General features: G+C 46.8%; 1 protein-coding gene across 2 annotated transcripts; it reads left to right on the top strand.

Annotated features, from left to right (window-relative positions):
• Positions 1 to 40722: 40722 nt before the first annotated feature.
• TOX3 (TOX high mobility group box family member 3) lies at positions 40723 to 143307 on the top strand (the record flags this gene model as incomplete). Of its 2 annotated transcripts, XM_081108548.1 has the most annotated exons (8): positions 40723 to 41273; positions 110354 to 110419; positions 115309 to 115560; positions 129537 to 129806; positions 134117 to 134344; positions 136862 to 136942; positions 141367 to 142056; positions 142343 to 143307. In XM_081108548.1, the coding sequence occupies exons 1-8, from the start codon at positions 41187 to 41189 to the stop codon at positions 142487 to 142489; spliced, it is 1821 nt and encodes a 606-aa protein (XP_080964674.1). In that variant the 5' UTR covers positions 40723 to 41186. The 2 variants fall into 2 exon arrangements, with proteins under 2 accessions (XP_080964674.1, XP_080964675.1); XM_081108549.1 differs by lacking the exon at positions 142343 to 143307 and having other exon boundaries at positions 141367 to 142071.
• Positions 143308 to 144179: the final 872 nt, after the last annotated feature.

Raw genomic sequence — 144179 nt, 5'->3', positions numbered from 1 at the left:
GAAAGGGCTTAGCCTGGATGCCGTCTCTATGGATAGGTTGTCTTTTGATCAGCAGCCAAAGAAGAAATCTGGAGGGTATTTGGGATTTGGAAATTTCCTTTAAATAAACATATTAGTTGAGTATGTAAATCTGCTTATCATCATGTCGGTCATGTTGCCGGAGTGAAAAACATCTGCAGCCTGGTGGCGGCCGACTCATCAATTCACACTCGGAAAATGCTTCGCCCAGGTGATGGCTCTGTCACGTGGTGGGGATCGCCTACGTCAGCTGCGGCTTGACAACACCTCCTGACAAGTTTGAGGTTTAAATTATGACTCGTGAGAAATCCACCAAGCAATCTGGGCCTAGGCGTCCAGCCCCCTTCAGGACTGATTGCAGAAATGAATTGTTAAGCCCGGCCGGCGTGGCTCAGTGGTTGAGCATTGACCTAGGAACCAGGAGGTCACGGTTCGATTCCCGGTCAGGGCACATGCCCAGGTTGATTGCTTGATCCCCAGTGTGTGGCGTGCAGGAGGCAGCTGATCAATGTTTCTCTCTCACTGACATTTCTCTCTTTCCCTCTCCCTTCCTCTCTGAAGGCAATAAAAATGTTTGTTTGTTTTTTTTAAAAAAGAAATTAATTGCTAATATTTTGGATTATGGATGGCAGGGGTCTGTGTTATTTATCTGTCCGGCCAGCGGGTAATTCCGGGAAGGGATGATGTGTCCTCCTCCTGGTAAGCATGGACGTGGGGTCATTTGTGCCGCTTTCTGCCATAAAGCTCTCAACGTGCCGATCCCTCCGTGAAAACGATACTCACTCGACTTCCATCTCTAAGTCCAGAGTGAATCCTTCTACCTGGGGGGCTGGTGGATGATGCCAGCTGGCCTGGCCTTCTCACTGATGCAGGCCTAGAGCGTATGCATCCAGGTGACCTGCTCCTCGCTCGCATCCAGGCCAGGAAGCTAGCACTGGGGAGTGAGTGTTTGGAAGGCACCCCACATGAGGGAAGAGTTTCTGCTCAGCCCAGAAGATGGTTCCAGCCACGGGTTGACCCAGCAGCCGAAATCCATGTTCCAAGGCCCTGGGGACGTGAATGGTGGGAAAGAGGACCTTCAGGGAAGCCGTGGTGACCTGTGTCTATGGGAAGACTTCCTCGGTGTGTTAGTGAGGATAAGCAGCGCTAGCTACTATAACAAAGAGTCCATCCATTTCCTTTTTTTTTTTTTAAATATATTTTTATTGGTTTCAGAGAGGAAGGAAGAGGGAGGGAGAAATAGAAACATCCATGATGAGAGAGAATAATTGCCTCCTGCACGCCCCCTACTGGGGCTCGAGCCCAACACCCAGGCATGTGCTCCAACTGGGAACTGAACCATGACGTCCTGGTTCATAGGTCGATGCTCAGCCACTGAGCCACACCTGCTGGGCAGAAGTCCACCAATTTCAACGCAAGTGTGTGAAAATGCGTTTTAGTTAGCATTCCTGTGCAATGCCGGTCAGCAGGGGGGTGTGTGTGTTGGGGCGGGGGTTGGGGGGGCTTTGCTCCACTTATTCAAGGGTCAGGCTCTGCTGTCCCCTAGGGCTTTGGCGTCCTCCATCTCCTGGAAGGTGAGGGAAGTCAGCGAGGAGGGAGATTTTCATAAGCCTGGCCTGGCAGGGGCCGCTGGCCGGAACCCAGTGGCATGACTGTATCTAACTGGCAGGTAAATGGGAAAATACAGTCCAGCTGTGAGCCCAAACCTTTGGCGCACACTTAGTCTTATGGGCATCTGAGCCCTAAGGAGAATAACAGCAACGAAAATGATAGTTGGAATAGCTAACGCTTCTGGATTGTTGAATATGTGCCAAACCCTGAGCTTTTGTGCATTGTCTTGTTTAATGTTGTTCTTCCCATTCAATAGGCGAGTAAACTGAGGTTGAGGGAGCGGAAGTAATTTCCTGAGTCACATGACTGTGAGTATGTCTGACTTCAGGTCATGTGATCTCAGTTCTTCTGTTCTCCTCAACCACATCTTCACACGCCTCTGGCTGGCCTTGGGCCACCCTGTTCCCTTCCTTTCCTCTTGCCCTGGGCTGCAGTAGTGCCTCCTCCTATCGGAGACCTAGGAATAAAGCATCCTGATTGAACCCCCTCTCATTGCCATGAACACGCAGTGAACCCCAGGCAGGGCGAGACACTGCTGGGCCTTCAGGCATAAACAACGCAGACTCCCTGACCTGGGCTGGGGCGTGGGTAAGGCTGGTGCCACTGAGGTTTTCATCCCAAATATCACTTTGGTTATAATCTTCCCCTTTGCAAGCAGAGAAGTTTAAAAAAAACAGGTGGATGACTCCTCAAGCCCCCAATGATTCTAAACATGTGGGCCTTTTTATTCTGTGTTTTATCCCAAAGTTATGCTTTCTGGACCAACTTAATTACCTTTTCCCTCCCTCACTCTCTTTATCTCCCTTTTCTTCCCCTCTTTTCCTGCCCCCCCCCCCCGACCTTTCCTGGATCTGGTGACCCCATCCTCCAAGTTCCCTCCCTCCCCCTCTGCCTTCCTGTCATTGAGTAAATAAATATTTTCTACGTGCCTGCTTGTCACCAGATACAGAATAGGAACCAAGACAGTCCGCGTTTCTCCCTTCGTGGTGCTTACCTTATTTTTCCGCAGCAAGATAAAAATCGTGATTTCTCGAAAAACATGGTTCACACGAAGAAGGGCGAGAATCTCAGAGTCGCTTCACAGTGTGGGTGTGAGGAAATTCTGCTAAGCTCTCCAGCAAAGGGACTGCTTCCCAGATACCAGGCACGTGGGCGTCACATCCAAGCCGTGCACGAAATGGAGCTAACTGCGTGTTTTGGAACATTGGGGGCTCCCCGGCAATAATGAAACCCATGCCTTTTACATTCGTAAGTGCCTAGGGTTTGCTGCAGGGGCGACCAGTACATGGCACAAGGCCTGCCCCCTTCTAGTCCAAGCCAGTGGCAGGCATCGCTAGTCGATTGCAGCACACTTTGCCACAGAACTCCATGCAACCTTCAAATCTTTGCCAACACAGTGCTCCTACTAAACCATTGAAATTGCATCGGTGAGGAACCCATTGGCCACCCCTAGAATGCTGTATACCAACTGTTTTTATTTTTGTAATTTTTAAAAATATACTTTTATTGATTTCAGAGAGGAAGGGTGAGGGAGAGGCAGATAGAAACATCAATGATGACAGAGAATCATTGATCAGCTGCCTCCTGCATGCTCCCCATAGGGGACTGAGCCTGCAACCTAGGCACATGCCCTGACCAGGAATTGAATTGTGACTTCCGGGTTCATAGGTTGACGCTCAACTACTGAGCCCCGCCGGCTGGGCTATGCCAACTGTCTTTAAATATGGACACGCAATGGTATTTAACATATTTGTATCCGGGTGATGCTTTTTGTGCACAAAAAATAGATATTTGAACTAAGTGCAAAATAGTATGAAATTGCTAACTGGGATGGAGAAGAGAGCTCAAGGAAAGAGTCGGGGAGGAGGTGACACAAAGAATAGGTCCTTGTTGTGACAGGAGAGCCCCACGGGAGTGGGAGCATGAGTCCAATGGCCAGAAGCTGAGGTGGCAGGTCCCTCTGCTCGCACTGTGCATGTCCTGAGAGCCACACTCTGTGGACTGGGGGAAGGGCCGGCACAGAGATGAGAAGTTGATGTGACTCTATTTTAGGCCTCTTGCCACCATGAGGCTCATATTGCCAGAACAGACCTCCTCCTCCTCCCCACACCCCACCCATTTGTATCTTTGTCCATGCGGCCCTTATGGAGATGGGGAGGCGTGAGTCATGGTCTGGCATGGCTCATGGACTTGGGTAGACAGAGATCTGCTTGCCCTCTAGGGAGTGGCTGGCATGGGCGGAGGGGTTTCTGCCAGGGGCAGGGGCAGGTGGAGTCAGCGGGCGAAGAACTACTATCAGGATGGGTTAGTGGTCCGAGAGCAAGGATTCCCAGTGGCCCGATAAGGATTCTAGTTCTCACCATGCTCACTTCTGCGTGTGTCTGTGCGGACACGTGGACTGCCATGGGACTGTCCCTACAGGTGACTTCAAGGACACCTGCCCTCCCAGGAAAGGTGTTTAGTCAGGAACAGAGAAAACATGGGTGGTGTGCAGGCAGGGGTGGGGTGGAGACGGGAGAGGGTCACCCAGGGCAGGGGCAGCAAAGGGTGCAGAGTCTATAGGGAGTTACAAACAATGGCAACATCGGCTAAATGTTGTCTTACCTTTTATTACATAACCTTCCTCCAGCAGCTCTAAAGCCCTGTCCTCACCCCCACCGCTATGCCACGGAACAGCACATTTGACGCCTAAAGGGTCCCTTGGGGCAATTAACCCGTGTGGTTGAGATTGGTTTCCGGCCCCCTTTCTCACACTGCCCCTCCCGGCCTCACCCATAACTAGCCCCATGGGACGTGAAGGTTTATGAGGCACAAACTACAAAGACCTAGTAAGGTTCCATTTGTTGTACAGTCAATTAATATTTTATTTTATTAAGCAATTATTTAATGATTGTTTTCTCTCCCACGGCTGTGCTTATTCGTTTCTCTCTCATTTGAAAAGTATTTACGGAGTTTTTTCTCTGTGTCAGGCCAGGTGCTGGGCGTGAGGGGGTACAACACAGTAGGCCAGACAATGACCTGGAGCTAACATTCTAGAACAGAACACACAGCGAGCAAGTGGAGAAATACACACGCGGAATGGTTTTCATAGTCACTGAGTAGATTTTTAAAAATCCATCTCCATGCCGTCTAGAAGAGCAGGTAGCCCTAGCTGGTCTGGCTCAGTGAATAGAGCGTTGGCCTGCAGAGTAAAGGATCGATCCCCAGTTCAATTCTAGTCGGGGGCACATGCCTGGGCTGCAGGCTTGATCCCCAGTAGGGGGTGTGCAGGAGGCAGCCAATGGATGACTCTCATCATTGATGTTTCTATCTCTCTTCTTCTCCCTTCCTCTCTGAAGTCAAGAAAAAAAATATTTTAAAAGTATTTTTTAAGAAGAGAGAGAGCCGAAACTGGTTTGGCTCAGTGGATAGAGCGTCGGCCTGCGGACTGAGAGGTCCCAGGTTCGATTCCGGTCAAGGGCATGTACCTGTGTTGCGGGCATATCCCCAGTAGGAGATGTGCAGGAGGCAGCTGGTCGATGATTCTCTCTCATCGATGTTTCTAACTCTCTATCTCTCTCCCTTCCTCTCTGTAAAAAATCAATAAAATATATTAAAAAAAAAAAGAAGAGAGAGAGCAGGTAACCCTGGCTAGTGTGCCAAGCGGTTAGAGAATCGATCTGTGCATCAAAGAGGCTCGGGTTTGATTCCCGGTCAAGGACATATAGCTGGGATACAGGTGCAGGAGGCAACCAATCAATGTGTCTCTCTCATATCGCTGTTTCTCTCTTTCTCTCCCTCCTTTCCCTCTCTTCCGCTCTCTCTAAAAATAATCAATGGGGGAAAAAAATCCTCGGGTGAGGATTAACAAAAGAAAACAAACAAATAAAGAGCGCAGGTATGGCTAGATCTACAGTATATCAGACAAAACAAACTTTAAGTAAAAAACTGTCACAAGAAACAAAGAAAGACCTTGTATACTGGTAAAAGGGCCAATTCATCAAGAGGATAAAATAGCTCTGAGTACTATATACATGTGCCCAACATCAGAGAACCTAAAATTACAAAGCAAACCTAGGCAGAGCTGAAGGGAGAAATAGAGAGCAATCCTATATAATAAAGAGCTAATATACTAATTAGACCGAACAGCAGAACGACCCTCCGGACGACCTTCTGGACGACCTTTTGGATGAAGCTGGGGTTGCGAGGACCGAGGCAGCCGGGGCTGCAAGGACCGAGCTCCTTGCATGAATTTCGTGCATCGGGCCTCTCGTACAATAATAATAGGAGACTTTAATACCCCACAATCAATAATGGATAAACCACCCACACTCAAGATCAATGAGGAAACAGGGGACTTGAACAACACTTAGACCCAGTGAACCTAACAGACATGCACAGTCCACCCAACAGCGTCAGAACACGCATCTCCTCCAGCACACACAGAACTTTCTCCAGGATGGGTCACGTGGGAGGTCCCCAAACACATCTTAACCAAGTTAAGAAGACTGCAATCATATCAAGTTATCTTTTCTGACCACAGTAGAATGAAACCAGAAATCAATAGCAGGGGGAAAATTTGAAAATATGTGGAAATTAAACAGCACAATCTTGAACAACCACTGGATCAACAAAGAAATCCAAAAGGAAATGAGAAAATACCTCGAAGCGAATGAAAATGAAAACACAACATACCGAGACTTATGGGATGCAGCAAAAGCAGGAATAAGAGGGACGCTTTTTGCAACAAATGCTTACATCAAAAAAGAAGAAGAAAGACCTAAAAATAAACAACTTAACTTTATGCCCCAGAGAGCTGGAAAAAAGAAGAACAAGCTAAGCCCAAAGTTAGCAGAAGGAAGGAAGTAACATAAACAAGATGGTTTTAGCTAGCATGACATGCAATGAAGGGGAACATTCTAGAGTAATGAGGTAGAAAGTGATGGGCAGGGGCAGGTCTGTATTGGATACGGTGATCAAGGTTGACCTCTCAGAGGAGGTGACATTTGAACCGAGAATTGAAAATGGGAAGGAGCCTGCCATGGCAGGGAAAAAAAAAAACCCCACAAAAAACAAACAAACACACACACACACACACACACACACACACCAACAGTGAGTGCAAGATTCAGAGGCAGGAACACATCTGGCATGTTGGGGGAAAATGAAAGAAGGCCTGTGCAGTGAGGAATAAGGGGGGGCCTATTTAGGGAAGAAGCTAAAGAGATGGGGGGTGGTCAGCCATGTAGGCCCCTAAAACCTTATTGTGGAGTTTGCATTTGATAATACAAGCAAGGGGGTGAGTGATGAGAATTTAACTGAAGCTCTTTGCTACTGTCTCCCTTGTCCCTTAATTTTTCTGGCTTTGCCACATTTACGTTTAGTAGCTTCAACAGACCTCCCTCACACACCACAGCTTCCCCCTCTCCTCAGAGCTTACCCGCCCGCCCTCCCTTCACTCTGCTCATGCATTTGCCTTCGGAATGTCTTCTCCTTGGCACCCAGTTTCCCTGGGCACTGTTCTCTCCGTCCTGCCGACTGGCAATGTGGTGAGAAGGAAGGTCTGAATGCCCCCAGGCCTCATCCTGACCATGGCCGATAATCAGAAACACTACCCGTTGTCTAGGTTGGAGTTCAACCAGCTGGGCCCAGGCCTCCCTCCTCCCCTGAGTGGCATTGATTACCTTGGACTTCCCATTGAGCTCTCTTGGGCAAGGAGATGAGTTTCTGAGTGAGGCGTGAGGAGGAAGAAGGAAAGGGTAGGAGCTGTGGAGGCCTGGGAGAGTTTAGAGAAAAGGGGAAAGGCAGCCGGCGATTCCCTGGCCTGGCCGCTGGGCTGCGAGAAGTTCTCTCTGTCCACTCTCTAAGTCTATTTCTCTTTTTCAGTCTTCAACGAGGTCTGCTTCCTTCTGACCTTTGTCTGTGGATTTGAGGGGGAGACACAACCATTTAAGAACTTAAAATAGAAGCTCATTTTGGGTGGAGAAAGTCTGGTTATTCTCTGAAGAATAAAAATAATGGTGTTCTCTCTCGCTCTCTCTCTCTCCCTCTACACACACACACACACACACACACACACACACACACACACACGCACACGGTCGCACAACCTGTCATTGGTTGATCAGCACTGGTTGCTAGATTCTGCTTTGACACAGGTCAGGTGGGTTCTATCTTTTTACTCGGTTGGAATATGACTTTTATGGAGACTCTGCTTTAATATCTTTTTTTTTTAAAGGAAAATAAATGATCAGAATTATGTGGCAAGTCTGGCAACGAATGGATGGAAACCAAGCGCAGGTGGGTCTTGGCTTCTTGCCTAGAAAAAGTACGTGTCCTTCATTTTAGAAATGATGGTGGTTCCATGCTTCTATAGCAAGGAGGGCAGAATTGAGCCTGGTTTTTTTTCTGGAGTCCCTTGAGGAAAATGGCTCAGTGTAGTTCCTCAGACCCCGAGGATGCATTAGACATGCAAGCTGACCTGTTTTCACCTGTTGTAATGGTCAGAGAAGCCCCTTAAATCTTCCAGATTCCTGTGGATAAGTTAAGCCAAGCAAGCCATGATCCCCATAGAGATGACTTTGGGGACTGAAACATAAATATATGCTTTGCTTTTCAAAATGGGACTTGAGAACCTGCCAGTATTACACAATCATTATGGACTTATTGATGACTATCTCACCTTTGGTTCCAGATCAGGCAGACAGGACCCGTGACAATGCTCTCTGGTGGGGGGACGAAGGCCCATCTCTATTGTATTAGGATTCTTCTCACCTCGAGCCGTCGAACTCCCAGACTAAAACAGAAAAGATAAATTATTGATTCATAGAAATGAAAAATTCAGAATCGGGCTTGTGTGTCAGTTGGCTATTGATAAATAATAGGTCACCTCAGCGTATTGTAGTTTAAAACAAGTACTTATTTAGCTCAAAATCTGTGGGTCAGCACTCTAAGCTGGGTTTGGTGGGAGGGTCCTTCCGTCTCCACAGGGCTCCCTCATTCATTCTTCTGCCGCTGTGGATGGGTTAGGTAGCGTGGCTTCTGGTCGTGGGCTGGGATACCTGGCTCTCCCCAGCATCGTCGCTCCTCCTCCAGCAGGCTGGCCTAGGCTTGGCTGCTAGCTGGCAGGACTCTGAGAAAGAGCGAAAGGGGCATGCCATCCCTTCCATGGTATCGCATTGGCCAAAGCAAGTCACGAGACCAGTCCTTAATCAAGTGCTAGGAAATTGTTTCCATCTCTTGACACTCTCAGCGAGAGAATCTGCACACTCACATTCAAAGGGTGTGGATACAGGGAAGGGTGAAAAGCTGTCTGTATTCCCCCCACCGATTGCTTTGAGGCCAGCTTCCAGCAAGGCTGTATTCGGTGTTGGAATATTGTCATCATTCTTCTCTGTTGACTTCAGCCTCGGTTGACTATTGGCACCATGGCTACAGGCCGCAGCGGTTTTTAACCTGTGGGTCGTGACCCCTTTGGCGGTTGAATGACCCTTTCACAGGGGTCGCCTAAGACCATGCTGCATATCAGATATTTACATGACGATTCATCACAGTAGCAACATGACAGTTATGAAGTAGCAACGAAAATAATTTTATGGTTGGGTCACAACATGAGGAACTGTATTTAAAGGGCCAGAAGGTTGAGAACCACTGCTACAGGGATTTCCAATGCCCACATTCAAGTCTCCGGAAAGGACAGCCCATCTGATCACATTGCATTGTAGCCTCATGGATCATGTGACTATACTAAACCAGTCTCTGGGGCCAGGAGGGTGCAGTGCCTTGATTGGTTCAGGCTGGCCACATACTCCACCCATCAAACACTTGCTCATTCACTGAGGGATGCAGTGGGGGTGGAGCCCCAGGAGAAGTATCAAGACTTTGCTTAGAGGGGTGATGGGACCTCAGGTGAAAATTGGTGGCTCTTTCCAGGCAGAGTAATAGGCTCTGCTGGTGACAGTGATGATGGTGGGAGGTCGGCAGACACCCAGAGCATCCCCGTAACAGAACACGATTTATTTGCCAAGCCTCCATTTGCTGGACCCATAGATAGTGCATTACGTTAGGTGGAGGGCAGTGCATCGGGATTCGAATCCAGATCCTCAGATACCACCTCCTGCATTTTGGCCCGCATTATCTTTCTCAACACTGGGCATAACTCCACACAATATGAGGAATAGATGGCCCTGCCTGGCGGGGCTTTTATTTTGTAATAGAAATATCACCCTTGATGGCAGCTTTGGCTTTTTTTGCGATCATCTTCTACGTGTTGTGGGATCAATACACTTTCAAAGACTTGCCCATTCACCGAGGCATTATCTCCCCGAACTTCTTTGTCCCTGCTTATATTTGTCAACTTTACAATCCTTTTATTGCCAGCAAAAGCTTTGGGAAGCAACAAATAAAAGCAGGGATTATAAAGAGGGTTCTTATTAAAGCATGCTTTCTTTCAGGCACGGAGTACAATGCCCCCCGTTCTCCCCTGGTGAAAAGATGTGTTTTCTTGTTTAATTAGAACAGACCTCTGTTCCATTAGAAGAGGACAAGTAGGGCAGCAGGACGGAGACTCCGGGCCCCAAGAAAGAAAGGCTTGTTTATTTCAGCTCCGGCCAACTTTCAGAGCAGAGGGCAACTTTGTGAAAGAGTCCATCATATTCTGAGCTGCATGAATGCATGTCAAGCGCCGTGTCCTCGCCCATCGCCATTGTTCACTGTCTCCATTTTGTTGTTGGTTTTTGTTGTTGTTGTGGCTGTTACTTTGCAATTAAAGCCCGTGTTGGAGAAATGCAAAGCCAAGTACATCAATTAGGGTCCTAGCAGGAAGCAGATGGCACACTCCATTTGGATAATTCGAGGGGAGCTTGGTAAAGAGATTGTTTGCAGAGACGTGAGCAGGCTTAAAGGGAGCCCACCCCATGGGTCTGTGTTGGACCCCAGGGTCAGCAGCTGTGGAGGACTCACTCACTTAGAACCAGGCTGGCAAACCGTGGTCCCTGGGCCACATCTTGCCCCTGAAAATAAAGTTTTATTGAAACACAGCCATGCCCACTTGCTTACGTACAGGGTGGGGCAAGAACAGGTTTGTAGTTGTGAGTACATGAAACCAGGTTGATTCTTGTATTATTCTTTACTAATTATTGTATTATTTTCCATATGAACAACCACAAACCTACTTTTGCCCCACCCTGTATTGTCCAGGACTGCTTTCCCATTTCAAAGCAGAGCTGAGTAGCCTCTCCAGACTGGAGAGCCTGCAACCCCTAAAGTATTGATTATCTGGTCCTTTCTAGAGGTTTATATGAGCAGTGTACACGTGTTAAATATTCCCCTCTTCTTCCAGATCAGCAGTTGTAAGGGTTAGGCTATGTTATGCTGCAGTAACAAACAACCTCGAGCTCTAGGGCTCAGAAAAACAAGGGCTTGGAGAGAGGGAGCTCTATAAGGTCTCCAGCAGCATTGAAATATTTGACCTGAAAAGGAAATATGAAACTTCTGGTGGCTAGTCTTTAGTTAACGCTATTCATGTGGCCCCCACCTACTCCCAAGGAGGCAGGAATACAATCCTCCCTATACCTCAGAGAGTAAGAAGTAAGGATATTTGGTGAAAAGCACTAATAATTACTATACCACCCTTTTGCTTCATCTTGTTTTCCTGTACTCCTTTCTCCCTTCCTCCCTTCCTTCCTTCCTTCCTTCCTTCCTTCCTTCCTTCCTTCCTTCCTTCCTTCTTTCCCTCCCCCCCCTTTGTTCTTAGATAAAATGTAGTACAGTGAAGTTATAATCTTCAAAGCCAAGCAAAATCTCATCTCTTACTAACCAGCTGTGTAGGCGACTCTGGGCACATCACTTAAACCCATTGTCAGTCACCTCATCCTTAAAGGTGTCCATTGTGAAGATAAAATAATACATGGACAAAGCAGAAACTTAACAAATGTTGGTTTCCTTCTTCAGTTCATCAAGGTCTTTCTTTTTCCTCTCCATTAAAAAAAAAATTCTCCTTGAAGGGAGGAGTGAGGGTTTGAGGGTCAGGTGTGGGGCTGGAGAGAGAAACCATTTCCGCTTTTATTACATCCTCTACCTCCAGCCATGTCTTCAGATGATATGCCCGTGGAAGCCAGAGCCAACCCGGGTCACTCAAGGCCATCTCAAGGCCATCTCAAGGCCATCTCAAGGCCATCTCAAGGTGTTGAGAGTTTCCAGGAAATGCTTCCCAAAATAGTTGCTATGACAGCTTCAGGAAATGATCTCCCTGGGAGACTTGCGTGAGTCGCTGTTCCCTCCAGGAAAGGCACACCTGAAAGCTTCGCACCCTTCTACGTGCACCTGAACCACTGGGGACTCTGTATTTCTGACGGGCTTCCAGAGGATTCCCAAGCTGCTGATCTCTCCACCGGACTTTGAATAGTGAGCTTCCGGGGGACAGAAATGAAGAAGTAGGGGCTGTGGCCCTAAATTAGAACCTGGGATCTGCTGCTGGTGAACTTCGAGGCTTGGGTACAACACTTGCCTGGTCCCGGACTCCATGTCCTCCTCCGTGAAGCAGGCCACGGTCATCACACCACCTCGGGGCGATGTTGTGAGGCTCCAATGAGATCACACAGGGGAAGCCTTTGTCACGGGAAAGCACTGGGAAGTGTGAGCTATCGGCATCTCTTCCCGTTCCCAGCCCCGGGCTGTCCCTCTCGCTTAGCCTCCCGTAGCCCATGTGGCAGGGCGCCTCTCCCATCGGCTTCGTAAGCACATTCCCGCTTCCAGAGACATTCACCTCCTGTAATGACAAGTGTCCAAAAAATGTGGGAGAGGGGCGCTCAGTCTCAACCCCACACAGGATGGTGTGGGCAGGGAACTAGGTGGGAGGGCTGGGGTGTGGCCCCAAACCAAGGCCAATTGGTTTTAAAGGCCCAGGCGGATGGCGCCTGCACCAATAGAACCTGTTAAACCAGGCCGCTCGCCGGGAGACCCTCCTTCTTAGGGGATGCGGTGATAAAGAAATTACATCGTTATTTGAGAGGAACATAAATAAAGATTAATAGGTTAATGAGTTATTTTCCTTTCATTACTAAGCTATTGTACTTTATTATAATTGCTTTGCACTCATTTAATTAAATTTGAACCGGGGCCAACACGAGATAATTTGTTTTCCCTGCACTGAACAATGAGTATGCAGATTGGATGTACTGAAGCAGTAATCAGCCCTCTGTTTGCAACACTTTTCTACGCGGAGTAGACATTATAATTGATAATTTGATTGTTGCGGCACTCCGTGCAATATATTTTAAAGCAACATTAACATAATGGAAATTATGTTGTGAGCTTAATCTCAGTGTTTCACTGAGAGGCGATTATCTGGCTCCTCCGTGGAAACCAGTGAGGGTCTGATAGCCTTAGATCTCTCCCTGTCCTCTTCTCTCTCTCTCTCTCTCTCTCTCTCTCTCTCTCTGCCTCTCTCCCTCCCTCCTCTCTCCCTCCCTCCTCTCTCCTTTTTGTTCCCTTCCTCCCTCCTGTCCATCCTCCTCTTTCCCACATTTTGTCCATCCTTCCCTCCCTCCCGTCCTTTCTTTTCTGTCTTCTTTCCCTCCCTCTCTCTCTTTCCTTTCTTCTGTCCTTCCACAACCATGTCACTTTCTTTCTCTTTTAAATGTATATATTTTTCTTGATTTCAGAGAGGAAGGGAGAGAGAGATAAAATCATCAATGATGAGAGGGAATCATGGATCAGCTGCCTCCTGTGCGCCCCACACTGGGGATGGAGCCCACAACCCGGGCCTGTGCCCGGACTGGGAATCGAACCTCCTGGTTCACAGGTCGGTGCTCAACCACAGAGCCACGCCGCTGGGCCACGCTCACTTTCTTTTCTTGCTGCTTCTCTGGATCCATAGACGGAGGCAGAGGAGGAAGCCGGAAGTGTTGACATCCATCACTCCCCAGCTGCAGTTCCCAATGTTCAGACCTGTTCCCATCCGGGACACTGGGGGCAAAAGCAACCAAGGGCCTTTCCCCCAAACGACCAAACGAGAGGTCACTCCAGGTGGTCAGCGCCCCGCCCGCACCACGCCGAGCGCTGTGGGTCAACGTGATGGATCCATTCCCAAGGCCGTCGGTCATGAGCTCTTGGCGGGCATTTCTGCAAATCTGGGCAGATGAGGAAAGAGTTGCCTTCATTGTCTTTGTCTAAATTCCCTTCTTCCCTGGCAGCCGCAAACGCCTTCTTGCAAAGATGTGGCCTTTATCCTGATGAATACATCCTGGGACCAATTCTCTTTGGCCCACGGGGTTCGTGGCCCACCGTGGACGCGAGGTGTGACCTCCTGTTGACACTCCCGGCTGCAGATCTCGGGCACAGGTGGGGGCCACCTCGCGCCCAGGTGCCTTCGGTTGAATTTCCATAAGTCGGTTTCCGTGTTTGTTTTGGGAGGGAAAGCACCTGTGAGTGGTTGGCAACGACTGTGTTTGTCTTGGAAGAGCCCGAGGGGAGGGCCTGGCTGTACTTTGTCCTCCTCCAAACGGCCCAGGCGCCGCGTTTGTGGCGGAAATCTCACTTCTTTGGAGAAGAGCCTGCGTCTTCATCCCTTGGCTGTTTCTAAGGCCGGGGCGCCCACATGCTGGTCTGCAGTGAGGTTTTCCAACTCCCGTCGGCGGGCGGGCGGGGGAGGGCTGCGCCCCAAATGCCTCTGCCATGTGGTCATTTTCTCCCGGGAGCGGATGTGTCAGCGCTGGCTCTGAGGGTCTCGTCCCCCCATCCCCCCCCCCCATCTCGATTTTTCACAGAAAATGAAGCTAGAACTTGACTTAGCCACACACCAGTTACCAAGGTCAGAAGCAGCACATCTACGTTTTACTTTTTATCTCACTGGGTGACTCATTGCTATGAGACGCACTTCTCGCAGAGGGGTTACCCTTCTTCCTCTTCTTCTTCTTCCTCCTCCTCCTCCTCCTCCTCCTCCTCCTCCTATTATTATTATTATTAATTTATTTTACTGGAAAAGGGCACAGAGACTTGTGCTTTGACATTTTCCCTCCGTTTAAAAAGATACACATAGACACACAGATACGCACACACAGACACACAATCACACCAAACGCCAATTTGCCAGGATGGAGTTTGCCGACTCCTGCCCACAGATGCCGTGTTGAAGCTGGAGACGTGGCCCCAGCCTAGAGACACGGATGGCAGCCTCTTGCGTCACCCACCCCTGGCTCCCTGCCTCCAGGGACCTTGCGAAGGAAGCCTGCTCCCAACGAGGCCGGAGGGTGGCTCAGGGCACAGGGACCGTATGCAGCGGCCAGCAGCTTCCCACCCAGGGGAGCCACGCAAAGGGCCTCTCTCTCCCGGACCCGGTCAGGGACTCCCGGCGCCTGCCGCCTGTACACGCATCCCAGCCCCTTGGGAGGGTCAGGGTGGCACCCTGTTTGTATCCGTCATAACCTGGTTCCTAAGACAAGGATTCAAGTGCATGTGATGTATTTGGAGGTGATTCCAGTGAAGACCAGAGGGGCCGAGGGGTTGGGACAAGGCAGAGAGTCAGCCAGAGGGTGACATCATCAAAGCCATGGCCATGGGAGCATCATCCTTCCCAGGATGCACGTGGGCAGTGCCCCTCAGGCTGTCTCCCTGCGGTGGGAGGCAGCTGGGGTGTTTCAACAGCAGCTCCTGCCCATCACTAACCCTCTGACGCGTCTGTCCTGCTGAACACAAGGGCAGAGCAGGCTCAGGCCACCAGAGGAGGCGCTCAGGCTGGCAATGCCCACGAGCCACACAACCAAGCCCCGAGAGGCCACGGCAGGCGCTGTAGCATCTGCCTCAGCTTCTGTATGAAAATCCTCACGTGCGTCTGTTCCTCCTGAGATGGTCAGCCCTGTGAGGACCAGAGCTGAGCTCACGGGCCGTCCGCATTCCCGTGTTCACCTAGGTCAGTGGTCGGCAAACTCATTAGTCAACAGAGCCAAATAACAACAGTACAACGAATGAAATTTCTTTTGAGAGCCAAATTTTTTAAACTTAAACTATATAGGTAGGTACATTGTTATTAACTTAATGAGGGGACTCCTAAGGCTTAGGAAGAGCCACACCCAAGGGGCCAAAGAGCTGCATGTGGCTTGAGAGCCGCAGTTTGCCGACCACGGGCCTAGGTGATATTGCTGCTCAGGCATCAGGCACTCACGGTGACTGTAATGCCACGCCCAGCACGGGGAGCTCCCTCCGTCCTCCCAGCGGCCCCACAGGCCACAGGTGAGGCGGTGACGCAGGCAATCTGCCTCCGTGGGAGTCAGGATATCCACGCGCAGGCCGCCTGGCCCTGGGCGCACCCTTCGGGGCATGTGCTGGGCGGCCTCTCCCAGCTTTCTGGTGAGAATCACAGTCTGGAAGCTCGGGGGACCCCTGCTCCCCCAGCTCCACCTGCATTCGGTGACTTCCTCTCATGGCCTCCTCGGGGTCACTGCTTGGCCCCCATGCTCTTGTTTTACTCTCAGAGGTCACATGGTGTGCGTTGTCATCCCATCTGAGAGCTAAGGACAGTGGGGCTCAGAGAGCTCAGTGCACAGCTGGTGAGGGGAGGGGTCAGGGTGCAGGCGGAGGTGCCCAGCAGACACCAAGGCCAGGGCTCCGAGGGCCCAGTCTTCCCCCTGGTCCTCCACAGTAGGGGGCAGGCCGGTGGGGAAGGAAACCCAGAAAGACAGCTGCGTCCCCTCACCTGCCCTGGTGAAAGCGGAGGTGTGTGTGTGTGGGGGGTGGGGGTGGGGTGGAGGGGGGCAAGGGTCAGGCCAGGAGCCAGGGCCCCTGAGGACACCACAGACTCCCCACCCTCCGCTCTGCTTCCTCTCAGGATGTGGCCCAATCCGGGCAGGTGGTGGCTGCTCTGCACTAGCCCTTGATAAGGCCCAGAGCGCATTACAGTCTCCTTCCCCTTCACCTGGCGCGGTGGCAGGGCTCCCGGGCACAGCCGGCCCCGCCAGGCCGTCAGGGGCCCTTCGGCCAGCACTGCTCTGAAAAGTCGTCAAAGTGCGGGAGGCTAACAGCACAGCCCCGCAGGGCCCCGCAGGTGGCATCTGGGGTTGCATGCACTCTCGTCCCCAGCGTCCCCAGCACGGGGTGGAGTGGGGAAGAGAGAGCAACAGCCAAACCCTGCCCAGGGTGCACCTTCATTTGGGGGGTGCCGGGGCAGGGGAGGAAGGGGAACCTGCCTAAGAGGCCTGCTGGGCATTCCTTAGGTGGTACTCATCAGGAACCTTCTTCTCTCTTCTCTTTCCTTCACTAGCCCCTTCTCCCCTTTGCTGCTGCTGCTGCTGCTGCTTCTTTTAATAAAAGTATTTTTTTTAATTGATTTCAGAGGGGAAGGAAGAAGGAGAGAGAGAGAGAGAGAAACATCAATGATGAGAGATAATTCTGGATCGGCTGCCTCCTCACGCCCCCTACTGGCAATCGAGCCTGCAACCCAGGCCTGTTCCCTGACCGGGAATCGAACCCTGACCTCCTGGCTCATAGGTTGATGCTGATCCACTGAGCCACGTCAACGAGTCTCCCCTTTGCTTCTTTGTCTCTGGCTCCTACCCTTTTCTTGCCAGAAAAGGAAGCCCCGTGCACTAGGCCGCGCACTGCCCAGCAAGTCAGGAGGCCCGTGTGGCTAGCACAGGACGGCGGCTGCTGTGTTCAAGCTCACCCGCCCCAGCTCGGGGACCCCTGGGACCCCCGTTCCAGCTCCACTTGGTGACGGACCAGATGAGCAGCCGTCTCCTCCCTGGAACATGGGCAGACACCCCGGATTCGGGTTTTGAAGTCAGTAGAGCTTTTCCTATGCGACTCACAGGGGTATCTGTGCCTACCTAGATGGTCTGTTACATTGAAAACATTCAAGATCATTGGCGTTGCTTGAAAAATCCAGATATGGCCACACTGGATCCACCCCCACCCCCATGCCAACTGCTGGTTGGCACCGAGGTCTGTTGTCCCCTGTGGGTGGGGTGTGCATTCCCCCCACAGAGCCCACACTCTCTCTGGCCCACACGCATCCTGCCTCTGGGTTTGTAAGAGGCTGGGAAGCTATGGCCGCCAAAGGGGCCTCAGATGCTCCTAGGAATGCCTGTGAGTAGGGAATGGCCATGTCTGTGCGTTTACTGTGGGAGAAGGATGGAAAGCGAACACACGGAAAGGCAGCAGGACCCCGGAGTGACCGCCGACAACAGCAGGAACGGTGTGTCCTGTACACGTGATTCGCCAGGTGCCTTCCCATGTGGGCGCTCCTGGGCCCTCCAACCCCGAGAGCCAGGGCTGTCTTGCTCATCGCACGACGTGGAACCCGAGGCCCAGGCGGGTGGGGTGACCTGCCCCGGTCCCAACACTCAGCTCTGCTCCCTCTGGCCCAGCGCGTCTGCCCCTGGACCAGGACGTGTCTCCGCCTCTGTTTGAGTCCTGCCTGATGTTTCCCTGTCGCCTCAGCCATTTGGCTCCTCTCACAGCTCGGCAGGTGTGGAAGGCAGCTGTTATTAAAGACATTGTGACACGAGGAAACTGAGGAGGGGACATCAATGGGCATAAGGCAGGGGAAGGAGTGTGCCTCAACCCCTCTCTCTTTCCATTTTTCATGAGGGAGCACACTCGAATATACTCCCCTCTTTTTTTAAAAAAAAATTTTTTTAAAAATTGATTTCAGAGAGGAAGGGAGAGGGAGAGAGAGAAACATCAATGATGGGAGAGAATCCTTGATCGGCTGCCTCCTGCACGCCCCCTACTTGGGATGGAGCCTACAACCTGGGCATGTGCCCTGACCGGGAATCGAACCGTGACCTCCTGGTTCATAGGTCGACGTTCAACCCCTGAGCCACACCAGCGGGTGACTCCCCTCGTTTTTTAAGGAAAAACAAAGGGACAGGGAAAGGAGAGAGCCAAGAGCATTAAACCCCAATCTTGCTCACTTTGCCAATTTGGAAACATCAGTCCCAAATTCCTTTCTGCCCCCCGCCACCTCCCACCCCCCACTTTTCACTATGAAAGCAAAGAATACCTTAGGTTTTCAAATTATTGCATGGACTTCTCAGTTACTCTTCTCAGAATATCTCAGAATACAGGACAGGCAGGGCGGGATAGCGGGGTCTTGCCCCCCAGGGTGAGACCCCGCACCAGCAGCGGGACCAACAAGCCCGCTGACAGGGCTCAGAAACGCAGCTGAGCGTGAGCCCCAGACTTCCTGGGATTCCAGTGGGAGTCACCCTGAACCTCTCCGGAGAATTGGGGAGCATCGGCCAGGTGCCAGGTCTCTCCTGGTCCTTTACATAGAAAATCTCACCACCCACAAACGATTGCTGGGAGGGCATGCTGCTACCCCCTGTCAGGTGAGCACTGAGAAAGTGGACACAGGTTTAGGGCGCCCGGAATGCTGCCCACGCTCATCCCACAAGGTCGGGTCTGACTCCACGGCCCACCTCGCTCCCCCAGATTGATTCTGCCATAGAAGGAAACAAAAGTCCTGCCCGGCCGGCGTGGCTCAGTGGTTGAGCGTCGACCTATGAACCAGGAGGTCACGGTCAGGGCATATTCCCAGTCAGGGCACTTGCCTGGGTTTGGGGTTCAATTCCTTGGGGGGGGGGCATGCAGGCAGCAGCCGATCAATGACTCTTTCTCACCATTGATGTTTCTCTCTCTTGCTCCCTCTCCCTTCCTCTCTGAAATCAATAAAGACATTTAAAAAAAGAAAAGAAAAAAAAGTCCATAATACTCCCCCATTCACCAATAATTGTACATCAGGCTCTTTCCTTAATCCATTTATTCCCAGGGACCCCTCCTGGGTGTTTGGGAGTTGCCTACAGGTACCCTGGGATTGCCTGACGGTCGGATAATATTTGGGCCATGTTGCCATCACAGAATCTTCAGCTTTATGAAAGGAAAGACCTCATCCTACACCGCAGCCAGGCACCCCCCAGGGTCAGCTCTTGGTTCTCCCTTCAACTGACGGCTGTCACGCTCAGGGACCCTTGGGAAGGAAGCAAAGCTGGTTTAGACGGAGCGAGGAGCAGGCAGGAAGCAGAAGCCCCCGCCACGCCCTGGCCATGTGGACCAGGGAGGAGGGGTAAACATTAACCAGAAGGCAAACACGGAAACGCCAGGGAGGCCCTGTGCGGAGGGAAAAGCCAGTGGGGCCGGGCAACAGTAGCTAAGCTCACGGACTTGGAGATCAGCCAAGGTCTTGGTTCAAATCCCTTCTCTGATACTTCCTAGCTGCGTGCGGTTAGGGCAGTGCTGAACTGTTTTCAGCCTGAATTTCCTCTGGACATCGGGGGGGGTTAATCATAGAGTGCCGGTCGTGTTAAATAATAGCGTGTACAGAGCATGCCCAGCGAGTGCCCGGTGTGATTATGGGCTCCGTGGCTGATAGCTGCATTACATACAATTAAACGGCCATGAACCTCGGCTCAGGCTCTCTCCTCTCAAATGCCTTCGCTATGCTCACATGTCAAGAAAAGGGGTCGCCTCGGGGTTTTTAGGATGGGATCCCTTTGCTCGTCTAGAGCCTGCTCTGTGGCCACGACATCGGGCGACATTGCCTGCCTACCGTGCGAGCCTATCACCCCTCGCAATGAGAATGGCCCCTGTAGGATGAGCAAGGGAGACTATCGAAGCTCCAAAGACAGAGACGCATGTGGCCACTGGACACCATGTGTGGAGGGAAGAAGGTGAACAGGACTCCAACAGAGCTTAGAAATATATGCAGAATGGCCTGGCTGGTGTGGCTCAATGGTTGAGTATCGACCCATGAACCAGGGGGTCACGGTTCCATTCCCAGTCAGGGCACATGCCCAGGTTTCGGCTGGATCCCCAGTAGGGGGCATGCAGGAGGCAGCCCATCAATGATGCGCTCTCATTGATGTTTCTCTCTCTTTCTCTCCCTTCCTCTCTCTGAAATCAATAAAAACTTATTAAATTAAATATATATATATATATATATATATATATATATATATATATGCAAAATGGACTCTGGGGAAAATGCCAACCATCGATTAACCCAAATCCCAGTCCTGGGTAGGGACAGCCCGTCAGCTGATGTCACGCAGAAATGGAAAGTGGCAGAGATAGGGACACAGTGGCCATAAGACTCAGAGAAAATCCGCTCTGGGTTCCTACGAGGCAGGTGACAGCTGACACCAGTCCTTCCTGAAAAGAGAAAATGGGGGGATCCGAGGGGACGGTGCGCGCGGCCTGCCATGAATGCCCAATTCTGGCCGGGCACAGATGTCTACTGTGCCATTTGGGAGGCCTTCCCATGAAGAGGAGATTGTGCCATTCATGACACCCGGTGCAGGGGTGCAGGGCCAGCAAAGTGAGCAGGGGCTGGGAGGGGAGGAGGGGACTGAAACCAGGCTGGCCTTCCCCAGCAGAGGGGAGGTTGAGGGAGGGGAGTCAGTGAGCTACAGGGGACTCCCAAGTGAGAACAGAAGAGAAGCTGGCAAGGCGGTTGAGTCTGTGGGCCTTTCTCCAGGCCTCACGCCCGCTCTCCCCTTCTGTCCGCTTCCCCGAAACCCAGGCGAGAGGCAGGGCGGTGCAAGAGAATTGTCTGCAGACGCGGGCGGATCCTGTACGGGCATTTAAACAAGACGGAGCATTTCCCTGGGAGCGGAACCGAGACTGGAGGACACTGTGTTACAGGATTCACACAAGGAGAGCCTGCAGGCAGCCACCCTGCTGAGGAGGTGGGGGTGGCCTCGGGTAGTGGGAGAAAAGGGAAAAGAAACCCGAGAAATATCGGAGTGGAGGAGGTATACGTCCCTCACCCTTGACTTCGGGGTGGCTTGGTTTGGGCAGTTGGGGTGTTGGTGGTTGTGATGCTATGGGTGAGCCCCTTTAGAACCCCCTTGTGTGCTTCCTCCATCCCTATGGAAAACATACTCCCGGGGGCACCTCCTGATTCCCAAGGAAAATGAAACATAGGGAGCAACGCATAGCCCAGCCCAGCCCAGCCCAGGCCAGATCTGACCCACTCTAGGTCACCTGCCAAGACCTAGGAGGTAAAGAGATGGGATGAGAAGCCAACACAGCGTTAACCAGTGTTAACGTGGCTATAGCCCACTAAAATGTACAGCGACAAAGAATAGGTCTCTTCCCTTTTACATCTGAATGCTCTTCAAAGAGATAGTGGTCCCTATTATTTCCTGAAAACATTATCATCTTGTTCCCATTTATGTCCAGTGCTAATAACCATTCCGTGTGTGACATGCATCCCAGCCCCCGCCCCCCTCCGCCGCCCTGTGCGTAATTGCTCACTCTTTCACCCAGCGCTGAGCACACCATCCTCCAGGGGGAATATGCCCCTCGCAGGGCCTACTAAGATCATCACAGCCCTTCCACTGAAAAGAATACTTTTTACTGTGGCTTAAACTCGCTTTAAATAATAATTTTAAAAAAGCAGCTCCGTCGTCGGATCACATTGAGCTTCGGGTTCATGAACACCCTCCGTTCTTTTCTGATTCAATTGCCGTCAGCCGGGCTCCCTGGCCCTGCACTGGCATAGCTGACTTTTTCTGATGTTAAAAACAGATACTGTTACCCTTCAATCGTATGGGGTTGGTTTTGACCTACTAACCTGGACTGTGAATACCATCTGAATCCTTATTCTGACACCAAAAATAGCAACTATTTCTTCTGTCTTTATGGCCTCGCCCACCATAAATTTGGTGAGCACGCCTGCTGTGTCTTCATTCAAATCACAGAAGAAAGACTATTGAACAAGACAGGGGTAACAATAGACCCTTAGGGCCTGTCTCTAGAGACTTGGACGTTGAGTACCCAGGTGGTTGGTTGAAATGGGCAACAAGCCCTTTTTGATTGTACATCACCTCATCTGTGTTTTGGAATGTTGTCCACAAGAACACGAGGAGTGACATGGCCAGACGCCTTGCTTAGATCCATGTTGATTCATGAAGAAACTTAATAAAAAATGGAAATCTGTTGGGGCAGCACGGTCTGCTCTTGGAGAACCTGTCCTGGGGCCTGGTCATTACCTCCTTCTTTCCTGGTTCGTTCCTCTATTCTTCTATACCATTCCGGAGTAAAATTTAATTCAAGACTTAAATCATCAAGGTTCATACAGTAGTGTGTGACCATGGTGTTCAGCTCATTATCGGCCACATGTTCATAGAACTCACGTTTCTATTTTGTTTTGTTTTTTTGTCAAAATGTTAGTTCTATGACTTCAATAGTTAATAAAAGGAAACATTGTTAAAAAAATTATGTGCAAAAGGATAGATAGTGAAAGTAGGTCTCCCCTTCGCAAGTCTAGCCTTCTGTATCTGATACTTAAGATACTTAGTCTCTTAAATATCTTTCCAGAAATATTCTATATTCTATGCATTTATAGGCACTCATGCACATACACACCAACACACACACAAGCACACACGCTGTCTTCCTAACGTACAGGCAGTGGCGTGTATTCTACACACTATTCTGCATGTTGCTTTCACATGTGGCCGTAAATCTTGGTGACCATTGATATCGGCAGCCCTACACTTGCTTTATTCTTGTAATAGCTGTGCACAGTTCTCTACTGTATGGATCGATTTTATGCCGATGGCTGCTTAGGTGATATCACTTCTTTGACAGAATCTAAACTCTAATATATCATAAAACCTTAAAACAACAACTGTTCTATTTGTTCACAAGTCTGCAGTCTGAATGGGGTTTGGCTGAGGAATTGTCCTGGTCTCTCTTGCCTGTAGTCATTCCTGTAGATCAGTGATGTTTCGTGAGATTGGATGTGCTGTGAGATTTTTGAAAACATGCAATACCTGGCTACTTAGTCAGGGACACTGACCCCTTTTCCCTTAGATTGTTAAAAAAAAAAAAAAAGACAAAAGCCAACACAACAATAGCCATCCAATGTGAATGAATCAAAATTATACCTTTTTAAAAAAATTTTGGCCAAAAATATAATACGTTTTTTGGCGTGCTGCAGAATTTTAGCAACTAGTTTATGTGTGCCATGAGGTGAGAAAGGTTGGCAGTCACTGCCTGAGCTGCGTTCGGCTGGCAGGTGCATGTGGGGCGGGCTTAGTTGTGGCGATGGGCTGGCTGGGCCTCTTGCTCTCACTCCATGTCGTCTCAGGGCTTCTCTCGTTCCTCCTGAGCCCATCAGAGCCTCACTCTGCAGCCTCCCCAGCAGCTCAGAGCTCTGGAAACCACTGGGCCTCCTTAGCGCTGAGGCCAGAGACCAGCTTGTCATCACCTCTGCTATCTTTTATTCTACTGGTTGGACCAGGTCACAGGCTCCGCTCAGATTCAAGAGGAAGTGACCTCACAAGGTGTGACTGTAGGAAGAGGTGGTCACTGGGTCACCAATCAGATCAACTACTACAAGGGACTTTCGGGGAAATGAACTAGTTAAGGGATCAGGGCTCCCAGCGGATGCCCATCCCCTCGTATTGGATTTGAGGTATTTTGTTTGAAAAGATAATTTCATTCCCAGTCAGTGTAGCTCAGTGGTTGAACGTCAACCTATGAACCAGGAGGTCATGGTTTGATTCCCAGTCAGGGCACATGCCTGAATTCTGGCCTATCCCCAGTAGAAGGTGCGCAGGAGGCAGCTGATCCATGATTCTCTCTCATCATTGATGTTTCTATCCCTTTCTCCCTCTCTAAAATCAGTAAAAATATATTTTGAAAAAAAGAAAAGATAATTTTACATTTTAATGGTTGAAAATCACTAATTTATGTCATGGAGCTGTAAGAGGATGTAGAGAGACCATCCAACCCTCCCCCTTCATTTGACCAACGAGAGATCTGAAAATCAGAAAGACTAATGGTCAAAAGAATTACAACATCCCCCCTGACTCATGGTTCCAGGGTCAGCACCCCCATATTTATGCCCCTTCTTATCCTTTCCTGTTTCCCACGGATGCCCCCTCGGTGGGCTTCAACCCATTCAGTTCCTGGTTTACTGAATATTTATTGAGCACCTCCTGTGTTCCAGGCACTGTGCCAGAAGGTCATTATTTCAGCAACGCAGTCATCCTAGGCCAGTGATGGTGAACCTTTTGAGCCGGGCGGGTCAGCATTTTGAAAAACCCTAACTTAACTCTGGTGCCGTGTCACATATAGAAATTTTTTGACATTTGCAACCATAGTAAAACAAAGACTTATATATATATATTTTTTAAATATATTTTATTGATTTTTTACAGAGAGAAAGGGAGAGAGATAGAGAGTTAGAAACATTGATGAGAGAGAAACATCGATCAGCTGCCTCCTGCACATCTCCCACCGGGGATGTGCCCACAACCCAGGTACATGCCCTTGACCGGAATCGAACCTGGGACCTTTCAGTCCGCAGGCTGACGCTCTATCCACTGAGCCAAACCGGTTTCGGCAAGACTTATATTTTTGACATTTATTTCATATATTTAAATGCCATTTAACAAAGAAAAATCAACCAAAAAAATAAGATCACGTGTCACCTCTGACACGCGTGTCATAGATTCACCATCACTGTCCTAGGCTCACATACGCTAATGGTGTCCTGGAGCTAGCCTGAGACATCTCATGAACCTGCTCATGCTCAACTCCAAATCCACGCTCTGTGCCATCATGTTGGCAGCTTGAAAATGGCGTTGGTGGGGATAGTCACAGCACAAAAACGGGCAAACACTGCCAACAAGGATTACTGGCATTATTTTTTATCTCCTGAAGAGTTGGTTTCAACAGTCACCAGCACACACTGGGCTTAGTCTTAAGTCACGTTCTCTGTCAGGCTGAGAGGGACTCCATGCCGACTACAGGTCTGTGTAATCTCATTCATTGATTCCCTCGTTCAGTAAATATTTATTAATCAACTGCCATGTTACAGGCAGACATATGGGCCTGGGATTGCTAGATCTGATTTTTTTTCTTTTTTCTTAAGAGAGAAGCTGGTAATCCAGATTTTTGCATAGAATTTCCCAATCTTAAGATGTGGAGCAACAGATTCAAAAATTATTTTAATCTATTGCCTGGCCCAGCCTACACACCTCTTAAGGAATATTGTCCCAGGATCCACCAGTATGGAGCCTCTGTTCTAATCCTAACAGAAGGGCTGGTCCCAGCCTCTCCACTCTCCTCTTCCCGGCAGTCTGGCTACCGTTGAGCCACCTGGACGTCCCGCCCGGCACTGCCCCCTGTGTCCTCTGCCTTTCCTGGGAGGTGTCAGATGTGTGTCCTTTGCTTTCTCTACGGTATCTCCCACAGTGCTGGGTACTTCAGCGGCTCTTGCTGGAACGAAGTCATGAAAGCACGCGTGAGGGGCACCCCCTCTCTCCCCTGGTACACAGTGTGTCGGGGCCCTAATCCGTGCTGGTGGGAAAGGCAGGAAGCAGCTGTTTACCTTCGAGGGAGCGGCTGGGTGATGTGCCTATGTAAACAGCCGTGTAGCCAGGTGTCCCGAGGAGCCACGCGGGGGGGGAGAGAGAATACACATCGATTCCTCTCCTCGCGGCAATGGCCCAGAAACCCCAGCTTGTCCTTCTGCATGTCCCCGGGCTCTCCTGGAGTGGGAACCGGTTTTGTTTTTTCTGACCTGCCTGGGTAGGTCTCTAGTAAAGGCAGTGGAGCAGCTACTTCAAAAGCTGGTATGGAGATGAAAAGACAGAAGTAGCAAAGTCAGCTATAACTATAGCAAGTAGTTAGGGGAAACACAAAACAAAAAAAGATCTAAAATGTGACGTCCAACACAGAGCATGGGAGAGGGGAAGTAACCCTGTACCACTTGAAGAATGCATGAGAACTTAAACGCCTGTCCGCTTAAAATAGACTGCTATCTGTATTGATATATATACACACATATATATATAAACCTCATGAGAGCCACAGTAAAAACCTACAAAATTATACACACACAAAAACCAAGAGAAAGCCACCTGAACGCAACACCAAAGAAAACCATGAGACCACAAAGAGACCAAGAAAATGAAAAACAGAGAAGAACTACAAAAACAACCAAGAAATAATGAACAATATGGCAGTAAGTGCCTGCCTATCAATCATGACTTTAAATGTAAATGGACTAAATGCGACCATCAAAAGACCTGGGGTGGCTGAGTGGATGAAAGACGTGGCCCATCTATAGGATGTCTAAAGGAGATTCATTTCAAACTGAGATGAGAAGTGAAGGGATGGAAAAAGATATGCCATGCCAATAGAAAGGAAGGAAAAAAAAAAAAAAAGCTGGAGTAGCAAAACTCACATTAGGCAAATAGGTTTGGAAACAAAGACTGAAAAGAGCCAAAGAAGGGCATTGCATACCGATAAAGGGGTCAACTCAAGAGGAAGCTATGGCATTTGTTAAATATAGGTGCACATCTATGTTATAAAAACCCAGTTGCCCTAACACCGTAACGACCAAAGACGGGTCACCAGGAGGCTTCGTGCACGGTGAGGCGCACGCGGGTGGGCAGGGACTTGACTCTGGGTCTCCCAGAGTGGTGCGGCGGGACTTGGGGGAGTCCCACAGTGCGGCGGGGTCTGGCGGCCTGGGTCTCACGCAATTTCGCACGCTGGGTCACTCGTAAATATATAAAGCAAATATTAACAGACATAAAGGGAGAATTTGACTTCAGTAAGAGAAAAATCATAGGGTCATTTAAAAAAATTAAAGAAATAAAAATGGCATAGTAGATAAAGCAGCTGAAAGGTGAGCTGTTTTATAGGTCTCTGTTTCATAATTTGGGAGAGCCACGCTTCCAGAATGGCCACCTGGATGGGGAGGGAGAGGGTGTCTCCTGGTCACACACCCTCATGCTGTTTTACAGTAGCTCCCTGGCTAAGCCACAGGTTGGTGAGTTACCCGTGGCGACCCAAAGCTACTTACTGTTTCTTATTATGTACTTGATCTGTACATAAAAGGGAAACCAGAATTATAGGAATCTTCCAACTTTTAAGAAAGCATTTACTTAGCCAAACTAACTGTAGCAGGCAACTAATTGAAAAACAACAACAACAAGTTCTTAGAGAGAGACACACACACAGACCCACAGCGTGCTCCAATTTGCATAAAGGCTCATTCTGAAAACTGCATTCCATTGCTTTGCAAGTGAGACCTGAAATCCAAATTTGGTAGTTAATACATCTCTGAGCTGATTTTCATCGTATTCGTTCTACTTAGGTTTCTAGACCTTTATGGTCATTTTGAGTCTGAATTTCTCTCCAACTACATTAGCTAACATTTCCATCCTTTGGTCGGCTGAAAATTCAGACGGCATGTCTTCCAGGTCCTCAGCAGTTATTTATTAAAATATTGGAAAAATAAAAAAAATAATCGGAAGCAAGGGCAGAATAAAATGAGGCTTTCCTACAGGCCCCTCTGCAGGTTGTCCATTATAAATCAACAACAACGTTCGTGTCTGATCATTCAATCTACTTTAAATCCACCTGACAGCAGTGTAAATTTATCCACATCTGCCCCATTCCTCGAGGGCTGCCAAATATTTTACTCCCATTCAGATCTTTTTCCGGGTGAACTAACATAGTCATAGACCACAAGCGCCATGTACCTGACCGCATTAGACTGGACTGAGGATAGAGAAACTGGACCAATTGGATTTTCTATCTCAAGAATTTGGTAAAGAGTTCATATGAGAGTAGGTCTTAACATTTCTCATCACAAGAAAAAAAAAATTGTAACTGTGTGAAGTGATGCATGTCAACTAAACTTACTGTGGAAATCATTTCACAATATATCCATGTATCATGTCATTATGTTGTACACCTAAAAGGTATGCGATGTTGTATGTTAATTATATCTCACTAGAGGCCCAGCACACGAAATCGTGTGTGGGTGGGGTCCCTAGGCCTAGCCTTCGATCAGGACTATCGTCCCCCTGCTCGCCAGTCCCCAGTCCTGCCCCACCGCCTCCACCCACCACGGTTTCCCCGTTGGCCGGGCGCGATCTGTCTGAGCCTGCGGGCCAGGGGGAGGGACCAAGAGGTGCCCAGTCCCCATTCCCGCGCTGCCAGCCACACACCCCAGTTCCCCGTGGTTCCCTGTTGGCCATCCAGTGATGGGAACCTGCAGGCTGGAGGGAGGGACCGAGAGGTGGTCAATGCACCTCATAGTGACTGGTCAATCAGTTGTTCTGGTCATTATGGCGTTACAGTTGCTGGCTTTATATATAGATAGGTTAAATCCAGAAATAAAACAAAACAAAATAGGTATGGAGACTGAGTCTATTAGCTGTAGGGAGCCAAAAAGGAGGGTCATGAGGCTTAGAGGCTGAGCCCACCTGTGTTGGGCCTTGTACAGCGGACGAGTGGGGGCTGGCCTGTAGGGAGAAAGGAAGAACCAAGACATACATGCTGAGAGAAACAGAACGCTGAGCCCAGAGAGAGAGGAAAAAATGAAGGGAGTCACCGCCTGTTGGCTTCTCACTTCCCGTGAGGTCTAACTTTAGAACCTGCACTTTGATTTTGTGAACTTTTTGTAGTTTTTAAAATAAAACTCCTTTTTTTTTTTTTTGGCTTGAGCAACTAATGGGCTGAGCTAGGTTTCCTCCAAACTGTATAGATTGAAACCCTAACCTTTGGGACCTCAGAATTGGACTGTGTTTGGAGATAGGGCCTTTAACGGGGTGATTAAGTACAGGTGAGGCCGGGAGGATGGGCCCGGACCTGATCTGACTGGTGTCCTTATGAGGATATTAGGACAGAGACAGGGACCCTGAGAATGTGCGGGCACAGAGGGGTGACCCGAGGAGAGGCAGTGAGAAGGGGGCCATGTGCAAGCCCAGGAGAGCGGTCTCTGGGGGAACCAGCCCTGCCGGCACCTTGACCTGGGGCTTCCAGCCTCCAGAACGAGGAGAAATTATGCTTCTGTTGTTCAAGCCGCGCAGGCCCTGGTATTTCGTATGGCAGCCTAGGCGAACTAGCCCAGCAAGTGTATGTGGTTCCGTGGCTTTCAGGGCGAGTAACAGAACTTAGACTTCATTGTACCAAAGGATAAGACTGCGTGTTGTTCACATACCTAGAAATCAGGAGGGAGAGAGCTCCAGGGCTGGTAAATCCAGCGACCCATGACATGGTCCAGGGTCGATTCTTCCCGCGTTTCTGCCCCACCATTCTCATCTCTGCATGTCAGCTCTGCTTCAGGCTAGATCCGTTCATGCTGACGAGATGGTTGCAACCTTTGCAGGCATAACATTGTCCAGAAGACGAGATTATTATTTATGCCTGAGAGTTTATTTCCAACAAACGAGGAAACACTTCAAAGAGAGCCCTCCTGCACTCTTTTGCACATGTCTCATTGGCCAGAAATGCATCATAGCCAACGACTAAACTAATCTCTGGCCATGGAAATAGGGCCATTATGATAGGATCTATCCTGGAGAGCTATGGCCCCATGGAAGAGGGTGGGGTTTACATAAAATGGAGATGGGCTAGGCAGAAAGAAGGGAGAATGAACCTGGAGTAAGTAACCAAAGTTCTTTTTAAGTGCATCATATATATCTATATATATAAAAGTCTAAGTGTCTGTCTGATCGGTCGCTATGACACACACTGACCATCAGGGGGCAGATGCTCAATGCAGGAGCTGCCATGATGCGCGCTGGCCATTTAACAATACCGGCATCACTGACCTGGCGCCAACAAAACAACACTCAGCTCCCCCCAAGTAGGACACAGGCCTCAGCACCACCCCAGAGCGACACCCCACCAAATCACAGCCAATGCTGCCAAGACCCCATGGCGCAAAATGTGGCCCACAGCCCAGCCCAGCCCAGCCCGGAAATGGTCGCTGTGGGTGCCGGTTAATGATGTCATGTAGCAATGCTCAGCTCCCTCTCCCTAGTGACTAGCCTCCTTGGAGCTTCTTTAGCCCAGTAACACGACTTGCTTTATAGTCGGGTGCAAACATTGTACACTTTAAACACATGTTTGTGAAGCGTTTTCACATGCCTCATCTCATTTGATCCTCACAGAAGTCCTGGAGTAGGTAGATAGGAGACTCGGTAGAATCCTATTATCTTTTCATTAGCTAGAAAACGGAGATTTAGAAAGTTTAGAAACTTGACCCGACTGAAAAGAAGTAAGAAATGGTGAAACTTGAAAATGACTCCAGGTTTTCTCCCTGCGCAAAATATCGTCAAACACTGCTGCAGTTAAATATTTTACCCTTTGTTCTCCCTGCGTGATCTACAATAATAATCTGCTTCGTGTTGATATTTACTGCTGTGTTGCTGACAATTACCTGAAAGAGAAGTTGGGGTGCTTCGTTGGGCTGGAAAAAGTTTAGCTAAATCAGAAAGCAGGTCTAATTAAGCAAGTTTATTCTATATCTGTAAAAGGCTAAGTTGACTTGCACATGTGCGATACATATAAAGCTCTCGCTGGCACCAGTCGTATGCGTGTATTTTGATCTGTCATTGTCGATTGTGAATTTGGTTGACACTTCTATTATAGAGAAAGGATGCATAGTGATATTAAAATATTTCTTCTAATTAATTTCCTTTCAATGTGCACGAATCTGTGCACCGGGACACTAATGTGTGTGTGTGTGTGTGTATGGAGGATACCAGCTCTCAATTGTCTCAGTGCCATGGACATGACATGTGTCACATGACTCCTTTGCCTACTGGCAAGAAAGGTTAAGAAAGACATGGTGGGGGTGGGACAGCACATGGACAGCCACAGGATTTTATAATAAATACCCCCGACAAAGATTTGTTTCTTTATTCACATATAAAGTTCTACTCTTTGAGGAGTGGTTATAGAAGCATCATTTTAATGACAGCTTCCGCTGGAGGAGAAAAAGTATCATATTAAGCTTGCATTCAGATGGCGAGGATAAGGAGGCGATAAAGAATAACAAGTCAATACTAAAGAAAGGTGACACTTTTATTTCTTTGCCCTGCAGTGATGCAGTAGAAAGAAGAGATCTCCATTTACATCCCAGCTCTCCTCTGTGCTACTTCTGTGTTCTTAAGCAAGTTCTTTAACCTCTGAGAGCCCACTGCTTCCACCTCAAAAAAGAAATAGCATCTACGTTAGACAGATGTCATGAGGATTAAAATTTAAATATATATATATGTATAGGGTGTCCCCAAAAGGTCTACACATTGATAGCTCAATTGATGTTTCTTTCTTTTCAGATTTAAGCCATTGAAATTAATAATTATTCAAAGTGTGTATACAGTTTTGGGGGACATCCTGTGTGCATATGTACAAGGTGTGGCAAAAGTAGGTTTATAATTGTGTGTATGCAAACACTGAGTTTATTTTTGTATTATTTTTCATATGCGCCAGAAGCAGGGAAAGAAAGGCGGTAGCTGGTAGCAGAGGCCAGAGCCTAAGGGCCAGGGACACAAGTTAGGAGGGTGTCACTTTTCACTAGATTCTGCCTCACGATGTTTCAATGAGGCACCGGCTCTGAAGGGTCTCCCGCCATGGTGGTCTTCATGCTGCGCCTGCTCTGAGTTTCTGGGGGGTGTGGGTTGGGGGTCTATGGAGGAAGAGAATGGCAGTGCTGTTGCAAAACTCTAGGGGGCACCGTCCACACTGCGTTTACCTAATAGAAGGAAGTTGTGTTCTCCTTTCCTACCAGTGGCCTTGATCAAGAGGCAACATGTTTTCCCTGAACTACTCAAGACCACCTTTCGATTGGATGTCGGTAATATATTTACCACTAGAGGCCTGATGCATGAAATTTGTGCAGGGGGCTTGGCCCTCGAAGCCCAGAAGGTCATCTGTGTGCAGAGATGGGGGGTCTGCATGTGGAGGTCAGGGGCTGCGTGTGGAGGTTGGGGGCCACGTGCAGAGGCCGGGGCCATGTGCAGGCAGCCTCTGGGAGCGAGGGGAGAGCTTAGCGGGGCTCAGCACCACCCTCACATGTGCATACGAGGGCAAGGAAGCCGAGTGCTTAGTGGCTAGCTGTAAATTAACCAGGGATTGAGCAGGGGGCTCCAGCCTCAGAGAGCTTGCTTTCTAGCTCTCATTTTGGCCTGCAGTGAATGAATGACGGTCAAAAAGGATAGGCCACCCATCTCGGCCACCCTCCCACTTACATTACAATTAAAATTTCAGATTTAACCATTGAAATAGCTCAGTCAGATATGAGTCAAAGATCTCAGTGCTTAGGTGAACTCTCCAGAGAGATGGAGGGCTGCCTGGAGCCAGGAACAGGAAGGGAACCAAATGTGCCAGGCTAGGTACCAGGGCAGGAAGCCCTGAGGTGGCCCCCACTCGCTGGCAGCCTCTGGCTTCGTCCGGAAGGTCGTCCAGAAGGTCATTCGGCTGTCCCGTCTAATAAGCATATTACGCTTTTATTATTATAGATTTTTCAATGCCCCCAGAGCCCTAGTTTGAAATTTTTAATATTCTTTTTTAAAAATATATATATTTATTGATTTCAGAGAGGAAGGGAGAGAGATAAAAACATCAATGATGAGAAAGACTCATTGATCAGCTGCCTCCTGCATGCCCCCCACTGGGGATCAAGCCCGCAACCCGGACATGTGCCCTGACCGGGAATCAAACTGTGACCTCCTGGTTCAGAGGTCGATGCTCAACCACTGAGCCACACTGACCCGGCTGAAATTTTTAATATTCTTTCCTTTATCATGTTGTTGACACAGGACATACTGCATAAATAAAATGAGATGATTTTACCTGCTGGCCTTAAAGAACAAAGCTCTTGGCTAACTAACTCATGTTCTTTGTAGAAAAGCACAAATCCTCTCATCGAACTGCTCACACATTGAATAGTTCAGATATGTGGCTTTCAGGACCCTCCAAAAAAGTCAGGCCGCGGGGACAATGGGAAACGCCGGACCAATGCTCACTGGCCACAGAGCCAGGAGGTGGCTCTTCCTCCTGGGTCAAGAGGTCAAGCCCCGCCACATGAATTTTGCTGAGTTGCTTTGTTGTAAATAACGCACAAGGTCATTCATTTTCATTTTCGTGTTTCTAATTGCACGCATCTACTCCCGGGGATGAACTCCGTGAACAGGTGGCTGGGATGCTGGGGAGAGAGCTTGAACCAGGTCCAGGGAACAGGCCAGGCCCCGCTCCTGCGAGAGAGTTGGATGAGGGAGAGATTTCGTCACCGCGGGATGCGCACCTGGCCGATGACTCGCAAAGCAAACACTCATCTGTTTGGCGAGCACAGATCTATGTAAATTAGGGGAGATTATGTAGCTGCTCATCCTCGGCGGTGGTGTGATTAAATGCAATTGTTTCCCATTTCTTAAGAAACACCATCTTTATGAGACTCGGTTCTTTTTCTCCATTATTGTTACAAGTGAATTGTCCTACGGTTATTAAAAATAACAGGCTGTGTAAATGAAGTCTGGGAGCGCAGTGCTTATCAGAGAGGCTCTAACGGGGAGAGATATTTATGTGCAAGGTACGGAGACCTGTCAGAGAAGGGTTTAATGAGGTTCTGCCTGGTGATCTCTCTCCTTCATGCTCCTATAGCTGTCCCTTGGTGAAAAATAAAAAATGGCCCAGCCGGGTAGCTCAGTGGTTGAGCGTCAACTTATGAACCAGGAGGTCACGGTTCGATTCCCGGTCGAGGGCACAGGCCCGGGTGGCGGGCTTGATCCCCAGTGTAGAGCGTGCAGGAGGCAGCCGATCCATGATTCTCTCCCATCACTGATGTTGCTCTCTCTCCCTCTCCCTTCCTCTCTGAAATCAATAAAAATATATTTTTTAAAAATGAACTCCCCCCTCCCCCACCCCTAAGAGAGCCCGTGGGCCCTCAGCTTTCATTGCGCAGCCCGTGGACCTTGTGGGCAACACCGCAGGGCCCCTCTTTCTGGAAACCCTCTGAGCTTCCTGATGTTCACTCGGTATAAACCTCCCCTCTCATCACTACCTTTTTCTCCTCCGGGAGAAGAAAAAGAAAATCTTTTCCACTTGAGCAAAATAAGAACTAGCCGGCATTTGTGTGTTCTGGAGTGTAATTATAAACGGCATTGTACACGGCCCCTGGCTTTGATGCTTATCTTGAAGAGAGTTCCGTGAAAATAAATTGTTTTTATGGAAGCGGAGAAACCATTTGATAAATGCTCTCTCTCTCTGAAAATTGTTCCTGCAAAAGAGGTCATTCTCCCCCTTTAAGAGAAATAGAATGTGTTGCCGAAGACGGGCAGGACCACAGCTCAGGACGTCTCTGAATACAGGATCTATATGTTTTGAAGGCAGGGCATAAACACATTGAAAATTGCACACCTCCCGACAGTGTGGAGTGTATTGGTTTTCATAATCGCTTTATTGGAGAGCCGCTCAGGTCAGGGGCAGGTGCTTGCTGCTCTTCCTTTTCCTGGGAAGGGATGTGACGAGGATTTTTGGGGAGCTACCATTCCATAATTACTGTATATCTGTCAGAACCGATGGGCGTATCTATTCTGAGTGAACATAATAGTCAGCTGGGAAAATGATTTGTTTTCTAGAGCATTCCTCGTGCCTGGTAGCCCAGAGACCAACATGGCCCAAGTGAGTGGCAGTAATAGGAGATTCAACCTCATGCCCATAACTAAATAGATATTTATTATCGCGTATGGAGAGTTTTCTTATCCCCCGACCCGCCCCCAATTTGCTCATGTGTCTGCATGTTCTCCCCTAAGTAAAAATATCAAAAACAGTCCACATTTCCAAGCCAGAAAAGTTGGCATCCATTTGGAAATGAAAACTAACAATGACAATGTTTGGGGATTTTTCCTCCCACGGTAACGCCTGTAAGGTACTCTCTCCTGGCGATTTGTTTTTTGAGCCTGCGCTGGAGACTTACCATGAGGGCCACGTGGATGTTCACTATTATGAGAGCCTTGGTCTTTTTTTTTTTAATATTTCTTTTTATTGATTTCAGAGAGGAAGGGAGAGGGAGAGAGAGATAGAAACATCAATGATGAGAGAATCATTGATTGGCTGCCTCCTGCACGCGCCCCCACACGGGGATTGAGCCCACAACCCAGGCAGGTGCTCTGACTGGGAATAGAACCATGACTTTCTGGTTCATAGGTCAACACTCAACTACTGAGCCATGCCAGATGGGTGAGAGCCTTGGTCTCTTCATTTTATCTGCATGGGATTTAGACTATGAATGTGAAGGGGTAAGTTTCTCACACGGAACTCTGTTAAGTTTCATAGGGAGGAGTTGTGCAGATGCTAAGAATCCGTGCTGGCTAGAAACTCGAGGCTTAATGACATGGAGTCAAATTCAGATGTAAAACCAAGCATAAGACATTTTCCCAACATCGTGCGTTAGCTGTTACTATGGGAATAGATGAGAGGAAACTTGAGTAGTGCTGGCCTGGTTAATCTCCATTTGGAGTTGCTGTTAATTTGGCTACATTACAAATTGCAAGCAGGGATCATAATATTTGGATAGGACTTTTCATCACCGAAAAACTCAAGAAGATTAAACCGTATCTAATGCTCAGTAGTATCCTCATTGCATCTGGGAAAGCTGGACACGGGAGTTCAATGACTGCTCGTAGGTCCCTAAATGCGGGGGTCCCAGTAAGATCTTTGATTCTATGACTCAGCGTTTCTCAGGGGGGACTTTCTTGTTTAATTTGGAGCCAGATAAAATAAAGAAATAAAGTTTTCAGAGTTCTGTCAAGAGGTAAAATAGCTTTCCCATTACAGCTTGTGTATTTCTCTCTCTCATATTTTAGAGATTCTTGGAAGATACGGCCTATTCCGTTAGAAACATCAAGATAATAAGATAGAGTTTTAACCCAAATCATATAAACACCCAACAGGAGTTTTCTTATTCCCAGGAGTTATATTTTGGCTGCATAACCGATTCTCGTGCCGCTCTCCTAACCAATGGCTGTTCGCACTGCTCAGGATACATCGAACGCGTGTTTCAGATATTCTCTTGGAGGAGTGTCTTCAAATTCAGGGCTAACCTAGTACAAAGGAAACCTTTGTCTATGGCAGGGGTGGGCAAACTTTTTGACTCGAGGGCCACAATGGGTTCTTAAACTGGACCGGAGGGCCGGAACAAAAGCATGGATGGAGTGTTTGTGTGAACTAATATAAATTCAAAGTAAACATCATTACATAAAAGGGTACAGTCTTTTTCTTCAATAGTTTTATTCATTTCAAACGGGCCAGACCAGCCCTCCACAGCTGGTCTATGGTGTTTCAGAGACAAAATTGCTGACAGGCTGAAAAAGGCGATACCCTTACGATGACACATAGCATGACACTTACAGTTGCCTGACCTTTTTAAAAAGCATCCTTGTAACGTTTTGGTCTTCTGAATGCAATGGAGAGTTTCATCAGATCGGTTCTAAAGGAATTCTGCTTTGAATGCATACAAAGGAGCTGAAAGGGCGGAGTGCAAGAGGTCCCCTCCCCCCTTCCCCACCCTGATTGTCTGTGAATATCTGAATCAGAGGTCCTGGGTTCTTTCTCTCTCCTCAAATCTTACTTTAACCAGGTTCCCTGGAAAAGATACAGTAGGTCCTCAGGTTACGTTGGAGATCTGTTTCCACGGCGCGATGTAACGCGATTTTCCCCGTAAGTCGGAACCCACCTACAGAAGCACCTACGTCACTCACATGGAGCACATACACAGTGGTAATGAAGTGAAACAGAAAAAAAATATTTAAAGAAAGATAACAATTCCTGACCTTTACTTGTGGTAAATAAATAATGGAAAACATAAAGCACATATGTGCATACGTTGAAATGACGGAACTTTTTTATTTATTTATAAATACTGTAAATGGGAGATGGCGACGTGACCACGAAACGATGTACGTCGAGTCCGACGTTACCCGAGGACTGCCTGGATTCTCAGCGTGAGGGACGCCAAGCTCTGTGCCTCCCTGGTATTTCTGAAAGGAAGCCCCAGGGAGGGGAGGGGGCAGGGCAGGCTGTTCAAGACCTCACCCCCACCCCCTCATGACTGTCTCCTAAGAACCTTGGACCAGGCTTGGTATTTACCAATAGGGGGTTTGCAATAAATAAATCTTCACTTAGGAAAAATGGGAGGGGAGAAAGGGAATGGGAAGAAACAGTGTCTTAATAGTGGAATACTGTATGTGAATGTGTTTATCAGGACTGTCCCTCTCAACAGCAGTAGCTGAAGTCAGGCCAGGATCTCCAGGTGACTGCATGGGACAGGGCATGTGTGCATGTGAATGTACTAGTATGTGTATGTGAGCGCACAGGTGTGTGTGGAGTGTGCAATTCATAGTCTTCATTGAGGACTTCCATGTGTGTCATTGGGGATCCTCTTTCTCACTCACCAGTGCCTCAAACAGTGTCTGGCACAGAGCAGTCACCCCAGATAGCGGTCAGAGTGCCTGGGAGGGCAGCAGCCTTCCCAGATGACCTGTTTCTGTTCTAGTGATTTTTGTATTCTAAGGGCCTGACTTACATCTCTTCAGACGAATGGCAGTTTCCTTTTCCCTTCTCCTCATTCAAGACGCACACTCGGACTTTTTGCTTAAGGTACCTCCTCCTAAATCACCGTAGTCATCATACAATAGTCACTCACAGAAAGTTTCTTCCCAAAGGCATTTGCCTCTGAACAGGGAGGGGGATTTTGAGGGGACGGCTTTCCTAAAACAATGGCCCAGAGGTCATCCCGGACATGACCCTGTATCCTCAACTCCCCAGCTTCCTGGGAGTCTCGCTTCCCTTTCGGGGCTCCAGGGCACAAGGTTCAAGGCAACAACACATGAGCCCACAGGCAATTCCCGATCTCGCAGCTAGTGGGGTTGCCACTGCGAACATGTGTATTCCTGGCCCTCGGGGTCTGATGGCCATGACAGGTCAAGCTTAGTCTCTCTGTAACCTGGATGGCCCTTCCCTTCATCCTCTGGAGTCATCAAGTTCGGATTCGTGAGGAATGCGAGCGTGCCAGGAAAACACCCGCTTCCCAGTCTTTTGGGCTCCTGTGAACAACTATTGGGAAAAAAACCAAAAATCACCCACCACAGCCTCGTTTCTCTTTGGGAACCTGCGGCCAGGAGGCTGCTCCTCTGCTGCGGCCAGATGCTGCCCTCCACACCGTGCTGAAACGCTAACAGTGAAACTTAAAAGTTGTTCTCTTGCCAGACAACAGGTGGCCACTGCGACCTCCAGCTCCGATTGGCAGAGAGGCCACAGGCGCGCCCAGTGGCCCAGAGAAAGGCCCTCCAGGCCTGCGGTTCAAGAACCTGCTCAGTAGGGTGTTGCCCTGATAATATCTCAGCTCGCTGCCAATTTGTGCAACCCGCTGGGCCATTAGGGAGCATGCCGAGTTGTCAGTGTTAAATGGAGACTCTGGAGGGGAGACCAAAGCTTTTTTTTGGGGGGGGAGGGGGGAAGGGCAGGTAGGGTGGAGAGGGTCGGTGTCAACCCAGGGACAATGTGGGCAGTTGTCCCTTTCCTGGATACACACTGCTCTCCCCTGCAGTCCCCAGGCACAAGCTTCTGCTACGAGAAGAGCCAATCCACAAACAGTCACCTAATTGAAGTTTATTTTCCCCTGCCTGGTCCCAGAAAGATACCATCTTCGGGCAAAGGGAGAAGGGACCTTACACAGGTGTCACCATGCCCAAGTGCCTGTGCAGGACAGAAGAAAGGACGCCCCCTGTGGGATGCTTGTCTGGCAAAGTTCTGGCCCTGGGCCAGCAAAGTGTGACCCTGGGGCCAAGTGTCAGGGCGTGGGAGCTAAAATGAAAAAAAGTCTGTAAATGTCACCCTTCCTGCTCCAGTAGCTCCTCAATCACCAGATGGAGGAGGGGCTGTTGGCAGGGGACCCTTTCCCGGGACCCCATTCGTTCTGCAGGCTGACTGGCCGCAAAACTCAAACCACAGGCAACAGATTCACTGGAGAAGAATCCAGTGTTAGTGCATGCACACGGGGAGCTCACACAAGCAAGGGGAACCCCAAGACAGCCAGGCGGAATGCGGGAGAGATGTTACATTGGGTGGGGGGGGGGCAGGCCAACGTTTGGCAAGTTCTTGCAGGGCCACCCAGGGACAGTGGGGCACGGACCAGATTTTGTGCCCCCGGTGAGGGGGCCGCAGGGATTTCATATGTGGGGTGACTCTTCGGGTCCCTTCCTGAAGCATTTGCCGGTCCCTGCACCGCCACCCCCCACCCCCCGGCCCGGCCCCCATCACCACACACAATCCCGTAAGGCAGGTAAAGGGGAAGGAGGTGAAAACGCTCCTCCTGGGTTTGTTGGGTTTAATTGTTTTCAGCTAAAAATAATCTGCACATTCCAGAGCCAGGGCTAACCTCAAAACACCTCTCCCCAACTCCTCAACTCTTAGCCAAGTCCCTTCCTTTGCCCGGCTGGGGGCCAAACTCTCCTGAACCCGCGCAAACAATCCGAGGGGCCGGAGGGGAGGGGAGGAGGGGGCATGTAGCTTAGAGCAACAGCAAGAAATCAACAAGGGGGTGGGTGAGTGCAGTGCGAGCAAGTTAGCCACCCAGAACCTTTTAGGAAAATGGGGACGTTTTCCCTCGGAGCAGCGAGCGATCAGCCCAGACCCAGAGACTCCAAAGCCTCCCGAAGACAAACAAGAGCAAAGAAAACACGAAGGGAACCGCCACGAGGCTGCCCACCCGGGAAAGGTCAGGCCCGCCACCCGCCACAGGTGCACGTGGGCGGGTGCGGGCTGCGGGGTTAGGAGCCTCCAAGCACCGGCGTGAGTGGGGTTAGGCGGGGGGTCGGGGAAAGGAAGCCGGGGACCCGCACGCACGAGCCGAGGAGAGGAGGCGATGGGAAGAGGGTGGGACGGGAGCGGCCGGCACGTGGGTGCGAGCGGCCGGAGCTGGGCGTCCCGAATCGGCGGCTGCCAGGGCGGGGAGGGCCCCGGGGGCCGAGGGGCTGGCCGCGGCCGGGGCGGCGGAGGGAGCCGGGAGCGCTCCGAGGCCTCGGGGACAAAGGGGACCGGAGCGGGAAGGGGGCGCGGTGGGGAGGACGGGGGCCTCGGAGCGGGAGAGGCCGAGGCGCGCGCGGCGGGGCGGGCGCGGGGTGAGCGGCGCGGGGCGCGGGGCGCGGGGCGCGGGCCGGCGGGCGGGGCGGGCCGGGCTCCCGGGGGCGGGCCGGGCGGAGGAGCGCACCGGCGGGGCGGGCGGCGCGCCAGCTGCCCGCGGAGGGAGGGGCGGAGCGGCGGCGGCGCGGGGAGGGGACCGGCGGCGGCAGGAGGGGGAGCGAGAGGGGAGGGGCCGGGCCCCTTGTCTCCGCGGCTCTTCGGCTCAGTCCGCCCGGGAGGAGGAGGAGGAGGAGGAAGAGGAGGAGGAGGAGGAGCGGGCAGCCGCGCCGCCGTCCCAGCCTCGCCCGCCCGCCCGGCGCACCTGAGCTCCCGCGCCGCCCCCGGCCCCGCGTCCCCGCGCCCGGCCCGCGCGCAGCGCCGCCTCGGTGCCCGGCGGGGCTGGTCCCCCGGGCCGCCTCCCGCTCTCCCGCGGCTCGCGTGGCCGCGCCTTTGTGTGCGGCGGCCGCGGCTCCCGGGTCCCCGGACTCCGACCGCGGCGGCCCTCCGGCCCGGAGTCCCGCGCGCCGCCCCGGACCACCCCGACCCGGCGCCCTCGACGGTGGATCCCGCCGCGTAGAGGAGGCGGGCACCCGCCCGGCGAGCCCCAGCTTCGGCCCCGGCCCGGGCCCGGCTCCGGCATGGATCTGAGGTTCTACCCCGCGGCGGCTGGGGACCCCGCCGGCCTGGACTTCGCGCAGTGCCTGGGGTACTACGGCTACAGCAAGGTGACCGGGCCGGGCGGGGGGCGGGGGCCACCTCCCCATCCCGGGCGCGCCCCGCACTTTCTTCCCTCTCCCCTCCCCTCCCCTCCCCTCCCCGCTCCACTCCTTTCCCTACGCGCCTCCGTCCCTGTCCAACTCTCCTCTCCTCCTCTAGCCCCTTCCCGCCCCACCTCCGCCTGGCCCCCTTTTTGTGCCTCTGCCGGCACCCCCTCTCCCTGCCCCTCTGCCCTCCACCGCTCCTTCCCCTGTCCCCCCGCCCGCCCCCCGCCCGCCGGCGCTCCTGGCCGCCCCGAGGAAGCTGAGCGCAGCCCGAGCCTGAAGGCGGGACTTGCGTGGGATTCTTTGTTGTTGTTATTAGTGAGCGCGGTCGCAGCCCCCCGGCGGGGAGGGCGCAGGGGTTCCCGGTCTCGCGGTCGGAGGACCTCGCCGCCCCACTCGCAGCCCATCATCCCTCCCCCTGGGGCCCGAGAGCCGGACCCCGGCCGCTGGGGAAGGAAAGGAACAAACTTTTGAGCGAGCCCGGCGCGGGGAGGGGGCAGGGGTGGGACCCCTGCAGGTGGCTTTTGCTCCCCTCCGGTGGGGCGCTTTGGATCGCTCCTCCGCTAGCACTAGGGACTTATCTCACCTGTAATATTTTGGGGGGAGGGGCCGTTTTGCCTTTTGGGGAGAGCAGGGTGGGAGACCTGCACGCCACGCCCTGGGTCGCCCCCCCCCCAACCTCCTCCCCCTCCTCCCCCTCCCCCCCTCCCTCCGGGCGACTTGGAGGGCTGGGCGGTTCTGGCGGCGGAAGGTGGATCTCAGGAAGGTGGCCAGCGCAGCTCCGAGGGCGAGTGGGTGCGGGAGCCCCAGCCCCCCGGCCAGGACACGCAGACTCGGGGTCCCTAGCCTTCCCGAAGCCCGCAGGGCCGAGCCTTGGGGGGAAACATCCCCCCGAGAGCGACATTCGGAGACAGCGCTGTGCCCCGCCGAATGGCTGGTGCCTTTTCAATGTGGTTTTTTCTTTCTCCTTCCCCCGCCCCTGCGCCTCCCCTCTCCCCCCTTTTTCTTTCAAATCGTAGTTTGTTTGCGATGGCGGGGATCGTCGGGGAAAGCGAGAGCCTGCCCCAGAAAGGTGCGCTGCGAGCCTGAGGAGTCAATGGCCGGAGGAGGGGGTGTGGGGAGCGAGGAGCGCGGTGCTGCGCCCCGGTGGCTGTTTGTTTATACTCGTGCCCAACTCCGGTGCTGAAGTTCGTGCGGGGCTTCAGGGTCTGTCTTCCTGGCCCCCGTGTCCCCAGCGCCTGGCACAGGGGCCCCCCCCCGCGCCCCTAGAAGGCGGGACCTTATTCAAGCGGGTTTTAACCTTTCCCTGAGGGTGGGGGTTCACGCTCTCCAAATTTCCAGAGTGAGACCTGCAAGCAGAGAAAGAGAAACAAGGGGAGAGAGCAGGCCCCGCGGCCAGAGTGAAGGTTGCACCGTGCCTGTCCTCTGATCTTGGGTTTACTCGGGTTATTAAGTGCTTTAAAAAGTCCCCAATGCGCGCTCAGGGGCCGCCTAATGAAGTGGGGAGCGTTCTGAGGCTCCACCTGACTGTTCCTGGCGGGTGTTACTGTCTCCTCGCAACGCAGCCTGCGTGTGTGCGGGCCCTGTGCGCCTGGGCAGGCGCTTATTTTTGGAAACCATTACGTTGCCGAATGTAACTACTTTTTTTCCGATTTAAGATCAGCAACACTCGAATGACACCAGAATAGAAACCTTTTGTATTCATCCAGTCACTGCAATGCAGATCTCTCTGTTCCCCCCTCAGAGCCCAGGGGCACTTCAAGGCACCCGGAGGACATTCTGGGTGTTGTGTGTGTGTGTGTGTGTGTGTGTGTGTGTGTGTGTGTCCCTTTTTATTTATTTTCTTGAGGAAGGCTGTTTTGAGTCCATTTAAACGCGGAACGTTAATTTCAGGGAGGTGTCTAGAGAGAGCTGGAAAACAGACATGATTTATTGAGGTGCATGCTTCACGCGGGGAGTGGGGGGGGCCTGCTGGTTGATTATCACGTTTTCTGAATGCAGCGGTTGGCCTGAAATAACTCGGGCTGTTGGTAATTCAGCAGCCGGTCATCTTCAGTAGTGCTGTGGGTACTCAACTTGTGAAAGTTAGACACAGCGGTTGGTATTGGTAGAAATCAAAGTAGGCTTACTTTACGGGATGTTTGCACTTAACTCCTTGCAAATTAAAAAAAACCACACACACACACACACACACACACACACACAATAATCTCTAAATGGAGCCACAAAACTCTGTTTGCCTACGGTTCATTTCAGGAGTGACAAACCCAATTTTATTCCCTGTAATCTTTTTTTCTTTATGGGAAGAATGGAGGAGAAGAGGAAGTATTAAGGTTATGTGTGTAAAACACCAAGTGCTAATGAAAGGTTTATAGCATTTGTTTCACAGCTCACGTGGGTGTCTGAAGGGGTGCTATGAGGATAGGTTTCTGTTGAAGATGTGAAAGCCAGCATACCAGACACATTTATTTTATTTGAAAGTACTTCTACTTGTTCCCTCTCTTTGAGACTTACCTCGGTGACATGTATTATCTTCCTGGATGGGAAATGATGGATTGGAAAGACAGTAGGTTTCTGCCCTTTCTTGTTTTAATGACCATCTGGGAAACTTTAAAAGCAATACCGAACCCTCCTGGGCTCCAGGCCGAAGGAGGGAAAAGTTAGGGCTTATCTTGAAATTTTATTTACACACCGTGAATAATAGGGTTTCATTCATCTCTCTCTTTAACACAGGACCAGACTCCTGTGTAGAAATGATTTGCGTGTATATTATCTTTACATTCTGTGAGTATATATGGGTCCTTTTTAAATGTCAGCGCCCATGAAAGTGTGCTCTGTCTATGGAGAATGGATGAAAGAGTGCTGAGGGTTCAAAAGTCCTAGCAAGTAGCAGAATAACTTCAAATAAAATATAGCCAGGATCATTAAAATCAGTTAATAATTCATGAACCAGCCACTGATGTATAAACTTAAAGTCATCTCTTTTTTCTAAGGGCTAATTTCCATTTTATTTTCAAGTGGAGAAATCTGTTTGAACAGTTCTTTTTCTGATGTAGCCAACAAATTAAACACACACACACACACACACACACAATATATATATATTTTACAAAAAGGCCTTAATGTTACTCAAGTGACTTGGTGACCCATTATCCATATATCTAGAATTTTTCTTTTCCTAGGTTCAATCTGTCTTTTTTACCAGTAAGATCATGTACAACATACCAGTTGGCATGTAATTGTCGGAAGTCTGCCAGTCCAAAACAAACTGTTGTATTTAACCGGGGTGTAAGGTGAAATTACACAGTGGGTTAATCATGAACTTGGACTAAACTCTAGTTACTAGCTTTTTCTGCATATTCTTGGGGTTCCCCCCCTTTTTTTTTCAAAATATGGCTATTAGCTTCTTGCCCTCTGTAGACTGGCCCAGTGTTGTTTTTACCCATCAGTCCCACACCGTGTTTTCTCATTATGGTGTGTGCTATTGATCACTCTGCTTAATTAAGACGTTCGGAGGTGAGTGCTCTCGCGCTATCTCACTGAGCCTCTCTGTCTGGGCCAGCTCAAAGGGTAAGAGGACCTGAAGGGTCATTTGTCATTTGTCTACCTTCTTGGAGACTGTGGTTCAAACTGAGACCATACTGAGAAGGGGATTAGATCGAAACTCTTCTTAGGTTGATACCTGGCGAACTTGACACATGAGAACTAATGATTTCATTTCTAGGGTCTGGAGTATTGGGGGAGTTGAATCTTGAGAGCAGATGAGAGAGAGATTTCAATATTTTCCCATGTCAGGTCTTCAAAAAGAGATTGAAGCCACATTGTGAAAGAGAAATAAGATATTTCTAAGGACCTTAGACCAGGGGCCATAAGCTCAAATGTCTATGGGGACAGCCAGTTACCCTCCATGAAGACAGGGTTAGGGGTCTAGGGATGACGCGCCCTGTTTCCCGGGGTAGCCTGTCCAGCATTAGTAGATAGTTGCCATGCCAACATTTGGGCCCAGTCTCGTCCACATTTTGTAATTATTTTTTCAAGAGAGTGATAAGCTGGGTTTTTATGTGCAGTATTCTGAATTTTAAAGGTTGGTAAGAAATGAACAAATCATTAAAACCGTGATGCGGGACCCTCAAAACGTGCTTGGGTCCTGCTGCTTTGCCACTTTGTCTTAGACAAACTCATAGGCAGATAAGGATTCAAAATCCTTTTTCGTGAGTCATTTATGGTTTACGTTCAACTCTGTGGACAGTTCCACTCCCGTGTCCTGCTCTGTGGACAGTTTAGTTAAGTGAGTGGAGGCAGTAGAATCTAACCACTTCCAATGGAGTTCTAGTCTGATCATTTGGATTCTATCATTGGTTAATTTCCTGGTCTCAAGTCAACGGACTAGTTTTAGATCAGGGTTGGCAAACTGCAGCCCGTGGCCTGCTGCCCCTTCTTGTGTGGTCTGTGAGGTAGGAAGGGCTTTTACATCTTTAAATGGTTGAAATAAGTCAAAAGAAGCATGATATTATAGGACTGTGAAGATGACATGAAACTCACAATTGTGTCCATAAATAAAGTTTTATTGGGACAGGGCCCCGCACATTTGTTTCCGTGTTGCTTTCATGATGCAGGGGCAGAGTTGAGTTGTTGTGACGGAGGCTGTATGGCCTACAGAGCCTGAAACAGTTACAGTTTGCCAGGCTGGTGTGGTTGACCCATGAACCAGGAGGTCACCGGTTGGACTCCAGGTCAGGGCACATTCCCCAGGTTTCGGGCTCAGTCCCCAGTGAGGGGCATGCAGGAGGCAGCCGATCAATGATTCTCTCTCATCATTGATATTTCTCTCCCTCTCTCCCCCTCTCCTCCTCTCCCCCTCTCCTCTCCTCCCCCTCTACCCCTCTCTCCCTCTCCCCCTCTCCCCCTCCCTCTCTGAAATCAATACAGAAATCAAAAACAAAACATTTACCATTCGCCCCTTTCCAGGAAGAGTTTGCTGACTCCCGTCTGGCTGATCAGAGCACTTGATGAGCTGCCTTTGTTCCCAGCCTGGGCGGTAGAAAGAAAGACTAGTTCACAAGATGGAATAACCGGAAAGATTACCGTCCCTGAGAATGTTTCTCAAAAATGCTTCTAGAACAGTGGGTTCCCAGCCCTGGCTGTTCTTGAGCCCTGGCTGAGTGGGAGAAAGCTTCTTAAAAAGACTTATACATGGCCTTTCCCCGGACCACTTCAGGGAGATTCTCGGGGACCCAGGTGGCAGTGGTTTTGAAAGCTGCCCGGGTGATTCCAATGGGCAGCCATGGTTGCTGAGCCTTGATTGAGGCTGAGGGTCCTGCTTGGAAGTGGTCAGCCCCCAGGAGCCGAGAAGCGGGTCGAGGGGTTTGATGGCTGTGATGAGGACAGGACTCCTGGCAGGAAGGTGGGCTCCCGGTTGGCACTCGGGGCCTTTCTCAGACCTTGGCAGGCTCCAAGCACTGGGGCTCGGGGCTCCCCCTACATCGTCGCAGACATTAACATGCACCCGCTCCTGCCTGTAATGTGATAGGATTCCCTATCTGAGTTGATGAGCTGCACTTTGTGGACATTTAATTAAGCATCTGTTAATTTCAGTTTTGTAGTTTGGGTGTGTGTTGTGTGGCCAATTAGTTGATTCTTTCTTACACTTTTAAATGTTTTATGTAGGCCAGGGGTGGGCAAACTTTCTGACTCGAGGGCCACAATGGGTTCTTAAACTGGACCGGAGGGCCGGAACAAAAGCATGGATGGAGTGTTTGTGTGAACTCATATAAATTCAAAGTCAACATCATTACATAAAAGGGTACGGTCTTTTTCTTTCAATAGTTTTATTCCCGCGGGCCGTAGTTTGCCCACGGCTGATGTAGGCCCTTGAGAAACTCATAGTTCTAAGAGTCTTGTTTATAGTGACTAAATACGTTAAATAATCCTGCTGCCACGAACCGGAGGCCCGCAGACGCCCCATGTTGCCACCCGGGGCAGTCAAATGTTTACAAAAATCCTGTGCTCAGTAGAGGCCGGCCTTCAGTTAGCCACCGCAGGTTAATTTTAGTCATTTTACATGAAGCTAATGCATGTATGTGGCTACAACGTTCAGAGCGGGCGTAGGTATTTCAATTAGTCGCCTGTATAGGAAAAAGACCTTTGCACAGAGATCCGTACCTCCAGCTTCTCTTGAGGAAAAACTCTTGCGTTTGGCAGTATCGGACCCGCTCGCTCACGTGGCACCATCTGCTCAGCGCCCTCCAGGGCCCATGCTCTTCCTCCTTCACCGGGGTCCTCTCCACTCCCTGTTTCTCATTCTGGGTTCCTCTTGGGTCCCTGGAGGCTTCTAGCTTGGAAACTTTGATTAAGGAGAGATGGAATGAAATGAACGACAAATGATGCTCCAACTTGGTGAAATGAGGCCATGGTCATGGGAGAAACACAGTCCACGTGTTCCTTAGGGTATGCCAGTGAGTAGAGGCATGGAAAACAGTACTTTGTGATCCTGTTATAGAGCATTGTTTCTCAAACTTGAACGTGCACAAGGATCACCTGGAGAGCTTCCGGTGACAGGTGATGGACCTTGGCCTGGAGGAGACTGCAGGTAGGTGTGGGGTGGGGTTCCCAGGCCATGCTGATGAGCTGTGAGTGGCACGGCACAGGGGGCCTTCAGGAGTAGGCAAGGAGTTTGCTCTTTGCATGTCTTTCAGTTAGAATGTGTTGGGCTGCAGGTAAACAACGTTCAACAAACAGTGGCATGAGTTCTAAGGAAATGTGTTGACTGACATGGAAGTCTTTAGGGAGGCAGTGTCGGGCTGTTTGGGATGGTTCAGTCATGTTTTCAAGGACCCCCTTTGCTTTCTGTTCTGCCATTTTTGGGGTTTCAGCAGTCTCTTCAGCGTCACAGTTGGCTATTGTAGCTGATGCATCACATCCTTATGTGATAGCATGCCAGTTGTGGAGCAAGGGAGTGTGGGGGGGACAGCAAAAGAGCACGTTCTCTTTCTGTGCATCTCTTACCAAGAAGGGCAAGGTTTCTTGGAAACAGTTCCACTAGACTTTTTTTTAAATCTTATTGATCAGAAATGAATCACATGTTCACCCTAGGGCAGCCGTGGGCAAACTACGGCCCGCGGGCCAGATTCGGCCCATTTGAAATTAATAAAACTAAAAAAAAAAAAGACTGTACCCTCTTATGTAATGATGTTTACTTTGAATTTATATTAGTTCACACAAACACTCCATCCATGCTTTTGTTCCGGCCCTCCGGTCCAGTTTAAGAACCCATTGTGGCCCTCGAGTCAAAAAGTTTGCCCACCCCTGCTAGGGCCTAGCCCAGTGATGGCGAACCTATGACATGCGTGCCAGAGGTGACACGCGAACTCATTTTTTTGGTTTATTTTCTTTGTTCAATGGCATTTAAATATATAAAATAAGTATCAAAAATATAAGTCTTTGTTTTACTATGGTTGCAAATATCAAAACATTTCTATATGTGACACGGCACCAGAGTTAAGTTAGGGTTTTTCAAAATGCTGACACGCCGAGCTCAAAAGGTTCGCCATCACTGCCCTAGGCCAATCACTGACAAAGAGGAAGGAGATGCAGTGATTGGCTTAGCCGCGGTTCTCAACCTGTGGGTCGCGACCCCTTTGGGGGTCGAACGACCCTTTCACAGGGGTCGCCTAAGACCATCGGAAAACACATATATAATTACATATTGTTTTTGTGATGAATCACTATGCTTTAACTATGTTCAATTTGTAACAATGAAATTGGGGGTCACCACAACATGAGGAACTGTATTAAAGGGTCGCGGCCTTAGGAAGGTTGAGAAGCACTGGTCAGACCAATCCCATGTCACCTGGGGCTGGGCCCAGTGTCACGTGAGCATAATTGATGTTCTGCTCTGCCAGCAAGGAAGAAGACAGTTGGGAAGAAAACCAACAGTGTCGTCTACTGAGCACATTGGAAGAATGTTGAGTGGGCCGGTGGTGTGGTTGGAGTTGTACTTGTGAACATGGATCTGACCTTTTGACTAGATTACTGTAGTCAGACAGGAGGTGATGGAGGGGTGGGGACGGGTCGGGGAGGCTGCCATGACCCCATTGAACTAAAGCTGTGGGAAGGATTGGAACTGAGGAGATGTGAATGTGGATGTGAAGTAGAGAAGTCACTGATCAGAGCATGTCTGGATCATAGGAAGAGAGGAGGAGGAGCAGACATGACTCTGCATGTTTGCATGTGGGCCCTGGACCAATGGGAGGATCTTGAACAGAAGCAGAGAGATCAGAGGAGCAGCTGGTTTTGAAGGAAGGAAAGTGCCGATTTGGGGTATTTTGCTGAGCTGTCCCCATCCAGATATCAAGTAGGCACTTGGACCAGTGCGTGCGCAGGAGCTCAGCGGTAAAGAGACGGGAATGGCGGGGCTCCTCCAAGAGGGAGGAGACGGGTTGCTAAGGTCCTCTCCTCGGGCCTGCAGGTTGGTTGGTGTTTGTGAGTCCAACTTCCCAGTTAGAGAGGAGGTAACGTGTGGGACTCAGAAAAATTGGAAAGCCTACTGTCCCATTAGGAGAATGATATACCAAGGAGTGTGTGTGTGTGTGTGTGTGTGTTAGCATGATAGTGTATCCTTTCTATCATAATAGTTATCTGGAAAGAAACATTCTTCAGTGGTTGCTATTCAGTGGGAATGTTGCATAAGTTGCAATAACCTAATTAAAGACCCTATGGGCCATTTATGAATTAAAACTTTATGGGTTGTTTTCTGTTTATGTAAGGGGTTCAGTTTCTGATTGGATTTTGTGACATGTTCATGAGGTCAAGTATTTGGAGAATCTGTTTTGCGTGTGGTCAATAAGGAAGGGCAGTTTTTGCTAAATATGCTTATAAATTTTTAAAAAAAGTTTGAAGTTGGAGTCAGCTCTTTCCCCAAACAAGAACACACACACACACACGCACACGCACACGCACACGCACACGCACACCCTTGATTAAAATATGATTTAGAAGCTTTTATTTAAGGTCTGCATGAGCTCCTGACAGGCTTTATCTTCTCCCTTGGTAGTGGATCCTTTTATTTTCTTTGTTTCCTAGGTTTGTAGCCTTCATCCCTTCCTGAGGGAGGCGCTGTTCCCTCAACATGTTCCATGCTTGTGTGAAACATACCGGCCACTGAAAAATGGCCGTTTTGCATGTTTCACATTCTGATTTTAATCTTTTTTTTTTTTTTTTACTGACTTTAATCTTGACTTTGTTTATAAAAGAATAATTTGAATGTCTCGATAATCCATTAGTTAAGCAAATTGGCCAGGATCAAGAAGTATTTGGATTTCACTCTAAATACATATTTAAATGATATAAATTCATTTTTTTTTTTTTTGGGAGGAGATAGATTTCAAGCTGGGCCTTTCTATTCCAAATGTTGCAAGTTGAATATGGCCTTTTCTACACTGACTGGATGGTTTATTTAGAAGAATTGTATTAGCTGTGGTAATGGGAATGAATTTTTTAATATTTTAAATGGATGCAGTGGAAGTCACTGTTTCATATTGAGAGATTTTTCTCAGCAATTTCTACAGCTACTTTGTAATGAGCAAAGGATTTTGATGTACTGTAGAATAACCAACATTTTACACGTTCTTTTCAAAAGCTTCTACATATAGAAAGTAGAAGTCCCAAATGATGCCCTGCCTAGAAAACTTTTATGAATATATATATATATATATATATATATATATATATATATACACACACATATATATATATATAAAATTGGTTGGAAGTTGATTTTTCTTGAAAATAAAAACAACATGAGTCAAATCTAGGAACATTGAGCACTTACAAAGCATTCCCGGTAGGTCTGTTTTGCTGCTCCTTTATGCCTACGTCTTGAATGAGAAACTCAACTCTTACTGGTTGGCTTACTTTAAAAATTCTAATAAAAATATTTACTGGGGAAGTGGTTAAAAGTATGTTTATTAGTGAAAATCCTTTCGATTGCAAGTGGGGAAAAGTCCTTGCATGGAGTTAAGTAGAGAAGGGATTGTCGATTTTGGTTCAGGTGTTGCTGGATCCAGAGTTTCCAGGGGTCCCCTCCAGACTTGCCTGGATTCGCTTTGCTTTCATCTTTTCGGTGTCTCCCCCCCCCCCCCCCCCGTCACGCTCTCCTCAGGTGGCAGGCAGATGTCCCAAAGCAGCTCCAAGTCACAGCCCCTCCAAGAGGGAGAGATTCTCCTTCCCACTTGTTCTAGTACCTTCTCTAGACCCAGTTGCGTGGGGATGGCATAACCCCTTCCATTCAAACTCCTTGAGAGTAGGGACTTTTGATGACGTACTGTATGCCCAGCATCAGGAATGGTGCTTGACACGTAAAAGCAAATATGATGAGGAGTGCCCTAGAGATGAATAAAACGATTGTTGAGAAGATCTGGTCGTTCTTTAATCATTGGATAAACATATGTTGGACCTACTATGCGCCAGACACGTCTATGCAGTGGGAATGTAGAGTTGAAGAGTCCCTTGTCCTGTTCTGAAGGAGCTTGGCCTACAGCTGTAATGATCCCGGTTAGAAGTTTTTAAGCTTAAATTTTTATTTTAAATTTCCTCCATCAATGTTTCATGTGTCGATGGGTGACGGGAATGGAGCAGCGGAAGGCAAGGATGAGTCGATGGTGGTTCTTGCCCAGGCAGGAGTGAGGGAAGAACAGACGTGGAGGGAAATAAGTGAAGGAGATCATTGAAGTGACGGCTCTTACTCCAAGTGTCCAGGCTGGTGAAGAAATGGTCAAGGAAGCGGTGACTTTGATAAGTAGCAGAGGCTTAAATGAGGTGGATGTTCATCCCTCTTCCCCCTAACGAAGTGGAGAGGTTAATTAGTCGGGGGCTGGTACGGTGGCTTTGTAGACATCTGGGAGCCAAGCTACCTCCAGCTTTCATAGGACCCTTGTGCTCATGGTTCAAGGTAGATCACCATCCATCATCCACGTCAAGGGTAAAGGGAGGTTTCCAGTGGCTCTCACATGACATTGGCGTCTTTTTCAATGGCTAAAACTGCGACACATGGCCACATCTGTGACGACAAGCTATCCAGGAAATGGAGTCTGTACTGTGGCTGGCCGTGTACCCAGTGACGCACTCAGTTACTGTGGAAGGAAGCGGGGAGTGGGTAGATGGGGACAACAAGTAATTTATGGCAGGTGTGTGGGAGTGAGTGATGGGTTTGATCTTTTCTATATAAACTATAGTCTTATATTTTGATAAACTTCATTCAATATTTTAGTCCTCATTTGTTCCATGGAGGGTCCTCCTTTGGTGATACACTGATATCTTTCCAGTTCTTTCTTCAGTTTGGGGGTTTTATTTGGGGCATCTGAGAATACCCAATGGCTTATATTCTTCGTAGGAACTGAAGTCCTGTCCTAATTTTAACTGATTGTACCTGTATTGTAGGCCCACATTTCTCTTCTTTGCAGAATTCCTCTTGAATTCTTATGCTACCATTTCTCAAGTCAAAGTTTGGAGCACTTGTCGACAGTTTCCAAAGTGGTTTTCTGTTAACAGTGATGCTTTTGCTTATTGATTCAGCCCACTTACCTCTCACTCGTCATATCCCTACAACCACCGAGTCTTCTTCCCCAGGAACCAGCAGTCCTTTCTGTCCTTTTCCCTCATTTGCTCCACGGGCCCCTTTGGTTCACCTTTGACTCTTCATGCAGGCTCAGCTGCAAAGCCATCCCCCCCCACCCCCCACCCCGTGCCTCCCGGCCTCCTCAGAAGCGGGTTTTGTGACATCCTTCAAGTCAGTCTCATTGCTCAACTTTAGGGTAACTGAAAAGTGTGTCCACTTTCCTTACCAAAAATTAATGCTGCTGGATTATACCTGGGCCCTTTGCTGCACAATCCATGTATTTATCTGTTTATTCTCTCAGACGTTTCCCATAATGGCTAGTCCACGTCTTCTCCAGGCTTCCAAGTCTGGGTCAAACCAGCCCGACCCTCATTCTTATAATCAAACTCTTGATCTCTCACTTAATGAGGAATGTTGATATTATCCTATATAATAAAAGGCTAATGTGCAAATTGTCCTCTTGACTGGGAGTTTGACCAGGGGGTGGGGCCGGCTGACCAACTGCCTGCAGCCCCTCTCCCCAGCTGGACCTGCCCCCAATCGCCCCCCCCAACCCCCCATCGGGCGGGCTGGCTGGAACCCACCCATGCACGAATTTGTGCACCAGGCCTCTAGTCTGATATAAATCGCTCATTTGTCATCCTCACTTGCCTAGGGTCCAATTCTCTCTTTTCCTAGACCCAGGTAGAGAGAGCCCTTCTACTCTTGGGGATCAGTCCTTCCAACAATGTTTACCCCTTTCTGATTGTGGAACATCCTGAGTTCTACAGACAACACCCATCTTTCCTGCTTGTTCTCTCTCTCCTTTGAATGTGCTCAGATTTTTCCAGTCTTTGGTTTGTTGAGTGTCACCTCCCTGTCGGACTTTTGTCATCTCCTCATTCCATCCGCATAATAATATGCTTCACATTTTTGTTTGACTCGCTCTTCCAAGTCCTTAAATATATTAATGTGAAATTAAGACGACCACAAATGGAAAATTCTACCACTTTTCATACATAGAAGAAAAGCCTTAGAATAAACGCCAGGGGGGTAAACAGTATTATGGAGACCTTGCTTCCCCAAGCTCTGCTCTCTGTTTGTTGAAAAGGGGGCTTTGCCAGCCCTAGGAAAGTGTTGAAGACGGGTTAGCGCCAATCTGCGACTTTGTGTCTGACTTTATCTGGGGGCTTGAAAGGGATTCAAAACAGGATGACTTTCTCCCAGTCTCTGTTAACTCACAGAGCAGTGCTTCTCAACGGGGGGCATGCATCCAGGCCAACTGGGGCCCCGGACGAAGGGCAGCTCAGTAGGCTGGGGTGGGCCTGAGACTTGGCGTTGCTGACACGGTCCCAGGGGGTGCTGATACTGCTGGTTCCCGGCCACACTTGCGGGTGTTGGGTTCAGGGAGAGACCATTTATACGTTTGCACCTTTGTCTGACTCTGTGGACCTTCTCTAACCTGTTTCTGAACAGCTTCTCGAACAAGTAATCTTCGCCTGGAGTTCCACCTCTTCCCCACCCTGGCCCTCCTTAGCACCTTGCGGTCTATTTCTATTCCCTGTTAGGTCACTGAACATATGATTCCTCCTCTCCAGGGAGCTCTGCTTTGCCAGATGAGACTTCATTCATCCTAGGATCTGGAATGGCTATCTTAGGCCAGGTACTGCTCTAAGCACCAGGGTCATGCTTTTCTGATGACTCCTGGAAACCCCCTATCTCTACCCTTTCACCTCCACCTCCCCTCCCCACCTCCCATGTCCCTGGTCCCCTAACATTGTGTATTTGGATGCTTCGATAGCTTTCGCTCTGTCATGGTGTCTGCCTCTTTCCTTCCTCGTCCCAGCCATTGGGAATGTCCTCCCAAAGCTTGGCTCTTGCCTCTGTATCCCCCTGGCCCCCCCAACTTTATATGTGTATCTTGTTTTCTGCCTTCAGCTGTCCCCCCTATGGGTTTGTATCAGTTATCTATCGCCGTGTAACAAATTAAACTCTGTGGCTTAAAACAAAAAAATCCAAACATATTTGCACCTGATTCTGCAAGTTCCTTGTGTGCTTCCAGTCTGTTGTGAGCTCTCTAGGAGGCTTTGCTCCTGGAGCTTGGCTGGCTGTCAGCTGGGTCCGCTCTCTCCTGCGTGTCCTCCCTCACCTCTGTATGCCAAGGCGAGCGCAAGAGCTCTCGTGGTGGCAGCACGCTGAGCAGTGCTCAAGAGCCCTTGAGCGCAGTCTAAGAAGGGTCACCCGTTCCTCCTACCACATTCTGCTGCCCAGAGCAAGTCACAAGACCAGCCCAGATTCAAGGGGAGAGGAAGTGGGTTCCATTTCTCGAAGGGAGAGGAGCTGCAAAATCACCTTACAAAGGGGCCTGGGTGCAGGGAGTTAGGGAGAATCGTGGCCCTTTTGCAATCTACCCCACGGCCTCCAGTTTTTGTCTCCAACTTGATCTGCATTTCTCCTCTCCTCTACGGCAGCTCGCTCCACAGCATAGCCCCACTTTGCTGTCTGCCATCAGTTCAAGTCCAACATAAGCCTTATGGCAACATGCATTGCTTCTACCTTCAAAGTTCCCCATCATATTTTTACCATTTATCTCGGTGCCTTCATCAATTCCAGATGCAGAAGAAAAACTAATTTTGATGACTTGGCTTCTTTTATTCCCTTAGGTCAATGAAATACAGCATAGAGAATGTAGTCCATAATAATATTGTAATAATTCTGTAGGGTACCAGGTAGGTACTGGAAATATCGGGGGGGGGGGGAATGCTGTAAAGTATATGATTGTCTAACCACTATTCTGTACATCTGAAACTAATACAAAATAGTATTGAATGTCAACTGGAATTGAAAAATAAAGTAGAAACAAAAAAAGCCATTTGGTAACTGTCCAAGATGTTAGGATATAAATTCCTATGTGCTGGTCCTATTGGCTTTAGTATACTATTCTTAATTCTATGTTCTTTGCTTTGATTCTTATAAATTCTTACCCTCTTCTTAGAGTCAAATTTACTTTCGAGAAAGAGTCACCCTCAGTTTCTGTAGAGAAAAGCAGCTTATGAATAAATACTTTAAGTACTTGCAAGTGCAATGAATATGTTTGTATAGTGTCAAGGATACTTTGCATATCTTTCTACAAGAGAAATTTCCACATTGAAGTGTATGTGTTGCGTCAATATTATAAAGCTAAAAAACAAACTCTTACCTCTCCCTCCCCCCCTTTTTTATAGGGATGAATATAATTCTCAATTTATATCACTAGCTACAATTTGTCACTTATAGGATATTTCCCCTGGAATTATGGAATCTATTGAAATAGTGCAAATAGGGAAATTGCTATACTCCCGGAGCCTTTAAATACGGTTTGAACTCTTCATTTATTAAAATAGTAGGAATTCGTGAAAGTTCACATCATGCCATAGCCAGCATTTATTCTAGCGAAGATGTGGTTTGAATGTCACCTGACAACTGTCCTAAGATTCACTGGGCGTTGGGGGTCCATGGACGGGACCAGTTGTCCAGTGTTGAGTGGTTCACACGTGTATCCCAGGACTCGGTCCCCACGTGCATCCCATGACCCAGTCCACACATGCATCCCGTGACCCGGTCCCCACGTGCATCCCATGACCCAGTCCACACATGCATCCCGTGTCCCGGTCCCCACGTGCATCCCATGACCCAGTCCACACATGCATCCCGTGACCCGGTCCCCACGTGCATCCCATGACCCAGTCCACACATGCATCCCGTGTCCCGGTCCCCACGTGCATCCCATGACCCAGTCCACACATGCATCCTGTGACCCGGTCCCCGCGTGCATCCCATGACCCAGTCCACACATGCATCCCGTGACCCGGTCCCCACGTGCATCCCGTGACCTGCGAGTTGGCTCCCTGCGGTTGGAAGAGTGTCTGCACTCGCCCAGGACGTGGCCCTCTGAGAAAGCACTGCTCTCTGACGTGGGGAAGCCTGTCCTGATGGAGAGAGGCAGTGAGCACCTGCGCAGCCCGCCACCCCTTTAGATCGCTTTGAGGTGACCCGTGGCAGTGCCGATGTCCTTCACCATTGTCGGGGTGGGGGGTGAGGGGACCTGATTTGTTTCACCGGCTCCCTGAAAGGCAGAAAACTTGACTATGGTAACTTTGGAAAGCAGCCTGCCTCCTTCCAACTCAGGCGGTTGTTGGGGCTGTTTACCTAAGGTGTAGACTGTAGACTCAAGAGGCCCCAGGGGTTTCAGCGGCTCCAAGTAGCCAGCAGTTGGGAGGGCGGAGCCCCGTGCGAACCCCTTTCCGCCACTTCCTGGCGTGTCCCTGTGCCTCATCTGTCCAGCGGGGACTCTGTTCTGCTGGGTGCCGGGTAGACATGGTGAGCGACACAGGTAAAGCTTACAAACCCAACCACAGCGTGGGATTGTCGTGTATAACGAAGAAGCCGGGAATAGTCATAGCATTTACAGCGCACGGTGGTTGTCAGTATTGACTGTGGCTCTGGCTGCACGAAGCACTTGGTTAATGTTGGCTCTTGTCACCATTGGATTTCCATCCCGAGCTCAGGTGAACCTCTTCACTCGTGGATAGATTGCGGAACGGAGACTGTGGGAGGAGAATCTTCCCTCGGGATTTCCTGATATTTTAGCAGAACCACCAGGAGGACCTCACACCTGGAGCGCTGATGCTTGGGGCCCTGCTCTTGCCGTGTACCCTGAGCGGGGTTTCCAGCCTCGGCGCGATCGAGGTTTTGGGGCGGCTCATGCTCTGTTGTGGGGCTTCCCTGTACACGATGGGATGCTTCGGGGCATCCCTGGCTTCAACCCACTGGAGGCCGGTGGCCCCCCCAGTTCTGACACCCCAAAATGTCTGCAGACATCTCCAAGTGTTCCCTGGTTGGGGAGAAGGGGGCAGATCGGCCCTGGTTGAGAGCCAATGAGCTGGAGGAATATTTTGGAAAACGTTCCGGTTGTGTCATTTAGAAAGTGCTAGCGGGGACGAGTTCTCCTTTGTTACAAAGGGCACCTGCCTAAATATAGGGCAGCTCCCTCTCTGGGGCTGCAGAGCTAAAAGGAGCCTCCGTCGCGTTCCTCAGAAGAGCTAAGAAGGCCAGCATCGCTTCAGAGGAGGTGGTCGCCAGGAAGGAGGCTTCTGGGCCAAGAGAAAGAAGCGCCTGCCTCGTCACCTGCCAACTCTTTGCTTCTTCTCTCTCTTTCTGTTGGGCGGTCTCTCTGGGTTCATAAAAATATTTTTAGAATGTACAAAGCGGTGTGACTTTGGTGGGTGGAGGAGAAGAGGTCTGTGCTCGCTAGAGGGAAGGATTGTCCGTGAACCGGGGGACTGGCTCAGCGAGGGGCCACCTTTGTCTCTCGGTGCCGGGACCAAGTCGGTCACAAAGCTGTTAGGGATGAATTGTTGAAACATCACCGGTGCCGGGCAGTGATTGGGGTCAGAGGAATAGAGGGGACCTGGGAGTTAGGGTTTGTGTGTCCTCTTCCCTTTCTTCTGAGGCCGTGGGGCCGCTCACGATGCTTTCATGGGCTTGGTTGTTCTCAGTATAGCTGCAAGTTATTACTATATTTTTTAAGTCTTGGAGTCACGTGAACCCCAAGCTCAGAAATCCTTTCTTCATTCATGCGTTCCTCACATCTCTATGCAGCGGCTGCCGTGTAGAAGTGGAAGGAATCGCTCTGGCTTTCCAGACTGTGAGTTGCAGAGAGCAAATGGCCATGTCTATTTAGTTTGTGGCTCGGTCAGTCCCCAACCCTGAGCCTGGCGTGTGGGAACATCTCAGCCCCTACATAACTGGTTGCACCATTTTATGCTAATATTCAGTGTCCTTTGCCTAACGACGGTACATAGGTTGATTACGTGACAACTTTCTTGGACGCTTGGCAGGATAGCCTAAGGAAGCCTGTGGCAACATGTTTAGAAAGAGCAATTCCAAGAAAGTGGACTGTGGTGGCCAGCAGCAAACCTCAAAGCCTACCTGGCGGATCTTTCCCAAAGCGCTTGTCAGGAGTCCCGTCCCTCCCCTCGCTGCCACGCCTGCACTTCCCAAAGGGGAGGGGGCACTGCCTGGGACAACAATGTCCCCTCTCTGGGCTGTGATCTGGGTTTTATTGTCAGGAAATCCCTCTTTTCAGGGACTTCATTGTCTGCATCCTCTAACCAGTCCTCCTGCCCCCTCCCTCCCACCCCCCAACCCCTGCCGGCCAAGGATTTCAAGGCTTTATGGAAATGAAAAGTTGCTCTTCTTCACACACACACACACACACACACACACACACACACACAGAGATGGGGGGAGATAAAGTGATTAGCACTTATTTTGTTGGGGAATCCATCCGAACGCGCATCCTTGAACACTCATTGGGCTTGTCGGGCGGGTAATCTCTTGCAGAAACATGGGGCCGAATTGGCCGGTTCATTATGTATGTAAGTCTGCTCAAGAATGCTTAATTCACGGAGCCCCTCATCTCCAGGCTCCATAATCTCCTGCCTTGGCCATTCTGTTCTCTGTGAGTCTCTGCAACTCATTTCTCTCCTGTTTATTGAATCTTTCCCTGGACGTTTCAGGCTCGGTGGAATCTCAATGAATAGATTTGGGGGGGGGGGGCGAATTCCACACTCTTCCCGTTGGTGGTTGGTGACTGGATTGTGCTGGGGGCGATTAAACTCGAGGAACGACGCTTATAGGCAGGAAAGCGGGAGGCGGCTTAAGCCAATGGGAATGTTGGGGGATGTCTGAGAGGCAGTGGGAAATGCTTGCAAAGAGTCGCTCCCTTGGACCACAGGGGCAGTTCTCAGAGAGCCAATTCTGGAAGATCTAAGTGACAGCAAGTGAGCGGACCAGACCGATGTTTTCACTGTTTAAAGACAGGAACCGGTCGTTCCACTGTGGGTATCTTTCAATGGGATGCATTGTGCAATTTTCCCGTTTCTCTTGGGTTCTGGAAGGGTGTGTGTGTGTGTGTGTGTGTGTACCTGCCTCTTGGGACTCAGATGGATGTCCCAGAGCGGGGAAGCAGGGGGGGGGGGGGCGTGAGAAAGGGCCGTCCTTTAGTTACTGCCTTTGTGCTTCATGCCCCCGCCATCTCGGATGGCACAGAAGCAGTGAGATACCTTCATAAATGCTTGAGGGTAGCCACTGAGTTGAAATGAGAGTTTGCGTCTGTAGGTAGATGCTGGTGAAGTTGCCGCTGGCAGGAGGCATGTTTCTTAGCAAGTGGCCGGGGCCTGAAGTAGGACTTGATTTATCATTTTTATTTCGTATGTGCTCTACTGTCTTAGTTAGGGAGGGGCTCTGGACTCCACATAAGTTTTCTTTCCACTTCTTTCCCAGTAGGCGGGCTTCAGGGAAAAGGACGAAAGAAAAAAGATGAACAACCCGTAGACTTCTTCAAGGGGAGGGACCCTTTCATTATTACAAATACATGAATAGCGCCCTCCCCCAGTCAACCACCTTTGCATTCATCAGAAAGATCTCGCGTTATCTGATTTACTATGTCCAACCAGGGGCCATGCAGTCAGCACCTACAAAGCATGGAGTGGTCAGGTTCTGCAACTTTTATTTACTTTTTAAAACCACCCTCACACCTTTATCTCCCCTCAAATGTCTTGCCTTTTAGAGTTTTGAAACCAGAATAAAACAGAGAAGATAAAAAAAAATAATTCTCTCTCCAAAAATAAGCTTGTTTGGGAATGTTTACCTCAACAGAAGAACATCAGGGTGGAGGTGCCATAGAGAGGCAGAAAACGGGGTCTCAGACAGGAGCACTCAGGCCGGCCTGGGAAAGGCCTGGCTTGTCGCGCTGCAGGCTCTGGGCCTTACCTTGTTAGGTGCTTTTAAGCTCAGCCTGCACCAAAGGTCTTGCTTGGATGGCTGGTTGGGAAGGTGGCTGGAACTGGTGTGAGGGCTGCCTGGGCGGGGAGGAGGGTGGCCCTGTGCTTGGGGCGGGAGTTGAGTCACTGGAAGAGCATGGGATGCTCTTTTCCTTTATGTCATGTGCAGCGAAGTCTTCTGAAATCTCATTAAGAGACTTTGTAATCATGTCCACGTCTCCGGGGTGATTTGAAACCATTTGCATTTCCTGCTCCCTCCATATAAATCATAGTAATTTTAGGAAGAAAGAATTGCAAACATCTAAAAACTTCATTGGAATTCATTTCTCAGGTTCCATCTTTAAGACATCCCTTTCTTTCAGGCCATCTAATGTCTTACCCGAGTAATTTTTTAAAATGGAAAATGTGTAGGCCCTATTGGATTCAGTGAATTATTAAATTTCCCATCTTTCAGGGGGTTTTTGGTTTTTTTTTCTTCCATAGTTCAAGATAATGTTTTTTTAATACTACATGCAGAATTCCAGAGATTCATAATAGCTTGTGACATCTTAATGTCCACAGTGACATTCCACTGGTCATAACCAACATGATAAACAGCTCCGTACTCTGCGGCGACACAGCCACCAAGTGAAATGCGGGCAGATGCCAACGGTCCCTCACTCCTATGAATAATGTTTCAGCTCCTGCATGTTAATTTTGAAGAAAACACATGTTTCAATTTAGTGCTTATGCCTTCAATTCCTAGTCCTTTTATTCTTCCAGGAAAAAAAAATCAAGCAGCTATACTTTAAATGAATTTAATGAACTGCAAAAACTGACATTTTCACTATAAAAGTCACACTTCATTTAATGAGTAGTTAAATATTGATGCTATATTAAAATACAGGCAGAATAAAAATGGCACAGTGGAGTTCAAAATAGGAATTCAGGGTTCTTTTAGGTTGAAAATTTCATGAACTGAAAAAAAAAAAACCAACAACACACCAGTATTGTTCATCAGAATGTCTACATAAACACAAATAATTCTGGGGAAATAGCCTATTAGCCTGCAGTACATAAATCCCAGCAGATGGCCGAAGTTAGTCTTTCTTTCCACTGGTAGCTTCTATGTCATTCTCTGTGGCCAGAGGACCCCATGAAGTGAAATGTGTTTCCTGTCTTTAATGAGAAAGGTGCTGACATGATGGGAATGGAGCCTGATTGGTGTGGCTCAGTGGTTGAGGATCAATCTATGAACCAGGAGGTCAGGGTTCCATTCCCAGTCAGGGCACAGGCCCGTGTTGCGGGCTGGATCGCCAGTGTGGGGCATGCAGGAGGCAGCTGATCCATGGTTCTGATCTCTCATCATTGATGTTTCTCTCTCTCTCTCCTTCTCCCTTCTTCTCTGAAATCAAAACTATATTTTAAAAAAATGATAGGGGTGGGATCCAGTTTCGTTGAACTGACTGACTTGGATATGAAGAAAACAACCAGTGTATGTCGATAGCTATTCTAGAAAAGTAATTGAGCTGGGGCCTATTCGTGCTGTGAGTCCACTGTTCTCCAGCGGCTCTGATTCATTCATAGTCAAAGTCAAGGCCATATGAAGTCCTACACAGAGCCTTAGCGTGGAGACCTCCATGATCTCCTTGATCTTGTCTCCTCCCACAACATGCCTGTGTCCTTGTCACCACCAGGCATACTCCCACCTCAGGGCCTTGGTTTCTCGACCCCAAGCTTTTTCTTCAGAAATTTTCCTGTCTCACTTCCTCATTTTCTTAAGATCTCTTCTCCACAATGTCTTTTTCTCAGGAAGATGTCTAGGACCCTCCTACCTAAAATGGAGCCTTTTTTCCTTTCCCTGATAGTCTTCATTCCCTTCCCTGCTGTGTTTTTCTCCCAGCGCTTGGTCTTAAGATACACTGTTTTACAGATTGCCTGTCTTTGCTCGAACAGAACCTGGTGAGGGCAGAGATTTTTGTCTCCGTTCTTCATTGTTTCATCCCTGTTGACCAGAACTGTGCTGGCTAGTTTGAGAAGTATTTCCGGAATGCACAAATGAATGGAAGAAAGTGTTTTGTGGTTGGTTTTTTTTAGACAAAAGTGAAGTTTTCAAGGGAGATGGTCCCCGTGGTAGTTGGAAATGAGGAACAGAATATCAGGAGAGACACCTAGAATGTAGATTTGGGAGCCACCTGCATGAATAGTGTGAGCAACTAATTCCGTGTTTCCTGGGACTCTCCCAGTTTTTTTTTTTAAGTATGTTTTTATTGATTTCAGAGAAGAAGAGAGGGAGAGAGAGAGAGAAACATCAGTGATGAGAGGGAATCATTGATGGGCTGTCTCCTGCACGCCCCACACTGGGGATGGAGCCTGAAATGCTGGAATGTGCCCTGACCGGGAATTAAACCATGACCTCCTGGATCATACATAGGTCAAAGTTCAACCAATGAGCCACACTGGCCAGGAGGGAAGCTTCTAGTTTTAACATGAAAGACCCGTGTCCTGGGAACCCCCTCCATCTCAACAAACTCGGATGATTGGTCACCCTCTGCAGAGAGAATGTACTTGAAGGTTGTGGAGTTCGCAGGAGGACAGACGCTCACAAACCCAGGTTCATAGAGACCAGGAAGGTGAATGTAACTTAGGCCTCTCTGTAGGGTGGTTGCAATTTCTCACGGGCCAACTGTAGCTCAGGAATTGTAGACCAGTGTTGTCTGAGCTCCAGAATTTTCAAGGGGAACCAGACATTTTGGTTTTGTAATGTTTTCAATTTTTAAATGTTGGCGACTTATTCACAACTGTCTCAGGATTGTGTGTGGCCTGTGGGCTGTCTATGTTGGCTGAAGTGGATCTGGGCTTCCTCCTCTTACGGAGACAAGGCCTATGAACATTAATTTTAAGTCCTAAATGAAGAAGATAGTCATTAGATGTTTTTAATGTTTGGAGGCAAGAAATATTATTGTTAGCTGTAGGTCAAGGTCTTATGTAACTTACATGGGATGGTATTGATATCTGTGGAATATTGCCAGGAATGATTCTAAGTGTGTGAATACATTGAATACACTTTATGTGTATGAATACATTTAATCCTCAGCAGCTCTGTAAGGTCAGTACTGCTGGTGTTCCAATGTACCGAAGACGCATTAGATTAACTGACTCATTCAAGGTCACAGGCCAGGAGGTGGTAGATCTGGGATTTAAATCCAACAGCCTGGTTCTGGGGCCTGTGTTCCTTGCCTGCCTGCCTCTCAGATGTGAATGCGCATCTGAATCACCCGGAGGACTTGTTAAAATCTAGGTTGTGGGGCCCCACATCCAGAATTTCTGATTCAATGTGAGTCTCACCATCCCAAGGCCGCTGGAGGGGATGGGAACCAGTGGGTAGAACGTACCTCCCTCCTTGGAGCTGTGTCCACGCAGGTGATCTCTGATGTCAGACTTGCCTACTCTGGTGATGACAGTGTCTTCTGCCTGGGCAGCCGTAGACAAACGCATGGGTTTAATAAGCAATAACATGGGTTTTGTGGAATAGGAAGCACTTCCTGGACCCCTGTAGTCCCACACAACTTAAGTGTCTTTTCAGTTGCATCCCGAAGACCTCTGTATTTCCAAGTGACCCACAGAGAAACCGGGTCTGGCCAGGGGCAGGAGCAGACAGGATGGTGAGTTGGTGTAGGACTAGAGGAAGTCAATGGTGAGGGGCTTCTGGGATGTGATTGGATTGTTAGCTACAAAGATAGGTCATTAAACCACATTGAGTCCCTTGAAAGCATTTCAGGTCTCCTTCCCTTTCAGTTCTCCCTACATCAGTGAGAAAAATCTCAGTTGGGTGCCAATATGTCTTTAACACCTAATGCTTGCTTATCTCTTTTCTACAGAGGGATTGAGAAAGGGAGAGAGGAAAGGAAGAGGGAGGGAGTCAGGGAGGGAGAGAATGCAGGACTCAATGTCAAACTCTTCTATAGCTAGTAGCTTGCTAGAATTAGTTAGATTATTTTGCTATTATTGTATTTCTTTTGGTGATTATATTCTATGTATGTCAAGGAATCCTGCGTTTTCCACTTATGATGTAAAGGTTCGTTTTGTTAATAGAAAGCACAATTTTTTTTTTCTTATTTCAATGACCAAACTTAAAGAGAAAAGTTTACGATACCTTATCCATACTTCCCAAATTCTAAAAGTTCTAGAAAACAAAGTTAAATAAGTCGATAGCAATCCACTTGCAGCACAACCTGAACGTCCTGAACAATGCGAGGCTTTTTCTGTCCTCTGTGTACCTCCCTTTGTGGGACATTCAGACTTTTCACTGTGGAAATATGCGTGTGTTTGATTATGGGGTGCTGCCCTGGGCCACGGGAGCTGTTATGTAAGGGATGAAACATGCACCGTATAACCTCTCTAAATCTGAAAAACTCAACTGCAAAACACACCTGGTCCCAAGATCTTGGCTAAGGAAGACTGTGGACCTTCTTTCCCTGGCAGATTTCAGCCAGGTGGCGCACAAGCCACTGAAAGTCGCAGGCGCGATCCAGGGTGGAGAGCTGTCATCTGAGGCGAGCGCGTGGCCACGCAGGGAGCATATGTAGCACCTAATGGACACCTGCAGCGGCTGCATCCCTGTCATAACTGTATTTTGCGTAATATAAGGTGCTGGCCCTGCTGCTAAGTCTGATCTCTTAAAATAAAAGCTTTGCAGGAAAGTGGTAGTGTAAGAAAGGACACACTTGGATTGGAAAAATTAAGATATTCAATCAAGAGCTCGTTTTGATTTTTCAAATCTTATTTTAATTGAATTTATGGGGGTGACATTAGTTCCCAAAACCAAATGGGTTTCAAGTGTACAACCCAATAAGGCACCATCTGCACACTGCATCGTGCGCTCATTCCCCAAGCAAAGTCTCCCACCGTCCCGTTTCTCAAATCTAAACATTTTTTGCTAATTCTTTCACCTTCTTTCATCCAGTCCCCCGACCTCTCTCCCCTCTGACAGCTGCCGGTCTGTTCCATCTCTCCATGCCCAAGAGCCCGTTTTTAAATGGATTTAGAGATAGTATCTCAGGGTTTTAAAAACATACACTAATTACTCTTACAGTTCTATTTTCTACGTTTGGGTTTTATAGACTGGCACCCCATAAAACCGGGCGTCTCTGACATGCGATGCCTGCATTTACATCCCAGTTTCTGTCGTCTGTGGGGACATGGTATGTGTAGGCATGGCTGGTGTTACTTAGTGACGCCTGTCTTCTCAGTGTGAAAAATGGCCGATTGCCCAACTCTGAGACCCCTTCCTTATCTTGTTGAGGAAGGACGCCCTTCTTTCCCCCAATCCCGTCCAGCGGAGGCACCACAGAGCCAGAAGAGGCAGAGGAGAAAGACACAGTTGCTCACAGAAGGTATCGTGAGGGGCCAACCCTGCTCAGGGAGCGGCCACCTGGATGATGACCTGGGAGTCAGACCTGAGTTTCTGGTGAGGTTGCACATGGTGGCCCAACTCACCCTGCGTTTTATCAGTGTGTGTGATGAAGGGACTAGCTCTCACCTTTCTCGTTTGCATATGATGAAAGGGGTTGGGAAGCAGGAGGTGTAGATTTCAACACCACACGCACAAGCTGATGAAGGTGTCCTGGGCTTGCAACAGTTTGTAGACTCCGACATATGTGTAGATGGTTTGGCCCATGCCTCTGCCTGGGACAGTTCGTGCTGGGAAAGCTTGGCTTTCGGGCTTTGAGTGATACTGTTTCCCTTTGATCTTCTTGACAAGAGTGGTCCCCAAAGTCATCCGCAGGATGAGGGAGGATGTCCTGATAGGGGACATTGTCCTGTCTGTTTTCTTCCAGCATCTATACCCAGGCTCCTTCATCATTGTTCTTCGTGTTTACACTCAAGTGTAAATTTGGGTAGGAAAAAAAAGGAAATGATTTATTCAGCCACAGAATATAAATGATCATTGGAATAGGATTCAAGTCGGAGACATCCCATCCTAGTGGAGAATGTTTGGAAAAGCGGTTCCTTGGTCTTCACACTTGAAATCTCTGAGGAATCTGTGAAGTAAAGTGATTGTTTTTTTATTTATATAAAAACAATTGGGGACACGGAGCCCCTAATTCTAAATTACTGTAAGCTGCTCTTCCCTTCTGTGCCATATTGGATAGTTTGTGTTTTTTTTTCAAAGTAAATGTAGATATTTAAGAACTATGTTGCTGCCGATTTCTTGTAAATATTAGAATGCTGTACGGCAGCGGTTCTCAACCTGTGGGTCGCGGCCCCTTGGGCGGTCGAACGACCCTTTCACAGGGGTCGCCTAAGACCATCCTGCATATCAGATTCATCACAGTAGCAACATGACAGTGATGAAGTAGCAATGAAAATAATGTTATGGTTGGGTCACAACATGAGGAACTGTATTTAAAGGGCCAGAAGGTTGAGAACCACTGCTGTACGGGAATATTGATAGGAAAGCGGCTTAGGACTGACACCATTAGCAGCGAGGTAGAGAAGATGTTTTATTAAATACTAATTTCATATGTTATTTAACAACTAGCCAGCTTTGAACACATTAATCTCTCTTTTTAATTCAAGGTTGATGGTCTGGGTCTTACATATTGTATCCCCGAATAGGCCATTCAATAACTATGCAAAATATCTATTTCTCCCCTGGGTATGTGCGCTTTGATATTTTCTGATCCTTATTAAATTTAAACAGGATCAAATTTATACAGCTCCGGCAGAGATTTATTAAAAGACACTGAGCGGCCAGCTTGTGGGAGCGCAGTGTACTGTAATAACATATGCCTTTTACCAGAGAATAGTAATTATTGAGACTCAAATAAATCTGTAGGCGGTTAAGTATATATGGAAAAGATATCAATTGCAGTTCTTCAGAAACGCGCCTGAAATATTATTTGAAGATGTGTGACTGAGCAAAGTAACAAGCCCCATCCTTTTAGACTCTAAATATTTAGCCGTCTTCGAAAGGCAGGTTTTGGGGGGGGGGATGTTTTAAATTCCGAGAGGGGGTGGGGACTCAGCATGATCAGAAATGTGACATGTGTTGCAGCACACTCCGTCTGGGGAGGCACCTGTGTTGTACTTTGCCTCTCTTTTTATTAAGTAGAATGGAAAGCACACATATCACACAGTTTGCAGAACCGTTTTTTTATTTTATTTGAAGCAGACATTTGGGTTTCCTTTGCTTGGGGTTTGGGAGAAGGATTGCAGATGGACTAAATAGAACCCCTTTTCCAGACTCGTCGTAGTTTATGTTTTTCAAATCCTGTTTTGTTCTGAATGTTGTGTTTTCCTACATTATCTTCAAAGCGGTCTTGGTGTCTTGAATCTAATTGAAAAGATTGCCTTTTTCCCCAACTTATCAATTTTTCTCGGTGTGAAGGCATCATTGGGGGGGAGGGAGGGTTAGGATTTTAAATACTGAACATGTAGGTAAGGTAGATTACATAGCCCTTCTGTTCTTTCGAGCCCCCGTGGTTCGAATGCTTTATCCTTCATAAACTATTTAATATGTTACATTCGTCATTATTAGTGCTTTTGTCTTCTCTCTATTTATAGGCACTCCTGGGGGCTGGCCAGGCCGCCACCAAGCAGAAGAGAGTTCTCAGTGAGGCGGGGGGCGGGGGGGGGGGTGTTCCCCAACAAATGATCCAGGCTTTGCCACTCCCTTCTCCCCCCAGAATCTGCATTGCTTTCTCTGCCTAGTTCTTGTATAGAAGCAGGGGTACAGGTGGAGGTGGGCTGTTCCTCTCTCCTGGTCAGAATCTTTGAGTGTCAAGTGAGACTGGCCTGAAGGATGGAATCAAGGGAGGCTTTGAGCGGTGGCCCCGAGAGGAAGTGAGTTAAGATATTCCTGGAGATTTCCCAAGGCTGCCCTCCACCAAACGGAGCATTGGAAAGGGGTGGTCAAGGCAGGGGGGAGGGAATCTGGGTTTTTTTTTGCTTTGTGGTAGGATATGTAACTTAATTTTTGTACTTGTTGTTTCTTTAACATTTTTTAATAGATTTTTTTTTTTTGAGAGAGAGAGAGAGGGAGAGAAAGAGGAGCACCAATGTGGGAGAGAAACATCGATTGGCTGCCTCCCAACTGCGGATTGAACCCACAACCTGGGTCTGTGCCCTGACTGGGAATCAAACCCGCCACCTTATGGTGTAGGGGACAGCACTTCAGCCAACTGAGCCACCTGGCCAGGGGGTTGTATTTATTATTTCTTAACACATAGTAAGCATGTGTATGTGTGTGCTCTCCTGTGCGTGTGCTGTTTTTATAAGAGAATCACTATTTATTCATTCGTTGTAGTATTATGTTGGGTCATAATTAACGTGTTTGTACATGCGGCTCTAGGTAGGCACTCTATAAGAATTCTTAGGTGTCATGGTAATCAGGGCGCGCACGTGTGTGTGTGTTGTCAGATTTACTGAGATATTGTTACATGTAGTAAGGTTTGCCAATTTTAAGTTCTGACAAATACGTAGTTGTGACAACTCTGCCACGATATGAAGCATTTTCATCACCTCAGGAAGTTTCCTTGTGCCCAGCTTACCCCCAACCACTGCTCTCTGTCCACGTGAAGTTTATGCATTTATATTTAAGGCAACTGAATTATACTAATAAGTATGTAAATGTTTATATATAACTGTAAGTAAACCTTTAAGACTAACATATATATTTTATAGGTTTTCAATCTTTCTCCCAGTTTTGGTGATGTCATTATCAGAAAGAGGAAATGCCAGATATTTGAGTAAAAAGTTTACATCAACTATAGTGAAAAGGATTATGCCCCAAATTACTTGTTACTTAGGAAATAAGTGTAATTGGCTATATTGCCAACTTTTCTCCGTCATTGTTGCTTGTGAATGAGAAAGGTTATTCTGAAAGCTTTTAAGTAATGCATTCAGGTCCCTTTCTCCTGCAAATAAAATTTTTATTTGCATGTCTATTTTTATGTGGGCAAAATATTATAACTTGCCTTTTATAGTGTTGGTTTGATCCACAGTGTACTATAGACCTAGTTCCGGAAAGATGAAAATAGATAAAAATATTAAATGATATGATTTTAAAATCCCAATGTGTTCATCTTCAGTTGGTTTTTCAAAGTATTACATCTATGATCCTGTTGGATATCTGTGTGCAATTTGAAAGTTATTTTACATTTAAGGTCATTTGCAATACTAAATCTTTGGACCAGATGAGCTCAAATGTCCTTTACAATTTAAAATATATAAATGTTTGAGTTCTTTTTAACAAATGCATGTGTGTATCTGATGTGTGTGTGTGTTATGTATGTATGCAGGTGTGCATATAAAGATTCACACACACACATGAATTATAAATGGGAAAGAAAATGAAAACATCCAAAGCGATTATGCTGTTGCTATCTTAGTTATTGTTTCAGAATATTTATTGTAAAGATAATTAAAATAACATCCTAGAGGTTGATTATGCCAGTTGGAACAGTGAAGAAGGTGGAAAGCTAAGTAACATATTTTTGCTACAGGGATCCTTAATACCAAGAAAAATACCACAAAGAAAAAGACAAAAGGAAAAAAAAAATCAGCATAGTCTGTTCTTCTGTTTTACCTCCTTCAAATTTATAGAGTAACATGAACCACTAGCTTCATACATGCCAAGCTCTTAAATGCTGTGCAGTAACACGGGCATTTTTTTAGTGTTGTCAGAACTTTTGTTTGCACCTGGTGTTTCCCTCGATCACTGAATAATGGAGTGATAATGACTGTTATTTTTAAACTAAAGTATAACATCAGGGGAGGATGAGAAACTCTGAAAGCCCAACTCCCCCCAAGGGAGTAGGGAAAAATAGTGTCAAGCATGATGGAACTGTCGAAAGTCCGTGCAGCCAGCTATGCAAACTCAGAGCAGGAGTCACGGAACGATTCGTTCTGCAGCTCAGGAAAAAAGACTCTTTTTATTTCACAAAGATGAAAATTCAAAGAAAAACGGGGAGCATTTGGACACCAATGAACTAGGACGAAGAAACCGTCATAACTAGACAAACACAATCATTCAGGACCAAGGACAGAGGCGCTGGCCTGCCTCTCCCCACTGAAAACCTTTTCTGTGTGTCAACGCTTCATAGCTGTGCTTCTAATTTATCCACTTGCTTCATTTATTCATTCAACAATTACCTATTGAGCATGTACCATGGGACAAAACAAGACAGACCAGAACTCGGCTCTTAGGGGACTTGTCTTCTCTTAGGTTCTTTGATACAGTTAGCTCTTTTATAAAGTTATACGTTCTTTCTCTCTTTCTAGGGCTTGCCTCCTCCAAAGTGATTGTATCTTCCATCAATACCTCTTAGATGCTCAACCTGCTACCGTATTTTTCCGTGTATAAGACGCCCCCATGTATAAGAGGCCCCCCACTTTTCTAATCCAAAATTAAGAAATCAATATTCTGAACATTTTGCTGGTTGTCCTCTGAAGGCCTTCTTCTTTTTTGGCACCTTAAGGAGTTGTTCTTCCTGTTTTCTCCACTGTCTGATCATGCACTCAGTGGGAGGAGGTCCAAATTGTCTCTCTGCAGCTCTACGTCCATGCTCTCTTGTATAGCTGATTGCGTTCCGTTTGAATTTTGCAGAGTAAGACCACCGCTTACCAGTATTTATCTTCAGGCCCATATAAGGTTTAATACCTGCTTCAGGCCCATATAAGGTTTAATGAACGTAAAGCATCTAGAAAAAGTAGGTGTAAATTCTCTAAGTATTTTTTAATGAATCCTGGTAGAGGGGGGATAAATGGCGATGGAAGGAGACTTGACTTGGTGTGGCGAACACACCCTACAGTGTAAAAATGCTGTATTATAGAACTGTACCCCTGAAACATTTTTCATTTTAGTAACCAATGTCACCCCAATACATTTAATTAAACATTTTTTAAAAGCAGAAATACATATTCAACTAAAGGTAAAAAAAAAAAAAAATTAGTGAAATTCCTTATGTTTTAAAAGTTCTACCTTTTAGATTTTTTGCAATGTTGACTTTTCCATCTCAATTCTAGGTCACTCTGCTTTTGCTCAGTGGAGTTAGTTCTAGAACTAGAATAGAAGCAACACAGAAACATCCTGTCGCTTTTATTTTGGAAAAGAACTCACGTTTCCTGAGCCCTTACAGGATCCTCGGTACTTTGCATATATTACCCCATTTTAACCACAAGAGAGCTTGTTTTCAGTGTCTTTTCAATTATTTCTATCTCATCTGGACTTCTGTCGTTTTCACTCATGTCTTTACCCTTGCCACGGTTTTAGTGTCTGAATGTTTGGGAAGTATGGGCCTGGTATGTCTATACATGGACTGTACAGAGAGGAAATGCTCATTTGTCATCTTTGTGATGAATAGAACACAGAATGTTTCTAGAGCACAGAGGTAACATGGTATTTTCTTTTTTCAAAAATATTTCTTTTGGTTATTTATTGATAGAGAGAGAGAGAGAGAGAGAGAGAGAGAGAGAGAGAGAGAGAGAGAGACACTTGTTGTTCCACTTATTAATGCATTCTTTGGTTGCTTCTTGTATGGACCCTGACCAGAGATCAGGCCCACAACGTATTGGGATGATTCTCTGACCAACTGAGCTACTCAGCTCGGATCAACCATGTATTTTCTGTTGTTTGGAAGATGGTGCTACTGGTCATGATGACTCTTCTGAGCACGAGTGGCCATGGCGAACCCGTGCCCTTTCTGCGGGTGTGTCCTCAGCAGCTAGTGCTGAGCAGGCCAGGCTGAGATGGATGCCGACTCTTCGTGTCTCCATTCTTTTCACTCAGGCCCCTCAGAGCATCAGTGTCTGTCTGTCTGCATATTAGCCGTCTTTCCTTGTGATTCCCTGCTCAGGCACACAGTGCAATGTTAGGAACATGCATCGTGTTTGGAATTGCAAAAAGAAAATTGATACACCTTTTGATGTTAGGTGGGAAATTATTATTATTTTTAAATCCTCACCTGAGGATACGTTTTTTCCATTGCTTTTCAGAGAGAGTGAAAGGTAGGGAGGCATGGGAGTGGGAGTGGGACTGGGAGGGAGGAAGGGAGGGAGAGAGAGAGAGAGAGAGAGAGAGAGACAGAGACATTGACATTGATGTGAGAGAGACACATCAATTGATTGCCTCCTGCACACACATCCCTACTGGGGCCAGGGATGGAACCTGCAACTGTGGTACATGCCCTTGACTGGGAATTGAACCCATGACCCTTCAGTTCCAGGGCTGACGCTCTAACCACTGAGCTAAACCGGCCACGGTGGGGTTAATTATTCTTTTTGCTTACCTTTCTCACAGCAGTGGGTTCTCTAGTCCCTTCCTGTCCATGCTGAAGCCATCCTGCTCCCTGGCATTCACGTGCGGAAGCTAGCTTCGATTTCACTTGTTGCTTTTTTTCTCTTACATGCCAGGCCCTTCCTGAATCGGGGCTTTGACACTTGTTCCTTCTTCTGCAGGGAATGCTTTCCCCGGCTCCTGGGAAGGCCAGCTCCTTTTCATCGGTTACATCTCAGCTCAAAAATGTCCCCTCCTCTGAGGAGCCTTCCTGCTTCCCCTCTCAAAAGCATCCTTCCCACCCCGTTATTTTAAGGAACATAATCTTATTTTCTTCCTCTGAAATTCTTTTTTTTCAAAAAATCCTCACCAGGATAGTTTTTTTAAAAAAATATGTTCTTTATTGATTTTTAGAGAGAGAGCAAGGGAGAGGGGTAGAGAATAGAAACATCCATGAGAGAGAAACATCATCAATCGGCTGCCTCCTGCCGCCCCCTTCTGGGGATCGAGCCTGCAGCCGGGCATGTGCCCTGACCGAGCATCAAACCACAGCCTTTTGGTGTACGGGACAATGCTCCATCCGGCTGAGTCACCCGTCCAGGGCCATTCCCCTGAAATTCTTATTTATTGTCATTTATCTTGGCCTCTCCCCGTTTGTCAGGGGCAGGGACCTTGGTCTCTTTTGTTGCCAACCCCCTCTCACACACATAGCACAGGGCCTGGCATAGAATAAAAATGCTGATGGCCTTTGTTGCTATGCTTGGGTCTGTAGAAAAACAGGCTCCTGATGGTTGGGCTATCTTAGGAGTTAAGTTCTGGGTTATAGGCCATTTTGGGGCTGGAATCATTTTGAACATAACCCATTGGTTGTGGAGTTTTTCCTTAAAAAACCTTCCTGGCAGTTGGACAACTATTTCTGAGGCACGTTTTTGTCCTTTTAATTCACTTGAAAGAAAATCATTTTGAGCCAATATTTCTGTTTCTTTTTCCAGAATGTGTCCTGATTTCTGGGGCATGGCAATAAAAAATATTCTTTTTCTGTGAAAACCATCTTAAAGATGAGTCACCAAATACAATCAAAGAAGTACGGGCCTCAAGGAGGGTCACTTTCTCACATTTGATCCCCACATTTACTCTGGGAGGGAGGGAAGTATGAAGGCGTTAACATTTAAAAAATGTTTGGCATTAGCTGTCTTCTTTGGTTTTCAGTATTCTCTGAAATTATAAAGTCAAATACAATTTTACACTGGAATTTTTAAAGTATGCTAATTTTTTAAAGTATGTTAATTTTTTTTTTTTATTCATTAGAGAACAGACTGATAGCTTTCAAAGTTCTTAAGACCTTAAGACTCCCTCTTTCAACTGCTGCTGGGGTCCTGCATGTCTTCTCGGAAGAGTCCTGACTTTTCTGGAACTCTTTGGGTTACTCTCAGTGCTTGTGTTCATTCTTTCCTGCAAACACACATGCTGAAAAATGCAGCTCTTATTGTGTGATAGGAGAAACGGCATCCAAATCTATGGACACCCCCTCTTCACATTTACTTTTTAAAAATATATATTTTTATTGATTTCAGAGAAGAAGGGCAAGGGAGAGAGAGATAGAAACATCAATGATGAGAGAGAATCATGGATCAGCTGCCTTCTGCACGCCCCCCACTGGGGATTAAGCCCACAACCCAGGAATGTGCCCTGACTGGGAATTGAATTGTGACCTCCCGGTTCATAGGTTGATGCTCAACCACTGAGCCATGCTGGTCAGGACACGTTTACTTTAAAATATCTTCTTATACTCCCAGTTCTTTTGTATTACAGATAACCTTCTTATTTTTTTGGTGGACTTGACATTCATGTTGCTATTTTAGTGTCCTAAATTCAGAGCTTTTTATAGGAAGCTCTTTGTTTTAATGAATTATAATTCATACTAGTGGCCCAGTGCACGGATTCGTGCACATTGAAAGGAAATTAATTAGAAGAAAGATTCGTGCAGTAATTAGATTACTGCAAAAAATTGCATGTTAAAGTAGTATACTACTATATAATATAGTATTATAAAATTAAACCATGCGTGTGATTGGCGCCAGTGAGAGCTTTATATGTATCACGCATGTGTGAGTCAATGTTTATTTTAAATTGCCAGTGTGTGTCATATGTACCAGCTGGTCAGTTGGTCAGACGGTCAGACGGATGGGTGGATGGTCGGTCAGTCACTTAGCCTTATATATATATAGATTCTATGGATGCTCGGGTGGTCACAGCATGACCCATGGGAGCCTCCTGTTTCCTCGTCAGTCCTCTGGGTGACACCGCCAACGTTCCTGATGGCACTTTGGTTTTCCGGGAGCCACAGGAGGTCCCCGTCCATCTTGATGCTCTCTTGGCCCAGTGCGTGGAGTCAGCTCTTCTCCAGGGAGCTGGTTCCTACAGGAGAGAAAAGCATGAAAGGCTCAGCTTTGGATGCGGTTCTATTCAAGTGCCTCTGGAAGGAAGGAAATGACTCCCTGTGAGGTCATGCCAGGGGGAGTGCTGGAAAGGTCATTTTTTTGCTAAGGTCACGGGTTCAACTAGCTATTTCCAACATCAATCCAGCCTTACTAAATCCATTTTTTATTTTCTAACATAAAATTTTTATATAGATTTCTGCTCAACTGTAAATTCTTAAGGCCCTCATCCTAAGAATTACTTTCATTCCTTTCTCTTCTTTACTATTTAAATTTTTAAAAAATTTTTATTGAATTCACTCATCTATCACTTTGCTGTAATTACTTGATGGCACAGATATTTTGAGATTGTCCATGCTTGTCACAAGAGAAGAGTGGAAGATGTAAAAGAGGCCCTTGCATTTGAACTTGTAAGCGGCATCATGTTTAGTAAGGCTTCTCTCTCTCTCGGAAATGCAGCAGATCTGTTTTGAGGTGCAGGGGGACAGGGTGGGAGGAAGGTAGCTGATGTTGTCCTTGGAAGCTCTGCCCTCATTATTACCAGCAGCAAGTATCTCTGGTTCCTGGGAGGAATGGGACTGGGGGTGCTTGGAAGTTTCATGTAGCAAATACCAGGCCCCATCATTATAGCGTCAGCTTGTCTGTGTCCACGGGTGATGCATATATGCTTACAAAGTCACTGGTGGCTCTCTTCCCACCCCCCCTCCCCTGCCTTCCCTCTGAGGTTCAACTGTATTCATGCTTCTATGGTCTGGGTCTATTTTTGATCATCAGTTTATTTGGTTCATTAGATTCCACTTATGGGAAGACATATTTGCCAATGACACACCCGATAATGGGTTAATCTCCAAAATATAGAAGGAACTCATACAACTTAACAAAAGGAAGACAAACAATCCAATGAAAACATGGGCAAAGGACCTAAGTGGACACTTTTCCAAAGTGGGCATACGGCGAATCACGAGACATATGAAAACATGCTCAAAGTCACTAATCACCTGAGAGATGCAAATCACAGCGACCATGAGATAACACCCATTCAAATTTAACGGGTAATGATAGTTAGGACTGCTGCTGTCAACCACTATGCTCGATATACCATACGATGGTATGTGAAAAGTCCGTTTTAAACAATAGCTAGGCGTTCATGTGTGTGCATGCACTTAGGTATTCTTTGTGGTTGTGTGTGCACATGTACCCACACATACACATTAGGCCGCGTTGCATGATCTGGAGGAACTGCGAGTGGGTGGGTGTGATTGGCAAGTGTGAAATTGAATTTAATATGAGATTCTCTGTCTTAGGTAAAATATTTGCAAGAACGTAGATAGCGCAAAGCTGTCTAGCTTGGTGAAAAAATGACTTGTGTGTTCTGGGAGCAAGAGGTCTAAATGTTAAAATTTCATGTAAATGGCAAAACACATTTAGAACAAGGCTGGAGAATTTAATTTTAGTGGGAAAGCTTTAATTTGCTTATAACATGAGGTACATGTTATTAATTGCACCAAAGATAACATACTAATTAAAAGGTTCATGCATCGCTGTCAGAGGTTAACTGCACACCGACAGGCTTGGAATAGAAACTAATTATATTATGTTCTCTAAAAGGAGTATTTTTACCCACTCCTCTAAGATACCTTATTATAGTGCTGTGTGGGGTTTTTTCCCCCCCCCTTAGCTTGGAAAGAAATCTTTGAGATGTTCTTTATAATAAAACTGCAATGATAAGCATTCGAACCCCATGACGACGCTATATAAATAGCTTTACTTGCAACATTAGCTGCAAGCATAATAGAGGTAATTCGCAGTAAACCGTTATTCATGTTTGCCACTTAGAAGAAAGATACACAAAGTGGATCTTCCCTCAACTTCATTATCCTGGGTTGAAAGAACAGCGCAAGACGCAGGAATTCTGCAAATACTCTAATGCTCCCATTTCAGTTACTTTATCAATAACGATCTCCCTTGGACTGTTAGTAGGCCAGCGATTTGGGCCTGTTCACTCTTTTATTGCATTTTAAACCTCTTAATGGTCATATCTGTAAATATACATGTACAGATATCTGTGCATGTGGATTTAATTTGTGAAATCTACTTAATAGGCAAGAGTGCAAGTGAGGAGCACATTTAAAGACTAAAGATAAAACAGTCACCTGTTTGCCCAACTCCCAACTTCATTGAAGGTGATCTCCTTCTCAGTTGCAACTTCCTACAGCCACACCCCCAGAAGCAGTCACATCTCTGAATTTTATATTGATCATTTCCTTGTTTATTTCAACAGTTTGAACATACATCCAGTTACCCCCTCAACACTAATGTTGTTCAGTTTTGCATATTTCTGGTCTCTGATAAGAAATGATATCATGCATTTTCCTTTCTGACTTACTTTCCCCTCTCAGTGTTATTTTTGTAGCAGGCATCTCAGATGATGCATGGGGCTGTACTTTAAAAAAAAAAGTATATTTTTTATTTCAGAGAGGAAGAGAGAGAGAGAAACATCAATGATGAGAGAGAACCATTGATCGACTGCCTCCTGCACGTCCCTTACTGGGGATTAAGCCTGCAACCCAGGCATGTGCCCTGACCGGGAATCGAACCATGACCTCCTGGTTCATAGGTCGATGCTCAACTTCTGAGCCACGCCGACCTGGCATATGGCCGTGCTTTGGTTTTCACAGCTGTAGACTGTTCCATTGTGTGAAGGTGCCACTTCTGTTGTGGACATTTACACTTGTTACAACATTTTCCTGTTACCCGCAGTGTCCCTGCAAGCATCTTTGTGTCTGTATCCCAGTGTAACATCCCAGAGGGGTGTAGGGTGGGGTTTGTGTTTGACGAGGTAATAGTGAACTGTTTTTCCAGAATGGTCCTACTGAGTTATACTCCCACCCCCCATGTTCCCATGTTGAACGTTGCCTCCAAATCAGCCGTCATCATAACGTCTCCAGCTTTGTGTCTGATAAATTAGTTCTCCAGTTCAATCAGAGGGAAACTTTTCTCAAACTTTTAGCGGTTCTGCTATGGTAGAATATGTCTTAGCATACAGTGCTTCATCAGAAGTGCTCAATATTTTTGATCAAATATTAAACATGGGCAGCAACAAACCCAAAACTCATTAGTCATATTGTTCTAGTGATGCAAACCCCAGTACTTCCTCATGTTGATTTCAGAAAGGAAGGGAGAGGGAGAGGGAGAGAGAGAGAGAGAGAAACATCAATTAGAGAGAGGCCTCTTGGTGCATGGGGCAGTGCTCATCCAACTGAGCCACACTGACCAGGCAAGTTTCTTGTTTTAATACATCAGCAGGGGCTACTGTTCTCTGGGACTTCTGGCGTCTCCACTCTCCATTTCCCTAGATCCAGTACCACGCCTCGCCTTTCTGTCTCTCATTTTTGATCCTGTCTTTGTCCAGCCCAGTAGGTCTTTAAGAGCCTCCTTTATCCCTCCCACCAGTGCAACAAACCCCATCTCTTCCACCCTTTGAAACCTCACCTGCGCTTTGAAATGTCATGTGAGCAGGCAAGAGCGTAGAGCTGACTGTGGTCTTCAACGCGCGTGTACGTGGGGCCCTGTGTGCACAGACGTCCCTCATTTCTCTTCATTTTGGAGTCTGAGTTCTCTACCGGGGCCTTTGCATCCTTTCCCAGCCACTGACGTTGCACAACGAGGCATGGCTGGCATATGCTGCCCTCATTTTCAGCGAGGCTGAAAGACACTCCTTAATCCCCGGATTTTCATGACCTATTATTTATTAAATATCTCATCTCATGCTGTCGTGAATATGAAAGTGGCGATTCTGTTGGAGAACAAATACCAGCGTATGACTCCTGGATGTTAAAAACAGCAATAAAGCAGGCTTTGAAGCGAGGGTGGAATTATCGGACGCGTTTGCTCTTTGGAGTATTGTTGTATCGTGTTGGAGCTGGTTAATGTAAAATATGTGTGTTCTTCCCAGAAACACATCCTTTGGTTCCAGTAATGGAAAAGGAGAGCTCTTCTCATTCTTTGTCCTTTGGGGATTAGAGAAAAACAAATTCTGTGGAATTTTGTTGAGAAAACCAGTTAATACTTTTAATATTCACTATTATTTTCTGTTGCCTTTCTTTTTTGTAAAACCTTAGAAGATCCGGGTTATACTTGAATTTGGAAATGAATGTACAATTTTGCCTGAATACCCACCGAGATCGCCGCGGTGCCGGGTGTTTTGGTAATATCATTAGCGATCAGGCAGAAGGACGTTGTCATAGGGCGGGTGGTAAGGTTATCCTTTCTGTCCATTCACTTGTCTGGACCTCACAATGAATGGCCACAGGAGTTGAAGACTGTCTTGATCTCCATTTTACAGATGGCAAAACTGACACCTGGACGTGGAAGGTCACTTGCCCAGAGTCCCACAGCTGTCCTAGAGCCCAGCCCTGCTGGATTTCAAAGCTCAAGGCTCTTCATTCTGCATTTTTGAATTTATGAAATTTCTTTAATGAGCACACATCATTTTTTATGGTGGAAAGACTGCAATAAACATTAACCATAAAAAAACACAGTAGATACAAATATTAATTTAAGTCGGGGGTTAGAAACTATGGTCCGTGGGTCAGTTGCCTGTTTTTTGTAAATAAAGTTTTATTGGCACACAGCCATGCTCATTCATGTACTGGCTATCTTCTATGGTTGCTTTTTGCTATAGCAGACAGAGCTGAGGAGTGGGCAACAGAGACCATCGGGTCCACAGAGCCCAAAATATTGACTCTCTGGAACTTTAAGAAAGAGTTTGCTGGCCCCTGATTTAAAGTAACATGAGACAATGCATTGCTATTGTTATTAGTATTAGCATTCTACTACCAGCAAGCCAATGCTACATTATACTTAATGCAAGAAGCAATATTATTGGGCCATTGGAAATTTCCAGAAATGGAGTTAATGGAGTTCAGTCTTCATCAGAATATCATGGAATTCTTATGTTAGTCTCTCAAAATTTTCGTAGTCATTGTAAAATTCTTCCTCTGCTCTTAGTTGTGTAAACATGTTATATTTGAGAGATCTTTCCGGAATTCTTCATTCTGCGTACAATGTAATTATTGGTTGAACTTTAATACTAAAGATGTTCTTCAAAGTCGTCCTGCTCTTCATTGGACATGGCCGCCTGGATCAATGGTCTTTTTCCTTCTTTGCTGGTGAAATACTGTTGTCTCCATCTGTGCTTTTCGTGAAGCGTAGACTTTTACATTTGACTGAAAGTTGTTTCCTTTGCTTGAAGACATTCCAGGTTGGACTTGCATACTATTTATTACTGCTCATCTCGCCGGAAACTGGCTTTCAGGCTCATACGTAAGGGAAGACATTTTAGAAATGAGAATTAAACCTGCAGCGTGGAAGAGTGGTGTTTGTCCACCCAGGGTGGATTGCCCCCTAATTTTTTTACTTGGAAATCTTGTTCCTGGATGGCTGTAGCTTTTCTGTTTGGGCTCCTGGCCTTGCACGCAGGCTGGCAAACAGGAGGCGCTCAGGAAATGCGGAACTGCTGGTCTGATTGTAGGGGTGAGAGGGACTTTCAGAAAAAGAGAGGAGTTTCAGTGTCCCAGAAAGCGGTGCATCGGTAAGCTGCCCGGGTAGGTGTGGCCACTTTCTCTCTATGGACACACCATGTTCTATTGGGTGGGTGTTCAGGTTATAGGAAACAATAATATCCTTCCCTTCTCTGTTGCTTCCTTCTCACAAGGCGAGAAGAGTCCTTGTCCCCCCAGGAAAGAAGGCCAAGGGGTCCTGGTTGGGGACACGGTTGTCTTTTATAGATTCTTCTAGATGGGAGGGTTGGTTGACAAAGGAATCAGAGGGAAGCGGGGGGGGGGGGGGGGCGGGAAGAGGGTAACCAAAGGACTTACATGCATGTATGCATTGCCCGTGAACACAGACCATAGGGTGGTGAAGGCCTGGGGAGGGGTGGGAATTGGGTAGTGAGGGCAAAGGGGGAAAGGAGGAGAAGGGACATCTGGAATACTCTCCACAATATAGATTTTTTTTTAATAAAAAGGAATCTGTTCAGATTAGTGGCTTAGGGCAAGAGTTTTCCCCAGTATGGTTCACATGGTTTTAGGATTCGAGAAGAAAGTATTAGTAATCCTATATTTTCTATCATACTTTTTAAACTATAACTTTCGATATGCTTTTGAAATATCTGAATGGAAATGACTGTATGTAATTTATAAATAGATACATAAATAAACCTGCACACACTGGAGGTGTTTTTATTTTTTAATTTTTTAAAAATATGCTTTTTATTGATTTCAGAGAGGAAGGGAGAGAGAGAGACAGAAACATCAATGATGAGAGAGAATCATGCATCGGCTGCCTCCTGCACGCCCCCTACTGGGGACCAGGCCCACAACCCGGGCCTGTGCCCTTGACTGGAATCGAACCTGGGACCCTTCAGTCCACAGGCCGACACTCTATCCACTGAGCCAGACCAGCCAGGGCCACACGGGAGTGTTTTTGGAGAGACAGTACAGTGGCTCAGGAGTGTGGACTCACAAGCTCACTTCTCTACATCACCCCGCATCCTGGGCCGAGGCCCTCGGTAGAGTTTGGTAGTGAGTGCACCTGCCGCGTAGGTTGTTGTGAGGAATTAATGCGTCAGCGTGCGAGAGGGTTTTGAGCTGCTTGCCACCACAGTGAGTCACAGGAAAGTGTTAACCAGCTCTCACTTAGATGACCTTTTCTAGCGGCACAGAATAGAAAATAATTGGAACCTACTTACTTAGAATGTAAGATTTCAGAACCAAGCTGTTCTTGGTTTGAATCTCACTATTCTGGCTGTGTGATTGTGCCCAAGTTACTGAACCTCTTTGAGCTGTTGCCTTAGCAGTAAATGGTGATTGCAATACTACTACTACTAACCTATGTATATAAAACCCTAAGTGACCAGTCAACCGTTCGACCAGTCCACCGTTTGGTTGCTATGATACACATTGACCACTAGAGCACAGATGCTCAATGCAGGAGCTGCCCCCTGGTGGTCAGTGCGCTCCCACAGCGGGTGTGCCGCTCAGCAAGCTTACCAGCATCCCCTGAGGGGTTCCGGGTTGGGAGAGGGCGCAGGCCAGGATGAGGGACCCCACTGGTGCACGAATCCGTGCACTGGGCCTCTAGAAATAATAACAATACCACGTTTCACTGCCTAAGGCACACATTTTCCCATCTTTTTACAGGTAGTTGGATTGTATCTTATAATCAGCGGTGCCTTAGAGTTTATGAAATGTGATAGTTTCTACCTGTGAGGAACACCTTAGTGAATAGGAAGGGATTTGCAGAATGCCCAGCATACAGAAGGTGCTCAATAAATATGACCTGTCATTCTTAAGACATGTGGGCAGGGCGCTCATGCTGTAGAGGAAGTGAGGAAGCTCCGTGCAGGGCAGTGGCTGGAGGGTCGGGAGCCCCGCCCTACCTGTGGAGCAGGCGTGGGGACCTCAGCCTTCTCGGTTCTGGGGAGCGCTCCCAGGGCACCCAGTTCTCCAAGCGCGGCCGCCTTTTGGTGCCCTCCAACAACCTCTCCCAAACATCTCTCATTTCCGTGTCACTTTTACTTTCCAACCAGAAAACCTTGCGGGATCCCTTCTCGGCCTTTGGCTAAGATCAGGTGTAGGGAAAAAGCCATGGGTTCATACTCGCCTCGCACAGCAAAGGAACGACTCGGGAAACCTTCCCAAGGACTGGGGTGCCCGCCGCCCGGCTTCGTGGGTGGGAGCAGCTGTCTGCGTGGCCGAGGCTGGCGTGGCAGCCCCTCCTCCTCGCGCCTTGCCCGCTGGCTTTCTCATGTTCCCCTGTGATCATAGTCGTAAAGCCTCATTTCCAGGGGGAGGGCCTTGCGAGTCATATTCGGCGCTTTGCGTTAGAATAGCCATTGGGTATTGCCTGGGTATTCATTTTCACCATTACGGGATAATCAAATCAGCCCCTCTCCGAGGATGCCCTGGAAACGGGAAATAATGGGGCTGGGATGTAAAAACGGGAACGGGATGCAGCGCGCTCACCGGGGCGGGCAGGCATGTCCTCCTTTCCTGTTCCAGCTCACTGGGAGCCGTGATGGAGGAAGGCGATGGAAGCGCATTGCCGCATCTGTGCTAAGGCCGGCCTGTCCTTCATCTGAATATGCAATTGTCTTTTTATGGCTCAGGGGGTGGCGCACTCTCAGAGGCCTCACCTACCGCCACAGGGACCCGCCGGGGAGCAGGAGCCGCCTGGACCAGCACCCTACCGCGGTTTCCCTTTTAATCACCAACAGCATTGGGTGTCTCTGCTTCCAGAGCTATCGCTTGCAACTCTCTTCCGTGCTCATCAAGGCCTTCTTCTAGCTTTTCTGAAAAGAAAATAAGTACATAAAGAGCACGCCGAGGCTACATTGTTGGAAAATGCAAGCCCCCCGTCCTCCCCCCCACCCCCCCAAGGTTCTGATTTGACAGGGATGTGGGGAGGCAGGTCAAGCGACGGCCTAATGAAGATGAATGAAGAACATCGTTGGTACCAGGATCGCGCGGGGGCTCCCGGCCCAGGTTGTGGAAAGTGTGATGGAATCTCATCGCTTCATTTATCAGTGTCATATTTGGGCTAAAAGTGAGCAGTCTTGTTCTCATTTCTCCCAGATGGATAGGTCAACTTTAATATGTATGGCTCTTGTAGAACATTTGTTTGATGTATTTCCATTAGCTAGGCAATAATAGAAAAGCAGTGGAGAGAAACACAAAACAGCTCCCTTCCTATTCAAGTTGAAATACAGCGCACACGATTGTAGAACCACGGCCTGAAGTGCCATTGATCCCCCCCCCCCCACTTTTGGTTGACGACATGATTGTATATATTAAAGATCCTCGTGAAAATAATGGGGAGGCGGCATGAATAGGCTATCTATTGAGAGCAGCTGGCGGGGTATAAATTGTGTTGTCCTTTGATTTTCATGATGTGGTCATATAATTGGCGAATTTCTCACGGCTATGTATTAAATTCTTCACCCGACATCATATTTTAGAGTTGGGAATAATGTGCAATCATCCTCTGGGTTCTACGGTGAATCTCCATAAAGCTAGGATTTTTTTTTTTTTTTCACGTGATAGAGCCGATTGTTGTCAGTCGCTGAATAATGTTGACTTTTTTCTTTATATCTTTGTGGGAGGAAAAAAAAACCTGCCTTGTTATAAACAGCATTTCCCCGCATTGCGACTGCACCGAAGATAAGACCCGTGCACGTGCAGAAAGGTTGGCCCCGCAGAGACATGCGGCTCCCGATTTATTAGCTGATGCTCACATTTTGCAGGAATCGAAACGTCAGGACGTTACTCTTACGCTGCGGAGCACACCTAGCTCTTGGTGAGGTAGGTGTTGTCTTAAGTGCAGCGCAAACATCCTCGCCATATGTTTCTATAATTTAAATTAATTCGGTACAGTCATCCTGTTCATCTTTAGTGACTTGTTGATTGGCATTTTGCAGACATATTTCTGGAAGGCTCCCAATGCCATTTTCTGCAGCCTTTCTGGCAGTAGCAAAGAGCAACGTTTCCACAAATTGGAATCTTGTACAGCCCTGGGAAGCGAGCCAAGATTTAAATTAGACAATAACCTCTGCTCGGGATATAGCTTCTATTCTTCAGCTGCAGGCAGAGTGATTTGTTTAATACAGTCAGCCCTGGAGCATATAATAGACTGATATATGAGTCACTCCTTGGCAATGTGTGTTTCTTAAATTTATATAGATTGAACAACTGGTCGGTAATGTACTTAGTTACAGTTGTACAAACAATAACTATTAGCAGGGCTGAAACAGGCCTGGAAAAGCTGCCCTGGGCCGGTGTTTGTGGGGATCCTAAAGCATTGCCGAATTTCAGATAATTCCCCTTTGGAAGCTAAGGGAGACTCTATTTCATAAACCTGGGTATGTGATTTTTATTTTTTTTTAGAAAAGTAGCAATAAAAGTTTTATGGTATAGTTTTCTGTTTCTCATTTTCTATTTGTTTAAAATTGAATCGGGGAACCTAATTTGCTTCAAAAATTACACCTAACATCAGTCTGCATTTGGGGCAGGATCATTGGGTTGCAAGAGTGTGTGTGTGTGTGTGTGTGTGTGTGTGTGTGTGTGTGTGTATGTTTTGTTATTTTTTAAAACATTCGCTATTTCTCTTAAAAGAACATTGGTATCAATACGTGGCTTTCATTTCTTTTCCCAGGTTAGATTGTCACTGGCATGAACTGTTGGTAGTTGAAGATCTTTTTGAACAACAAAGATCTTTTCAGGGAAAGAAAGCGTGCGCTCCACAAGTTCCATTCATGTTTATTTAAAAGATTAACATCTTTAGACCAGTTCTCACTTTTTTTTGAGGGGGGGGGGCGTGGGTAGTCCAAAAGAAAATTCATTTTGCTTCTTCATAAAAGTGGGATCTCAAAGAGGATATTCAGGAATACGCACGTCGAGGCGATGTGGAATCTATTTGTGCCGCTGAACAAAGCCGTCCTGTTGTCCCCTGGACACTGGCGTGGCCTCGCTCTGTACGTTTCTGAACAGCGTTGTCACCTGCCTTTAGAAATGACTTGTTTTGCGAGGCAAAGGGGACCGCGTTGATCTAAAACGTTTTAATGCCTTTTTTAAAAAAATACACTTACGCCAGCTCGAGCGCTTATACAGTAACACACCCTGTAAATACTGAATGATATGAAGACACCTTTCATAACAGTTCACCGTGTGCCGCGTGTGCTCGGGGGAAGCCCAGCGGTAGTTAGTGGCGAATGATATGCCACTCAAAAATTACCATCGCGAGTGGAACCTGGGAGAACGCGGTACCTGATCTGGCAGCGTCAGCTTGATCGAAGCCAGCTCTTTGTCTCCGCAAGTTCAGCTCTTGTTTGCCCTGGGTGAACGCTGCCTCCCCGAGGCTCATTTGCATTGCGTGAGGGAGATTCTACTTGACAGTTTTATACATTTAAACAATCTTGATTATATGGTATTTTGCATGTATTTTTAAGCTCCCAGTTTCTATTTTACGTAGGCTTTTAAGTCTTCAGTGGAAGAGAATGAAAGAAAGTCGTAGGTAGAATCTGGTACTGTGTGTGTGTGTGTGTGTGTGTGTGTGTGTGTGTGTGTACAGCAGCTAGTAAAATTGGGTAGAGAGCCTCTTCCCATTGGCCCCCGGATTCAGGACGGGAATGTCTGATCGCTGCTGATGGGGGGCTGGGGGTCGTTTGCACCGTTTCTCAGACCTACATTCTAGTGAGAGTCCACGGGAGACCATGTGATACTCAAGTCTCACTAGACAGAAATAGAGACTTATACTCTTTTGCCCTCCCTCCTACCCCCATGATAACTTGGAGAACTTATAGATGAATTTGGGGGGAAATGTGAGGATCAGGTGCCTCACTGCAAGAACTTGGAGATGGTCTGTGTGCCAGCTGTGCCCTGGAAGGTCAGGGGCGCATCCAGACACCGTGGTGGGCGTTGAGGGTGCACCAGCCGGCATCAGACAGACTAGCTGCAGATCCACTGTCCACCACAGGTGTCTGTCCGGTGTGGCTTTTGAACAAGATGCTAAACTGCTCTGAGCATCCGCCTCTGCAGCTGCAACTTGGGGAGAAAGGAACATTCCCCGTAGAGCTTCTGAGAAGGAAAAGGTCCCGAAACATCCATGAATGTTAGCACTAACATGGTCTGTCTGGTAGCTGCTTTCGATCTAATGAGATTTGGAAACACTGGTCCAGAGTGGTAGCTTTCATCCATGCTTTCCTCTCATCAGCAGATTATCTGGTAATTATCAACGGAAGGTCCCAAGGCTGTTCTCCAGATTGGGGGAAGAAAGGGATTTTGAAGAGAAAATAAGGCATCTGGGAGTTGCATTTTGGGGAGGAAGGGAGATCTTCTCTGTTTTCAGATGTGTTTTCTGAACTCCGGACTCCTTGGGAGACCATATGATGATGTCTGAAAGGCAATGGAGTTTTCTTCACGTCTCTTATGAGCTGATCGATAATCATAATCCCTCAACTCAGTATGAGTATCAGCTCCAGCTCATTCTCTTCCATAAAACAGGAGCTTAATTGATTTAAGTAATGAGCTTATATAACCCCAGCTGGTGGGTGGGATTTGAACCCATAACCTCCAGACGACAAACCCATGCCCTTTCCTGCCCAGCAGGCAAAATTCCTATTTTTAGGAGAATAACTTCTTCATGGAAATGCTGTTAACCACCCGTCCCTGTGTGGTGCTGGGGAGGGGGTTGTCATTAGTGAGCTAATGAAACCCTGTTGGCCATTGGACATGAACTCTTGTACCCACTGGTGTACAGATGACACAGGTGGGTGCTTTTGTCACAAGAAAGTAAGTAAACTAAAAAAACCTCCTCTCCTCTAGTATCATGTCATCAGGTTGGCCTTGCATTTGATGGAAGAGAACTGAATAAATATTTATTGATGGAGGGGTTCAAAGAGTGATGTTACCAGATGCAAGTGAGTGTGATAGAAAAGATATGTAAGTATTGAGAGGACGATTTTTGATGGAAGTTTTTATTGGAGAGATGGGTTTGACCAGAAGTTTGGAGGTCAGAAGGACAAAGAAGGATCTAAGTAATATAGAACCATTGAGATGGCCCCCAAAGCTCTGAGAGGCAGAAGTGAATACATGGTAGATGATGGCCTGGTCAGAACAGCCCAACATCTGTAACAAATAGACCCAAAATGGAGAATAGAGTAACCATAATAGAGGTGTATTTCTTGTTCACCTGTTCAGCTTCAGGTTGGTCTTGTTGGTGAACCCAGGCTGATGGAGGCCCTGTTGTCATCTTGAGGTGCCAACAACCATCTTTACGTGCCAACTAGAAGGTGGGGTGCAGGGAATAGGAGGTGGAGAAGCCACACTTTGGGTTTCTGCTTTGGCCCCACAGTGACACACATCTTTTCTGCTCAGGTTGCCTTGGTGAGAGCTAGTCATATGGCCCGACCAAGATGCAAGGGGGTTAGAAACAGCCAGTCCCTCTCTCTCCCATGGAAAGAGGAGTGTGACTTTCAGAACATAATTAGCTGTCGCTGCCTCAAAAGACAGAGCAGATCTGTCTGCCAATATTCGAGGATTCTTTGGGGAGTTGGAAGAACAGATTATAAAATTCTTCTTAAAGAGTTCTGGGTGGAAGGGTTAGAGGGCGTCTTGGATCATCAGTCAGGACATATCTGCTCTCCTAAGATAGAAAATTCAAGTCTCTCCATATGGGCGAAGATAAATGTTTGTGGAGCATAGGCCGGCAGGGAGAGGTATACACACTGGAAAGGCATCTGAAGTGTTGGCATTGAGGGTGAGAAGTGTGCCAAAGACTGAAGAGCCGTCTGGGTAATTATGCGCTTAAACAGATAGAAGTTTGGGAAATAATTACCACCATTCTTCCAAACAAAGGGCAGGATTTTGTAGGAAAACGGGTTTCGAGAGGGGGAAGCAAAGGCCTGGGGCATTTAAATGAAGAAGTCACATCACAAGCTCTGGACAAGGCACCGTGTCTAAGATTCGGAGATGGATGGGGATGAAAATAAAGATGTTGAAGACATTTCCTTGTCATGAGAGGGGTTGGGAAGGACAAAAGAGAGTATTCAGGGTTGTCAAATATTTATAACCGATTGCCTTGATTCTTGCTGGTAATTCTCTTCAGATGATATTTGGTATGCAGTGTGCTTTCTGGCTTTTCATCACCCTGGAGTTTACTTATACATCTATTTTTTTAATCTCTCCAAGGAACTCACCATTACTACTTTCATTTTACGGTCCAATTTATGGCTACGCTGCACTTCAATAAAGAGTGTTGCTCTCCACGTGTCCAACGAGCTGGGTTCTGAGAGGAAGAGGGTTGGTGGACTTGTGGGCATATGAGTGTGGCTGGCTGGGCGTGTGAGTATGTGTCCAAGGTTAGATATTTCTTTTTTTTTTTTAAATATATTTTATTGAGTTTTCACAGAGAGGAAAGGAGAGAGATAGAGAGTTAGAAACATCGATGAGAGAGAAACATCGACCAGCTGCCTCCCGCACACTCCCCACTGGGGACGTGCCTGCAACCAAGGCACATGCCCTTGACCGGAATCGAACCTGGGACCCTTCAGTCCGCAGGCCGACGCTCTATCCACTGAGCCAAACCGGTTTCGGCGGTTAGATATTTCTTAACGCTGCCTTCCATTGATGTCTCCCTCTCACGTGATGCTGCACAAGTCCTTTGGAGTCCTGCTCCCTTTGCCCCAGTTATGTCACTGGTTTCCGATGCCTGTTTTGTAGGACAGGAGTCCTCAGCAGGGGTGAGGATGGAGAAGGCGGAGGGAAGCGCCGTTCTGTCCACTGGCTCTGTGCTCAGTGGAAGCACAAAGTACATGTTTGTTCCACGTGTGAGTAGAAAGGGAGAAACCCCACCTGTTTTGCCTTCAGAAATATTCTTTTGATCTCAGAACAAAAGCCAGCGTGGACTATTTTGTTTTTTTGGTGTTTTGCTTTCCAGTTGGGTTGTCTGATGTACCTTGTGCCTCTCATGAAAACAGAATTGGGAGTTGAAAGAGTCTACACTTGAGGGGGAGGAGGGGAAAGCAAAGATGCTTTTCATCATCTTGCAAATCCGAAGCAAAGATAAGGCCTTTCATTTTTCTTGTCATCCCCGACAGCACCTGGTAACACACGGGGCCCTGACTGGGGTGGGAAGGGGGAAAGTGACTTAGTTTTGATTGGCCGTCTGTCTGTCTCAGGTCCCCGATACAGTACGTGGAAATTCAGTGATCATGAATGTCCCACATCCTAATGTGAAGGATTTTTATAGTTTTAAAATGATGGACAACAAGCGCTCCATTCCAAAGTTTTCGAAATATTGCCCAAGTCATTTGAAACCTAAATTCATCCTACAGGTCCATTTTGAGAACTAAATCTAACTTACAAAGCTGGGAGTGAGTGAGGGAGTAACACTTCAAAGTCAGCCTTTGTCATGTCAGGGGGGCCTAGCAGAGCTGTTGGGGCTGGAGTCCTTCAAAAGCCAAAGTTCCTACCGCCCCAGGCTGCGTGGCCTGTGGCCCTGAGCGTGGTGTGACATATGGCTACGGCCCCCGCCCCCTTTTTTTTTTCATGAGAGACAAGAAACCTTGATAAAACTTATTACAGGGCATTGAAAAATACTGACAATGTCATCTTCTGATTACTTTTTTAAATCCTTACCTGAGGGTATGTTTTGATATTTTTAGAGAGACAAAAGGAGAGGGAGAGAGAGAGAAGCATTGATGTGAGAGAGAAACATCTATCAGTTGCCTCCAATATGCACCCTGACTAGGGATCAAACCTGCAACCTGGGCATGTGCCCTGACTGGGAATAGAACCGCAACCTTTTGGTGTATGGGATGGTGTTCCAACTCACTGAGCAACCCAGCCAGGGCATGATCTTCTGATTTTTTATGTGAAACCCTAACCAAAGTGCTTGTGCTCCAGTCTCCACTCTCAGAAGGCGGAGCTAACACTGTCATTGACCTCACGGGGTCATTTATTCATTTACGCAGGGAGACTTATTTAGCACCTGCCCCGTCCCACACAGCGCGTTCAGTACTCAGAACAAAATAGTGAGCAAGAAGAGATGCAATTCCATTGTGACATTTACAGTCCGTGGGGCTGGCAAACACGTCAATCAAATGATTCCCCAAATACATGAAACTTGTAACCGAAGCTCAAGCATCAGACGTGGCACATACTTAGTATTTAATGAATGTGAGCTCTTGTTTGCAAGTAGTATGCAGTAAGTCCTAACCTGGCAACACATCCACATAAAAACCATTGTTTTAATTTATTTAACACAAATTTGAAAGGCTGCTCTGGGTCTTTTTAAAAAAATGTTATTTTCCATTACAGTTGACATTCAGTATTTGTATTAGCTTCAGGTGTACAGCATAGTGGTCAGACAGTCGTATATTTTACAATGTTCCCCTCGATTCTTTCAGTACCCACCTGACACCACACAGAGTTATCACAGTATTATCAACTGTATGCCCTGTGCCGTGTTTTAGATCCCCACGCCTGCTTTGTAGCTAGCGACGCGTCCTTCTCAGCCCCTCACCCTTTCCACCCGGTACCCCAACCCCCCTCCCGTCTGCCACCATCCGTCTGCTCTCTGAGTCTCTTTCGATTCGGTTTATTTATTTTGTTGTTTGGATTCCACATAGAAATGAAATCATATGGAATTTGTCTTTTTCTGACCTCGTTCCACTTAGCAGATGACACTCTAGGTCCATCCATGTTGCACGAGTGGTAAGGTGTCCTTCACTTTTTTACGGCCGAGGAATATCCCGAGGCTTTCGATGTGCACCGACGTGGCGTGTCTCCCGGAGGGGCTCACGGGGGACTGAGGGAGGAGGAGGAAGGAACCGGGCACATGCGTGTGTGAGACGGCCTGGGCATCCCTGCAGCATGGGGCAGGGAGAACCAAGGCGCGAAAGGCGGGGGACGCCAGAGGCCCGAGGTTGACAGCGAAAGAGGAAGGGAAAGGGATGAGGCCGGAGGGATGCGGGGTGTGGACTTGTGTCTGTTTTCCCTGCTGAAGAAAGGACTTGGTGATCATTAAGCTGTGGGCATCGCAGGAGGACTTCAAGCCTGACAGGAACATGCTTCATCAGATTTCCGTTTTGCGAGGCTGACCCCACTGAGGCCCGAGGAAGTCAGTCATGCTCTCCACGCCTTGGCAGACTGTGTGACTATGAGAAACCCCATCCTAGAAAGTGATGGCGCGGAAAATGGCGGGGGAGTATCTTTTTTCCATTTAAAAAGTGTGTTAAATGTATAGACTTAAAAAAATAATGTACTGAAAATGTTATCTAGCAGATCACTGGGAAGAATAACTGCAGACACAGCGTGGAGGATGGAGGAGAGGGGAGAAAGTGGAATCTGAGGGTTGGCTAGGATGGGCGGTGCCTTGAGAAGTGATGGGAAAGGTATGTGTAGTTGGCAAAGCTGAATGACCTCACGTGGGGGATGAGAGAGGATCAAAGGGGTGTTTGGGTGGGAAACCTAACAGATAGTCCCGGGTTCCTGGAGGGAGCACGTTGGAGGTCGGTAGAGATAAGCCCTGCGGCTGGGTGTGTGGAATGTGAGCGGTTGGCGAGGCACCCCTGCGCGTGCAGCAGGAGCTGGGAATTTGGAGCTGACAGATATTTAGACTGGAGAGCGTTGGTGGTGGCTGAGGCACCCCACGTGAGGAATGATCGGAGCACATGTTAAGAAACTGAGAAGTCTTCAGGGGGCTGAAAGCGACTATTTCCAAATGAAAATACTCTTTCAAAACAGGGACTGGCTGAGCGTGTCAGAGGAGAGACACTCCGGGGAACTGTCTGTGGGATTTGGAAATGACGCGTCTACGGTAGGCATAGGGACAGCAGATGATAACATAGAGGGAGACAGCTAGCAGGAGGGTTAGGAGAGAATGAGAGATCAGGGTGTGGAGATGGGAACTGGGTTAGTGGGATGAGGGGTGAGATTAATTTGAGAGGGGCTCTGTGGTCTGGGCTCTCCCCTCCCCCCAAGGATGAATGGGATTTGAACATTTTTGTAAGTTGAGGCAGGAAGCGGTGGAGTGGGAAAAGTTGGAGATCCCATGAGAGGTGAATTGATGGAGCCAGGTCTAGATGGGAACAGGATTTCGACTAGAGGGTGGGAAGGGGTGACTTCCGGTGCTGGTTTTGGGGTGACAGTTGAAGAATTCCTTCCTGATGGTCCTTTTTCTTGGTAAGGCACACATTTCTTTAGTGGAGGGGTGGGTGAGGATTGGAGCAGAGAGCTGCCGAGAGGGGCAGGGGTTCACAGAACTGCTGTGGGAAATGGATAGGAAGAGTTACAAGGGATTGCTGAGATCCGAAACCTAATTATGAAGACATCGTGCCTATTGGTGGAAGGTGGGTGAGATAGGGGAAGGGGCTTAAGAGGCACAAACTACCAGTTACAACATACCTAAGCTTGGGGCATATCGTCAATAATAATTACGTTGTATGGTGACAGGTGATAACTAGACTTACTGTGGTGATCAGTTTGTAATGTAAATATGCAATCACTATGATGTACACCTGAAATTAATAGGATGTTGTATGCCAGTTGTATTTTAATTTTAAAAAATCGTAGATATTGGGATATACATATTTTGGTGTTCATGTATCCAAGGTTTATTAATCCTTTGTGTGTGTGTGTGCATCTACATATATGTGCATGTGTATGTGTATTCCATAATGAAGGCTCCTGCACATCTGTTGAATAAATGAGTTGTAGATTTTTGCAGGCAATTGTTTTTGGGGGGGCGTTGATTTCCTGGGATGCAGGTAATGTAATGTCAAGATTTGGATCCCTTTTCCTGTGTCTTACTTACTTTTGTAAGACCTTTTCCCCCTTCCTTGGTGGATGTTTCCTCTTCCACCAAAAAATAAAGTTCATGTGAGCCCAACCGGCCTGGTTCAGTATTTGAGTGTCGACGCGTATGAACCAGGAGGTCATGGCTTGATTCCCAGTCAGGGCACATACCCAGGTTGTGGGCTTGATCCCCAGTGGGGGCTGTGCAGGAGGCAGCCAGTCAATGATTCTCTCTCATCATTGATGTTTCTCTCTCTTCCTCTCTGAAATCAAAAAATATTTTAAAAAATATTTTAAAAATACTTCATGTGACAATGAAAAATTAAACCCAGATGATTACTGTGTTCCTTCCATGGATAAAGCATTGCACACAGCTAACCCTGCAAAAGCCGATCAGTCATTCATTTGATTTTTGTTTCCCCAAATTGCAGACTCGTAGGAATTCCCATGACTCCGTAGACAAATCTGCCCATTGAAAAGTGCCCCAACCCCAACATTTATGAAGACCAAATTGCTTTCGCGAGAAATGGTTTCCGATTTTCTTAGAATTTTCCCGTTCATATTTCATGCATTACCTTGAAGTATAAAATCTACTGGGATTCTCTTGTTTTTAAAAACAGTATTGAGGGACATGCGACCATGGTAGTTTCAGGCTCATCGCTTCTTCTTGTCAAGGTCATTTTCTTCTGAACACATCTGGAGAATTCCTCACACTTACAGGGTGTGCGTCAATAAAATTGGAGACAGGAGGTATTTCTTGCTCAATGCATGTATGTTTAATCTTGAACTATCCCCCCTTCCATGTTAAAATTAAGTCTTAGGTGAAATCAGTCTATAGCACCTTTAAATATATGACATTTCCTAGCAGGGAAAGGGCATTGGCAAAGCTCACTTTTTCCCCCTTTATCACACGAATGATGAAGGCGATATCTTTTTTTCTTTTTTGTCATCTATTTTTTTTTTTTTGACTCAGCTGCTTCCTTGGCTCTAGAGCTAATGGTGATGGGCATGGACTGGCCCTGTGCTTATCACCGCCAGACCCACAGTTTGTGGGGCATCTGGTGCTTACCGTTATTGGCAAATGAGGCCTTCTCACCAATTCCAAGTAATGCACCTTGTGCTTTATTAGAAGAGAATCTCTTTCCTTCATGTGTTCTAAGGAATTCTGCTTTATGGAAATCTTCGGACCCTGCATATCTATTGAGGGCTTACTATTTTTCTCCCACGTTAATCAAGATCACAGGATGGGTGTTCACCCTGTTTTCTTTCTGTGTGTAGTTCTCCCTTAGCGCAGCCTTCTCTCTTCCTCCTCCACGTCTCTCTCCTCCCACCTAAACTGGAGCTGAGTACTTGAGTTTCTCTGGGTGTGGTTCTGAGTTGAGGCTTGTCTGTCTGTCTTGTCTTCACAGCTCCTGAGGGCAGCTGGGACCCTCCCTGCCTCGTATCTGGAGGCGGTGCCTTTGAGAACGGCAGAGGGTCTTGGCATCAGGAACTCCAGCCAAGACAGTATTTCAGCTTCCAAGTTTTTGCTCTACGTACCGTGCCTGATCCCTCTCTCTTATTGAGGTCCCCTGTTGATGCCAGGAATGTCACTCTTTCCAGGCTGCCCTTCTAAAGCTCTTGCCAGCCGTTCACAGGCTACATGATGGGATCGGTGTCCCTGTCATTAAACAATGGAGTTTCTCAGGGTCCTACTTTAGGTCATCCTTCTGGTTCTCCCTTCCCACATCTCCTTCACGTTGATGGCTTTATTGAACAACCGCACCCATGCGTCTGACAAAAAGAGTCTCCCCATTCCAGACCTTTTGCATAAACCATAGATATCACTTGGTGCCTCAGTCCCAGCACGTTTAAAATGCACCCCACGTTCAGGCCACCGCCCATCCTCAAGACTGATTCTGTTCAGCGTCCCCCGTGCCCATGAAGGCATTGACACCCATTCAGTTGCACAAGCCCCAGACCTCGCCGACCTCCTCGGCAGCCCCCGCTCCCTCATCTCTCTGAACTCATCATCGCCCTGGAATCGCTCACTTCTCAACTTTCCCGTCTTCTCTCCCCACCTGCCATTGCCACCCTCGTTCATGCTCCTGTCATTCATCTCTCATCTGCTCTGCTGCGTGTTTTCCTTCTCTACCAGCACTTATTCTCATTCATTCTCTGCCCTACGCCCTTCTCCTCGGCATACTTTGCAGGTGAAGTTTCACCATGTTGCTATAATCATTTGATTGCTCCCTGATTTCCCTGCTCTAGACTATCTACTCTATGAAGAAATATATGTATCTGGCTCATGGTCCAATACCATTGGCTCAGGGTCCAATTTTACGTATTCTCAGTATTTTAGCATACAGCATGGAACATAGATGCTATCAGGATGTTTTTGTTGTAAGAATGAGTAAATGAATGAATAGTAAACATTGATTATTGCTGTTTTGTTTATTTTCGGGATTTTTACTTACTTGCTGATAGAGATTAACGAAATACTTGCTGAGACACGTTCCACTGCAAACATTGGTTTGCCTGATTGCAGAACTAGTAGGTGCTAATTTTAGAAAGCATAGGAACATTAAAAAAATATTTATCCTACTGTCCGTGGTTCTGAATCATGGTTTTTCTATGATCCCATGACCATTTTCCTGTGTCAATAAAAGCACTTCAGAATCTTCATAAATAAAACGGACAAATCTGAAGCACACAGCCTTTCTGGAATGTGTGTATCTGATGCGATGAGCCTCCTGGGGAGACCTCGTTTAGTTAATGACATGTCTCTACACCAGCGGTTCTCAACCTGTGGGTCGCGACCCCTTTGGGGGGGTCAAACGACCCTTTCACAGGGGTCGCCTAAGACCATCGGAAAACACATCTATAATAACATATTGTTTTTTGTGATTAATCACTATGCTTTAATTATGTTCAGTTTGTAACAATGAAAATACATCCTGCATATCAGATATTTACATGACGATTCATAACAGTAGCAACATTACAGTTGTGAAGTAGCAACGAAAATAATTTTATGGTTGGGGGTCACCACAGCATGAGGAACTGTATTAAAGGGTCACGGCATTAGGAAGGTTGGGAACCACTGCTCTACACTATTGGAGTCCACAAGGTTTGATGAACGTTAGGATCTGTTGAAAATATATTACACTGTGCTTAGTGTCCGAGATGGCTTCTGCTTCGTGCTGCTACTTTGTAAAATTCCATGTGATCACCTGGACCTGCCCACGTTCAGATTTCCCAAGAGCAGGGTGAGGATTCCTTGGTCGGCATTTGTCACACAGCGACCCTTGATATTCCCCATGACCACACCTGGCATCAACTCCAGGCTCTGCCCTGAGAAGTGGAACCTCCTCTCGTTGGTAAAGTTACTTTACTTTGTAAAGTAAAAACTGCCCTGGCTGGTCAGGGAGTCAACCTTCAACATTTTCGCCCAGCGGTGCATGGGTAGGCACAGGAGGGTTCCTTCGAGCTCTTGTCCTCAGAAGGGGAGTGGGTCCCTGCTCAGTGCTGGGGCGAGGTGAGCTCTTGATTTCTCAGCTCTTCTCTTCTGTTCAGTGGCTAGGGGTCAAGACCTTTGGCAAAATATCTCCTGTTATCGCCCATGGATTTATTTTCTCATGGAGGAATCTGATCTTTTATACGGCAAGTGTTCCTTGTATATGAACCTGTATTTTTTGTTTTTTTTTCCAGTTGAGCCTGAAGATGTTGAGGTTTCCCTCTTTATGATCAGATTAACATTGTTAAACACGAAAGAGAGAGGTTGGGTGACATGGTCGTGTTGGAGGGCTCGGTCTCCTGGGAGTGCCTAGTTTGGGGAGGGGGTGTTCAGAGGGAACAGTGGGGAAGGGAGCGGCCTGCGACCCGTGCCAGATGGCCATCCCTCACGGAATCTGTTACTTGTCCCAGGGGCCCTGTTATCCCCGGTTTATTTTCAATATTAATCTTGATATGAAGGCAGCTGCAGTCCTTAAAAAAATTCATACCTCGAACGTATTTTTATTATGGCCAAAGTAATTTATAGATAGGCTTTCTGATGGATCTTACTTTCCCCTCCGTTATTAACCAGCACTGCGGAATGCGGGGAAATTTTTCCTTCGTGCCATATATATTCTTCCGCTGGTAGCAATGAGTAAAGAAAAGCTCTTTCTAGGAAAAGATGTAGTCAGTATAGGCTGGTAATATGTGCATCTTATATGAGTCCTTGTAAATAAGGTGCTAACATTTTACTTTAAAGCCAGGCAAGTAGTTTGCCTTTTTGTGTGTGTGTGTGTGTGTGTGTTTCTAAGCCAATCCCCAGCTCCCCCCTTAACTGGCATGTGGAGAAGGTTAGTGAGTTTTTAGATTGTATTCACATACTGTGTCTTTAGCTTAAAATGCCGCCTCACCGATGTCCTTTTGTGGTTCTTTTAAGGTTTTTGCATCTGTTTTACTGCCTTTTCGGTCACTTTTGCATTTACACCTCGATACGATCTGCCTTCATGTAGTTGAGTCGCTCTTCTGCAGTAGAATTTGTTTTTTGCTGGAGTGTGTGAAAGGCGATACATGATTTAAGAGTAGCTGCTTACAAGTGGCTGTCTATAATCACATCTTTTTAAATTCACGTCAGGGAATGCTAAGGTCATCTTGAGTGTATTAGTATACAATGGCTGTTTGGGATTCTAAGAATGAAATGCCTCTCTTATTTAGGAACTAGAGGCCCGATGCACAAAATTCATGCAAGAGTAGGCCTTCCTTCCCCCGGCTGCCGGCACTGGCTTCCCTCTGGCACCTGGGACCCGGGCTTCCCTCTGGCCCTGGCTTCATCCAGAATGATGTCCAGTCTAATTAGCATATTACCCTTTTATTATTATAGATACTTAAATTCATGGTTATTTTATATAAAATGCTATGATATGTTTGAGTTGTACACCAGATTAGCATTGACATCTTAACTGAATGCTACCATTTGCCTTTAGAATGAAAGCCAAGGGCCCTTACTTTGAAGAGATTTTATTTTATGGTTACGATTAAGAAAACATTAGCCTCATACTCAAACTAATTAAAATATAGGTCTGGGTGGGGGGAGGAAACCCTCTTTTTAAATAAATATAAGATATAAATTCTTAAGTTACAAATTTCGGAATAGTGGGTTGGGAGGAATGTGATTTCTCTCCCTCTTGCCCCAAGACCTTATCCGAAGTGGGATTTCATCTCCTGTGATCCTTTCCTAGCAAAAGACTTTAGATAAACAAATGAACAAAACGGGTAAGAGACAGAGAAGTAATGAAAGCTATGCAATCACCCATCTGGTGAAAAGTTGTCCCTACAGAGTTCAAGCCATCATAAAATCGCAGAAAAATGTCTGTAATCAAGATATTCTTGCAGTGTGAGCAAAAGCCCTCTGGCCCTGGCATGTTTCAGTGGCCAGACCAGCGCCAGTATTCTCAGGTCTTAAGTCTCATAATTCCTTATCAAGTATCAGAGACTCGCTGGTAAACGTTTGGAATTGAAAGCTATGGCTTAATAGACATGAATAGACCTCATGTGTGATCCTGTTTGATTGAAATGATTACATATTCTGTATGCTTAGGAGCTTCTTACCATGGGTGGTTTTTGAGTTAAGCAGGTTTCCAGTACTGGGTTACCCAAAATGATGGAGGCTGATAGGGAATACAGTTCATAATATTGTAGTAACGTGGTACGGTGCCAGGTAGGTACTAGACTTATTGGGGGATCACGGTGTAAATTTTATAAATGTCTAACCGCCATGTTGTACACCTGAAACTAATATAAAATAATATTGAGTGTCAACTGTAATTGAAAAAGAAAAAAAAAAGCAACTAAATAAAAATAATTGAGGCTTGAAAATAAGCACATTAAGTCACTTAGTCCTTCAGAGAGAATTTATAGTTTATTGATCTTTTAAAAATGTTAGCCTGAGGAAAACATGTTCATCTATTTCTATTTCTGGAGTTATTCACAGCATGGGGGGGAAAGGTACAACTGACTGTTTATGGAAATGGGAAGCTCCCTAGCTGACACCAACTAGTTGATACATGTTGGAAACTCATTTATATATATAAAAGCCTAATGTGCAAAGGGTTTCCCCTGGAGTTCAACCAACCCCGAGTTAGATCGCTCGCTATGACGTCTGCTGACCACCAGGGGGTGGCGTGGAACAAAGGAAGGCCCTGGCTGGCAGCTGGCAGCTGGGGGGTGGGGGGGGGCGGGGGCGAGGGGAGGCCCCAGCTGGCAGTTGACAGCTGCTAGGGACCCTACCTGTGTACGAATTTCGTTCACTGGGCCTCTAGTTTAACATATTTCTTGATTGCACTCAATGATCTTACCAATAGATCTAGTCAAAGTCAGCAGAATGCCCACTTGAAGAAGGAATGCCAGTTGTGTTTGGATCGTGTAGAAGTGATAATCCTGTAATGTTTTGGTTAAAACATTTTATCTTTTGTTTCTGTTTAATGTATGGATTGATTGATCTATATTAGAGTGTCTCAGCCTCAGCGCTATTGACATTTTAGGCAGGGTAATTCTTTGTTGTGGGAGCTATTCTGTGCCTTGTAGGGTGTTTAGCAATATCCCTGGCCTTGAGTCATTGGGTGCCAGAAGCACCCACTAGTCATGACAGTGAAATCCCTCTAGACATTTTCAAATGTCCCCATGGGGCAGCAAAATTGCCCCTCGTTGAGAATCCCTGATATATACACTTATCCTATATAATAAAAGGCTAATATGCAAATTGACCGAATAGCAGAATGACATGCACTGACCACCAGGGGGCAGATAGCCCCCCTTCTTCCTCCCCCTCCCCCAAGTGCATGAATGTCATGCACTGGGCCTCTAGTATTTTTATATCTGTGTATCTATAACTTTATGTGCATCTATATATTAGCCTATTGGTTTTAGGCACCTGAACACGATGTGGTTTAACAGCATACAATTTTAAACTTTAGCAATCAAAGAATGGAAGATAATACAGGAACTCATTAATGTTGTGATGGAATTCATATGAAATCATAATTAGAGGGGTCAAAATTGGAGAACGTGTTTGTGTTGCCATTGCTTAGTAGAGATTGGTTTCTGAACCGAAAGAAATGTTATAATGAGTTAAGATGTTTGTATTTAAGAATACTGAGGGACATTTTTCTTAGATTTTGTTCCCTTTTTACATTTGAAACGTCATGTGGCTGTGCAGGAGGCAAGGCCCAGGAGACTTACGAAGAGCCCAAAGTCTCTAAGGTCCTTAGTCATTTGGTTGCAACATGAGCGATAAAGTCTGGCAGGACCAGGAAAATAACTCAGGTTTCGTCTTCTATGACTTTCCATTTCCATTTTGTTTTAAGGCTTGGTTGCTGGGCCCATCCCAAAGATTGCTCCATTTATTTTTTATTTTTTATTTTTTTTTGCTAAAAAGAAAACGTGATTTGGGGAGCTTAGAATCCTCTCCTCTACTTACATTTGTTTCTGATATTAAACAAGTGCAGTTTGTTATTTTTTTAATTTCTCCTTGCCACTTCTAACTAGTCCAGATGGTCCTGCAGTTCACAGACTCCAGTGTGTCCAGACCGTGGCCATCCAGAGGCCGCCCTGTGCGGGGAGAGCCCCTATGTTTAGGCCTTGCTGCTCCTTCTGTGGGCCCACAGGACTTGCTGGAAAATCTGACGGTGGAGCGCGCCTTCCCTCCGTGGTCCAGCCTAGGGTGCTCCCGTCCTCCCTCCTGGCCACGAGGGTGCCGAGGGGGCCGATGGTCGCCCCCCAAGTGGATTCGTGTTCCTGCAGCAGCGCCTGAGACCTCAGCACTCCAGTGCGCGCCTCCTCAGCTAGCTGGAGAGGTTTATTTACAGAAAGAAACCTCCGCCGCAGTCGTTCGGACGAGGCTAGTCCTTTTCAAGTAGGAGTGTGTTTTAGAGTTCCCGAGGAGCTGGTTAGACATAACAGATTTTTAGGGCCCCGCCGCATAGAGATTCTGCTACGGTCAATCCAGGCTGCGGACGGTAACCTGCATTTCCTGCAGGCAGTGCTGGCCCTGTGCTTCCTAGCCCCACACTTTGAGGAACTCTGACATAACCTACCAAGCCACACACACAGACACACACACACACACACACAGAATATTTTAAATAAATAAAAAAAAATAAGTCATCAACTTTAATACTCAAATTCTTGCCCCTTGATGTTAGGTGGGTGGCCTTGTCTCCCCTCAGTTCCTTACTCGCAGGCCAGACCCGTGTTGTTCATCAGAGCTTGTTTTCAACCACCTAAGGCCCCACCCAGCCTGGACACTCCAGCCCCACCCGCCTTGGCCTCCATATCTTTTCTATAAAAGGGTTCGTTCATTTTCTAGAACAAAGCATATTTTTTTTCAAGCGTAAGTATCTCTAGCCTTTAAGATGTTAATTTTATTAGGAGATGTAACCATTCCTATCACCACTTCCCCACCCCCCCATGGGTGCGGTTGGTGGAGGGACCCGGGGTGATGGGTGCGTGGGGTTTCCCCTTTTCACGTGGATTCCAGGTGCTTCTACTGTGCCCTGCTTGGCCTGGAGAACAAGTCTACGAAGCATCCGTTCACATCTATAAATTAAGTCGATGGAGATGTATTGAATGCCTGCTGTCTATCAAACATTCCTTCTTAGCACTGGGACATCTGTGCAAACAATGGACAAGACATTCATATCATTAGGTTTGCAGTCTAGTGGCGTGGGGAGAAGGACAGTAAACACATTGAAAAGTGTTATGGAAACAAATCGACGAGGGGGAGAGGGATAGAAAGTGCTGGAGGTGGAGGACCGCAAAGGGATTGTATAGGGGCGTCAGAAGGTGGCTTGTGAGGAAGGACGCAAAAGGAGGGGAGTGAGCAAACCATGGGGACACTTGGAGGAATGACATTCTGGGCAGAGGAAAGAGCCAGTGGAAAGGCCCTGAGGTGTGTGTGTGTGTGTGTGTGTGTGTGTGTGTGTGTATGTGTGTTGTGGGGGGGGGGGGGTGTCCAGGGTCTTGGAGGAAGAGCAAGGAGACCCGCAGGCCAGAACAACATGAGCAGGAGGGAGAACATTGGCCAAGGCCAGAGAAGACGCCAAGGCCCATGGAAGGCTTTGGGCTTCTTCCCTGAGTGGATAGAAAGGCACTGGGAAGCTTTGAGACGAGTGATGGGATCTGGCTTAGATTTTCAGAGGATGCTTTTGGCTGTGTGCCGAGCATGCACTGGGTGGGGAGGGGGGAGGGGGGAGGTGGGACGGGGGTGGCGTGGCCAGGCTGTGGCCTACAGGGCAGCTGCAGCGGGATGGCATGCATGGCCTGGGCCTGAGTGAGTCCCATGGAGGAGGGGAGGAGCGGTCAGCTTTGGGTGTAATTGGAAGGAGAAACCAACAGAAGCTTCTGATGGGAGAAAGTGTGGATTCAAGCATGATCTTCGGCCCGAGTCATTGGCATTGCGCCAGTTCCCCATAAAGGAGACGGGGAAGGCTGTGGGTGGGCAGACGTGGAGGAGATGAGTTCGGTTCTGCTCATGTGATCGAAATGCCTACTGACCCCCAAGGGGAAGTGCCATGGCCATTACACGGGACCCCGGTGCTCAGCAGATAAATATCTCGGAGCGTTTAGCATGTGGGAAAGGCAAATGATAGTTTTGAAAATTTATTTCCTTGACTGTACCTGTTAATGTACGTGTGCATATGAATGTGTATCTGTAATAATAAAAGCGTAATATGCTAATTAGACCAGACGTCCTTCTGGACGACCTTCCGGACGAAGCTGGGGCTGCGAGGGAAGCCTGGGTCCCAGGTGCCAGAGGGAAGCCGGTGCCGGCAGCCGGGGGAAGGCAGGCCCACTCTTGCACGAATTTCGTGCACCGGGCCTGTAGTCATTATATACGCGTGTGTCATTCTCTCTGTGTAACTGTATGTGCGTAACCAGCAGAATTGTGTGTGTGTGTGTGTGTGTGTGTGTGTGTGTGTTCTCGGTGTTCACTGCTTGCGTGTCTTTGTTTCTAGATATTCCTGGGAGCCCCTCCCTGCCCTTTGGTCTTTATGCGCTGAAGTCATTCTTGGTTTCCTGATGGGGGTCTCGGTCCCCTCCTCGTAACCCTCGGTGTTACGTGTTCTCATCGGCCACCCTGGGCTCGTGCTCGCCTTGGGGATCTAGATCGTGGAACGGATTCCATCCCTGCTGACGGTGGCCCACAGCTGACCACCTGCGGGAAGTTCTTTCCCACGGGTCGCTCACAGGGCCCGGGAGGGTGTGTGCACTTCGCGGCACCGCCTTCCCCGCCACGGGACCACGCCTGGCACAGTTGACCCCGGGGTGGCACCGTTCATTTGTGTGCGCAGCCTGACAGATGCCCCCGCCGAGGCGTCCCCTTGGAGGGTGTCTGCTTACAAGTCTAGCGGGGGAAGGAAGAGAGAGTTCGCAGGATTATCTTTTTTTTTATTTTTGAGGATTAAATGTATGCCATTTAGCTGCTGTGACGCCCTGTGGTTCATGCTGCTTTCTTAGAAGCCTGTGCACCTCTTCACGTGGCTGTCAAAACCATTCCAGCGAGAATGATGCTGCGCGGACTCCTCGGGCTGCAGTGTCCGTCACGGGTTACAGATGGGTTATTGCCGGTGCCGCTCCACGCTCTCCCACGCCTGGAGCTGGCCCGGCTAGACTTCGCCGAAGCCACGCATGTGCTGTGGCCCTTCGCACGGTTAGCCAGCCCAAGAGCACAGGGATGTTCAGTGCATTCGTTAGAAAATCCTACAGTACTTCCTTTTCATTCATGCCCTTCATCCATGGTATTTGCTGAAGCTGTAGGTACTCGTCAGCCAGAGAAAGGAAACCTGCCTTCAACTACAAGGAAGATGCTCTTTTGTGCAAGTATGAAGATACAGAAGTAGGCCGAGCACTTTAGCTCCGCCGTGTGATGTATCGGCAGGGACTGTATCTGCGGGGATCGCATCCATCAGAGCCTATCAGAGTGGAAAGGACCCCAGCAACGCCCCTGCCTCTCCGTGACCATTGCCCACATATATATATGTGTTATCTATATATTCCTATTGCTTTCATAATGTGTTTTTTTAAGAGAGAGTAGAAGGGAGAGAGGGAAGAGGAGAATGAGAGAGAGAAACCTCAGTGTGAGAGGGACACATTCATTGGTTACCTTCTGCACATGCCCTGACTTGGGCCCAGGGATCAAACCTGCAGCCCAGGTATGTGCCCTTGACTGGGAATTGAACCCATGACCCTACGACCTGTGGGCTGATTCTCTAACCATTGAGCAACACCGTCCAGGGCATCATCATGTTTTCATATACTCTTTGGAGTAGTTAACTCTCCGTTTTACCTGATGGTCATTTAGTTTATTTGAAGTATTTTGTCTTGACTCTTCACATCTCCTAGAGCAACTTACATGGTTGAGCAGGAGACATCTGAAGGAACAACAGTGGGAGTTACCATCTACAAAGGCTGGAAAATAAGGCCAAATTCAGGTGACTCACAGCGCTTAATCTAGAAGTTCTTGTTTAGTTGCTTTGCAAAATGCATCACCTTTTTACCGTTGGACAAAATGAAACTCCTCGCTTTCATAGGGCTTCGGGGAAAAGAAAAGCATGTCGCCAGGAAAGCGTTTGGAACCAGGCTTCCCAAAGCGTGTTCCCACGGGGTGCTGTGGGGGAAACAAAAGGCGGAAGCGTTCCACCGGGGAAATACTTTGGGTGGGGAGGGCGTTACTGTCTCACCCTTAAGAAACGTGCGCGCTCCGTCCAAGTGGGAGCCTCATCATCTTCCCCAGGTTGTCTCCCGTGCGGAGCACAGTACCTGGTGGTGCCTGGAGGAATTAGCTGCAGGACTTCTCAGGGCCTTTAACGTTGGAGCTGGTCTTGGGAGTCATCGGAGAGGGCAGGGGTCTGCAGCCTTGCACACACGCACAGGACAGGGGAACCCTCTTCGCGAGCATTTTACCGCACTTGGGTACTTGCAATACCCGCTGGGAAATTCTAGCTTTGGGTGCGACGAGGTGGATAGGTTTCAGAATGGACTTGATCGGGGAGTGAAATACTCATGTTGCTATGGATATTGGACTCGCAGCGAGACAGATTGTGAGGCAGGATGGACGTCCCGCTTCTGTGCTTGCCTCCCATGGGGCCCGTAGGCTGACCCTCAGAAGCCTCAGTTTGTTCATCGATAAAATGGGGAGAGGAATGATGTGCATCTGACTGGTTGTTGGGGGAAATAAATTACGTTTCGTTGCACTTAGGAAGGTTCAGTAACGTGTGGAGAAAAGGCTTTACTGGGCAAACACATCGTGATGGTGATGGTGGTCATCATGATCATGATCATCACTCTCATTATGAGGCACTGAAGTGAAAGTAGGGTTTCTCTCTCCCTCCCTCCCTCCCTCCCTCCCTCCCTCCCTCCCTCCAGTACATCGTGGGGTGTGTTGAATATGCCAGGCATTGTTGTTCTGGGGGTGTCGGTGGTGAGCGCAGTGAGGGGCCCGTCCTCCCTCAGGGGCCCTGGATTCTTTGTGATATAATGTGTTTACCATTGCCACTGTCTCTTAGATCATAAATCTAATTGCACACAATTTAGTTGAAGTTAATTTTCCTGAGGTCATTATATTAAAGGCCTGGCCCCCAGAGGCGCTTTTTCTTGAAGCATCAGATCTGTTCTTACACAAACAAGGCAAGTAGGATCCATAGGTCGTATTTTAAAAATAAAATAAATAAGACTACACTAGCATCACTAGGTCAGGTAGGTCACACGAGGAGGACAGCCCTTCCTGCCTCAGCAGGCCACCCCCATCCCACAGTAGGGTGGTCAGATTTCACAAATAAAAATACACAATACCCAGCTAAGTCTGATACTACAAAGAGAGAATCAAGTTTTTAGTATAAATAAATATATCCCAAATAGTGAATGGGACATACTTATACTTTATTTTTTTTTAAATGTTGTTAATTTGAAAGTCAAGTTTAACGGGGTTTCCTGTTTTGTTTTGTTTTTCTTTTCATTTTTTAAGAAAAAGACTTTTAAATATTTTTTTATTTCTGAGAGGAAGGGACAGGGACAGAGAGATAGAAACATCAATGATGAGAGAACCATTGACTGGCTATCTCCTGCACGCCCCCTCCTGGGGATCGAGCCCGCAACCCCAGCATGTGCCCTTGACCTGGATCGAACCTGGGACCCTTCAATCCACAGGCCGACGCTCTATCCACTGAGCAAAACTGTACTTTTTTTTTAAAAAAATTATTTTTTAAATATATTTTTATTGATTTCAGAGAGGAAGGGAGAGGGAGAGAGAGAGAGAGAAACATCAGTGATGAGAGAGAATCATGGATCGGCTGCCTCCCACACACCCCACACTGGGGATCAAGCTCACAACCTGGGCATGTGCCCTGACTGGGAATCGAACCCGGACCTCCTGGTTTAATAGGTCGACACTCACCCACTGAGCCACGCCGGCCAGGCTGGGTGTCCACTGTTTTGTCTGACGACCCTCCCGCCCTGCACCAGCGGCCCGGCCACCTGGGCAGGAGGAAGACCGTTGCCTGTCACCTGTCAGCCTTTGAAGCCATCTTTGTGGAGGAGATATGTTACCCCAAACAGCGTAGAGACCTTTGCTTCGGTATGAAATGGCTGATGAGTGTTCCTGCCGGATGGGCAAGTGTTGCCAAGTTAAAAGCCACCGGTGGAGGCCTTGCATAGGCGCAGAAGCTACGCGGGGCGTGCCCTGTGGTAGGCGGTGCTTCAGGTGCCAGCTTTGCCAGTTACCTGGGCCACGGAGCCACCTGCTCGACTCCAGGCAGCGCCAGGGCCGCCAGCCCCTGCCTCATCCTCCTGGAGGTGCTGGCCTGGCTGCTGGGCTTCCTCCTTTCTCCGGGGCAGATGCTAATTAATGGAGACAATTCACAGCTGATTAGCTGTAGTTCCTGCAGTAATTACATTCGCTCGCTAACTGTTCAGGGGAGGATTTCTAACCCAGTTCTTATTTCACTCGGAGCTTAATTTGTTTTTTGAGTTGTTTGGGCCCTTTGTTTAATAGCCATTTTATTTTTTTCTGTGTTGTTTTAGGTGCTATTAGATAATAAGTGAGTTTAATCTTAAAAAAAAAATACTCTGGGATAATGAGCTGTTTGCTGTAAATGGATTTCTAATGCTCCCACAAAACCTTCATTTAAATCACGTGAGAGTGGGTTCTGTAGGCTGTTTGGGGAGCCAGGATTGGTGCGTGGAATACACCCATCGTGACCCAAGTTCTCGTAAATATTTATATAAAGAACATGCGGAATGGGGACCCAAGATTTTAATTCTGAGATCATTGACTCATCAAGAATTCCAGTGCAGAAACTATACCTTTTCTTGCATATTTTTAACATCCTAGAAACATGGGCAAAGTGTGTGTGTGTGTGTGTGTGTGTGTATGCACCCACTCACGTGCTTTTCTACCCCAAAACTTTTAAATTATTGGAAGCCGTTTTATTGAGGTATGATGGACGTACCAAAAATCCCCTGCCTACTGAACGCACACACCTTGATTGTTGGAAGGCCGGTCTGCCTTTATTTCTGGTGTCCCCAGCCTCCCGAGAGGCCGGATAAAGGCCTTTCTGAAGCGCGAACCCATACATCTTGCGGGAAAATCCTTGTAAAGGTATTTGTCCAAATGGACGCGAGGGCTCCTTTTGTGAGGGTGTATGGAGGTGTCCCTTTGCAGGGTGCATTGTGCATCCGGGGACCCTAGCAGCGCTCCGGAACCATGAGGGTCTTTGGTATACGTCCTGCTTAGTTCGTGGATCCCCGACGTGATGAAGTGCAGCCTGCCAGTCCCTTCTGAGCAGGAGTCACAGGCTCAGAGTCAGGGGCTGAGAGCCCCCCTGGAGAAAAGTGTTATGGGTGTATGGAGAGGATTTATGTGGGTCTTCCATTTCTGTGTTCTATTTATCCCCTCCCTCCCTCCCTTCCCCCTCCCTCCCTCTCCCTTCCCTCTCCTTGGGAAAATTGTGCCTTCTGCTTCAAATAATTACTAGCTCTGTTTACATTAGAGCAGTGGTTCTCAACCTGTGGGTCGCGACCCCTTTGGGGGTCGAACGACTCTTTCACAGGGGTTGCCTAAGACCATCGGAAAACACATATATAATTACATATTGTTTTGGTGATTCATCACTATGCTTTACTTATGTTCAATTTGTAACCACGAAAATACATCCTGCATATCAGATATTCACATGACGATTCGTAACAGTAGCAACATGACAGTGATGAAGTAGCCACGAAAATAATGTTATGGTTGGGGGTCACCACACCATGAGGAACTGTGTTAAAGGGGCGCGGTGATAGGGAGGTGGAGAACCACGGCCTCAGAGAATGGAAGGAATATACACATCTCACCCTTTGGAGACCAAACCTCCGTGTTATTTAATGCATGAAAGGAAGGAAATCATACACTTTGTAAAAAGGCGGGCATCCTTTCACCATGTAAAAATCACGAAAATAATATAACGGCGGCGAATCATGCCCACAGGCTCTTTCCACCTCCCCAGGCCGTTCACAGGATGTTTAAGGCCACCAGACGCCCCGCTTCTACCATCCGGACCCGAAAACCCATTTCTGCCCAAATCCAACTTTTTTACATTTTGATAGCAGGTCTGGAGAAGTAAAGAGCTTACGTCTGAAATGCGGATACCGTCTTATTTGTGATGGTCTGAATGGGCCATTGTGTGAGGGAATTAAAGAAAAATTGCTGTGTTCATGGGATCCTGCTTATTTTTTAAACCTCTTTGCACTTAATGTTACATTGAGAGATTAAATATCACCCTTTTCAACAGCTCCGATGGCTGGAGATAGGGCTTGAAACCCTGGAGATTTGAAAAAAAATAAAGTCTTTGGTCTGATTATTTATTGATATTCACACCACACCCCATTCGCTAGAAAATAGAATTTTGAGTCCTGGGAATTGGATTCTTTTAATTCACATCTAAGCCTACCCACACTTGTGACATCTGTTCTGGGAAAGTAAAGCTGTGAAATCCCCATGTGTCTTAAACATGTGTCAAGGTGTTTTTTTGGGGGGGGAAACACTCTTTGCTTTCTAACCCAGGGGTGGGCAAACTTTTTGACTCGAGGGCCACAATGGGTTCTTAAACTGCACCGGAGGGCCAGAACAAAAGCATGGATGGAGTGTTTGTGTGAACTAATATAAATTCAAAGTAAACATCATTACATAAAAGGGGACGGTCTTTTTTTTTTTTTTTTTTTAGTTTTATTCATTTCAAACGGGCCGGATCTGGCCCATGGCTGCTCTAACCTCTGACAAAGGCCCTGGCTGGTGGGGGAAGGTGTGTGATGGCCTCCCTTCGTGATGAGTCTCGATGAGAAACAACGCTCTTTTCTGGGGATGGTCAAGTTCGCGGAACTCTGTGCTTTATTTTCCGGCGGGAGCCAGCTGCCAGGGTACCACCCGGTTCCCCTTCGCCCCGAGGAAACCCCCTCCGTCCTCTCCGAACCCCGGCATCGCATTCTTCCCAAATCCCGCCCAGCATTAGGGCACCACCAGTGTCCGCTGCCAGGCTGTGCACTAACCCCAGACAATCTGCTCTCTTCCAGTTTGGGAATAACAGTAACTACATGAACATGGCCGAGGCAAGCAACGCTTTCTTTGCGGCCAGCGAGGTAGGTGTCTGCCTTCGTGTGTCTGTCCACGGTGTGTGTGTGTGCCATTTGGGTCATTTACGAGGCTGGAAGGGGAAAGGGAAGTAGTGAATTTATCTCTCTCTCATGTGGCACGAGGCAACCGCGTAGGAGAAGAAATGAGAAAACCCTATCGGAGAAGAAAATAGCCTGACAGGTGTCTCTCACTCGTCCAAGGCTGTTGAGAACGTGCGCCACGCACACACATCTCTTGATGAAAAGAAATACAGAGGCAGACAAAAGGAGATATGTGAGGAAGGATATGAAAGCTAGCTATGCACCCTGTGTTGATACCTAAGCAGACAAGTGGTTATTTTGGAAACTAGGATGGAAGTGACTTTTGATAGACAATATATTTACCTGGCCAGCGTGGTTCAGTGGTTGAACGTCGACCTATGAGCCAAGAGGTTGCTGGTTTGATTCCCGGTCAGGGCACATGCCTGGGGTTGAGGGCTCCATCTCCAGTAGGGGGCGTGCAGGAGGCAGCTGATCAATGTTTCTCTCTCATGATGTTTCTCCCTCTCTATCCCTCTCCCTTCCTCTTCCTCTAAAAATCAATGAAAAACGTGTTTAAAATGAAAGTATTTCAACTTCACACAGCTCTGAGGATGACTTCATGAAGTTGCCACGTTCTGGGAAAGGATGTGGCAGACAGTATGGTTGTTTCTTGGGTCTTCGGTGGGAGGGATGTGAAATGAGTGTGTTGGTTTTTTTGTCAGATCCCCACCGCCTAGCACAGTGCCTGGCGCATAGTAGGCGCTCAGTAAATATTGATGGTATGGGTAGGCTTAGATGTGAATTAAAAGAATCCAATTCCCAGACTTGGCCAGAGCCGGGAAAGCTGAAGGATGGCATGTACAGGCAGCAGCACACGGACTGTGGGTTTGCGTAGGGTTTACTGGTGCAAATGGAACACACACCTTTTTGTTGCTGTTGTTATCGAATCGCTGTCTTACTGACTTAGGGCTGCTGTCTAGTCCCATTGGTCTGCCCTCCGGAAAAACTTCTATCTTGATTAGGTCAAGGAAATAGTTTCCTAAAAATGGTAGGCAGTGAGATTTAAGGTTTTATTTTATTTGTTTTAGCTATATCTTTATCGTTGAAAGTATTATGTATGCCCCCCTTTCCCCCCCCCATTGATCCCTTCTAGCCTGCCCCCTCCCCCACCCCACCCCCCAGCTCAGGCCTTACCACCCCATTGTGTGAGTCCATGGGTGATGCATATATGCACACAAGTTCTTTGGTTGATCTCTTCCCACCCAGCCAGCCAGCCCCCCCGCCCCCCTTCCCTCTGAGATTCCACAGCCTGTTCCATGCTTCCATGTCTCTGGATCTATTTTGTGTATCAGTTTATTTTCTTCATTAGATTCCACATGTAAGTGAGATCATGTGATATTTGTCTTTCTCTGACTGGCTTATTTCGCTTAGCATCATATTCTCCAGGTCCCTCCATGCTGCCTCAAAGGGTGAGAGATCCTTCTTTTTCATAGCAGCATAGTATTCCACAGCATAAATGTACCACAGCTTTTTATCCACTCATCTACCGATGGGCACGTGGGCGATTTCCAGATCTTAGCTCATGTAAATGAGCTAAAACAGTGAAATTGGTCCAAATGGAGCCACTTGGCAGTTCCTGCAATAAAAAGTCTTCATCTTCCAAATATATTCAAATATAGGAAACGGAACGAGCTTTACCACTTCCCCCCGGAGGATGCAAAGCATAATGGCTTCGCCAGGAATCTTGGTCCAGGGAAGCACCCAGCATGAAAGAAGTGAACCTGGAGAAATGATTAGGAAAAAAACGGGGAACCCAGATTTAAGGGTGATTGTAGACGAGTCCCTTTTTAGGGTGACCATCCTCTCTCTCGCCCAGAAGACAGCCCCGATGAGGGAACAGCGTTTGGCACTGGCTGCCGGGTTGTTTGTGATAATGAACACAAGCCCCATCTGTACGGACAACACGAAGCTTCATTCTGCAGGATTTTTTTTCCGTCCATTTGAATCAAACATTGATGAAAGCGCCACTGGCAGCAGCTGCGCGGAGACAATTTAATTCCAGCTGTGATAATTCACCGTGTCAGACATCGGCTGTTATGTGTTGATACAACAGTTCTCTAGATTTGCATTTTTATCAAAAGGAACAAATGTTTTGAGCATTTCAGTACAGATGGTATTTAACCATGTACGCACTCCTTAAACATGTTCAAGGTAAACACTGAAAAGTCAATATCTCTAAGAAGTCATCATCGAAACTCCGATATGACTAATCTGATCTCGGGCAGAAGGCAGAGTGTCTAAAAGTCAGTAACTGTGTGTGTGTGTGTGTGTGTGTGTGTGTGTGTGTGTGTGTGTGTGTGGTACATGGTTACTTTTATAATCTCAGATAACCAGCTTTTGTTATGTTTTTCTCTAAGGAATGCTCACCACTGTATCTAATGTATTACTTCTCTTTAAAAGTGGTGGAAGATTCTAGCATTTTCTTGGTTGTGCACTGTAATATAATTTCATTGTATGGTTTTATTAGGTTTATGATATAGTAAGTAGTATACTACATTCTACCTAAAAATTATCTTGTCTTTTGTAAAATTATACTGTGACGACATTATATATATACTAGTATATATGACATCTCATATTCCTTAGCAAAAATAAAAATGAAAACCTCCTTAATTTTGACTGCCTAGCGTAAGATGTGCTTATGTTCGAGTTTAGGAGGCAATCTTAAGTAACGATTTCCCAGAACATCTTTCTTTTTTTTTGGAACCAAAAAATAAAGCCTGAGTAAATGTTAATGCACTACATTATAGCCTGTGCCTCATCTCCCCATCACTACATTAAAAGTAAATGTATTTGTTTTTGTTGTTGTTTTTTACATTTTAGTGAGCGCAGACTAATTCAGGAAGCCTTTAGGTTTGGTGCAGTCAAGTCCAAACTGTGCCCCCAACCAACCCCCCAGAGCTAACCCCGTGGGGACCAGGATGCCCTGAGTGTGAAATTCACACATTGGCTGCGCGTTTTCGGTCTGTGTCATGATTACCCTGACCATGTTTAAAGCACTTCAAATATTTATTGAAATAATATTTCAAGTGTTAATTACAGTGGTAATGAAAACAGCCAAATGCCACATATCAAGAATGAGTGTTTATCCGTATTGTTAATGTGATATGTTAGATTTCATTAAGCAGTAATGGGGTAGCAAATGAGTCACAAATTACAGTTGCATCTGTTACTGCACCACATTAGTGCCAAAATAACAGCAAAGGCAGCCATAGGGCGGCATTCATCAGCCAACCACATTCGCGGCCAACGCATCCCTTTGTGTTTGAGAACTCGGTACCAGCGTAAGCAATCAACCTCTTTGCGGGGTCATTATTCGAACAAATATGTCAGAAAATCTAATCGTCTCATCCTAGCTTTCAAATGTGTTACTGTGCAATAAAGTTTTTCGTCTATTGAATCTACAAAGGACCTCGAGCTGTGCGATGGTCTGCCATGCAACTCCCTTGTCTTGTGACCTGTTTGTTTCTGGTGAGATTAAAACCACAGTTGACCGGTTCTGTATGCAAGGAACGTGGTGCTCCCCCCGCCCACCCCCTTCATTTTGTTTCTATTTTCTCTCAAGTGGCTGTTAAATTATATTATCAATTCCTACTTTGAATAATGGTGATTTTCAGCTCGAAATGAGTTCTCTTAACCAATTAGGGCAGATTCAAACGATCTTGCATCAGTTCACTCTTCAAAAATGTTATTAATAATAAATAGACTGTAAATTGGACCCTCTGAGTTGAGGATTAAAAAAAATCTGAGTGGCCACACAACCTCTTCACACTCTAGCCAAAATAACCTTCTAACCAGGACCACCCTCCTTACCCCCAATCCAAGGTCAAGTTTAAGAAAGGTGGTTCGTCCTGAATTACATCAAAAGGCCGTAGTTTATAACACCATCTTTAAGAATCTAAGTAGCATGGAAGAAAGCAGTGCAGTATTTACTCTTAGGTCTTGAGAACTAACACTCATCTCAGTGAGCAACCCCAATGGAAATAGTATATCTCTAATCCATATATCGCTATGTTCATTCTATAGATGGTTTTTAAAAGTAGAAGGCTGGCAGAAAATGTTCTGATAAATACCTATCAAAGTCTTCAGAGCAAAGGAAGTAACTCTTCATATTATTTAAATGAAAGCACTGGAACATTTTAAGAGATGATCTGAAGAAAGTCCTTAATGTAAAACGTTGTAGGACAAAACAGTAATAATTCCCATAGAAGCATTTTTTGTGTGTGTGTTTTTTGTTTGTTTGTTTTTGCCCTTGGGAATATATCAATAAGGAAGTTGAAAAAGCAAACCACAAATTTAATATGACTTGTTTGATATGTTGTGACAGGGAGTAAGTATGTGTAATGTTCGCTGCTGGATTCGTGTGTGGGGGGTGTGTGTGTGTGTGTGTGTGTGTGTGTGCACCACAAAATCGTCAGCGTTTTACGAAGCATGTGTGTAATGGGAGCGGTTTGAGCTGTTTCACTAACATATCAATAAAGTGGCAATTTGTTATATAGCCAAACCTAATGTCGCTGCTGCTCCAACTAACAACAAAGACAGATGCTGCTAATTAAGTACGCATTAAAAAACTGTTAATACGGATACTCCATTAAAACCATATGATAATGAGACTTAAATCTTTAATCAGAATGATCAGCAAAACTTTCTATGTGGAAATCTGTGCTTAAGATGTTTCCATTGGAGAAATAAATATTTGGCCTCGCTGTGGAGTCGTTTTCATGCAAAAACCTTGCTGCTTCTCTCCAGGGAGAAATAACGATATAAGAACGGAGTGTGGAAATATCTGTGTCTTGTTTCCTTTTGTTTTGCAGACATTCCACACACCAAGTCTCGGGGATGAGGAGTTTGAGATCCCCCCAATCACGCCTCCCCCAGAGTCGGACCCCGCCCTGGGCATCCCCGATGTGCTCCTGCCCTTTCAAGGCCTCAGCGACACCTTGCCCTCCCAGGGCAGCGAATTCACACCCCAGTTCCCCCCTCAGAGCCTGGATCTTCCGTCCATCACCATCTCAAGAAATCTCGTGGAACAAGACGGCGTGCTCCACAGCAGTGGGTCGCACATGGTAGGCAGCAAGCTGATTGCTTGGACGTTTTTATTTTTAATCCTCTGTGGTTCTCCTGGCGAAGCTCTGAGGTCCATGTTCTGTCTTCTGGGGGGACACATGGATTGTTTCTCCTTCCGCCTGTGGACACCGAAACCAGATCAATCTCTGGTATTGGCAAGAGGGCACGGGGTTGGTTGATCGTCACAGAGGAAAGCGGGCGTTCCCACAAGATCTTTCTGATTTGAAAGGATGTTTTAAAAGTCAGGTTCATGGATTTGGAAGCAGGCCATCTTCCCCGGCCTTGGGTTTAGCAGAGAGATGGACTTGAGTTGCAAGGTTGCCCAGGCGGGAGTTGAGAAATGGTTGCCCTTACCAAGTGCCTGGGTCTTTAGCATTCGGTGGGTTTATCACACCACGTTTATGATACACGGTCTGCTCCTACCTCAAACGAAATATCCAACCGAGATACAGAGAAAGGGGAAAAGAATCATCGCTTCTAACCGGCAGAGGAAATTATAGATTCGGTTATTGTGGGAAATATACCTAATTGTGTTATTTATTGTCATAAACATGGCATAAGGCACTCCAGAGAGCCGAGATTGCTAATGCAATCGCTTTGGTTCTATTTTTCTTAGTGAGCAATTATAGTCGGCAATCGCCAGAGGAAAATCTCCTTAAGTATTTTAAACTCTTCGGCTGGGATTTAGATTTTTTTTTTTTTCTTCACCATAGGACATAAAGCATTTGTGTCTGTCTAGGTGAGGTACTAAGCAGGCATTTTCAAACAAGATGAATCGTTTAGAAGGCCTTTTTTAAAAACCCTGATAAAATGAAACAGATGTGTTGGTATAACAAAGACACAGATCCTCGCGCCTGTTGACATATTTCTCTGCACGTCAGGACCCTGGCCGATGATGTTTACCGGGTTCCTGGTTAATTCCCCAGATAACAACAGACAATTGCAAAGTACGGAGTGGATTAGGGTGCGGAGAATCAGCGTGCTCTCGGAAATATAAGATTACTTTCCCAAATAGCATTGCGGCCGAATAATTTTCTTTGCCTGTGATCTTTTGTGCTGGAGCTGAACATCAGGGTGTTTTTTTTTCTTAATTTTTACTTTTTTTTTTTTGTTGGAAAAGACCGTAGCCAACAGTCTGGAAAGGGTCATTAACTATTCATAAATGTTCCCCGCCATCGCAAAGAATTGTTTCCTGTGGACTTCCTGACATTTATGTCCCTTTGACCCAGGAAGAGGGTCCCGGATGTCTCTTCCTCCACCGTCAGGCTTGCCATGTTGAGCCTGGGAAGTAATAAAGAGGGTGTTTGGTCCCCAAGGGAGTTAGCCAGGGCTCCCCATTATTCATAGATGCTCAGCGAGGCTCAGTCAAGCCCCGGAAATAGTTAAAAGACCCTATAGTGCGTGCTACCATGTGTACTCTATGAAATTGGTAAATATTGATTATTAATAATCGAAGAATCTGCCTTTACGTGAAACATCTGATGAATTACCTTCCCTTAAAGCCACACGCCTGTTATTGCCGCTATAAAAAAAGTGTAAAGGAGGCATTTTGACTATGAAATTTCATTTCATGGTCAATCGCATTTACCGTATGGGGAAGAACTAAAGATGGAATCATAAAATAATTATGATACTCGCATCCACTTCGAGAGCGGTGCTTTCGCGGGCTGGCGTCGGGAGAGGGGACTCAATTTTTAATGCTGCTTTCGTGATGTATTGCTAATCACTGACGCAGCTGAATTATGCCATTGATTTTTAAAAGGATAAGTACATTAGCTGAGGGCGGGCTGCTGTCGTGGCGTTTACACGGACCTCATCCCGTTCGCCGGCGCCTGTCTGAAGTTTTTGCTGCAGCCTGGTGATATTTATTTGGGCTGGAAACAAACTCATCTTGTTGAAAAGTCGAGGAGAATTTCACCTTGAAGAAATGTCATGGCGTTTTAAATCACAAATCTTGGGGGAGGGGGTGGTGGTGGTGGAAAAAAAATGTACCCAGACAAAATGATGATGAATACAATGTGTCGTTGGCTTTGTTCTATGTATGACTTGGCGTGCTCACCTATAAACTCGGATCTGGAATTGCCAAAGGCATGGCAAAAAATAGGTTGTGTCAAGGTTCGCCCGTCTCCCTCCGGGCACCCAGTGGGCCGGTGACACCATCATGGTCTGCGGCAGCTCCCGTGAGATTTCCCCCCGGAAGGTCACCGGGAAAATGGCACGTCATACCGTCTCCATCACACATGCGGCGTCCCTGGGTGCATGGATAGTTCATGCCTGGTGCACGCAGACGTGTCAGTGTCCCCATGAAGAGGCTGTCTGTTGAGGATGGCGGGGGTGAGGGAAGACCATCCTGCAGGAGGCAAAGCCCGCTTCTTGATGTTGCATGACACCAGCTTTCCTTCAGGAAACCATTGGTTTTCCTTTCAAGAGAGTGACGTTTTGTCACATGACTGATTGGTGCGCTTTTGTTGGCAACAAACACAACAGGTTTGTCTTCCTGGAATGTCTGCCGTTACATTTTCAAACAGAGCAGGAGCAAGAGGGGGCGAGGAGAATGACTCCAAGGAAGCCGACTCAGAGATACAGAGGACAGGCGGACAGCTGGCAGAGCGGAGGGGGGTTGGAGGCTGGGTGGAAAAGGTGAGGGCATTAAGCAAAAAAACAAGACCCCACAAAAATCAAACACAACATACACAACAAAACTCATAGGCCAGACAACAGTTTGGGGATTACCAGCGGGGACGGGGGTGGGGGTGGGGGATGGGGGCGAGGGAGGTAGAAGAGGGTACAGGGGGGATAAATTGTCATGGCAGGAGACTTGACTTGGGGTGACGAACACACAGTACAGTTTGCAGAGGATGCATTATAGAATTGTACACCTGAAGCCTATATAATTATATTCACCAATGTCACCCCAATAAATTCAATACAAATTCAAAATAAATAAAAAAGGACAAAACTTAAAAACAAACAAACCATGAGTCTAATAATCAGCATTCGCATTTCGGAATATGCAAATGATGCTCTGGTATTCAAAAGCAAATTGTGGAAAAAATGGAAAGTCGGTGCATGTGTGACTTCAAAGAAAAACCTCAATTTGCTTGCGGTGGGTATGTGTATTCCAAAGCAGCGTGCGGTTGACAAGTAGACATCAACAGTACATTTTGGTTAAAAAAAAAAAAATTCCTTACCTCTACGCATTATTGCCAGTTCAGATGATCATCTGGAAATTATTTTAATCTGCAAAAGATTGCAATCTGCAAAATCTACAAGCAGCACGCCAAAGGGCTTTTGTGGTTTTTTTTTTTAACACCTCTCTATAATCTGCCGGCCTGCCGAGTAGCATCGACATCAGTAGTACATCAATTTCAGAAAGTGGATTATTTTTACTAGACAGCTATTGTGACATATTGGGTCAGTCATAAATGAAAGATATTCATGCAAGCATGCAATACTTGTAATGAAGTCTCACTCTGACCTTCTGTATGATTGATTCTGTAATTTAGTTTTCTCAGGCAGTGCCTGAAATGAAATGAAATCATGTTGAACAAGTTTTGAATACCCACAGTGCACCAGGAGAAGAAAAATCTACAGCCCTAGAGGCTTGAGAGAGAGCCGCTGAACGATTTATCTCTATGCTATTATAGCCTTTGCCAGCATTCAACATTCTTTTTTTTTCTCCCCTTTCCCTTATTTGGCTTAAGTACTTAATTCTGCAGGTAGCTGTAAATGGGAAAATAAAATGCTGTTCAGATTTAAAATGACAGGACAGGAGTATGTGCAGGGAACTGATAAAATATCTTGAATAGAACTGACCTTTCATGTAGCTGAAAGTTACTGGGGGATTCATCCTCATAATTACCATATAGATTATTTTTATTTCTTTCCTGCAATGAAACATTTCAGAGAGCAGGAGTGCTGATTGAATGAAAATTGAACTTGTTAACATTCTTTTCAGCTTAGCCTGTTGTACATAACAGAAGGTTAGCTTTGATGAATTTCAAAATTCCCTTTGATAGCCAAGGAACAGACAGTAAAATAATTGTCTCTTGTCTGATGTTTTGTAGGCCCCGCCCCCAAAGAGAATTTATAAAACACACTGATAATTCCCCGGCGTTTTCTTCATGCATTATAGTTCCTGTTCGGAGGACTGACATTTTCTGTCGGGCATGGGCCCTGGATTTAATTGTGGTAGCACATGTTTATAGAAAAATGCCACGCGGGTGCCCTTGTAATATCAAACATAGTATTAGAAAATTGAAAAAGATGGAAGTGAAGGGGGGGTATATTTGAGTATGGTCGCTTTGTGTCTGTTAAGGAAAGAAAGAGAGAGAAAAGTCCTGTAGGAGATGAGCATGCAGAGAAGAAAATGATAAGCTTTTAAAATATTCATAAGACACTTAAGTCATAATCTAAACAGATGTCATTTTTGACGACCAGAAGAAAATGGAAATACACCAAAGTAAGACATCTGAAATGATCAGGCTTATGTTAGATATTTTTACGTTTCAGACAGTCGTTTGGTATAAGGCTCTGATTTTGAAGTCGAATTATTTTGTGTTTCATTTCTGGCGTGCCATTTCTAGACTCTGAAAACTCTCCCTTGAAGAGAAATAGCAGACTTTCAATTAATACCTTGTTTTAGCAATGTTGCTTAATGTGTTACAGATAACACAGTTATTTCATGGGTCATTAATGTGTTTAATGCGTGGAACGTTCTATTAAAACAAGCCCTGATGATTGTTATGAACATGTGCGTTGCCATCGTCAGTAGAGTCTGCAGAACGAAATTCCACAGGGTGATTACTGAGCCATGGGGGTGCGGGGGGACGACCAACAATTTCTCAAACAAATGGAATGATCGTTTCAGTAACGTTTATTCTTGGTCAAGTCGTGGTCAAAGTATTTTTACTATAAGTTACCAGTAGCAAACGCATGAGTTACGTGAGTAACGCAGTTTGAATGGACTAGGACCCATCTGTTCAAAGTCTAAATTATAAAATTGAAAAACTGTATCAACTTCCAGAAAATATTTACTGAGCACCCACTAAGTGCTATCCATTGTTTGTAATAATTGGAGACTGATTATACCATTTATAAAAGTGTTTCCTTGCCCTAACTGGTTTGGCTCAGTGGATAGAGCGTCGGCCTGCGGGCGGAAAGGTCCCAGGTTCGATTCCAGTCAAGGGCATGTACCTTGGTTGCTGGCACATCCCCAGTGGAAAGTATGCAGGAGGCAGCTGATCGATGTTTCTCTCTCATCGATGTTTCTAACTCTCTCTCTTTCTCCCTTCCTCTCTGTAAAAAATGAATAAAATAAATTTAAAAAAAATTGTTTCCTTGATCACCCACCAGTGTCTCTTCCATGTACTACAAAAATTCACAGTCTGTTTCCTGCTTTAAAGATGCTTATCATCAAAAGTCAACTTGAATGCAACTGTTACTGTACCTTGACAAGGCCACAGACATTTTTACAAGCTACCTTTCTTCTTCCTTTTTATTTTTTTAAAAAAAGTATGTTTTTATTGATTTTAGAGAGAGAGGAAGGGCGAGGGAAAGAGAGAGAGAAACATCGATGTAAGAAAGAAACACCCGCCGAAACCGGTTTGGCTCAGTGGATAGAGCGTCGGCTTGTGGACTGAAAGGTCCCAGGTTCAATTCTGGTCAAGGGCATGTACCTGGGTTGCGGGCACATCCCCAGTAGGGGGTGTGCAGGAGGCAGCTGATCAATGTTTCTCTCTCATCGATGTTTCTAACTCTCTATCTCTCTCCCTTCCTCTCTGTAATAAATCAATAAAATATAAAAAAAATAAAAATAAAAATAAAAAAATAAAAATAAAGAAAGAAACACCCATCGGTTGCCTCCCATATGCACCCCTATTGGGGACTGAACCCGCAACCTGGATATGTGTCCCGACTGGGAATCCAACTCGAGACCTTTTGGAGCACAGACCTTTCGGTGTACAGGACAATACTCAACCAACTGAGCCACACCGACCAGGGCCTTTCTTCTTTCCTTGTAGAGCAAATAACCTTCTACCATACATAGCTTAAAATAAATACCGTGTTTTTTCCGTGTATAAGACGCCCCCCACTTTTCTAATCCAAAATTAAGAAATCAATATTTTAAGCATTTTGCTGGTTTTCCTCTTTTTTTTTTTTTTTTTTTTTTTTTTTGCTGGTTTTCCTCTTAAGGCCTTCTTCTTTTTTGGCACCTTAAGGAGTTGTTCTTCCTGTTTTCTCCACTGTCTGATCATACACTCAGTGGGAGGAGGTCCAAATTGTCTCTCTGCAGCTCTATGTGGATGCTCTTTTGCAGAGCTGATTGCATTCAGTTTGAATTTTGCAGAGTAAGACCATCGCTTATCAGTATTTATCTTTTTACTTTTTGACATCTTTATGGGCTCAAAATGCTACGGTCTCTGTTGCATCTGTGCTCTCTCCACCTCCAATTATGGCATCAGCTGACATCAGTAACAATAAGGCTTGTGATTGGAGGAAGCCTGTTTGACCAGGTATGTTCAGCTACGCTCCCTCCTTGGCTGATTTCTGTGTATAAGAGGCCCCTCAATGTTCAGTCTAATGATTTTAGAAAAAAATAGCATCTATACATGGAGAAATATGATATTCTTTATTCTCAGCCTATAAATACTTACTGACCCTGAACATACAAGTGTTGTCTTTAAGTTGAGTCACATTAGGTCCATCTATTAAAAGAGGAGTGTGCTCCGAACTTCTAAACCCAATTAGATGTTGTGAAGTGTGACTATTTGTGCCCGGTGTATAACATGCAAGGAAAAGTGTTATTGGGAAGTGATTCATTTCCCTGGACCTTGTTCATAACATAGATAATCTATAGTTATCTACTCTCTGTCTATATAAAAGGCTAATATAATACGCAAAGTGTCCCCTCAGGAATTCAACCAGGAGAACGGGAGTTTGATTGGTTGCTATGATGTGCGCTGACCACCAGGGGGTAGCACAGAACATGGTGACCAGCAGCAGCGGGGTGCTGAGGGAGCAAGGGAAGAAGGAGGTGGGGAGGCGAGGGGAACTGTGAACCATCCAGTGGCAGCGTACTGGTGGCGAGGGAAGGAGGAGACAGGGAGAAGGGGAGGCGGGAAGGCAGGGAACCTGATCGGCCCTGATTGCTGACCAGGCCTAGGGACCTACCTGTGCATGAATTTCGTGCACCAGGCCTCTAGTACTATAATATCGCCAGTACTCCCTGCTGGTTCAGGGACAGTAGATGCACTGCTTTCCGTCACGCAGATTCCCGAGTGAACCTGGCCTGGTGGCTCGGACAGTTCTTCAGGGATGAGGGTTATTTTCCATACCTTTGCCCCATTTTCTTTTGTTCACAGCACTTGCCACCCTTTGAAATGGTCTCTCTTGCCTGTCCTGTCCCTTACCTGTCTCATTTGCTGCTGTCCATCCTCAGGCCTGGAAGATTGCCTGGGTCGGAATACACTATTGTCGGGCTCACAATAAATATTCTATTTGTTGAATATATGAATGAGTGAAGGGGTGATGAGAGAATATTTCATTTGTTTCAGGAGCCTACCTTGACTACTAAATTAAACTGGAGGGGCAGGGGTTTCAGGTAGAAACAGCTGTAATAATGGAAATCCTCTTTAAAATTTTAATTTAGGACTGAATAAAATAATTTAGGAGCTGACTTCTTGGTAAAACAAAGGAGTTACAGGAGTATAGGAACAAAATACCACTAAGTGTTTTATGATAAACTCTTGAAATCTCCATTTTGCTAAGAAACTATTAATTAACTTTTAGGAAGACTGTGTCGGTATGTTTGATTATAACCCTGGGAGTAGTTATTAAGTAAAAATTATCTATTTCGGAGCAGAGATTTTGACGAAGTTACACTCTGTGGTATGTAGGGTCTGTAATTATCATTGGTGTGCTTTTGGCATAACTGTATTTGTTCCAAGGTCTATTTGGGTTAGAAAATACAGTATTTTTGCATAACTATTGATTGTTAATTTGGAAATAAAGTTTTAACAATTGCTGTCAGACAGAACTAAGTAATTGAGCACAAAATTACTAGCCTGAATTTCATATTTGTAGTTCTCTGGTATTTGTTAATATAATGCAAGGTTTGTTTATGGTTTTTTTACTGATCATTGTCTAATTACTTCATTTTTCACCAAGTATTGATTAAAAAACTAGCACAGTGAACATGCATTTAGTCACACTCTCTAATATGTTTGGGTTATTTGCTTCTTAATTAGATATTATCTTCCATTATGAAAACCTATCATTGGATCATTATTTGTAAAAGGAGATGGAACGTACATTAAACACAGTTGTCTATTAGATTTTACACATTTTTTAATGATAAAATCAACCCAGATGGAAGTAAGCACCATTGTAATGAGTAAAAAAAAAAAAGAATAGAATAATAATGGGGAATATTTAAATGTTTAAAAATCAAACTGAAAGCTTATATCTTGCCTTTGTCTAGGAAAGTTGTTTGCAAACCAGGGGGAGTCTACCCCCCAGGAGACATTTGCCAAATGTCTGGACAGTTTGTTTTTGTCACAGCCTGGTGGGGGAGGGGAGAAGTACTCACAAAGCCGCTTCCCAAAGAATGACAATGGACAACATGAAAATGTCAATATAGTGTGGAGCTTGAGAGACTCTTACCTAATACTAGAGGCCTGGTGCATGATAATTTGTGCACTCGGGGGGTCCCTCAGCCTGGCCTGCACCCTCTTGCAGTCCGGGACTCCTCGGGGGATGTCCACCTGCCAGCTTAGGCCCGCACCCCCGGGGGATCAGGCCTAACCTGGCAGTCAGACCTCCCTCTGGCAGCCCAGGAGCCCTTGGGGGATGTCCGACTGATGGCTTAGGCCTGCTTTCTGTGGGGAGTGGGCCTAAGCCATCAGTCGGGCATCCTTAGTGCTGCTGAGGAGCCGTCAACATGGCTTGTGGCTGAGCAGAGCTCCCCCTGTAGGAGTGCACTGGCCACCAGGGGCAGCTCCTGCGTTGAGCGTCTGCCCCTTGGTGGTCAGTGCGCATCATAGCGATCAGTCATTTCAGTTGTAATGCCATTAGGGTCAATTTGCATATTACCCTTTTATTATATAGGATCACAGGACAGAGGATGGAGTGAGACCATGAAGAGAGAATGAGGTTTTCCCAAACGATATACAATTTAGAAAACGATGCGATGAACCTGGCATATAAAATCTAATTGTGAAAAGAAGTAGAAAAAGGCTGTGAGGGTTCAACCCTTGTTGTTGGGTAGGAGAGGGGTGTCCTCTTATAATTCACTACTTGCTTTGCCTTTCCGTGATCATTGGTCATTTTTTTCAGGGTTGAATTTTAATAACTGAGAGGTAATGATTTACAAAAAGGCATTACATGTCTTAGGTTTTATCCTAAGAATGAGTAAGAAATGTGTATCCATGGTTATCCATGTCCTTATCGTGTCATTACTAGTAGGAAAAATGGTGAGCTATTTTGAAGGAGTATGTATGAATTATTCTTGCCTACACATTGTCATAGTAAATTTATTAGTCCGTTCTAAATGACGTTTAATTAGAGTCATGTTGAAACGAATGACAAGGTCATTTTCAAAGACAGGAGGATTGATATATTGGGTTCTGTGGCCTGGCGCATAGTAGGTGCTTAATAAATATCTTTAAACCGAGCTGACATCTTTCTCGTTTTAACTGGAAACCCTAACATCAAAGGGAACATCTCTCCAAGGTTACTTTTTTAAGGAAAACGATTGGCGCTCTGAAGGATTGCCAAGTTCCCCAAGGCTGCTGCTAATAATCCGTGGCCCTAAAGGAACTTGGATCTCTGAAGAGGCATTTTCACCATGAAGCTTCTTACACCAGCGGTTCTCAACCTGTGGGTCGCGAACCCTTTAGGGGTCGAACGACCCTTTCACAGGGTTCGCCTAAGACCATGGGAAAACACATATCTAATTACCTATTGTTTTTGTGATGAATCACTATGCTTTCATGATGTTCAATTTGTAACAATGAAATTGGGGGTCACCACAACATGAGGAACTGTATTAAAGGGTCGCGGCATTAGGAAGGTTGAGAACCACTGTCTTAGACTGTAATCTTCACACATGGGAAGTTATTATCCGATAACGGTGGGCCGTGCGAAACACTAGCAGATTGTGATGCGTCGATTATGTGGTTCAGAGGTTGCTAGGAAATATTTTAGATGCCCTGTGGGCAATAAGAAAGATAGGGCCCGCGTATATTTTTGTTTGTTTGTGTTTTTTGTTCTTTTGCATTTGAAAGCTACATGAATATCTCTATGTTTTGGCAAGGCCTTGGCCTCATCGCCAGTATTTTTCAGGGGTGATTTTTCACTCTGTCTCCACTGTAGAGGAACCCCATTTTTTGGTAGTGAAATGTTATGACAATCTCAATGTATAAAACGAATGACAATGGAGTTCCTTTTGTTAAAGGGAGGTTGTGGCCATGGAGAGCCCACAGATCCATTTGTCTCTCTTTGCCTCCACCATCGAGGCACCATACTGCTTGGAGCAGTTTCTCCGTGGGTGTCCGTGGGTAGCTGTGCTGCCCAGAGAATCACAATGATCTAAGAATGGGTATAATAGCGCCTAATTCTGGAGGCTTTTTAGAGGATTGACTCGGAGCATGCATGTGAGGCTTGGCACAAACCCTGGCACATCGTAACATCCAGTCAGTGTACCTTTTTGGTTCAGTGCACCCTGGCCATGGGTCAACAGCAGCTCCCAAGCAGTCAGGTCCACAGGAAAGGCATACGTTGCAGGTGAACCTCAGGGAGTGCTGGCTGGGGAAGCCCAGAAAGCTGACTGCTTGGCCTTCTGTTTGGCCTTGAGATCCATCCGAGGTGCTCTAGGTGTGGGACAAGTCCATCAAGTATCGGTACGTGCTGATTTTCATAGGCATTGGGGTTAGAGAGCAGAATAACTCCTCTCTTAATGAGAGAGCGTGTACATCATACTGTCCAGTTTAATGCCAGGCCCGTTAAACTGCTTTATTATTATACTGTCAGAATTGAGTTACTTAGCTTAAATGTACTCTGGACATTGTTTGTAGATATCTGAAAACATTTAGATGGCAATCCGTCGGAAAGGACTTTTCCAAAGCGTTCTAAGAGGTGAACATGGAGAGTAAAATTAAGAATGAGATACCTTCATTCCCAGTAGTTGGGGCACGGAAGTGGCGTAAGCAAGCAAAGGTAGAACTTTAACAGAATGTGGAAGAGTGGACAGACAGCTCATGATTTCCAAGAGAAATAGCTCGATGTGTAGGAGAATGCTAAGAAAAAATGCGGACAAACTGATGATGTGGAATCCACTCTGTGAGACCAGTCTGCAGAGGGACGCGCGCCAATAGAAGGCAGTATTTTAAGAGCAGTGGAAGGGAATATTGTCAGTGAGGCCGAGAAGCGTGGGATTGCTCTGATACATGTGACTCATTTCTCTGGGATTCCACAGGAACTTGATAACTCAAATTATTAAGAAAAGGAAAAATTGAATATTTTACTATTCAACCTTAGCAATGAGCTACAGACTATTTTAACTACTTGTAGATCCTCTTTTTTTTTTTTTTTTGGTTTGTTTTAGATCTTTCACACTAAAGTATTTTAGTTTATTTATTTTGTTTCATGTTTTTGTAAATGGAAAAGGTTAAACTGCTCCCCTCCTTCCTCCGGCCCTAGTCCTTGTAATGTAACCATTGTTAAACATTTGGATGTACACTTTCCCCCCGCTTTTTAAACAAAAAAAGGGGTCTGTCCTCTATAATTATTTTGCAACTTGCTTTTTCACTGGCTATCTCTGAGATACCAGTCTAGGTCAGTGGTTTTGACTAAGAGCAGTTTTGCTCCACACTGGGTGGGCACTATTTAGAGACATTTAAAAATATCTGTGTGGGGTTTTTTTTAATTGATTTCAGAGAGGAAGGAAGAGGGAGAGAGAGAGAAACATCAATGATGAGACAGAATCATTGATGGGCTGCCTCCTGCACGCCCCACACTGGGGATCGAGCCCAGAACCTGGGCATGTGCTGTGACTGGGAATCAAACTGTGACCTCCTGGTTCATAGGTCGAAGCTGAACCACTGAGCAATGGCCGGGCTAGACGTTTTTGATTGTCATGACTGGTGGGGAGAGGGAGGGAGGTTGCTGCTGGCATCAGGGAGGTAGAGGCCAGCGTGGCTATAAACATCCGATAATGCAAAAGACAGCCCCCGCAACAAAGACGTCTCTGGTCCAACATGTTAAGGGTCAAGATTGAGGAGCTCTGCTCCAGGCCTATACATGCAAACCTCATTTCTTCTACTAGTTTCCTGTTGAGAGCTGTGGCTTCTTATTTAGTGGCCTTTCATAGACTTAATATTCCAAAACCCAGTGTTCCCATTTAGTTATTTACTATCATCTGTTTCTGTATAGAGCACAAAGCTAGCCTTCTGCAGAAACGATTCCAAAGAGGCACAGCTCAGCATTCCCAGGCTGGGGTGTACAATTAGATTCTGGTCACTGTGCCTCTAGAGAATTCGGTTTCAATAAAATCACAGGCCCACTTTAAATGGCAGGTTTTCAAGTAAGTCATTTGAAAAGCATGTCTTCATTTTTTGACTCTTTGGAATTAAAAAAAAAAGAAAAAAAGAAAGCAAGCAAGCACTCTTACAGCCTCCCGTATGGCTGCCGAACACAGAAGGCTGGCTGTGAAGGAACTGCAGTGACTTTCCGAGAAGCGGACTCTGAAGATCTGTGCCTCCTTGTTATACATGCTTCTCAACACCCATTAGTACATGAAATCATGGCGGGTGGAACAAGAGGAAACAAAGCAGGTTGAAGAAAGAAAAGAAAAAGGGATATCCAATCCGGAAGGCGTGGAATGACTCCCAGATGCCGGGGGCATTGTAACTCCAAATGGGAGTGACCCTCTGGCCAACCACAGGGGTTTTTGCAGAAAGGGTGCCCTCAGGCAAACATGTTCGCTGGGTGCTTGTCCAGCCCACGCTCTCCACATGCCTGCTGCGTTCCTGGGAGGACTGGACAGAGAAGGAATTCTCCTCTCGGAACTGGGTCACGTGCAATGGAACCAGAGCCATGCATGTGAGGAGGGTGGCAAGCCCACTGGTGAGCCGAAGTGGGGGGACCTCGGCTTCACCCCTTTCCGTGTCATCCGTTTCCTCAACAAGAAGCAAGAGGTCTAAGCCAATCTGAGAAAGACAATTTTCCCATGATCTCACTTATTTGTGGAATCTAATGAACAAAATGAATTGACCCACAAAATAAGACCCGAAGCAGGGAGGCATGGAGCAGACTGATATACCTCCATGTGGGGTCGGGGGAACGAGAAGAGATAAACCAAAGAACTTATATACTTATATGCACAGCCCACGGACACGGGCAATAGGGTGGTGAAGACCTGGGGGGTGGGGTGGGTAGGGGGTCAATGAGGGTAAAGTGGAGATACCTGTATACTATCAACAATAAAAAGTGTACATAAAAAAAGAAGCACGAGTTGGAAGTTTATTACTCCTGTGCTAATAGTCTGTTTTAAATTATTCTTTTAAGTCATCCAGTGACACCTCTATAGTGACATAGACTCGGCTGGATAATTTGGGGTTTGTGCTTTTGACTTTTCAACTTTTTTAGCATGAGTCCTTACAGTTAATATATTAATAGAGACCATCATCCCGGGATAAGTCAGACCCATCAAAATTACAACTGGTTAAATCTGTCCAGGGAATTGCAAACATTACACATTCAAGGTATAATTGACATATGTCATTAGGTGCAATGCAGTATTATTAACTAGAGCCCCCACATGCTGTTCATCCCATCCTGATGCCTTACTTGCTTTATTACTGGAATCGGCACCCTTTGCCCCCCTTCACCCAGTTCGCCCACCTTCTGCTCCCCAGAAGTGCACTGACATTTGGGGAAACTAAAAGAGTTTCCTCCGTTGCTGTTGCCTTTTCAGGACCAGAGCCACACCCAGGTGTCCCAGTACCGCCAGGATCCAACCTTGATCATGAGGTCCATCGTCCACATGACGGATGCCGCCCGCTCTGGGATCATGCCTCCCGCCCAACTCACCACCATCAACCAGTCTCAGCTCAGTGCCCAGTTGGGGTTGAACTTGGGAGGAGCCAGTTTGCCCCACACGTCTCCTTCACCTCCAGCGAGCAAATCGGCCACCCCCTCCCCTTCCAGCTCCATCAATGAAGAGGACGGGGATGACTCCAGCCGGGTAAGTTCACTGCTAAGTACAGGACCACCCAGGGAATTTGAGACTCCCCCCACACGGCTCTCCCCCCCCCCCCCCCCCCGCTTCCTCATGTCTTTCAACTTCATTCATGGTGTCACCTTCTTTCTCTTCATGGATTCGTGTTGGCATTTAAAGAATGATGATTACTTTTTCACTCTTTCACTTATTTCCTGTGTAACATGTGTTCGACCAGAAGTTGGGAGCTCTGGCTTCTCCTACTAGTGGCAGGGCATTGAGCAGGTTCATTTAACTCCGGTAGGCCTGAGGTTCTGCGCATGCTAAAGGGAGGGCTCGCAGTCCACTTGTATGCTAAACATGCTTTGGTTCTAATGTAATGTTCACGTGGGGGAATTTCATCCAGTTAGTTGGCTGAGCTGCCACCCCATCTGATAACCTTACACCTTGGGTGGTGTTTATCATTCATGACGTTCTAATTGTCTTACACCTTTGCGTTTGTCCTGGGAAGCGTGTATTATTTAAATATACATAGTTTGAAGTAAAAGCTTAGTTGCAGGCGTGGTTTTTCTGAATGCCTAGAAAAGTGTTCCATTTCCTTAAATTGACTTATTTTTAGGCCCACAATTACTCCTTCCTTATTCAAGAGTTAGAGGTTGTACACCTACTGTGTGCTTGGCATTTTACCTGGTTCTGGTGAGATAAAGATCTGTAAGAGCTACTGCCCACGGGACTCCCCACTGGGGAGGAAGAGCCACGTTGAAAAGGAGCTGCAGATGTGATTAGCGTTGTAATGGATGTACCTGGTACCCTGACATTGTAATCCATTCTGCTTGGCCTGAGGATCACTTTATTGGGGAGCTGATATTTGAATTAGATCTAAGAGGATACATAAAAGTTTGTGAGGCAGAGGAGAGAGGCCAGCCCCCGGTAGACGGAGTAATGGAAGCACATTGGAATTTATGGCCATCATGAACAGTGTGATATGAAGGAGGAAAGATAGGAGTTGGAGAAAGACACGGTTCAAATGTGGTAGCCTTTCTCTTGTGGGTAGTTGAGGGCTGATTAATTATTTGCATAGTGGGATGGTAAAAGCAAATCTAGGCTTTGGAAAGATAACTCTGGCTATCTATAGAATGCGTCACAGAGGGCGGGACTTGAGAAAAGGGAACCAATGAGAAGACGCTTTCTATGCAGTGTGTCATGTTAGCACAGGAAGGAGTGGACTGGAGGTGCCAGACCAGTGAGACCCTGCAGAGGGAGAGTCATCGGGTTTGGTGACCCACAGGAGTTTGAAGGAAGAAGGAGAAAAATGGGTTTTAGTTTAAGAGCCACCATGCATGTCAGTAAATGGGAGGGTCACCCCAGAAACTCAGGCGTGTTATTTTTTTTCTGCCTGATGGGGAAGGTGAAAGTTTGGCATGTGATGGGTTGAACTTGAGACGCGTATCGTTGAGTCTAGAACTCAGCTCATCGAAAGTGCAACTACAGACTTGGGACCCTCAGCACATAAACATGAAGACGTGGGAGTAATCAAGAATTCCTACAAGTGGCCAAGGAGCAAGTCAAGGCCAGTACCCAGAGCCTCATTTATTTTTAAGTAGCAAATGGAAGAAGAGAAGTTAGAGAAGACGAAGGGGATGAGAACAAGGGGCAGGGAGAGTCCTGTTGTAGGGATTTCAAGAGGGAGGGTTTGGTCGATGGCATCCTGTTAGCGCCCATTGGACACAGGGCAGGCAAATGCTCTAACAGTCTCTGCTCACACAAGGACTTCAGTGAGGTGAAGTCAGAAATAACGATGAAAGAAATCAAGGGGTGTCAAGGTCCAGCTCAGAGATAGATGGTCATTACACAAGCCCGATGGACACCTTTCACCTCACTCCTGTCTCTGCTGATGTTAACACTTACCTCCGTGCCAGGCTGAAATTGTCTTGTCTACAGGGAAGTTTTTCTGTGACTCCTAAGCTTGCTCCATTTTAAGCGACCGTCTGTGTTTTATGTAAAGACCAGGAAAAAAAAAATCCAGTTTCCATTTTAAGCAATTTAGCTGGGAAAGGAAGATTAATTTTATCATGGATTATGCCTTTGGGGTAAAGCTATTTCTTCACCTTTCCCAACCTTTTTGATCAACTACAGAAAAGTTTCTTTAGGAGAGTTCATTCTGAGCTTTTATTTAAATGGGTGAGATTCTTCATTTCTCGTTTGTTCTTAAAAGGGAATGGCAGTCAGGGCAAGTCAAGTTTATCCAAGAAAGATGCTAAAAATTGTCAACATTTGAATGTTGTTTTTCAAAGAATGAAATTGGACGCCTCTTATTTGGAAAAAGCTGCCCTGGAAATTAATTAAATCTTGCCATTGGTCAGAGTATTATTGTTGGCACAAACAGTGCTACATGCCCCCTCCTCCTCCCTAGGAAAAAAATACAGAAGCCTGACTCAATTAGAAAAGTAATATTTTCTCATTGAAGGAAAACTTGGCTTTAATTGAAGTTCTGTCTAAAAGGCATCTGACTCCTCTGCAAGTTCAGATTCATTAACTGGAGCTAAACAAGTCTCACTCTGAGAATTTAGAAAAAAAAGACTATGCGGCCTATAAACTTTGCTGGGTTAATTGTGTGAGTTATCCAAGCTGGCCTTTTGGGGGAAAGGTGAAATATGGCTTACCGCCATCTGAAGTATGTACGGTGCTTGCGTAAAGGGTGGACGTTGTTACCTCTCAAATAGTGCCAACAGTAAGTTCACCTGGAAGTAGGCTAGCGATTTCCCAACACTTGGGGATTCCACGCTCTCACAGACACTCTATGTACCCCGTTTCCGCCCCAAGAATTTTAGTAGTTGGGTTAAGTTCCAAATGCCCCTCATCCAGAAAGTAATGATACTCTTGGAAAATCTGAATGAAGGTTTAAGACCCAAGGCCATGAAAAGACAACCTGTTTGTAGCTTGAACCTATCTCTGCTGATCTTGCCCCAGGCTGGCTTTTAAGACAGCTTTTGGTCAACCATGTCCACATTCTTGATGAAGTAGCTGCAAAATGATCCCCAGTGTAGTCACATGATAATCTAAGGGGATGAAACAAGGTTGATCCATCATTTCGCCTGCTTCTCTGATGAGTATAGAATATTTGGAATCAGGTGGTGGTAGCAGAGGAATCTGGAAGTCTGTGGTTTATATGGTTGCCGGGCTGTATCCATATCATTTCTAGGAGCTCATATTGGGAATCTGTATAAGCATCTGTGTGGCAGTATTATTCTGGGCAAGCTTATTTACCACCTATATATATAAAAGCCTAAGCGACCGAACGACCGGTTGACCAGTCGCTATGACGTGCACTGACCACCAGGGGACAGGCGATCAATGCATAGGATCGGGCTCTCTCCTGTCTGGATGGGGCCTGTGGGGATGGGGCTGAAACTGGCTCTCTGACATCCCCCGAGGGGTCACAGATTGCGAGAGGGAGCAAGCCAGGCCGAAGGACCCCACCGGTGCACGAATCCATGCACCGGGCCTCTAGTATATAATAAAAATCTTCTTCTTGGTCTTCTTTTTAGCCGTGGTGAGTTTAAGATCCACTATTGCCCTATCACAGTTTTTTAATTCTGAGAAGGGTATCAGTTTCCTTTCTATCTCCCATTAAAGGAGTTTTGACATGCATTTCTCATTCTCCTCTTCTTTAGAAAGTTAATGTTTTAGAAAATAAAGATGACCTTATCCTTATTGTACAATCTTAGGAGTTGTAGCTAATTTCTAGTTGAGTTTCCGGAGACCCGTTAATAAAGTAATACTCTGACAAAATAAAAAATCAGCCTCCAAAAAAAAAAAAAATCAATTCAGACCCATCCTACATATGGCATGTGACTATGGCAAGGGACCTCATTTAAAATATCTGAATAGGATTGACATCCTGAATGTTACTTAGGTTTACTTTTAAAACCCCTGAAAAAGTGAGATATTTTGTTTATGTATATATGTGTAGCCTTAATGTGTGTGTGTGTGTGTGTGTGTGTGTGTGTACGCGCGCGCACAGGGAAGGAGGGAGGGAGGGAGAGAGAGAGCGCGCATTGCCTGTTATGGAGGGTTATTTTTCATTACTCATAACTGCTATTTAGAGCATATGTTGTAACTAGATTGGAGATACCTCTGGATCTCATTAATCAAAGTTCTAAATGCTAATCCCTGCTGTCCAGGGAACTCTAAGCAAATCTGCCCCTCCCCCACTCTGCCTGGTGGCTCGTCTGTGGACGATGCTGCCCAAAACCTTAAAAGAACAATTGCAGACCCAAGTAGTAGGTCTTGCTGCAAAGACATGCCAGGCAGTGAATTTTCTTCATGCTTTGCAGGCCATCGGGGAGAAAAGAGCGGCTCCAGATTCTGGCAAGAAGCCCAAGACTCCAAAGAAAAAGAAAAAGAAAGATCCCAACGAGCCCCAGAAGCCAGTGTCCGCATATGCCCTGTTTTTCAGGGACACACAGGCTGCCATTAAAGGCCAGAACCCCAACGCCACCTTTGGAGAGGTCTCAAAAATTGTGGCATCCATGTGGGACAGCCTTGGAGAGGAACAAAAGCAGGTAAGACAGAGCTCCGTGGTGGCCACAGTGCTAAAATCTGGCCAGGGTGTTCCTTACATCTTTAATTTTAAAGAAAAATCCTCACCTGAGGATGTTTTTATTTTTAATTTTTATTGATTTTAGAGAGGGCGGGGTGAGAGAGAGAGCGCAAACATCAACTAGTTGCCTCCTGTACATGCCCTGAGCAGAGATCGAACCCGCAACCTGGGTATGTGCCCTGAGGGAGTCAAACCTGCAACCTATTGGCATACAGGATGATGCTCCAACCAACTGAGCCACCTAGCCAGGGCTCCTTACATCTTTTTTTTTAAATAATACTTTTTATGGATTTTTTAGAGAAAGAGGAAGGGAGTGGGAGAGAGAGAAACATTGTTGTGATTGCATAACATCAACTGCATGCCTCCTGTATGCCCCCTACCAGAGACCAAGCCCGTAACCTTTGCATGTGGCCTGACCGGGAATTGAACCAGGGACCTTTTGGTGCATCGGACGATGATGCTCCAACCAACTGAGCTGCACCTCCAGGGCATTATCTTTTCTGAGTGATTATGATTTACTCATTTAATATGATCACTTCCCACAAAATCCTTTCTAAACTATGGAATGGAAAACACACACACACACACACACACACAAATATATATGAATATATGAACACAACCCATGCTCCAGTTATATGGATTTCTCAGTTTCTATAAGTAAGAATGCGTGATCTGAACCCATTCAGAGGAGAGTTGGAGGAAATCTAGGCAGTACCCTCCAAGCATACACTTTTGATTTTAATCTCTTCATTTTAAATAATGTGGACTGTTTTCCCCCTTTGTTCAAAAAGGGTACCACAAAGCCACAAGGTCCAGCCCACTTGCCTGTTCTGTGATCATCTTTCTGAACTCGCATGCTATCCTAGTGGGTTTCCTAACTTTGAAGCCGTCCCTGCGTGTCTCATTATTTTCCCCAGGCATTTGAAATTTTATGCCAGGTTCATTTGAAAGCTTGGCAGTGGGAGAGGTATTGGGAGATTAGCCAGGCTGGTGGGAGCTACTTCCTTTGGGCCTGGTCCCTCCTCCTTCTCCCTGCAACTCCTCCACCCAGCCCAGAAAAGAAAGGCTTCCCTGGGGGTCAGTCCTCCCCTGGCTCCTTGTGATGAAACTCTAATGACCATTAATAGGAGTTAACTGGAAGAATAGACCCCTATTCGTGAAAACATAGAATAATTGTTTCAGGGTTGGAGAGTGGAAAAGCCTTGATTTTTTTCCTTTCTTGAAAAATCATGATATCATTTTTACCAGCTGGTTTTGTTGGGAGGGTGCGACTGCAGAAGTTGCCTGTGCATTTGCAGTGTGTAGCAGTCTGATTTTTCTACCCCAGACATGTAACCTGAAGGTTCTGGCTAATGGCTTCACCCAACTTTTCAACTCCGGGGAGAAAGATAGGCTTTGGTCTAATACGTAGCCATCAGGTCATTGTTAGGAAAAGAAGCCCAAATCATATGGAATATACTGGGAAGTGTTTATGCAACTCATGCATCTCACTAATGGAAATCTCCCAACTTTTACTATGTACGGCTTTTCTTCTCTGCAAAAGAAAACCAATGTCCAAAGGTCTCTAGCCTTTCTGTCTTCACACACGCTACTCGTTGTTGGTGTTTTGTTTTTTTTTGTTTTTTTTTTTAAATATACTTTTATTGATTTCAGAGAGGAAGGGAGAGGGAGAGAGAAATAGAAACATTAATGATGAGAGAGAATCATTGATCGGCTGCCTCCTGCACACCCCCTACTGGGGAACGAGCCTGCAGCCCAGGCATGTGCCCTTGACCGGAATCGAACCAGGGCCCTGCAGTCCACAGGCCAGCGCTCTATCCACTGAGCCAAACCAGCCAGGGCCGGTTATTGTTGTTTTAATTCTCTGATTTATAAATGTGTGTGAGGGAAAGAAGACAGTGATGGAGAAACTCGTTACTTTTAAAAAAAATGTATATATTGATTGACTTCAGAGAGGAAGGGAGAAGGAGAGCGATAGAAACATCAATGATGAGAAAGAATCATTGATTGGCTATTTCCTGCATGCCCCCTACTGGGGATCAAACCCCACAACCTGGGCATATGACCAGGAATCGAACCGTGACCTACTGGTTCATAGGTCAACTATCAAACACTGAGCCACACTGGCTGGGAAAACTTGTTACTTTTTATAATTTCAACCATTTGCAGCAAATGTTATTCTTACTTCCTTAGTTACTGCCTTCGCATGAGACCCTCCTCTGTTGCTCTCAAAGAGTCTATGCTACACCCTGAAATCTTTTTCTCATTTGCCACAGTAAACATCAAAACTGTGTTCCAGTGAGGGTGGCTGGCTTTTGTGTTGAGGTGTGTGTGTGTGTGTGTGTTTACACTGATCAAAGCCAGGGAGACCAGCTTTTTATGTGAGTTAATGTGATTAGGTCACGTTTTGACCTACATTGCACAACAGTTATTTCGTGGTTCAGAACGGCTGGTGCTCATTGTGGCCTTTCGGCAGGTGTATAAAAGGAAGACGGAAGCTGCCAAAAAGGAGTACCTGAAGGCCCTGGCCGCATACAGGGCCAGCCTCGTGTCTAAGGTAAGCCTGTGCCGGGGGGCCGGTCTCTGAGAGGTACAAGGTTGAAATCAGCACCCCCCCCCCCACCCCCCAGCATTGAACACATCAATGCAACTCGCCTCAGATCTGACCGAAAAGGCCTCTTGAACAACTCATACATATATTTGTTTCCATGAAGGAGTCTGGCATGATGGCATGAAAAATACGATAAATTCCAGTAATTTCAGCTGCTGAATCAAAATTGTTGCCAAAGGACTAACTGGTCTCTAGATGTGTGGCGAAGCCATTTAGACAAATTTGAAATGGCCTCTTATTCTTTCGTTGAAGTCAGAGACGGGGCTGTGTGTCATTGTCCTCTGTTTAAGCTGGGAGGCTTGTCTGTCTTGCATTGTTGGACATCATGTCATAAGTCCGCCAATGATTTCATTATTGCAAGAGGGGAGGTTGCATTTTTTGACCAAACTGTTCCATATCATATAAATAAATAAACCTCATGGTTATTTAAAGTAAAACTACGCTCCCGGCACTGAAAAATAAAGACATGTGTATGTATTATACGCCGAGTATACAATGGACCCTGATGTATTATAAAGTCCCCCCACATCCCAAAGCAAATGTCACTCTAGATTATTATTACCTTGATCCAAAAGGAGCCTGAGCTATTACATTATATGATTTTAACATTTAATTAACTTTGTCTTCAGCCTCCCTAGAATTTAGAGAGGCTTTGGGGAGATTAAATTGAGCTAAGGGTTTTTATCTTGATGTATGTCCCCTGACAAGCAGGGATTCCACTTCTTGTCATTGGTTTTGCCTACAGTCCCACTCGGGGCCGTAAGGCGTGGTAGGTTGCAAGGCTGTTTGAAAGGGTGTACCCTGTTTTTTCTCTTAGAGTTGTCTCTCCTTTTATGTTAAAATCTACCATGCTCAGCTGCTCAGAATCAGAGCAAGAGCGGTCCTCCTGCCTGGGACAGCTGGTGGGACACTTGCCACTTCGTTAGAAGGAGGAAAAGCAGTCTAGGTCAATAGCCAAACCTTTTTTCCTGGAAGATACACATTAAAAGATAGGACACCCACGTGATCTCACTCCTGTGCGGAATCTAAGCAACAAAATGCACTGATGAACGGAGTGGATCCAGAGACACAGAAGCATGGAACAGAGTGCAGAATTTTGTAGGGAAGGCATTAGAGGGTGGGGGAGTGGGAAGAGAGCCACCAAAGACCTTATATGCATCTATGCATCACCCATGGACACAGACAATAGGGTGGTGAAGGCCTGGGGTGGGGGGTGGGGACTGGCTGGAGAGGATCAATGGGGGGAAAAGGAGACATATGTAATACTTTTAACAATAAATCATTATTTAAAAAAGAAAGAAAGCTAGGGTACCTGTTCTGGCCTCAGATTTGTCATTTGCAGAAAACAACTGAATGTGGGCCGTCGCTATTCAGAATTGAGTGCGGTCCACGGCCATTAGGGGGAGGGAAGTGAGTAAGGATGTGCACCCACTTGCTCAGGGGGGCATTTGTGCACGCACTCACCCCGAAGCAGGGAGAGGTGATCTTTGTGCTTCAGAGCGTGAGTCACTGACCGCAGGTGGCTATCAGCCCAGAGCCAGTGACTCACTGAAAGGCACAAAGGCACTAAGGAAATCGCGGCCATGCTTGCGCTCATCAACTCTGCGGCTGGCTTAGAAGGGAAGCGTTAAATGTGACACATTGGGCGCTAGAAGCTAGCTTCAGAAATACATACTTAACGGGACTCAGTGACTCTGAACAGTCAATCAGATGGGATGTTAAAAGAATCAATCTAGAATATTGTTTGTAGGTGCGGTTTAAGGGGTTCCTAAATTTACATTCAGAGACCTGGCGGGCGGCTACCATAGTCCTCGAGGTGTAAGTTCAGAATACCTTCAACCTGGGCAGCACGTGTGAAACAGGGGCTAACATGCTGATCTCACATATTAGGAAGCAGCGTCTCATTGTACAGCGTAGTGATCAGCCCGCCCCTGAAGAACTGGTTCTGTTTTGGGGACCCCACAATTTAAAGAAGAATGGCGATCAGTTGAAAGGCCCCCCAGAGGGTGGCCTCAAACGTTGATGATGAGGACTGAAAACCAAGTCATCGAAAGACACAGGGAAGCAGATGATGGTAGTCTTCAGATGTGAAGGCCGTCATGTGACGGAGGCCGGAGTTTCACCTCTGAGTCTGACACAGAGCTTGTCCAAGGAGTGAGGTTCTGGGGAGCATGCGTTCAGCCTCCCCGTGAGCCATGACAAGGAGGGTGGTGTCATATGTGCGTATAATTGTGTCTCCGCCTTCGGAGCCCAGGACTCACTCTCTTATGATGTGACTACTGTCACTTTCAGTTTCCATAGCGGCCAGGACGTTAATGGAGGCTTACTGTTCAGTGATACCACGCATTCAAGCAGAAGCCTCAGCGATGGCTTTTCCTACTCTGAGTGACTGTCTGTACCAGCGATTTCCAACCAGTGTGCCGTGGCACACCGGGGTGCCGCAAGAATTGTTAAAACACGCACTACTTGGCTTTTATTCAGGGGCACCAGCCTCTTTTCTCTTAGACTGCCAAATGAAAAAAAAATGACCACAGCCCTAGTTGGGTGGCTAAGTGGTTAGAGCATCAGCCTGCAGACTGAAGGGTCATGGATTCGATTCTGGTTAGGAGCACGTACCTCAGTTGCAGGCTCAATACCCGGCCCCAGCAGGGACGTGTGCAGGAGGCAACCTATCGATGTGTCTCTCTCACATCGATGTTTCTCTCTCTTGGTCCCTCCGCCTCCCTTCCACTCTTTCTAAAAAAAAATAAATAAATAAAATTCCTTGGAAAAAATATCCTCGGGTGAGGATTAACAAAAAAAAAAGAAAAAGAAAAAAATGACAGCCAACACAATAATAGCCATCCAGTGTGAATGAATCAAAATGATACCTTTTTTTTTTTTTGTCAGATCAGCAAAAACTATAGTTTTTGGTGTGCTGCGACTTTTAGTAATAGTTTTTGTGTGCCAGGAGATGAAAAAGGTTGGAAATCGCTAGTCTGTACCTATAAGGTCACTTGTCAGGTTCCTTCTAAGAGTAGATTTTATAAATCCGAGCGATAAAAATGCAGACGTAAACATTCAAAATCATTTAAAGAGAGTGGGTATCAGCTCGATGGCTCCATGGTGACGCCACTACCCTGTCTCCCAAACCTGCTAGTTCTGTGAAGGATAAGGAGGAAATATAGTCTTTAAGAGGAATCACTGCAATCCCTGTTGCATCAGTAAAATATATATTTTTGAGGCGGTAATTCTGTGTTTTCGGTGCAGAATATAATAGGTAGTTTCTCTCTAGGCTGAGCCCCAGCTGGGTCGTTTATAACAGGTTACTCAGTCACAAGAGTTTCAAACATCCTTCCCTCATCCGTGGCTGCTTTGGTAAATTCCAGAACTCTTTGCAAATACTTGGTAAACTAAACCACTTCTCACACTATAAAGTACTTCAATGGAGTACCTCTAAGGAATTCAGTTATGTTGTTCTTATATCCAAGTGAGCACTGTTCTACAATAACACACACATACATGGCTTTGGTGTTTTCTGGTAGCTGTGGTTGTTAATAAAAGCTGCTAACATTTACTCAACGCTTCCCGTGGGCCAGGCACTGTTCAAAAATGCCTCACGCATATGATTTCATTCTCACGACCTCTACACAAGGCAGATACCATTTTATAGACAAGGACACGGAGGAACAGCCGGATGAATTAATTTGCCCCAAATCGCAGAGATCTGAAGTCATAGAGGTAGATTGGTACTCAGGCAGTCTGTACTCCATGTCAATATTTGGTGGAGAGGTTAGTGCCGACTTACATGCTGAAGAATCGTTGCTCTTCAATATGTGTATCAGTCATCTATCCCTACAGCATAGCTGCGTAACAAGCAGCTACAAAGCCAGGGACTTCAGAAGATAAGGGTTGATCTCAGAGAGTGCCAGTTAGCTGGTTGGTTCTTCAGATTGAGGGCATGGTGGGCAGGATCAGCTAGTTCTGCTCATCTCTCGACAATGCCTGTGGAGGTGCAGGGTCAGGGTGAGGGGGGAATGGACTCATTCCCATAGGTGGCAGGCAGTTGGCGGGCTCTTGAGTGGGGTAACTTACTGGGCCATGCACGTGTCATTGCACTTGGCCGTGGTAGTTCTGAGAGGTAGTGTGTGTGGACAGGTACAAGGCCCCTTGAGACCTCGCTTCCAACCACATTCTGTCCAGCAGAGCAGAGGCACAAGGCCGGCCCCAGGCAAGAGGGGGGAAATGTGATTATATCCCTGGGACGAGCTAAAAAGCCACACGCAAAGGGCTTAGGGACGGGGGAGCATGCATCGTGGTGGCCATCCTGAAAAGAATGCTTAACTCTGCGTGCATTTTCATACTTGGGACTTTTCCCTCCCGGAATGCAGGCGGCCGCTGAGTCGGCGGAAGCCCAGACCATTCGTTCCGTTCAGCAGACCCTGGCGTCCACCAATCTGACATCCTCCCTCCTCCTCAACCCTCCGCTGCCTCCGCAGGGGGTGGTGTCGGCGGCGCCCGCGCCCCAGACCCTGCAACAACAGTCGCTCCCCCGCTCCATCGCTCCCAAGCCCTTACCCATGAGACTGCCCATGAACCAGATCGTCACGTCGGTCACCATTGCGGCCAGCATGCCGTCGAACCTTGGGGCGCCGCTGATCAGCTCCCTGGGCGCAAGCCTGGTGGGCTCGGCCTCCGCCACGCAGGTGAGCCCGTCCGTGCAGAACCCGCAGCTGCAGACCCAGCAGCAGCAGCTGCAGCTGCAGCAGATGCACCAGCAGCTCCAGCAGCAGATCCACCAGCAGCACTTCCAGCAGCACCTGCAGCAGCAGCTCAGCCAGCAGCAGCTCCAGCAGCAGCTCAGCCAACAGCAGCTCCAGCAGCAGCTCCAGCAGCAGCTCCAGCTGCAGCAGCTGCAGCACATGCAGCACCCGTCGCAGCCCTCGCCGCGCCAGCACTCGCCCGGCAGCGCCCCGCAGATGACCTCCCCCGTCCCCGCCATCGGGAGCCCCCCGCCGGCCTCCCAGCCGCAGCACCAGTCGCAGATACAGTCCCAGACACAGACTCCGGTGCTCCCGCAGGTCAGTATTTTCTGAAGACGCGCAGGCAGCCAGCGAGCGGCAGGCAGATGGACGGGCGCGTGGAGGCCGGCGGAGGGTCCACTGTCCGCGCCGGAGACTGGGCAGTCGGTGTCGGCCCTGCAGACGCGCATCGCAGATCCCATGGTCCTCTGAAGTGTCTATTAGATAGGCAATAAGAACTGCAGCGTAGCTGAGCATCCTCCTCTAGCTGACTCGAGAAGCCACTTGGGTTTTCACAAGAAAAGCTGTGCTCTGTTATGTGATGCCTTTTTTTTAATTTATTCAGGCTGTACCTACGATATGTGAATCAAACCGTTTCATGAATCCTGGGACCTACCAAGGACAACACAGGGGCCTCTCGGAGTCACAGGGCATGGCCTTATGTCTCCATTTAAGTGACTGGACCGCACTTCCAGGCGACGGGAACTCATGAAACCCTCCCCCCAAAAATTAAAAGCACAGTTGTAACTACCTGAATAGGAAGATATTCCCGTGTCATACAAACATTGGTATGACATGAATCGTCGATGGCATTTTTTTTGTCATAAAAAAAGTAATAATGTAAATCACAGACTTTTGCCAAAGGTCTTATTTTTTTCCTAAATATCTCCAGAAAAAGAAAAAAAAGCAAGTGATTAGATTCAAGTATTGACTTCGTTTCCACTTTTTACCCACGACTTCTCCAAATCGAACAATATCTATGACCACTGTTAGCCCATTGTATCCATTCCAATTAGAGGGAAAGAATGTGAATATTATATTCTGTGTTTTGAGTGACAAGTTTCGAAAAATAAAAACACTGTATTTTTAAAAGGGAAATGAACTTAAATGAAAGCAGTTATTACAAAAGTTAAGATTTAAAAAAAAAAAAAGCGAGAGTTTTTATTATGATGTAATACCGGTAGAATATTTAACAGGCGCACCGCATCTGAATAATCAGTGTAAATATTTTCTTTCCAAGTTGTACGTTTTCCTATCATGTGTTGTAAAGTTTTCATAAATGAGGCTTTAACGTAAACACTGGTGGCACAAACCATTCATTGCTACGTTGCTTATTGTGTTTTTACGCTGTTTTATACTTTTTTATGAGTTACGATAGCAGCAATTGAGTTGTTTGTATTTTGCTTAACTAAAACAAAAAAAAAAATGCTTTTATCTTGCTATAGAATAAACACATTTCAGTAAAGACCGTGGGCTGTATTTTGATGCAACAACCCGGAAACTGTTCACTTTTCAAATAAAATGATCTGTCACGTTTCCCTTTTGGTTCCTTGAATACGTGTCTCCGGGGGAAGCAGGCCACGGACCAGCTTGTATTGGAGCTCAAGATCGTCTCCCATGTTCAACCGGAAATGGGATATCAGAGCGAAGGGTGTGGATGGCCTGGCCCCAAACGAGGGCCCTTGAAAAAAAACACACAAAGCAACAAAACATACTTTGGAAATGGTTTTGCGATGATGTTTTTGTTAAGGGGCAAGGGTGGAAGGTAAGTAGAGAGGAAAAAGCACGCGTCTTCTCTGAGGGGGCGAGAGCGGGCTGGCCGGGTGTGGTGATTGCTCTTAAAACCCATGCTAATTCTTCAGCCAAAATCATGATTTCAGTGCCCACGTCGTCCCCCCTCTCCTCGCTCCTGATGGCTCCTCTTGGAGAACACCGTGACCACGAGCCCCAGTTGCCTTGCATGATTAATTACAGCATCTGTCGTGTCAGAAGCTATAATGAAGAGGTCTTGATAAAAATTGCAAATTACCCCTGGCAACACTCTTCCACTGCTTATGATAAAATGAAAATTAAAAACAGCAAGTGTCAAGCCTGACCAGACCCTCATCTGGAGGGAAAAAAAAACAAACACACACACACACACACACACACACACACACACGAGGGTGTGAGGAGCCGGGTCCATAGTTCCCGGGTGCGAAGCACTCAGAAAATAATGGACTCTGGGTGCCTCCACGTTGTTGCCTCTCAAAGAATATTTACTGTATGTTGTGGGCAATGAATAATGAATCCGGCTTTTAATATTTCATAATCCTCTCCTCTGTAGAATGTACAAATATTGAACAGCAATCCTAATTATAAATTTATAGATTTCTTGCTGTAGAGAAATGTATGTCTAAATG

Source organism: Myotis nattereri (assembly GCF_964212035.1).
Source record: "Myotis nattereri genome assembly, chromosome: 15".
Taxonomy (NCBI): domain Eukaryota; kingdom Metazoa; phylum Chordata; class Mammalia; order Chiroptera; family Vespertilionidae; genus Myotis; species Myotis nattereri.
The sequence above is the reverse complement of the archived record's forward strand: the minus strand, read 5'-3'. Positions and strand labels throughout refer to the sequence as shown.